The following is a 144,179-nucleotide window of genomic DNA, read 5'->3' on the forward strand; positions in this document are numbered from 1 at the left end:
GGGCACAATAGAGCCGTACTTTATGTGGATTCTGATTTGAGCTGAAAAACTTAACATCCAACTTTCATGAATAAACGGTACAAATTGGCTAAACAAAATTTGGTAGATTTTTGATATGTGTTACTTTGACTTGTCCTTGAACTATGTCCACTATTCTTGTATCAATTGCATGTCCCTAACTACGGTTATAGCCAAAACGAAATCAGTGCGCGGTCAGAAACTAACTTGGCAAACCCCAAATGTACCCCTTCTTATTCCTGACTTTTAATTATCGTATGAGTCCCTAGCCAGACTTTTTGGAATCGATTTTAAGTATATTTATGATCTGGAGTTTTCTATGTTTACATGAATTTTGTACTATGAGATATTGTGCTAAGTATGCTACGTGTTCATGAACTTTGTGCACAACGATAAACTGAAATTGTGAAAATGATTATTCATGACCTGAAACGTATTGTTTGACTTAGGTTTGACATGTTGACCAACATTTGACATGAACCTACTTATGTTGACTTTAGTTGACCACATTGACCAAGTTTGACTTTCGATTGACTTCGGTTGACTTGCATGATATAGTTGACTTTTACTTTGAAACGCGTCGAGTCGAGCAATAAGACAACTTATACTATGAAACCACCCTTATTTAAGATACATATATTGACAAACCTATATACGTATACTTAGGTTGCCTTACTCAGCTGTAAACCGTACAAGTTTTTGTCAGTCATCCAAGCTTATTCACAGTCCCACTTTTTACATGTTTTCAGGGATGAGAATACACGATGTTATACTTACTTTATCAAATGCTTTTGTATTTACACGAGTACTATATATGTGTACTGAGTTTGTTCACAAAGCCTCTAGCTTGAATACTTTTAATACCATCGGTGTAAGCACAATTTAGATGGACGGATCCGTTAGGTTGACAACCTCACCCACTATAAAAACTGTGGTGCATTTATTTTGAACATTAGATACGCTCGAACAAGTGTATAACATTTTAGGAGGTAAAGGCGGGTATAGTGGCTTCTATACTCGGGTCATTGCTAGTATTCAGGTGCTCAGATTATGCAAATGTTAAAATCTCGTGGTCAAGGAAACTAAACTATTTTTCTGATAACTGTTTTTCAGATACTGCTACATTACTTTAAACCTGTAGATTCACCAACATTATTGTTGACCTGTTTTTGCGTGTTTTTATTCTCAGGTCCTTAAGAGGTAGGCTTCCGCTGTGTTTGCTGCATGTCTGGCCGTGGAGTCAGCATTTGATTTAATGAACATTATTTACTTTCGCATTTAAAACTTTAATAACTGTTTAAATACTGTTGGCTTGTGGTTACGATCACAACAGTGTTTCTATGTTGGGATTATTGATTTATGTTTTTGAAAGTCAACTTTTAATAAAATTAAATGCGATTGCTTTAAACGTCTCATATAGAGGGCGTAACTGTTAACTGTGGGACCTGGATTAACGCGCCGTCAGATGAAAATTTGGCGGGGTGTTATATTGTGGGACTAAAATTCGAACCCAAGTTGGTGTCTGATGGCATGCCAATTGATCAAGAGTAATGTAAATGCAGAATTTTTCGGCAAAAAAAATGTAAATGCGGAATTATGTTTGTATATGCTATTTGGGTGGTGTTTTAGTGTCTTGTGAAAGTGATATTTTACTTTTAAGATACAAATAACTATGAAGTAAATAACTATGAAGTATATCAAGGGCATTTCTAAATTATTTTGGTAATTAGTATTGAAAGTGATTATCAGAATAACTAAACTATTTATTGTTAATTCTATATTTAATAAAGTTTGATGGTTATGGTATTATGCAACTACAAGTGTCATTTGGAGGATATTTAAAGCTCTGTTTGATAAAACAGAATAAGTGTCAAATGGTTCGTAATTTAAATAATTTAAAGATTCTCAATAAACTTGATTTTGAATGATAGTAAACGTGTTTGATAATTATTTTAAATAAACAATATTAAGAAAGTTATATTATGTTATTAACTTTTTAACTAAATAAAAAAATAAATATGATTGTTTGATAAAATTTTCTTGATATATTTAAGAATCATATTACATAACATTTATGTGTTTAACGGTTAAAAGAGTCTTTAAGCTCTCAACACTGAATGTTAAACCATTGAACATCATATAGTCTTTCAAAGGTCATATATCAAAGCGTTAAATGCTGAGTGTTTCCGCACACAGCAGCTGAACTCGAGCTTTCTATTTTGCTGTTCCAACTTTCTCCGTGTCCCTTACCACCCATTTATGTCGAACCTTTCTCCATTCATTCATCTCGTTTATATCTTTACAATTGTTTCCGCTCCGAATTTCAAACCATTCATTAAACACTTCACGGAGTGTGGGGTGTGGGTGGGAGGTTTGCCAACTAGAATTTATCATAACTTTTACAATTTTTATTTTAGATTTTTCAAATAAACACATTACAAATACATATATACATTTATCATACAATATATATATATGTAAAACAATACATACATAATTTCATAAATCTAACCTCATCATAAAAGTGCTTAAATACAACACATACAAATATTGTACAACACAATGCACTTAGAAATTTGTACATTGTGCAAAAAAAAGGTTGTAATATGTGCCTAAAATATTGTACAATGTGCAAAAAATGTACAATATAACAAATATGTGTCTCTCTTGGCCGAATTGAACAACCACCGAGCACCGACGTGAGCCGCCGCCAGTTTAAAACAAACAAAAAAAACAGAAAAGGTAACCATAAGGACCCACATTTGTTTGGTCTTTTGCACGTGGAGATTTGGTAGTGGTTAGCGGTGGTGCTAAGGTAGTGGTTGAGGCGGCAAGATTTAGGATGGATGAAGGACCACCATGAAACCGAATCAAAAATCCGGTAGGTGGCAAGATTTTCTAACTCTAATGATTATTAGATTATTTAATCTGCTTTGGTCCATATAGTTAAAGCTTAGTCTAAAGCACCGGATCCAAATGGGTTCTAAGTTCCTAAAAAAATTGAAGCGGTGTAATGAAAGAATATTTGATTGATACGTGGTTCTGAAAATTCGGTTTGGTAATGCAATACACGCCTTTTTAAACATATATACCTCGAGTAAGATGACTTTTCAACGTTGAACATAACTAGTGTTCGAACCCTCGCTTCGCGCCGGGATCGGTTTTCAATGTATTATATTGCGTTTAGTTTGTAAAATTATTTCGTGGCTAAAGATGATATCGTTGAAGCGCAATTCGATTCGAACTAAAAGGTATAATCCGTGAAAGATTTAAATGTTATTTTAAATTAACAATATATGTAGATCTCCGCGTTTCATTACGGAATTGTCGACTTTTAAAATTTTAACGCAAAATCGACGTGTATGAAAAGTACCTCAAATATTTAGCGTTTTTTAAAAAGCGTCTGTTTTGCGTATTGTTAGTGACAGTGTGCTCCTAAAATTATTTCGAGTTTAACGATAGTGTCAGAAAAATTTAACTCGCTGCGAGCGAGAAGATATGGCCCGTTGAATATTTGGGTGGAGTTTAATTAAATTTTTTTTTTATGAAAATGAGTATTTGACACTTTGGGGGGTCGATTTTAATATTTGAACAAACTTTGGGGGCTTTTTTGAAAAAAAAAAAGGTGGGTAAAGGGAAAAAAGTGAAAGGACGAAAACGCCCCTGGTGACTATTAATCGTTTTTTGTCTATTAGATAGTATATAAAGTATGTGGTCGATTTATAATAAATGAGAAATTTAATGAGTAAAGTACAAAATGTTAAAAGTTTGTGGTAAATTTATAAAAGCTATAAAGTTAACTATTATATATGTTGAGGCTAAAATGTAAATAAGTAAAAGATTGGGGGTAGTTTGTGTAACTTGTGAGGTTTACTATTCACTTTAACTATACCTTTTAGATATATAGATATAATTGAGCAAACAACAACAACAAAAACAACAAAACTCAATCCTGCAGTATGGGAGGTGAGATGTAGACAATCCTTCCTTTACTCTAGCGTAGAAAAGAGGTGTTTCTCTAACCATGAGTCGAGAAAAAATTCTCCACCCATAGGAAGAGAAAGTCATCTCTCTCCTCCAGGGTAGAGAGATTGCTTCCGTGAGAACCTCCGGCCTTAAAAAAAAGTATTAAAAATTAAGTTAAATAAAATAATAATAATAATAATAATAATAATAATAATAATAATAATAAAAGAAAAAAATATTAAAAATAAAGAATAGAAAAGTGACGCCATGAGAATGGTAGAATTAAATTTTCATGGATTTTAAAGTCTGCCTGATATTCAATTTAGACTCTAAACGGCAGTCAAGTCGCCACTAAGACGCTTGATGTTGCCTGCGAAAACATCATTTCTTCACACAGGCAACTTACAAAACATTGATGCCCATATACGTACTACTACTGATTCTCAATCTCAATATTTCTTCACACAGGCAACTTACAAAACATCAAGTTATGTGCATTTCAAGTATTATAAAGTAATGCTTACTATTCCTTCCACATCTAGGAAAAATATTTTTACAATAAAAAGATTTCCATTGAGATATGATCGATCATCGCCCCAATTCATCTACAGTTGGTGCAACAAATCTCACTTGCGCAGGACGCGCTACTACAACTGCTTCATCCGCAAATAGAATCTTGATAAACGACGGTGTTTTTAGGGGACGAAGTCCACTCATTTTTGGATACACATCTTTTAGAAAATTTTACGTGTGGCTGGCAATCATTCCCTGAATTGTTCAATATTTACAGCATCGATACACCAAAAATATCAAACCGATGTTTTTGAAAAACATTCCAATATGGTCAGCACAATAATATATACATATGATGATGAACGTACAAGCAGATCCACCCAAGCACTAGCACCAACAAGAACAGAGAAGCCTAACAAAACCTGCAGGGTAACAATAAGATCATTGCTCCTAATATTAACTAAATACAATATACGAGAATGTCGAATAGCCAATTTAAACATAGATGCAATAAGTAGAAAGCATAAAAGTAGCAAACGATTGCGATATATCAACAAGAACTCACCCATGGTAAGTAAGCAGTAGTAAAACTAAAGAGACCCGAGAAGCTCATATGAATATATGGATTTTGCTTGCTCCAGACATAAAGCTGTTAATTAACTAAGAAAAATATATATATATATACATATATTCATATATAATTGAATTTCAGGCTGGATTAAAAACCTATGAAAATTTGATTTTACCATTTTCATGGCGTCTCAATTTTATTTTTAATTTTTATTTTATTTTTTTGAAATGTTTTCCTACTTATTCGCCGGAGGTCCACTCGAAAGCAAGTGCTATTTGGTTTTGTTGTTGTATATTCATATATAATTAAAGTCAAGTTACTTGGTCTATATGTTGGAGTATGATACCAAAATCATAGTGAGCGGAAGCATTTTAAATTTTACAAAATCATACACTTTCAAGGACCCATGTACAAAACGTTTAGCAAACAAAATTAAATAAACGAACAAGAATAGGTTAGATCACAACCTTTGTAGCCTTTGTTGAAAAAATCCTAGTTTGGAGAGAACCCAAATGAGAGCTCCTCTAAACGATTGACACCCAAAGTTCCAACCTTGTTTTGATATACACCTTCTAATTCACCAAAACTTTTCTTTCTTTTGTCTCGTGAAATCACCAAAAAAAAAAAAAAAAAAAAAAAAAAAAACTGACAAGTACAAGTGTTTTTGAGCTATTTTGGTCAAGGTGATTCAAAGAAAAATTAGATGGGTTTTCTTTTAATATGCCAAGTCGAAGAAAAAAAATGTTATTTTTTAAGAGTGATTCTTGGTCAACAAAAAGAAGAAAAAAAATGGAGAGTGGAACTTCTTTTGAGATGAAGTGTTGGGTTTACAAACAAAACGAACAAGCATGCATTTTCCATGCCATGCCATGTCTTTATGTCTTTTGTCATGACACATATTTTATTAATTAAAACAAATTAAATAATAAATCTCAAAATAGATTTAATTTATTAAACCATTAATAATTGATTAATAAATTAATTTCCTATTAGAAAGTATATCAAACAATTTACGATTGGCCTTTGTGTGTGATCGAATAGGATAAATGGACTTTATATTATTTAATGTCATGGGCATACCTTCGGAATATATGTACCACGGTCAAATCACTTTTAAACCGTAACCAACCCGAGAACATATTTCCAACATACTCCCACTTGCAATGACATTAATAATATTGGTTAGTCTTAAAAGACACACCATGTGTAACAACCAGTCAGTTAAGTTACACTCCTATATTTTGATTTATGTCAATCATCCTTTTGTTCTAGATATCTATATGAACGTGTGACATGGTTAAGTGTCAATCATCATCGTTCAAAATTATGTTTCCCGATAGAGATTTGTGGTGATCAAATAGAATGCAATTGCATTAATTCAGTCGTAGCATGGCCATGCATTTAATTCAGCACAAATAAACGAAGGGCCCAGAGATATCGCTTCAACTCACTAAAAGAAGAAGGAACATATTGCTTCAACTATATAGACATCCACCACATTCCATGATATACCCAATCTGCTTCCTTATGACCGGCATTTACGCACAACGTTAGAAACATGTCAAAGTATAACATAGTTTGTGTCAGGATTTCTCATACATATCTACTCTAGGATAAATGATGTTGCCATCTTAGAGCTTACTTTTTGACTTAAAACCATGAAGTAGCGTCTAAGTGTGGTCATTCCAGAACCTTGAATCAACTATCAAGTTCCTCATGAATGTAGTTTCATATAAGCCTATATTACTACACTTCATAGCAGCCTTAATTCAATTCTCCTTTCCTTAGAGAATGACCGACTGTGGAAGTTTATGAAATAATATTCATTAGAAGTTAAAACATGCAAAATGAAACATGGAAATATACAATGAAATGATCGCATCATGCGTATAATATAATCTCAATATATTAATCATCATATCAATTGCAACATATATTATTACTCAATGTTTAAAGTTTCAAACTTAACATAATAAATACAATCAAACTTTATCATCAATGACACGAATGCCAATAGACATGCTACGAGCATCATGCTTATTCTGTGGCAAAGGCTTGGTGAAAGGATCGGCCAAGTTCTTAGTCGTGTCTACTCTACTTAATAATATGTCATTTTCTGCTACAAGTTGACGAATGTAATGGTACTTTCTGAGTATGTGCCGTGTGCGCTTTTGTGACCTCGGTTCTTGAGCCAAGACAACCGCACTCACATTGTCGCAGAAAATCTCAACAGGATCATGGATTGTAGGAACCAAACCTAGATCCCCGATGAATTTTTTTATCCACATGGCCTCTTTAGCAGCTTCGTTTACCGCTATATACTCGGCTTCTGTCGTAGAATCAGCAATAGTACTTTGCTTGGAGCTTCTCCAAGTGACGGCTCCATCGTTCAACATAAACACAAATCCAGATTATGATGAGCAATCATCTCTATCTGATTTGAAACTAGCGTCAGAGTATCCTTTGACGCTCAGCTCGTCATTCCCACCATAGACCAAAAACATTTCTTTAGTTCTCCTAAGATACTTTAGAATGTTCTTGACTGCTATCCAATGAGCTTCACCAGGGTTGGCCTGATAACGACTAGTCATGCTTAGTGCATACGATACGTCAGGCCTAGTGCATATCATGGCATACATGATCGATCCTATAGCTGAAGCATATGGAGTTCGACTCATGGCAGCTGACTCCAAGTCAGAATTAGGACATTGAGACTTGCTCAATATCATTCCAGGGTTCATAGGAACACACCCTTTCTTGGAGTTATGCATACCGAATTTCTTCAGTATCTTATCTACGTATGCACTTTGACTTAGCCCAATCAATCTCCTTGACCTATCTCGATAGATCTTAATTCCCAAAATATATGATGCATCTTCCAAATCTTTCATGGAGAAACATTTCCCTATCCAAGCTTTGACATCTTTCAATGTCGGGATATCGTTTCCCATGAGTAATATGTCATCGACATATAGTACAAGGAAGACTACAACACTCCCACTAGACCTAACATAGACACATGGTTCATCTTCGCTTCTGATAAAACCAAATTCTTTGATTTTCTCATTAAAGCCAAGATTCTAGCTAAGAGAAGCTTGTTTAAGTCCATAAATGGACTTTTGAAGCTTGCACACACTTTTAGGATACTTAAGATGTACAAAACCTTCAGGCTGTGTCATAAACACATCCTCTGTTAGCTTACCATGAAGAAAAGCTATTTTTACATCCATTTGCCATATTTCGTAGTCATAAAATGCAGCTATGGCAAGAAGTATTCTAATGGATTTCAACATAGCCACTGGTGAAAAAGTTTCATCGTAGTCTACACCATGTTGTTGCGTGTAACCCTTATCCACCAGTCTGGCTTTGAATGTGTGTACATTTTCATCCATGTCAGTCTTCTTCTTGAAGACCCACTTACACCCAATGGTTTTAATTCCTGGTGTATGATCAATCAAGGTCCAGACTTGATTATCATGCATGAATTGAATCTCGTTGTCCATAGCCTCCTTCCATTTGGCAGACTCGGGGCCTGTCATCGCTTCCTGATAGGTAATAGGTTCATCAGAATCTATATTTTCGTCATCACCCTCAAATATGTGTAAACTATATTTCTTTGGTATTTGACGCACTCTATCAGATCTACGTATGGGTGGTGGCTGTAGGTCAGTTTCTCTCTCAACAGCAGGCTCGTCGACCTCTTGAGGAGAATTGGTTCCAATATCGATTTCCATGTCGGTTGATTCTTGAATTTCTTCAACGTCAATTTTTCTCCCACTGGTTCTTTTGATATGAGATCCTTTTCAAGGAAGACTCCCCTTCGAGACACAAAGACTTTGTTCTCAGTAGGGTTGTAAAATAGATATCCAAAAGAATCAGTCGGGCATACAACAAATAAACACTTTTCAGATCTGGGTTCAAGTTTATCTTGAGCTTCACGAACGTAAGCCTCACATCCCCAGATTCTAAAATACGAGAGAGACACGGTTTTGCCATGCCATATCTCATAAGGTGTTTTGGAAACTTTCTTGGTTGGGATGAGGTTAAGGATCCTTGCGGCAGTTTGTAGGGCGTAACCCCAAAAACTGATTGTAAGCATTGTACGACTCATCATGGACCGAACCATATCAAGTAATGTTCGATTCCTCCTTTCAGCCACACTATTATGCTGTGGTGTTCTAGGAGGAGCTAATTGTGAGATTATCCCACAACCCCGTAGATGATCATGAAATTCGTCAATAAGATATTCACCACCTCTATCAGATCGAAGAATCTTAATTCTTTTGTTCAGTTGATTTTCTACTTCATTTTGGTATGCCTTGAACACTCCCAAAGTTTCAGACTTTTGTTTAATTAAATAAACATAACCATATCTACTGAAGTCATCAGTAAATGTAACAAAGTATCGTTCCTGGTGTCTAGTAGGCGATCTGAACGGACCGCACACATCAGTGTGTACCAAGTCCAACAGATCCTTACCCCTTTCACAGTTTCCTGTGAAAGGTGCTTTTGTCATTTTTCCTAATAAGCAAGATTCGCATTCATCATATGATTGAATATCAAATGATTCTAGAATTCCATCTGACTGGAGTTTAGCTATGCGTTTCTTGTTTATATGGCCTAAACGATAATGCCATAGATACGTTTTATTCAAAACATCTTTGGATGAATCAACATTGTAGATTGAACTATCATATAGCTTTGCTGTGGTTTCCAAGATGCCTTTACAAGGACTAGCCTTGAAATAAAACATCCCATTTTTGTGAACAAGTATTGATCCATTATCAAAACTAAAATTAAAATCATCATTAAATAAAGCATCAAAAGATATAATGTTTCTTGCCATTTCAGCACTGTAGCAAACATTAGACAAAACAATACATAAACCAGAATCAAAAGTGAGCTTATATTCTCTAATCATATCAACAGAGGCAACGTTCTTGTTTTCCATGATTAGATTAAGCTCTCTGGTCTTCAGCATCCTACTTCTTGTGAGTCCCTGCACATTAGTACAAATGTGAGTACTACATCCTGTATCCAATACCCAGGAATTAGAAATAGAAGTATTGTTTAGTTCAATCATGAACAAACCTGAAGGTACGGCGACTCCCTTAGCCCGTAGTTCATTAAGTTCGTTCAAGTACTTGGTACAGTTGCTCCTCCAATGTCCTTTATCCCCACAATGGAAGCATATTGCTTCTTCAGGAGACTTGGTTTGCGGGATCTTTGAAGTAGAAGAGTTAGCAATGCCCTTAGGTTTAGGTTTGAAGTTGGATGTGCCTACCTTACCCTTGCCCTTGTTCTTGCCCTTTGTTTTGTTTTTCTTCTTCTTGATCCCACCTTCACGAATGGCTAGGATAGTAGTTGCAGGTTTAGCTTTGGCCATGTTAGCCTCAACGGTTTTCAACATGCCATGGAGCTCCATGATTGTTTTCTCCATATTGTTCATATTATAGTTCATAATGAATCCTTCATATGCACTAGTCAGCGAGTTCAGGATAAAATCCGTTGCAAGATCCTGACTTATGGAAAAACCAAGGCGCTCCAGCCGGTCTATGTACCCTTTCATTTATAGTACATGGACACTAACGCTACTTCCCGTTGCCATTTTGCAAGATACGAGACCTTTCACGGTGTCAAACCTTTCTTGCTTTGCTTGTTGTTGGAACATGTCCTTGAGTTGGTTAAGCATGTCATACGACCCTAAGCTCTCCATGCCCTTTTGGAGCTCTGAAGACATGGTCGCCAACATCAAGCATGCTACCTCATTAGACTCAGAACGCCATTTTTCAAACTCGTCCCTAGCCGCTTGAGTAGCTCTCGATCTGGGTTCTTCCGGTAAGGGTTCCTCAATTGCCCTGATCTTTCCTTCCATCCTAAGAGAAATTCTTAGGTTGTGAAGCCAGTCCATGTAGTTCAAGCCCGTAAGCTTGTCCTTTTCGAGGAGCCCTTTAAGGCAGAAATTAGTGATTGATGACAGAGTAGGATTTGTGTTTGTTGCAGACATCTGTCATATTTTTAAAGTAACTTGTATTAGTTAGTTTGATATGTTTAATCCTTGTTAAGATAATTACCCAAGTGTGTTCAATATTCAAACAATTATAATTAACAAGGTTAAGATCCATATTTCACTTATGGTAACGACGGGTTTGCCGCAGATCGCTAATCATAAGCTATTTAGGTAGGTACACATATTACCAATTTCATCCATTATGAAATTCTTAGCTTCTGCGGGATTTAGTGATAATCAATTATTTCACTTGGCATGTTTAATCCCTTCTACGCAAATCCTTCCTCGTGGTGGGTTTGCCGCGAACCACGATTTCAGATTGTAAACCGTCCGTGATAGATACACGTGAAATCCGGCCCAAGACTCTCGGGTATTGCGAAATTCACCTCACCCTTCCCAACACCCAATTAAAGTCCGGCCCAAGACTCTCGGGTATCGCGAACTCTAATAGGTAGAAGGTTCGGATGTGTGTACTACTCATGGGTAGCGTAAAGTTTACATTTAAAACGGGTTTTTGTTTTCTTTTAGCAAAAGTAGTTTATACCATTTTAAAACATTTGCTAATTATGTATTACGTGTTGCGTTTGTTAAACTAATTTTAACCAAACCATTTTATATGATTATTGTCCTTTTGTTTTTAAAACATTTTCTAGCTAGCATGGCATAGACAAATAATAAAACAATAATAATCATGACACGCAAATATCGGTAGTATGCCTCGAGTCCTATGCGTTTTTCCGGTGAGCCAACACACGGAAAAACATGGTCAACTAGGGACATAACCTTGTGTGAGAATTGGCTCCCACTAAAACCGTCATCTCCATTATATGCTCGGATGGGCCGCCTTGTGAACATCGTCTTCTTGATTCCATTCTTGGTTGCATTATCTTACAAAATAAAAAAAAAACTATTCTATTTCCTATACTATTACAAATACAATATAAATAGAAAGACGACATGCAAGTCGTTTAATAAATTATTACATTCATCCCGAATAAATAATAAACACGACATGCAAGCCGTTTAATAAATTATTACATTCATCCGAATAAATAATAAATTAAATCATACAACCAAACATTCACACAAGGGTCTTATTGAGGCAATTACTACCGATTTCATACAACAATCACATACATAATAAATGGAGTGCCAACCGTCCATTTTCATATTACATGTTTCGATAAGGATTGATTGAAACAACACTTAATGGCACTTATAATATTCAATCCTTGTTTACATAACATATGTATGTAAACCCACTTCATATTTTGTAAGTATGGTTTTCATGCCAAAACCATCCAAACAAACATATCAAGTGAATTAAAACATGTTGGAGATTTATTCACTTTAACAAAGCATAAAAGTCTAAAATTAACAATTTTAATTTTCTCATTTCATGTAAAACATGAATATAATTTATGTACTTTATTTTCCTAAACATTGAATCTTTAATAGTCAACATGCAAGCTATTTTTTTTAATTTTTGGAATTAATTTTTGGCAGATTCATACATCAACTTTGAATGGTCATATCTTACTCATTTCTAATCCGTTTTCGATGATTTTTTCTTTCAAATATAAGTTCTTTCAGTTAGCTTTCAAATACAATTGGCCTCATACGAAAATATGGAGTTTAAAGCCTCGAAACAGTCCATGAAAGACCGACTGTTCAAGCTGAAAAAATAACTTTTAAAATGAGATTAACCATTTAACATTTTGCCAAAACCCAAGATTCAAATATTATTTAGGAAACATAAAAACACAAATCATGATAATAGTTTTGCATGTTCGTTATACATAATCATCTCCAAGTATCATGCATAATACATTCATCAAAACTTATTATCAAAAGAAAAGTTTGCTAAAACTTGTACAAGATGGCTCGGATACCACTTGTTGGAGTATGATACCAAAATCATAGTGAGCAGAAGCATTTTAAATTTTACAAAATCATACTCTTCCAAGGACCCATGTACAAAACGTTTAGCAAACAAAATTAAATAAACGAACAAGAATAGGTTAGATTACAACCTTTGTAGCCTTTGTTGAAAAAATCCTAGCTTGGAGAGAACCCAAATGAGAGCTCCTCTAAACGATTGACACCCAAAGTTCCAACCTTGTTTTGATATACACCTTCTAATTCACCAAAACTTTTCTTTCTTTTGTCTCGTGAAATCACCAAAAAAAAAAAAAACTGACAAGTACAAATGTTTTTGAGCTATTTTGGTCAAGGTGATTCAAAGAAAAATTAGGTGGATTTTCTTTTAATATGCCAAGTCGAAGAAAAAAAATGTTGTTTTTTAAGAGTGATTCTTGGTCAACAAAAACAAAAAAAAATTGGAGAGTGGGACTACTTTTGAGATGAAGTGTGGGGTTTACAAACAAAAGGAACAAGCATGCATTTTCCATGTCATGCCATGTCTTTATGTCTTTTGTCATGACACATATTTTATTAATTAAAACAAATTAAATAATAAATCTCAAAATAGATTTAATTTATTAAACCATTAATAATTGATTAATAAATTAATTTCTGATTAGAAGGTATATCAAACAATTTACGATTGGCCTTTGTGTGTGACCGAATAGGATAAATGGACTTTATATTATTTAATGTCATGGGCATATCTTCGGAATATAAGTACCATGGTCAAATCACTGTTGAACCGTAACCAACCCGAGAACATATTTCCAACACTATAATGTTATAAGATGTAAACATTAAATTAAATAGACAAGAAATGAAGTAATTACCATCATAAAAGTCAATGAATTGCTAAGAAAAATGATCTTTGCAAAAGATTCTGACACGTATGGTATCATCCCTCCAACAAGAATGATACTAGTCAAGACAGTTGCACCAAACAAGAGCATATAAAAGAAATCTGGAGTTCTTCCCTTGAATGAATTTTTTCCTAGAAGTTTGCAGTATCGAGCCAGAAATAACATGTGAAACAGGAAGTCTAGGTCTCTAAAACAAGAATTGTATCATGTTAGAGTAAGACAATGAATGCTGATACACAACCATAAAAAACAAAGACGAATTGAAGTCACCGTGTCCATTTAAATTACACACACAAAGCAAAAACACCATTGAAAAACCAGATTATGGTGCTTTGATATGTGTGTTGTTAGCTAATACTGCAACACCTTATTTGCTTATCCCATCTCCTTACATTGCATCCTCCCCCCAACAAAAAACTTACGAAATATGATATGTAATCTGTAGGATTAATGTACAAGGTACAACATATAACTATATTACCAACTTTATTTGAGCCTTCGGGGTCACACACATATACACCGAGACGTCAAATAAAATATATATATATATATGATGTATATATATTATTCAAGTAACAAAATAAGTTAAAATATTTAATTATTTGGAATCGATATTAATTCATTTACTATTCATATGAATAGTAAATGAAACGAAATTAATTAATTTACTATTCACATGAAAGCGACTTGATAGAAATTATTAATTATAAGTTACATAACATACCCTTAAAGTATTTGAGAAATATGACAGTTAATATAGCATAACTCCGTATCATTAAAAGATTAAATCAACTTGGGGATCCTCCGTATCTTTTTGTGATAACTGAATGATATGAATTGATTAACTAAAATCACAAGTCCATAATTTGTTCACAAGTCCAATAGTTGAATGTCTCATCTAATATATATATTGGTCATTATCAGTGTTGTAAAAGTCGGCCGACTTGGCCGACGCGTCTGAAGCGCCCCGTCCTAATCCATCTGGACGAAGTCCATATCGATTACAAACGATTCACAATAGTTGATTACATCGCGAGGTATTTGACCTCTATATGATACATTTTACAAACATTGCATTCGTTTTTAAAAGATAAACTTGCTTTACATCGAAAATTGACAGGCATGCATACCATTTCATAATATTCACTATACAACTATAATTGACTTAATAATAATCTTGATGAACTCGATGACTCGAATGCAACGTCTTTCGAAATATGCCATGAATGACTCCAAGTAATATCTTTAAAATGAGTAAATGCACAGCGGAAGATTTCTTTAACACCTGAGAATAAACATGCTTTAAAGTGTCAACCAAAAGGTTGGTGATTCATTAGTTTATCATAAATAATCATTTCCGATAGTATAATAGACCACAAGATATTCATATTTATAAAACAATCTGTGCAGGTCTATTCCTGCTGTAAAATCATTCATATGAAGAACACCGGAACCTTTCAAACAACTCACCAACGGTAGCTAATGCGTAGTGCAATGAAAAAATCATCTCACCGTGGTAGTTAATACAATATAATTCTTACAACGGGGGCTAATGCGTACGCAATGCAAAATCATCCCTCCGAGGGTAGCTGAAACGGGGGATAATGCGTACGTAATGCAAAATCATCCCTCCGTTACCAACTACAAAGTCGACTATAATACAATACAATACATCGGGGGCTAATGTGTGCGTGCAATGCAAAATCATCTCGCCGATGGTAGTTAAAACGGGAGCTAATGCGTACGCAATGCAAAATCATCTCTCCGTTAACTACTAAATCGAACCTCTAAATCCAAATAATTCTATCATAGAATGTAGTTTTGAATATTTGTGTCTATTTTGTCAATCATTTATAAAAAAACAGTTCATGTATTCTCAGTTCAAAAATATATCTCAAAAACAGTTAGGAAATAGTTATAAAAACAGCGCATGTATTCTCAGTCCTAAAAATATAAAAAGTAAAAGGGAATCAAATGAACTCACCATACTGTATTTCGTAGTAAAAATACATATTACTTCATTGAACAAGTGCAAGGTTGGCCTCGGATTCACGAAGCTAAATTAATTATGTATATTTATATGTTGGTCAATATTCGTCTAACAATTTAGGTTAAGTCATAGTGTACCACAATCTTAATGCTCGAGTCTAGTATGCAAAAGTCAACAAAAGTCAATTTAACTTAAAATGATTTCCAAAATTTATACATGATTATTATATAGTTTAAATATCGTCATTTTATATTTTTTAAATATTTTTAAAAGATTTATTAAAGTAAATAATATAAAAAATATATATACTTTTATATATCTTAAGTAATAAAATTTATAAAGTTCATAAAAATATTATGATAGATCTTATTAAGGTAATTATATTATTTGTATTACATATTTATTTGATAAAATAACATTGATAATAATAATAAGTAAAAGTTGTATTATTTTGTAATAATAATTATTATTATTCTATTAATAAAAATATCAATATTTATATTTACTCAAATTGATATTATGATAAAATGATAATTCTAATTATAATAACTTTAATATTTACGATACTTTTAATATTAACTTAAAAATAATAATTTTATTTAAAATGTTAATAATAATGACATTTCATAATAAAATGACATTTCTATTAAAATGATAATTTTTGTTAAAATGATAGTTTTAATATTATCAATACTTTTAATAATAATAGTAATGATAAAAATAATAAGAACAATAATATGATCTAAATTCATATCTTACAATATTTTAATTTCATCATGATACTCATACTCATTATTTTCTAATTGATTCATTTAATAGTTTTTAATCGTATTTTATATCGCGTTCATTTTAATAATAATAATAGTAATCATAATAATTAAGTGTTACTTATATTAGTTTTAATTATAATAATACTAATAATAATAAATATTATGATAATATTAATACTAATAACTATTTTAATGATAATAAAATAATAATACTAATTATAACTTTAACGATAATAACGATAGTAATAATAATAAAATAACAATTTTTAATGATAATACTTTTTATGGATAATGATAATAATAATAATCATAATAATAATAATAGTAATAGTAATAGTAATAATAATAATAATAATAATAATAATAATAATAATAATAATAATAATAATAATAATAATAATAATAATAATAATAATGAGATAAAACTAGAACGACGATAATAACGACGTAATAATAATCATTTTTAATAATAATACGAAAATTCAATTGACTATAACTTCTAATTCGTTCATCGAAACCATTCGATATCTAAATGAAAAGTTCTTAATTTTTCGATAGCTTTCCAACGACATGCATATCTTATACCTTATCTCAACCGCATATTTAACTAATTCGAAATTCAACATAACTTAGGTAATGGCAATATCAACAGTACAAGCATGCATAATCCTAAATACTCGAGCACTAGTCAGAGATACACTAATAATATATAAAAGTTAAGTTATGAGTGCTCACGTATCAATATTGAGATTCAATATTGCAGGAAGGTACGTAGACGCAACGGAGACGATAAACACTAGGTTGACCTCTCGAGCATAACCCATGAACCATACGCATAACCTCCATAGCTATAACCCATAATTTCATTAGCCCCATCCTACTCGAAAAACCATTTTGAAATCACTCACTCATGACCTCGTCGTAATATTTTATGTATAATACAATAATACTAGTACTCCTAATTACAAGATTAATACTAACATTAATCTTAATAATAATAATAATAATAATATTTATAATATATATATATATATATATATATATATATATATATATATATATATATATATATATATATATATATATATATATATATATATATATATATATATATATATATATATAGAATGCGAGAGACGGATGAGAAATGAAAATGAAGAACATAAACTGCATTTCGCTCGTTTTAAACATACTTGACACCAACTCTTACCCCATGCGATCACATGGGGTTTGCATGGTTAATCCATGCGATCGCATGGTTAGCATATGCAACTTACAATCGACCAATTCCATTTACCGACACTCCTTTTTAATTATTTAATATATATATATTAATATATATTTAATCTAGGTAATTATTTATATATTATATTATATTATATTTACGAGCATGGTAAAAATGTAATTTTTACTCAAATGACACGAACGTTGTTTCACGACTCAAGTACCACTTTCGGTTTTTCAAACGCATTTTCGTACGTTTAGAAAACTAATCTTTTACGTTACGCGACGTGTACCCTTATTAATAATTTGACTTACTTATCAATAAATTACCTTATAAAAATGTAACTTATAAAATTGAGCGTTGTGGTCATTTGCTTCTATAAATAAAGTTTCGTTGTTTGCCAAAATTGTATATTTTTAATTCAAATGTTTTATGACTAAGTTAATATTATAACTATTACTTTGTAAAATATATTTATATATATATTCATTAAAAATATAAATATTTATGTATTGTATGTAGTTGAAATATTTATTTTATAATATAATATTTAGTTTTCAAAACTAATTCTATTTTAAAGTTTGTTTTAAAATCGTTTAGAAAATAATATAACGCGTAACGTTTTCATTTTTAAAACTTAAATAGATGTAATTCATTGATGTACTAATCGTTTTAAATATTAATCGCATTACTAGGCGAGTGTTACTATCGTGTACTTAATTACTTTGAAAACATATATAATTAATGAACACGTTTTAAATACACGTTGCAAGTTTTATATAACAATCAATATTCCAACCTACGTTTATTTAGTCAAAGACATTTTAAATAATCAAGTTCTATTATATCGAAAAGCATTTTCGTACATTTGAAAATAGATCAAACAAGTATTATGAAATTCAATCTTCTACTAACCTTTGTCTAATCCTTGTTAATGACACCTTTGTCCTAATTCGAAAATCACTTTACCATTTATTCCGAATATCGTTAAAAAAAGGAATAGATTTTCTCAAATCACAGTGGACCTCTCAACAAAGACTTGTAATCATAATTCAATGTATATGATAATTCAATCATTTGATCTTATCTTCTAATTCCATCGATAAACATTTTGAAACAGATACATGTAACAACCCAACCCGCAATCCATACGATAAATTTTTTTTTTATACAACACAATTACACGCCAACTAGATATGTAACCCATTACACGAGTTCCATTTAAAACGCATAACATTTAGTTGTTTACAAAAGGCACGTGGCCACGAATAAAGTTTTGTACTAGTTTGACCGATTACAAAATGATAGTTTACAATCCAAATGACACTTCAAGCATGGTTTGGGACTAAACTACCCAAAACGTTGGGCCCACATCAAAACTCCAACAAAGCATCATCACGGAACACCTAATGTCCGATAACCCCCTTGCCCTTAACTGCGCCTGCATCTAAAAAGATAAACAATGAGAGGGTAAGCCAACGCTTAGTGAATGCAATAATTATACATATACATATATAATACACCTACTTGCAAGCACTTACACAAATACCTCATACACGCTAACAATATACACAGCATACCATCACAAGTATAACTCTAAACCCTTCAAGGTCACAAACTAGCACAAACCATCGCATATATATATAACCCGAATGATATAATATACTATAAGACAACGCGTAATTAAAGTTAACCAACACACAAGGGAATGGTACTTCGAATTTCCCATCGGTGTTCATAATGACCGTTAGTGTACAACGAAATATATCACTAACCCCAAGGCGACACGGACAACGAAATATCCGTTCAAGAAATCGTTAGTGTACAACGAAATATATCACTAACTCTTGGGCAATTTGGACAACGAAATATCCATCATTAGTGTACAACGAAATATATCACTAACTCTTGGTGGTATAGACACGTATACCCGGCCCCATCCCCCGCCCTACAAATAGATACATTATATACACACATGTATAATCATTCCACTCACCTCAAGACTCTTGTAGAAGCTAACCGAGCTTGCAAACCTTCAATGTAATGTACCTATTATATTATGCATTTATTAACATACAAGCTAGTTGAATTAAATGCCAACCACAACCCTTGAGCATTTAATGACCCGTTTGCATTAAAAGACTCAACTACACCAAAACCGCCCATTAATGGCCATGCCTCATCATAAATCACTAAAAGCTAGTGATTAGGGTTTAATAACATCAACTAACATAAACTTAGTGTATTTCATAACCATTTCGCCCGATTAGGTCAACTAGTGCTCTTTTGACTCTTTGACTCACAAATCAAGTCAAACTTACACAATAACAACTCTTTCATCATTTTAAAAGTGCATTAATGACTAACAACATCATTTAGCACTTACAACCTCAAATCACAAGACCAAACCCTAGATAATAGCTATTTAGGGTTTCCTTTAACAATCCAACCCAAAATCCACCCATTTAACCCTCAAATGGGTCACACAAGTTCCATATGAACCAAACCCTAGCTTAAACTAAATGAAACTCAAATCATAGAGTTAAGACTTACCAATACAATCACAACGTAGCTAGAGACGTAGGGAAAAACTTTAAAACTTGAACTTGGGTGGGATTTGGTCTTCTTCTTCTTCAAGTGAGCTCTCTCTCACTAAACCTTAACTCTCTCTCTAGGATTTAATTGGTGAAGGTGAAGATGTGATAAATGAGGATTGGGTAAGGTTGAATCAGCTTTAAACTCCCCAAAACCGGCCACAAGTGAAGGGACTATTATACCCCCAAAAGATGCCATTTAAAATGGCTAAAAAGTCATTTCAGCGACATTTGTCGCGTTTCGCGACACTTAGTCGCGTTTCGCAACACCAGGACGCGATAAACAGCACTCAAACGCGACAAAGTGGTCAGAAATCACCATCAGAACTTGTCTCGTTTCAAGCATGTTTGTCACGGAACGCGACACACCAGAACGCGACAAACTGCACTCAAACTCGACAGATTACCTGATGTACTCCAATTTCACTTTTAAAACATCCCAAAGTCAAAAGTGGTCAAAGCATTACATCCAAACTATTAAATAATCATTCTTGGACTTCAAATGATGTCCCGAGCGTCATGTTTAGATAAACGGGGTGTTACAATACAATCATGTAAAGTATTAAATCTAATATTTTGTTTACGTTTCAAGTTATAATATATATATATGCACATATACATATATAATCATATTCGTTTAATGGTTCGTGAATCGTCGAGAACATTCGAAGGGTAATTGGTCACATAAACATAATTCAAAGTTTTTGAGATTTCAACATCACAAAACTTTGCTTATCGTGTCGGAAACATATAAAGATCAAGTTTAAATTTGTTGGGAAATTTTCGGGTCATCACAGTACCTACCCGTTAAAGAAATTTCGTCCCCGAAATTTGATAGAGGTTATCATGGCTAACAATGAGAATGTTATTATGATAATTATGAGTTGATAAATAGAGTTTTATCATCATTGAGTGATATGGATAAAACAATTTGATTATATGAAGAGTACGAGTGAAGTTATCACCAAAGGGTGAAATGAGTAGGTATAGATTCGTCATATCTTTTGACGTAGATAGGATTGATTTCCAAGTTCAAGAGATTTGGAGGAAAAATCTTAATAATGAGATTTGATTCTTTGATAATCAAGGAAATTAGAATCCGCTTTAAAGGCGGTCATCTGCTTTGATTGTTCTGTCGAATATGTTACTATAAATTCACCTCCTTAGTTTTCTTACAACTCACACCTTCTATCCTTTCTCCTTCAACTCATATTCTTAAAGCATTCATCAATATGCTTCATCTAGTTCTGCTTCTTGATATATTCCTAACCTTCATATCTGTCATTCTTCTTTTTCATCTACCACTGGAAGAATCTATTTACTTTTACTATACCCTTGGGTTTATAGTGTTTTTAGTTCTTCCGTATCTTTATATTGCTATATGCATCGATATATACGGTTTATAATTTCTAGGTTGTTGTTGGGTTTTATATTTTCCCTTATATTTCAAAGTCCCTGCTTCTGTCTTCTATAATCATTGACATCCACAGTTAATGTTTTTCTCCGATTTACTGCGATTTATACTCCAATTTCTATTTCGGAGCTTTATTCTTTCGTTTCCTCTTCTTGCGTTTAAACACCGCTTGTAATGGTCCAGAATTCGTAAGTATGAATTTCAGAATGAACATTGTTAATGTTCTAAGAAGGAAATCGTAATGGCACAATTTTGATTTGTCAAATTACCAGAATACCTCGGAAAAGATTGAATCATCAAGAAATATTTCCTTGACATTTTTAGAGATTGAGTAGAATACAAGAGTCGTGTACATGGCACATGATGACATTATGATCTGTCAATCATCACGTTTCATTTAGAAACTCAACATGAATTACTGTAATATAATCACGTTGATCAAGTGTCATTATATTATACTAGTTCATGCTTCAGTTCCCAACACTATTTCAAAAACATTCATACTTTAAACTCGAAGGTTTCAAAATTTAGAAACTAAAACGGTTTTTTTTATGATATGATACAGATAATGCGAGGAGTAAAATGATTTCAGATGAAAATATCTTCAGAAATATGGAGGATATTTATAACGAAAGATATGATGATATCTTATAATATCTAAGATCAGAGAATGATGAAGAATATCATCCACAAGGGTTTAGATTCAGGAGCAAGGTATTCGATAATAACTTTAGCAGACACTGAATCATTAGAATTCTTTGAAGGCGGGTTTCGTCCTTGTGATTTTTCCACGACCTCCTTCAGACTTTGCTCAATCCGTTTTCCATTTCCAAAACTTTTCTTTTTCTGAGCTTTGCCAACACACTATTCTTTATCATCAAACTTTTTACTGTTAAGGTCATTTATAGTTTTTGCTGCTTCATCAGCATTTTGAGAACTATTCCGCAGTTCGGGGCGTTTTTCAGAAACTTCACATCCGAAGTATGTAAGTCCATTATATGTACACATATAACTGTTGGCGTAGACATGCTGCGAGATTTCAAAATACTGATTGCTGATTTTTGATAATTGATATGGCAATTCTTGTTACAAGATGCGGATGAGTATATGATAGGGTTTTAATAAAATAATATAATGACTTTTCGGAGAGGCTAAAGTCAAAGGGTAATGAAGTTTTTGGTACATCTACTGATAATGTGGTGGAATGTAAAAGGTTCCCCGGTAACGATAGCGTATATCTCAAGGTCATAATAAGGTTAATCTGACTGAAAAGTTGAAGTTGACTTGCTGGAGCTGTGACCAAATTGACTACTTTGAATAAGGATCGCAAAGTTATTTTTACTAATTTATACCAAAAGGTCTGATGGGGGTACGTGTTGAACTAGGACTTTGGTTTCGAGGGCATGACTGTGGGTAACATGTGGTTGGATCATCATCTCAATTGTTCATTATTTGAAGTGACTTCGGGAATTTCAAAGAGTTTTAAATGCAGATTGTCATTGTTAATATTCAAATGATGAAATCGTCATGAATCTCGAACGATTCTAATATTTTTCTGAGTGTTACGAATAAAAGTGATGTTCTGTCACAGTTTTGAATTCAAAGTATAGCTTTGATAGCTGTAGGAATTTAAGAGTTATGTCTTCTGTTAAATCTTGATTTGGATTTTGATTTATCAAAATCAGAAAATGTAATCAAATTTGGATGTGTATAGTTGATGATTGCTGAATCAGATTCGAAGAATGTAACATATTAATTGTGAATTTATATATTTCTCGGGTATTACCTACCCGTTTAAAAAAAATTTCACAATTAATATTTTGTACAAGAGAATTTTATTACAGTCTTTTCGAATATATATATATATATATATATGTATTTTCTTCAGATGTAACATATATGTAATGAGTTAATATTGAACTCTTTTGATTTACGGTTGAAACTAGAATTGAATAATCCTTACCAATTTAGTATTTCTTCAATGTAATTGAAATTATGAATCAATACTTTGCATGATATTGGTGTTCGTGGAACTCTTGTGAATTTAGCAAGGTACGAATGATGTTATCGAAAAAAATTTCGAGTACATCGATGATGAAAGTGTAAAATCAAACATATATTTGAATAATACATTTGATTTATTATGAATTGGAATTCATTGAATTAAAACAGAGATTGTAGTTAATGATGGTTAAGTTGCTGATGAAAAATGTACATCATAGCATATTAATAATATGAATTAACCAAGTAGTTAAGATCCATACATAATAGCTTAGTACAGAAAGATTTATTTTGATCTCAAAATTTATATATATATATATAAAATATACATATAATTTCTTCAGAAGGAATGAGTTAATACTTTCTAACTCATTGATACAATATTCGCGTTATTGATTCGTAATGATGTCCACGGTAAATCTTGAACTGGCAAAGCTTGCGATGTAGTAGGTGTTGCTGATTCTGACAATGCTGAAGGCACTAACTGTGCTGGTGATGCTACGGTACTGTTGATGTTGTTGGTAAAACAAGTCTTACTTGTAAATCACACACCATTCTTGTCAGGGTTTCTACTCTCCCTTCTATCATTTTGGTTTACACAAGATTTATGGTTAGGGCTAGAATAGATCATCTCTAAGACTTAGAGACTACATAATCGCCGCAGAATGTTTCTTCAATGAAGTTATGAATCAACACTTCATCGTTTATTTTTGTTGGTATTCCTTGGTATTCACAGAGAGTATGACATTGGTGCTCGTGGGACAGTTTGTAAAGTTGAGGTTTACGACGCGGTTGTGGTTGGAGGTGGTAATGGTACTATTGGCGTTGTTGATGGCGGTACTATTTATGCTGCTGGTGCTGCTGTTGGTATTTGTAACCTTCGCACCATATTCTCCAAAGCCACTATCTTAGCGCGAAGCTCGTTGACTTCTTCTATTACACCGGGGTGATTGTCGGTTCGGACAATCGGATAAATAAAATTTAGAATTTGATGTAGTATATAATCATGACGAGATACTCTGAAAATGAGAGAGAAAATGGTGTTTCAGACAGGCCCGCCGATAAGTGCTTCAGGTTCATTGTCAAGAGGGCAATGTGGTAGATGGAAGGGATCGCCTTCTTCTTGTCTCCAATGATTAAGTAGACTACGAACCCATCCCCAATTCATCCAAAATAGATGATGGCTGATTGGTTGATCCATTCTGGTCACACTGCTTTCGGAGCTTGAGTGGGATTCCATTTCGGAATCCGAGGGACTTGAACTAATGACGAATTCCATTTCGTACGATTGAGTAAAGGATTTTCGATATGAAATGATTTTCGAATATTGGATGATATTCTAACTACATAGAATATATATATATATATATATATATATATATATATATATATATATATATATATATATATATATATATATATATATATATAGATCAAAAGATTTCGTAGATTACGGAGGAATTTAATGAATATGTCAGGCAAAGTTTACAATAATAGATACGATAGGATATGATTTAGCAGATACGCTAAGATATAAATTTTGTCTATACACTATTCATGTAATCGACGCAGCAAGACGTGTCTAGACTAAGAATTATAAGCAAGTAATTTTCCTAAGGATGATAAGTAGATGATTTTTGACACAAAATGATAAGCAAAACTTTTGACATGCAGATACGGTCGAAGTCCAGACTCACTAATGCATCCTAACGACTTATCAGTTAGACACACTAATGCGGACCTGGTTCACTAAGATCACTGCTCTGATACCAACTGAAGCGCCCCGTCCTAATCCATCTAGACGAAGTCCATATCGATTACAAATGATTCACAATAGTTGATTACATCGCGAGGTATTTGACCTCTATATGATACATTTTACAAACATTGCATTCGTTTTTAAAAGATAAACTTGCTTTACATCGAAAATTGACAGGCATGCATACCATTTCATAATATTCACTATAGAACTATAATTGACTTAATAATAATCTTGATGAACTCAATGACTCAAATGCAACGTCTTTCGAAATATGCCATGAATGACTCCAAGTAATATCTTTAAAATGAGTAAATGCACAGCGGAAGATTTCTTTAACACCTGAGAATAAACATGCTTTAAAGTGTCAACCAAAAGGTTGGTGAGTTCATTAGTTTATGATAAATAATCATTTCCGATAGTATAATAGACCACAAGATATTCATATTTATAAAACAATCTGTGCAGGTCTATTCCTGCTGTAAAATCATTCATATGAAGAACACTGGAACCTTTCAAACAACTCACCAACGGTAGCTAATGCGCAGTGCAATGGCAAAATCATCTCACCATGGTAGTTAATACAATATAATTCTTACAACGGGGGCTAATGCTTACGCAATGCAAAATCATCCCTCCGAAGGTAGCTGAAACGGGGGCTAATGCGTACGCAATGCAAAATCATCCCTCCGTTACCAACTACAAAGTCGACTATAATACAATACAATACATCGGGGGCTAGTGCGTGCGTGCAATGCAAAATCATCCCGCTGATGGTAGTTAAAACGGGAGCTAATGCGTACGCAATGCAAAATCATCTCTCCGTTAACTACTAAATCGAACCTCTGAATCCAAATAATTCTATCATAGAATGTAGTTTTGAATATTTGTGTCTATTTCGTCAATCATTTATAAAAAAACAGTTCATGTATTCTCAGTTCAAAAATATATCTCAAAAACATTTAGGAAACAGTTATAAAAACAGCGCATGTATTCTCAGTCCCAAGAATATAAAGAGTAAAAGGGAATCAAATGAACTCACCATACTGTATTTTGTAGTAAAAATACATATTACTTCATTGAACAAGTGCAAGGTTGGCCTCAGATTCACGAACCTAAATTAATTATGTATATTTATATGTTGGTCAATATTCGTCTAACAATTTAGGTTAAGTCATAGTGTACCACAATCCTAATGCTCGAGTCTAGTATGCAAAAGTCAACAAAAGTCAATTTGACTTAAAATGGTTTCCAAAATTTATACATGATTATTATATAGTTTAAATATCGTCATTTTATATTTTTAAAAGATTTATTAAAGTAAATAATATAAAAAAAATATACTTTTATATATCTTAAGTAATAAAATTTATAAAGTTCATAAAAATATTATGATAGATCTTATTAAGGTAATTATATTATTTGTATTACATATTTATTTGATAAAATAACATTGATAATAATAATAAGTAAAAGTTGTATTATTTTGTAATAATAATAATTATTATTCTATTAATAAAAATATCAATATTTATATTTACTCAAATTGATATTATGATAAAATGATAATTCTAATTATAATAACTTTAATATTTACGATACTTTTTAATATTAAGTTTAAAATAATAATTTTATTTAAAATGATAATAATAATGACATTTCATAATAAAATGACATTTCTATTAAAATGATAATTTTTGTTAAAATGATAGTTTTAATATTATCAATACTTTTAATAATAATAGTAATGATAAAAATAATAAGAACAATAATATGATCTAAATTCATATCTTACAATATTTTAATTTCATCATGATACTCATACTCATTATTTCCTAATTGATTCATTTAATAGTTTTTAATCGTCTTTTATATCGCGTTCATTTTAATGATAATAATAGTAATCATAATAATTAAGTGTTACTTATATTAGTTTTAATTATAATAATAATAATAATAATAAATATTATGATAATATTAATACTAATAACTATTTTAATGATAATAATAATAATAATAATAATACTAATTATAACTTTAACGATAATAATGATAGTAATAATAATAAAATAACAATTTTTAATGATAATACTTTTTATGGATAATGGTAATAATAATAATCATAATAATAATGATAATAATAATAATAATAATAATAATAATAATAATAATAATAATAATAATAATAATAATAATAATAATTAGATAAAACTAGAACGACGATAATAACGACGATAATAATAATCATTTTTAATAATAATACAAAAATTCAATTGACTATAACTTCTAATTCGTTCATCGAAACCATTCGATATCTAAATGAAAAGTTCTTAATTTTTCGCTAGCTTTCCAATAACATGCATATCTTATACCTTATCTCAACCGAATATGTAACTAATTCAGAATTCAGCATAACCTAGGTAATGGCAATATCAACAGTACAAGCATGCATAATCCTAAATACTCGAGCACTAGTCAGGGATACACTAATAATATATAAAAGTTAAGTTATGAGTGCTCACGTATCAATATTGAGATTCAATATTGAAGGAAGGTACGTAGACGCAACGGAGATGATAAACACTAGGTTAACCTCTCGAGCATAACCCATGAACCATACCCAAAACCTCCATAGCTATAACCCATAATTTCTTTAGCCCAATCCTACTCGAAAAACCATTTTGAAATCACTCGCTCATGACCTCGTCGTAATATTTTATATATAATACAATAATACTACTACTCCTAATTACAAGATTAATACTAACATTAATCTTAATAATCATAATAATAATAATAATATTTATAATATATATATATATGTATATATGTATATATATATATATATATATATATATATATATATATATATATATATATATATATATATATATATATATATATAGAATGCGAGAGACAGATGAGAAATGAAAATGAAGAACATAAACTGCATTTCGCTCATTTTAAACATACTTGACACCAACTCTCACCCCATGCGATCGCATGGGGTTTGCATGGTTAATCCATGCAATCGCATGGTTAGCATATGCAACTTACAATCGACCAATCCCATTTACCGACACTCCTTTTTAATTATTATATATATATATTAATATATATTTAATCTAGGTAATTATTTATATATTATAATATATTTACGAGCATGGTAAAAATGTAATTTTTACTCAAATGACACGGACGTTGTCTCACGACTCAAGTACCACTTTCGATTTTTCAAACGCATTTTCGTACGTTTAGAAAACTAATCTTTTACGTTACGCGACGTGTACCCTTATTAATAATTTGACTTACTTATCAATAAATTACCTTATAAAAATGTAACTTATAAAATTGAGCGTTGTGGTCATTTGCTTCTATAAATCAAAGTTTCGTTGTTTGCCAAAATTGTATATTTTTAATTCAAATGTTTTATGACTAAGTTAATATTATAACTATTACTTTGTAAAATATATTTATATGTATATATTCATTAAAAATATAAATTTGTACGTATTGTATGTAGTTGAAATATTTATTTTATAATATAATATTTAGTTTTCAAAACTAATTCTATTTTGAAGTTTGTTTTAAAATCGTTTAGAAAATAATATAACGCGTAATGTTTTCATTTCTAAAACTTAAATAGATGTAATTCATTGATGTACTAATCGTTTTAAATATTAATCGCATTACTAGGCGAGTGTTACTATCGTGTACTTAATTACTTTGAAAACATATATAATTAATGAACACGTTTTAAATACACGTTGCAAGTTTTATATAACAATCAATATTCCAACCTACGTTTATTTAGTCAAAGACATTTTAAATAATCAAGTTCTATTATATCGAAAAGCATTTTCGTACATTTGAAAATAGATCAAACAAGTATTATGAAATTCAATCTTCCACTAACCTTTGTCTAATCCTTCCTTTGTCCTAATTCGAAAATCACTTTACCATTTATTCCGAATATCGTTAAAAAAAGAATAAATTTTCTCAAATCATAGTGGACCTCTCAACAAAGACTTGTAATCATAATTCAATGTATCTGATAATTCAATCATTTGATCTTATCTTCTAATTCCATCGATAAACATTTTAAAACAGATACAATCATGTAAAGTATTAAATCTAATATTTTGTTAACGTTTCAAGTTATAATATATATATACACAAACACATATATAATCATATTCGTTTAGTAGTTCGTGAATCTTCTAGAACAGTCGAAGGGTAATTGGTCATATGAACATAATTCAAAGTTTTTGAGATTTCAACATTACAAACTTTGCTTATCATGTCGGAAACATATAAAGATCAAGTTTAAATTTGTTCGGAAATTTCCGGGTCATCACAGCGTCGACCGATGCGTCGTTTGTTTGGGTTCTCCATCTCATTTTTTCTGAAAATGGCTCAAAAGACGGTCAAAGCTAAAAGTCCAATCAAAGTCTGTCAAAGACGGTCAAAGTTGGTCAAAAACAGTCAAAATCAGTCAAATTTTCGTCAAGATGTGATATGTTTCTAAAATTAGGGTTTGTTTTCATTTTTTGGGTCGCCCTTTTTCTTTGTGTCCTTACTGATTATGTACTCAGTAACATTAATTGAGTTTGAAGTTTGGTTGTATTTAAATTCAAGTTCTTATTTAAGAAATTTTTGGTACAGAATCAACTATTTTATACATATATAAATATATATTCAAGAAATTATTAATAAAGTCAACGTTGGTCAACGACCGATGCGTCACCGACGCGTCCCCGACTCGGCCGACGCGTCCTTTTTAGGTCTCGACCGATGCATCCCCGACTCGCGACTTTTACAACCTTGGTCATTATACTTGGAGTGAAGAGTATGAGAAAAAAGAGAAACCCAATTTGTTTCTTAGTTTTTGACAGACAGAAACACAAAGCAATCTCAATTGCTTTGATTCCCATTTTGCAAATTTAAAACCATATACGGAGTAATATATATTTAAAAGGAACAAGGAGTATTATTGGTTGTATTAATATAATTCGATTATATTAATACGTTATTGAGTCTGGACTAGCATCTATTGACGGTTGTTTGAAGTGTAGTGTGGACTATCCTAAGAGACGGTCATATTTTTGATCGTAGGTTTCTCTTCGTTCATCAGTTCCTTCAAGAAAGGTATATCGTTTACTCACTTTGTGAAATACATATTATGACAATTATTAGTGGTGTAACTGGATCTTTGGGATCGTTAATCATGTGCACATTTTATTAAATTTAAACAAAATTAATATTTAATTTTGTAAATGGTTTATAAAATAATAATTGATTATTATTTTAACTATCCGCTGTGTTAATCTAATTGTTAAAAGTACACATGATTTTCCAACAGTGGTATCCGAGCCGCTTTTACACCATTTTAATTATCATGTGATTTTCTTAAATCTAGCTTTGTGGTGAATTGGTAAAATTGAAACCTTTATAGTTTTTAAAGTCAACTTAGTTGATTTAGATTTTAACCTCACGACGCACAAATAAGATCTAAGAAACATCACTAGTTTTAAATTCCGAATTTATTTACTATGGCTTGAATAATTGTTGTTTATTTTATTCCATGGTTATACACATGCATTGTAACTATGGACAAGCCATACTTAGTTTTTAATAATTTAGTTATTAAAATTGTGATTGCACACATAGCCCATAATGCCCCGACCTATGTGAGATTGTTGTGATTGTTGATTACGGCAATATTATGTCATGTTGATTATTTGTATTATTAGAAAGGCCATTTTGAAGCCAAAGTTGTATTATATTTATTTTTATTTTCATAGTATTGTATTTAAGTTTATTTCAATTTGTAAAAGTACTAGTTTAGTTGTATTTTCAAATTTAAATAAATGTAACAAGATGAAGATTGAAGATAAAATACAACATGCTTTTGGCTTAGACGATGGCGAACAGGTCAATTTGACAACGATGACGTTTGTCAAGTTTTCACTTGATTCTTGAATCAAGTGGGAGCTACGATATTACCCTTAGTTTGACCTCTTGATCCCATGTCGGCTCATGGGATCAAGCATAGGATTTTTGGGCTAGGCTATATGTGTATGATGCATGGTATGGTTGTGTTTTATTTTTGCATTAATATTTAATTGTTGATTATATTATATGCTAAATGTTTTTGATGAAAACATTAAATAAAACCTGTAACGAGTTTCAAATATTAAAATTGATGATTTTAAAAAGTTAAACTCTAACGAGTTTAAAGTTAAATATTTTTGAGACTTAAATTACATATGTTTTTGATGGAAACATTAAATAAAACTCTAAACGAGTTTCAAATATTAAAATTGATGATTTTAAAATAAGTTAAACTCTAACAAGTTTAATGTTAAATGATTTTGAATGTCAAATAATATATATGGACGACATCTTTTAAAACTATTTTAAAACGATACACGTTTGTGTATTTGTTATTTTTATATCCTATAAATTAAATAACAAATTAGATCACAAACATAATCGACATATACAATTGGTTAAAATGTTTTTTAAATAATAGTGTAGCGAATCTTGTGTGAATACATTATTCGTTGACACAAACTTTTTCTAAAATACCCGTCAAATTTAAGTCATGCCATCCAATGAGCTTGCAAACACTCCTCGTTATTTTTCTGATCTAGTGAGACTAGGCTGAATTATAGCCACGAGGTGGATTTTTTAATCTAGTGAGACTAGCGTGAATTTCCACTGTTTCCAAATTGGACGACTTAATCGTATTCACGGTGAGACCTGAGTTCGAGGCAATGATGAGATAAAATGCCATTAGATAATAGTGGTTTGTTTGACTACATATATCTCTAGGTCCCATAAAGATCTAAGAGTTGTACTTGTAATGTAATTGGTACCCGCTACCTACCAATAGACTCCATAACTGTTAGCTGATCAACAGATGTGGCTATGGAACCTCTATGTGGATCTTAGGCTTTCGTAAATTAATTGTTTTTTAAAAATATTATGAAAACTTGGGTAGTTTATTTATTAAAGCTCAATATCGAAAATACTAAATTGAATCTTATATCTGTTGTAGATGTCAAATAATCAAAATGTAAACCAAAACACACTTCCTTCTTTGTTGGAGAAGGATAAACTCAATGTTCAAACTTTCTAAACTGGCACTGCAACCTGAGAATTATTCTCAAGCATAATTGGAAGTTGAATAAAGTTTAGAACCCATATCCTTTCTTCCTGTTGTGTCAGTTGCTGCTGCTCAGCAAAATGATTATCGAATGTTGTTCGATGATCAGGAAGAAATAGGATTGAAGGGTGGAAAAAATAAGTCGAATACTTTGTGGAAGGGATATGGTAAATCATTTGCCAGGAAAATATTCCACCTTCCAAGAAGAAAATCCCAACAAAAGACGCCGAATGTTTCCATTGTGGAAAGGTTGGCAAATGGAGAAGGAAGTTGTCCTATCTTCCAATATGAGCTGAGAAAAGGCAACGCTGGTGAGACTAGCAAATCAGGTATATTCCATATATAGTTATATACTTCTTCTAGTGATTCCTAGATCTTTGTTAACTGATTTTGGCTTCACACCTGTAACAATATGAAGGGAATGAGAAGAAGTAATAGACTGAAGAAAGACACACAGGATTTGCAAGTAGGCAAGGGGGATCAAGCTTTTGTTAAAGCTATTGGTACCTCTGAACTTACTTCTGTAAGTGGTCTTATTGTTTTGTTGGAACAATAGCATTATGCTCTCAATACTGCGAGCGACATAGTTTGAAAGATGTTAGTTTTGAACTTGCATTTACACACTTAGGTATTTCAGTTTCTAAGGATAATATATTTATCTTAATACCTATCCACGTGATAGTATTTTTGAATTTGATATGCATAGTGTAATTTCAAATGAGAATTCTTTGTATACCTACATCGCCAAAGTCTTCAAGCAAGACTTGAATAAGACCTATCTATGACATTGTCATATTGGTCATATAAACAAACAATGCATTTCAAAACTCCAATCTAATGGACTTTTGGAATCAATTTAGTCTGAGTCATTTGATGTATGCGAGTCATGTATGTGAAAAGATGACAAATGCTTCTTTCTCCAATTTAGGTAAAAGAGCTAAAGATCTTTTAGGACTAATACATACTGTCGTATGTAGCCCTTTAAGAACAATGTATAGATTTAGTTAATTTTACTTACATTTACTGATGAGTACAGTAGCTATGATTATGTTCACTTGCTGAAACATAAACATAAAGCTATTTTAACATTCAAAAGTATTCCAAAATGAAGTAGATAATCAGCTTGGAAAGACCATTAAAGTAATTCGCTCTGATGGAGTAAGTAAGTTTATGAGTCAAGAGTTTTTTGGACCACCTAAAGTGTGACGACCCAGAAATTTCCGACCAAATTTAAACTTAATCTCTATATAAGCAAAGTCTGTATAGTTGAATCTCAAAATGTTGAACTTTGTTCATGTATTTATTTTAACCTTCGACCATTACCGACGATTCACGAACAATTAGTTACAAATAAATATATATAGATATATATAAATAAGTGTGTGTATATATATATATAAGTATATATCTATTTATATAAATATAAATAAAAGTATATATAATAATTGGAAATAATAAAATACAATTTAATCAATTGCAATTAAACATGTAAACAGAATAATTAAGTTGCTATGAATATATATATATATATATATATATATATATATATATATATATATATATATATATATATATATATATATATGGAATCTATATATATATATATATATATATATATATATATATATATATATATATATATATATGGAATCTATATATGAGTAATAATATATATATAGTAATACATATATATAATTTATAAATATTCAATATTTGATAAAAGATATTATGTAATAACTATATTACATACCTATTAAATATTACATCAAATTAATTACAAGTTTAAAATATAATTGTTATACTAATGTTATTATTACTTCCATTATTATTATTAATATCACTACTTGTTTAAATTATTATTTTCAATATATATTATATAGATATGAAGGTTACTAATAATATTGTTAGGATTATTAATAACATTGTTATTATAATTAATAGTAAAATTGAATTAGTATTATGATTATTATCTTTAAAATTATCATTATTATTCATAAAAATTATTATTTTTATTATCTTTACCATTACTAGTATTATTCTTATCATTATTAACATGATTACTAAGAACTATCATTTTATTTGAAACTATTATTATCATTATTACTTCTTATTATTAGTATTATTTTGATAATAATAATAATATCATTATTAATTCCATTATTATTATTATTAGTATTAATTTTATTATTATTATTATTATTATTATTATTATTATTATTATTATTTCTATTAATATTATTATTTTAGGCACTATTAGTATTTTACGTTTTAACATATTCATACTTAAATTATTATTCAGATGAGAACAAAGTAAATGAACATCAAGATCTTTAAATATGTACGAATCAGATTACAGATCTTTATCTGTTTATTTTTCCTTTCTTTTTCTTTTTGGTTGAACAACTCTGTCCTTCTTGTCTATTTCTGTTACCAGTCGAGATCATGGATCACAATATTACAATTTCAATCAATTAATACTACAGTACTAATAACTCAATTACAATACATAATCCATCCTCTGCAATTCAAGAGTTTAAAAACAGCAAAATGTAAAAATACAGCTTGAAACCTCTGTACATCTATTTATTTTGCCAAAAACTCGAATTTGAACCAATCTCTTTATCTCAAATCCTTCCTCGTGAATAAACAATAATCACCACCACCTAAATCGAACACCATGAACAATATCATCAATCTTCTATGTTTGTTTTCTGTTTTACACAGAACCAAACATCATTTAAATGTTTATGCGATCCTACTACTGCTGCATCTGCTAATTATTTCAACTGTTATCAATTCTTGTTGCTGATGTATACACCATAAGATCATCAAACCGCTGCACATGATTCTTGTTAACATTCATATCAAACCTTTGATCACATAATCCGCCACTTGTGACTCAACTACAACCACCATCACCTTAACCGGCTGCAATCGACTATCTCCCTATTTAGTCTCGAATTCGGTTCAACTCAGGAAGACAACAAGAACTACCACCTCACCACTTACCAACTCATCTATCTATTTACTACTAAAAACCATTTTTCATTATAGTCGATTGTGTCTGCTGCTACCACACAAGACCACCAACACTTCACTTTCTTCTCCATTCCATAACCACACCTAAACTAACATTTCGATCAACCATCTAAACCGCTACCGATATCACCACCTTGATATTTAACTAGATCATCAGTTACCTTGTATTGTTTTGTGAAATCCTAAACCGAACCAAATGGACATTGTCGACTACAATCACTTCCACCTTCATCAAGAACTGCCAACAACCACATTAATCCCATTACCATCTTCAACCTACGATCACCCTCCTTTCACCAATGAAAACCCCCACAACCGTGAACCACCTCAATTTATTCTCTCTCTCATCTTCTCTCCTTAAAACCGAGAACTACGAACAACTACCATCACTTTCATTATTCAAGAACCACCTCTTCACTTCTTCGTTGTGAACCCATAACAAACCACCACTATGATTGAACTGCTCCTACTTGTATTCTCTTGTTTCTTCGAATATCACACACAAGCCCATTCATTTAAACTTTGAACGAATTTAAGAATGAAGGTAATGATAATGGTGATGTGCTGTGATGGTATATTGATGATTGTTATAAATAGAAAATTTAATTGGGTTAATGGCAGACAAAGGGAAGTGGAAAGGGTGCAAGCATTATATGATATTCACATTTAATTTAGATGTGAATAGGTTAGGAGACAAAGTGAACCGAATGGTTAAAAAGAACAGTTCGATTATACTGTAATTTGGTATTCAGCCGTTTTTTTTTTGTTAACTTACAGTTGGGCCGAAGGGTTTAGGCACTTAGAACTTGGGCCACCATAAACTAGTTGGGCCGTGAGTTTGGTTGCAAAGTGGGTTAAAATTCAGTTGGGCTGATTTTATAGAAGTAATACAAGTTTACGATATTAGGGTCTGAGATATAAACAAAAAAAAAAAAGAAATGGTGCGGTGGTTTGAGGGTGTTATGGATAGTCGAGAGGTCTCGAGTTCGATCCCGGGCTATGGCGTTTATTTCCTTTTAAGCTTGCTTTAAAGGTAGATTTCTTTTTATTATTATTATTATTACTAACATTATTATTATTATTAATATTATCATTTACATGATTCTTATTATATTTATTATTATTATTATTATTATTATTATTATTATTATTATTATTATTATTATTATTATTATTATTATTATTATTATTATTAACATTATTTTATCAAATAAATATTTGATACATAAAAATATATTTGATACATAATATAATATTATTAGTATTACGTAAGATTATAGAATGGACATATTAACATTAATTATATAAATATTACCTATAACAAATTACCGATTTTCAACATAATACTAACTACTTGTATACATATATTAATATAACTATATGTAAAAATATTAATTATTTTTCAAAATAAATATATGTAACACATAATTGAAGGTATATATATATATTAAATAGAATTGAGTATGATTATTATATAATTAAAATACTTAAATAAATAGCATATAATTAATAAATGGAATTATTTGATTATATGTTTTAATACATATATGAATGATAAAGGTTCGTGAATCCGAGGCCAACCCTGCATTGTTCAGTATCGTCGTATGAATATTTTTACTACAAAATATAGTATTGTGAGTTTTATTACTCCCTTTTTAAATGCTTTTGCAATATATTTTTTTGGGACTGAGAATACATGCGCTTTTATAAATATTTTACGAAATAGACACAAGTAATCGAAACTACATTATATGGTTGAATGATCGAAGCCGAATATGCCCCTTTTGCTTGGTAACCTAAGAATTAGTAAACCAGTCTGCTAATTGACGCGAATCCTAAAGATAGATCTATTGGGCCTAACAAACCCCATCCGTTGTAGCGGATGTTTTAGTACTTCAATGTTGTTTTATATCATGTCCGATGGATATCCCGAAATGATGGGGATATTCTTATATGCATCTTGTTAATGTCGGTTACCAGGTGTTCAATCCATATGAATGATTTTGTCTCTATGCATGGAACGTATATTTATGAGAAATGAAAATGCAAATCTTGTGGTCTATTAAAATGATGAAAATGAATGTTTATGATAAACTAATGAACTCACCAACCTTTTGGTTGACACTTGAATGCATGTTTATTCTCAGGTATGAAAGAAATCTTCCGCTGTGCATTTACTAATATTATAGATATTACTTGGAGTCATTCATGACATATTTCAAAAGACGTTGCATTTGAGTCATTGAGTTCTTCAAGATTGTTATTAAGTCAATTATAGTTGGATATATTATGAAATGGTATGCATGCCGTCAAATTTCAATGTAATGAAAGTTTTTCTTTTAAAAACGAATGCAATGTTTGTAAAATGTATAATATAGAGGTCAAGTACCTCGCGATGTAACCTAATATAATGTATTCATCCAGATGGATTAAGACGGGTCCTTTCAGGTGGTATCAGAGTGGTGGTCTTAGCGAACCAGGTCTTGCATTAGTGTGTCTAACTGATAGTTGTTAGGATGCATTAGTGAGTCTGGACTTCGACCGTGTCTGCATGTCAAAAGTTTTGCTTATTATTTTTATCGAAAATTATCTGCTTATCATCCTTAGGAAATTACCTGCTCATTATTCTTAGTCTATACACGTTTTACTGCATTGACTGCATGAATAGTGTATAGACAAAATTCATATCTTAGCGTATCTGACAATTCATATCTTAGCGTATCTGTTACTGTAGACCTTGCCTGATATCTCCCGTAAATTTCTCCGTAAATTAAGGGATCCTGGTACTATATATATCTATGCATATTATGCATTGAGAATACATCCAATATCATATGCTGTCACTAAACTCTTCATATCAAAAATCTTTTCTGTGATCGCGTAAGATGGCCTCTACGAATCGACCACGTTCCTCTGACTCCGAAGACAGCGTGACAGGAGCACACCAACCAATCAACTACCGTGATTACTGGATAAAATGGGGGTGGGTTCGCGACATACTCACTCTATGGAGAAGGGAAGAAGGTACTCCATATCATGAACCAAATCTACCACCTAACCTTGGAGTACTCGACCCGCTCACCGGCGAACCTGTTCGCAACACCGTTTATACCCTTTTTGCAAGAATTTTTCGTCTTGAGGCTACCATTAACGGAACTAGAGAAGATATCTGACCTCTACCTCACACTGATAACCAACCAGGGTTAGTAGAAGAAGTTAAAGAACTCCAAGCTCGAGTGTTAACTTTAGAGAGTACGGTACACAATTTGCAAGCACCAGCAGTATCACCAACACCAGTAACATCACCAGCCTCAACACCAACAGCACTAGTACCACCAACAACAACATCCGCATCACCAGCTTCGACATCTCATTTCGTACCTCGAGTATAATCATCGTTCTACATGACATTCTACATCATTTATCTTCGTTGGACATAGCGTTTATGTAATCTCTAATGTTTTAGAGATTATATATTCTTGTTCTAACGGTAAATCAAATGAGTTTAATATCATATTGACTCATTAAATCCATGATTACATCTGAAGAAAATATATAGGTATATATATTTTTCATAAAGATTGTAATTAAAAATTCTTTCGTACAAAATGTTAATGGTGAAAATATTTTAACGGGTAGGTAATATCCGAGGAATATTTAGATTTCACATTAATAAGTACACTGTACAATCTTTCAAATCTAATTCAACAGTCATTTACTATCCTATTTACAACCACCGATATACGTATCCGTTCGATGCAGAATAACCCTTTTCATTCAATTTCATATTTGGATTTTGACTTATCAGAATCAAACAAGTGGCATAATGAAGAAAACATTGGACAAAAATAAAATTTGTTAGAAACAAACAAATTAACTATGAGAAAATTTGTTAAGAATCCACACTGACAAAATCCTAGCTAACTGTTCCTAGCTAACTGTTAATTCCTTATTACATTTTAATTATTGCAATTTAATTATCGCAATTTTAATTCTCGCATTTTTATTTATCGTCATTTAATTTCTGTTATTTATTTTACGCACTTTAAATATCAGGACACGTATACAAGGTTTTGACATATCATATCGACGCATCTATATATATTATTTGGAATAACCATAGACACTCTATATGCAGTAATGCTGGAGTTAGTTATACAGGGTTGAGGCTGATTCTAAAATAATATATATACTTTGAGTTGTGATCGAGTCTGAGACATGTACACGGGTCACGATACGTATAAATTAATTCGAATATTATATATTAAATTATATATGAATTATTGGACTGTTAACTGTGGACTATCGACTGTGGACTAATAGCATTAGACAATTAAAATGAATTAAAATATTGATTATAACATATGAAACTAAACATTTCTTCAAGTTTGCCACTTGATTTCATTTTAAACCTCATTTGTATCTTGACGATTATAATCTGCGTTCAAACCTTTCATGATTCTTGAAAACACCTCAATCGAGAGGATGAACCAACCATACTTCATCTACAGAAGGAAAGATTTATGCATATAGATTGTACCTGAAAAACTCTTGGAACCTGAGTAAACATTTAACATGTATCTGTGCTCCTCCTTTGGCATTGTTATTACCGAAAATAACTTTGCAACACCTGTTCCAGATAGCCAGTTTTGTCACAGCTCCAGTAAGTCAACTTCGACTTTTCGTTCGAAACAACCTTATTATAACCTTGATATATACGTTGTATTTTCGTCTTCGTTACCGGGGAACTCTTTATATTCCACCACATTAACAGTAAACGTACCAGCAACTTCACTACTCTTTGGCGTAAGTCACTTCGATAAATCACTATATTTATTCACTAATACCCTATCATATACTCATCCGCGTTTTATAACGATAATTTCCATACTAATTACCGAGAATCAGCAATCAGTATTTTGAATCTCGCAGCATTTCTACATCAACAATTATATGTATACATATAACATTTATCTCTTAGAATTATGATCTTCAATTCTGAAATTCTGAAAAGCACACAGTCTACGAATCAACACTCCAAAGTTTGAAAAAGCTGAATGAAGCAACATAAACTATAAACAACCGTAAACGACCTTAACACTCCAAAGTTTGGTCATTATACTTGGAGTGAAGAGTATGAGAAAATGAGAAACCCAATTTGTTTCTTAGTTTTTGACAGACAAAAACACAAAGCAATCTCAATTGCTTTGATTCCCTTTTTGCAAATTTAAAACCATATACGGAGTAATATATATTCAAAAGGAACAAGGAGTATTATTGGTTGTATTAATATAATTCGATTATATTAATACGTTACTTGAGTCTGGACTAGCATCCATTGACGGTTGTTTGAAGTGTAGTGTGGACTATCCTAAGAGACGGTCATATTTTTGATCGTAGGTTTCTCTCCGTTCATCAGTTTCTTCAAGAAAGGTATATCGTTTACTCACTTTGTGAATTACATATTTTGACAATTATTAGTGGTGTAACTGGATCTTTGAGATTGTTAATCATGTGCATGTTTTATTAAATTTAAATATATTAATATTTAATTTTGTAAATGGTTTATAAAATAATAATTGATTATTATTTTAACTATCCGCTACATAAATCTAATTGTTAAAAGTACACATGATTTTTCAACAATTAAAATAAAACAAATTTGAATTCTAGAATTGAAATATTTAAAGTACGTGGAGTAATAATGTGATGACCCGGAAATTTCCGATCAAATTTAAACTTTAATCTTTATATGTATCCGACACGAGAAGCAAAATATGTAATGTTGAGTCTCAAAAGCTTTGAAACTTTATTCATGTAATCAGTTACCCTTTTACCATGCCTGACGATTCACGAACAATTATGTGTAAACAAATATATATACATATACATATGTGTGTTTTTTTTTAATTAAGATATATATTAATAAGACATTGAACGGGTTAGTTGAAATGAATATAGGTTATGAGATCTATGTTATGAACTGAGAAAGGTTATTAAGGTACTGAATGGATAAAACTTTACGTAAACGTATTTGTTCGATGTAAGTTTATCGACGAGATTAAAAGATAATATCAAATGATTGAATTATCAGATACATTGAATTAGGATGAAGAGTCTCTGTTATGAGGTCCACTTTGAATTATGAAACCCTTACTTTTAACGGTATTCAGAATATTTGGAAAAGTGATTGTATATAAGAACAAAAGTGTTAATTATTGAGGATTAGACAAAAGTTGGTGGAGAATTGAATTTCATAACCCTTGTTATTTGATTCAATTGATACTAAGATATTTATTTAGAAAGTTTAAGAAAACTAAAATAAACGTTAACATATAAAGGAATTATAGGTTTAGAGTGTAAACGTTACGTAAAATAGACTTCGAATTATTATTAGTTTGAAAAACTAAATATAATATTATTACGTTAATATTTCCATTATATACGATATATACGAGTTTATAATAGTTTTTTTTTTAAAATGAAAATATATATATATTTTACGAGATGATGAATCATTATATTATAATTAGTCAACAAACGTTTTGATCTAAACTAATATCATTAATATTGTTTTGATAAATAATGAGATTATGGTTTATAAAAGGAAATGACCAAATATTCAAAAGATTAAGTTACACTTTGAGTGGGTTAAATTTTAATTAATTTAAGTCTATATTTTGATAAAGGTACGAGTCATAAAACGTCCTGTTTTAAAATAATATATTTTGATAAACAACGAGTCACTGATTTATAGAAGTAAATGACCACAACGCTCAATTTTATAAGTTATATTTTTATAAAGGTAATTTATTGTTGAGTAAGTCTAATTTTTGTAAAAGGTACACGTCACGTAACGTAAAAGGCTAGTTTTCTAAACGTACGAAAGTGCGCCCGAAAAAACCGAAAGTGGTACATGAGTCGTGAGACCACGACCATGTCATTTTTGTAAAAATTATATTTTTACCATGAACGTAAATATAATATAATATTTAATTAATTGTATAAATTTAATATATTATATTAAATAAGCTTACCATTAGCCACGTTTTTTCTTCTTCATATGTGATGTAAATTAGAATGCCACAAATCACGGAGACTTTAAGGAGTTGGTGAGGTCCAATTTTCCTTTAAATATTGAACGTACTAGTTTTTGCTTCTTATTTACTCATTCATATATCTCGATCGCTCTCTAAATATACATATACTTATTTTTTATTATTATTATTATTAAACTTCTTAGTATTATTAGTATGAGCGATATTATTAGTAATATACATAAAATATTACGACGAGGTCATGAGGGCATTATTTTCAAAACGGAATTTTATGAGATGGATAGAGCTAAGGAAATTATGGGTTATAGCTATGGAGGTCATGGGTATGGATCAGGGGTATACTTATGAGGTCAATCTAGTGTTTGTCATCTCCGTTGCGTCTACGTACCTTTCCTACAGTATTGAACCTCAATATTGATACGTGAGTACTCCTAATTAAATTTTTACATACTAATAGTGTATCCCTGACTAGTGCTCGAGAAAATAGAATTATGCATATTTGTATTTTTGATATTGCCCTTAGATAGGTTATGTTGAATCCTGAATTAGTTACACCTACGGTTGAGATAAGGTATAAGATATGTATGTCCTTGGAAAGCAAGCGAAAAATTAAAAACTTTTCATTTAGATATCGAATGGATTCGATGAACGGTTAGAAAGTTATGAATTAAACAATTAATTTCGTAATTAAAAATGCTGATAATAATTAGTGAACTAATTTTCTGGGTAATAAAAAGTGGTTATTTGGATTCTACTCGTCGAGTAGATGAATTTTCATATAAAGCACGTCTCGTTTCGTTGAACGGTTGTCAAGTTATGGATAAAAGAAGTTTTGCAAATTTTGATGAAACGTCGATACGGAAAATGAAATTCTTGCTGATCTGCGTTGTTTCAGATTAAAAAAAAAATACCACTGAATTCTTTGCTGTAAGGTCTAACAAACAACTCTGGCCGTTTGTCAATTCGAGTCTCGACGATTTTTCTAAAAATCATCAAAGTTGACTGTTTGGTCACATTTTAAAATTCTAAAAAGAGCTGAAACTTTTTTATTAAAAATGTCAGTTTTGTATCAGTTTTCATGGTCGGCCTAATGTGTGTTTACTTTTGCCAAAAATCATGTTATATCTTTGTAGTAACGAGAATTTGAAGGCTTTGACCGTTTGTCAATCCGAGTTTCGAGGAATTTTCTAAAAATCTCCAAAGTAGGCTACTCGGTCACTTTTGTAAATTTATTGAAGCTGAAAAATTAACTTTGAAACGCCGAAACCGCGTTGGCAACTACGAGTTGTCTAGGTTTAGTTTACTTCTGTAAAATTTATGCTTAATCTTTTTGGTAATGTGTAACTTTTATCTTTGGCCGTTTATCAATCGGAGTTCCGATAATTTTTCTAAAAATCGCTGAAGTGGCCGTTTAGTCATGTTTGACCGAAAAATCATTTTTTGTATAAGTTATTGTAATTTTTGCATGAGACCTCGTTTTTACTTTAACCTTTGACTTTTGACCTTGACCTTTGACTTTTCCCATTAACTTTTCAGTTAATTTTTTGTGTTGACTTTCTCTAAATACTAAAATACTATTTTATGATTGTGAAACCAGTTGTGTTACGTTGTATCACACGTCACCTTTTACTAGAATTTTAACTGAGCATGGGTAATATAACAGGTTACTATACTGTTGAGTCAGACTCGAGCATTAGGATTATGGTACACTATGACTTGGCCTAAATTGTTAGACAAATATTGACCGTCATATAAATATATATAATTAATATAGGTTCGTGAATCCAAGGCCAACCTTACACTTGTTCAATGATGTTATATGTATTTTTACTACAAAATACAGTATGGTGAGTTTCATTTACCTTTTTACCCTTTACATTTTTGGGCTGAGAATACATGCGCAACTTTTATAACTGTTTTACGAAATTGACACAAGTACGTGAAACTACATTTTATGGTTGGATTATCGAAGTCGAATATGCCCCTTTTTATTAAGTCTGGTAATCTAAGAATTAGGGAACAGACACCCTAATTGACGCGAATCCTAAAGATAGATCTATCGGGCCCAACAAGCCCCATCCAAAGTACCGGTTGTTTTAGTACTTCGAAATTTATATCATGTCCGAAGGAGGATCCCGGAATGATGGGGATATTCTTATATATGCATATTGTTAATGTCGGTTACCAGGTGTTCAATCCATATGAATGATATTTTTGTCTCTATGCATGGGACGTATGTTTATGAGAAATGGAAATCTGAAATCTTGTGGTCTATTAAAATGATGGAAACGATTGTTTAAGTTAAACTAATGAACTCACCAACCTTTTGGTTGACACTTGAAAGCATGTTTATTCTCAGGTTTGAAAGAGATCTTCCGCTGTGCATTAGCTCATTTTAAAGATATTACTTGGAGTCATTCATGACATATTTCAAAAGACGTTGCATTCGAGTCGTTGAAGTTCATTAAAGATTATTATTAAGTAAATGACAGATTAGGTCATTTATAGTTTGGATATTATGAAATGGTATGCATACATGTCAACTTTCGATGTAATGAAAGATTGTCTTTTAAAAATGAATGCAATGTTTGTAAAATGTATCATTTAGAGGTCAAGTACCTCGCGATGTAATCATATGTTATTGTATTCGTCCCTATGGATTGGGTCGGGTCATCTCAAATAATAAATAAGGGAACAACAAAAAGTTTAATCATTTTTCATTATCGAATGTTGATATTGCAAGTAGTTAATCATAATCAGTGACTTTTTACCAAGCATTCTAAATGGACAACCACAATATGATTATATATATATATATATATATATATATATATATATATATATATATATATATATATATATATATATATATATATATATATATATATATATATATATATATATATATATATATATATATATATATATAGTGGTAGGATCAAGAGGGAAGTAACCATTCGGGGAGAAGCGGGGGGAAGCAAAAACTTTTTTTTTCGTTATTTGAAAAAACTTTGTTCACGAACATTATAGATGAGATGAAAATATGAACATTTAGTAGAGACACTTTGTGATAAATGTTTTTATTTTGGCGGGAAAACGCTCGAAGAAGTAATATATAACAATTATCGTGTTTTTCGAGCGTATTTTGAGGTTTTAGCTATTGGGGTTTAGATATTAGGGTTTAGATATTAGGGTTTATAGGGTTTAGATATTAGGGTTTAGAAATTTAGGGTTTAGGGTTTAGATTTAGGATTTAGATTGAGTTTTTAACACGAACGGTTTAGAGTTTAGGGTTTAGGGTTTTGGGCTTATGGAATAAGCTCAAAACACCAAACCCTAAACCCTAAACCCTAAACTCTAAATCGGGCTAAATTTTTACTTCACAAAACATGAAAAAAAACGTTCATATTCTTCACGAACAATATTATCTTGAATATTATTTTTGTCGATCGTTTTCCCGCCTAAATAATAACATTCATCACGAAGTATCTCTTCTAAATGTTCATATTTTCGTGTGATCTTGATGCCAAAAAAAAAACGAAAAAAAAACGAAAAAAAAAAATTTGCTTCCCCCCGCGTCCCCCCGATTGGCTACTTTCCCATTGATCCTGCCACTATATATATATATATATATATATATATATATATATATATATATATATATATATATATATATATATATATATATTATAAATACGGATTCTATCGCATAAACACAATTCTATTGTGCCATTTGAATAATGGGTACACAATAAAGATGAAAGTGTTGGAGTATGATACAAACACAAAGCTAGCGGAAGCATTTTAAAATTTACAAAATCATACTCTCCCAAGGACCCATGTACAAAACTTTTAGCAAACAAAATTGAATAAACGAACAAGATGAGGTTAGATTACAACCTTTGTAGTCTTTCTTGATGATTGTTGCGGAGAACCCGAAGAAGAGTTCCTTTAAACGGTAGACACCCAAAGTTCCAACCTTTCTTTGATATACACCTTCTAATTCTCTAATTAACTAAAACCTTTTCTTCCCTTTTAGCACCCGTAAAATGACTTATCAAGTTTTAGGAAGTCATTTTGGTCAAAAGGATGAATAGAGAATTAATTAGAGTAGGTTCCTTATGTTATCCCTTTAAAATCACCAATAGCCTTTTTTTTTATCAAGAGGTTTACGGTTATTTTCAAGAGAGAAAAAAATTGGGAGTGTTTTTGCAGAGATAAGCTTAGCCTTGACTGAGTAGCATGTCCTTTTTAATTAAAAGGAAAATATTTGACTGCTTTCACCCTTTTCAAGTTGCATGTCTTGAAATATTAAAAGGGAAAACACACTGTACTACTTCCATTCTACACAGTGCATGCGTACTTTGGTTTTGTAAAAGGCAAAACCACTTTGTCAAGTTGAGTGTTTATTAAAACCTTTAATTAATTATTAGTTAACAATTTAACTAATTAATTATATAAATCTCACACTTATTTAATTTATTAAACCATTAACAAATGTTCAATAAATTAATTCCCAATTAGAAGATATATCAAACAATTTACGATTGGCCTTTGTGTGTGACCGGATAGGATAAATGGACTTTATATTATTTAATGTTATGGGCATACCTTCGGAATATATGTACCACGGTCAAATCACGGTTGAAGCGTAACCAACCCGAGAACATATTTCCAACAGACTCCCAGTTGCACTGACATTAATAATATTGGTTAGTCTTAAAAGACACACCATGTGCAATAACTAGTCAATTAAGTTACACTCCTATATTTTGATTTATATCAATCATCCTTTTGTTCTAGATATCTTTATGAACGTGTGACATGGTTAAGTGTCAATCATCATCGTTCAAGATTATGTTTCCCGATTGAGATTTGTGGTGATCAAATAGACTGCAATTGCATTAATTTAGCCGTAGCATGGCCATGCATTTAATTCAGCACAAATCAACGAGGGGCCCAGAGATATCGCTTCAACTTGCTAAGAGAAGAAGGAACAAATTGCTTCAACTGTATAGACATCCACCACATCCCATATTATACCTGATCTGCACCCTTATGACTTGCATTTACGCACAGCGTTAAGTACAGGTCAAAGTACAACACAGTTTGTGTCAGGATTCCTCATACATGTCCACTCTAGGATAAATGTTGTTGCCATCTTAGAGTTAACTTGTGACTTAAAACCATGAAGTAATGTCTAAGTTGAAATGTCCCGTTCTTATTGATTAAAAACGTTCCATATTAATTGATTTCGTTGCGAGGTTTTGACCTCTATATGAGACATTTTTCAAAGAATGCATTCATTTTTAAAACAAACCATAACCTTTATTTCATAAATAAAGGTTTAAAAAGCTTTACGTAGATTATCAAATAATGATAATCTAAAATATCCTGTTTACACACGACCATTACATAATGGTTTACAATACAAATATGTTACATCGAAATCAGTTTCTTGAATGCAGTTTTTACACAATATCATACAAACATGGACTCCAAATCTTGTCCTTATTTTAGTATGCAACAACGGAAGCTCTTAATATTCACCTGAGAATAAACATGCTTTAAACGTCAACAAAAATGTTGGTGAGTTATAGGTTTAACCTATATATATCAAATCGTAACAATAGACCACAAGATTTCATATTTCAATACACATCCCATACATAGAGATAAAAATCATTCATATGGTGAACACCTGGTAACCGACATTAACAAGATGCATATATAAGAATATCCCCATCATTTCGGGACACCCTTCGGATATGATATAAATTTCGAAGTACTAAAGCATCCGGTACTTTGGATGGGGTTTGTTAGGCCCAATAGATCTATCTTTAGGATTCGCGTCAATTAGGGTGTCTGTTCCCTAATTCTTAGATTACCAGACTTAATAAAAAGGGCATATTCGATTTCGATAATTCAACCATAGAATGTAGTTTCACGTACTTGTGTCTATTTTGTAAATCATTTATAAAACCTGCATGTATTCTCATCCCAAAAATATTAGATTTTAAAAGTGGGACTATAACTCACTTTCACAGATTTTTACTTCGTCGAGAAGTAAGACTTGGCCACTATTGATTCACGAACCTATAACAATATATACATATATATTAAAGTATGTTCAAAATATATTTACAACACTTTTAATATATTTTGATGTTTTAAGTTTATTAAGTCAGCTGTCCTCGTTAGTAACCTACAACTAGTTGTCCACAGTTAGATGTACAGAAATAAATCGATAAATATTATCTTGAATCAATCCACGACCCAGTGTATACGTATCTCAGTATTGATCACAACTCAAACTATATATATTTTGGAATCAACCTCAACCCTGTATAGCTAACTCCAACATTCACATATAGAGTGTCTATGGTTGTTCCGAAATATATATAGATGTGTCGACATGATAGGTCGAAACATTGTATACGTGTCTATGGTATCTCAAGATTACATAATATATAATACAAGTTGATTAAGTTATGGTTGGAATAGATTTGTTACCAATTTTCACGTAGCTAAAATGAGAAAAATTATCCAATCTTGTTTTACCCATAACTTCTTCATTTTAAATCCATTTTGAGTGAATCAAATTGCTATGGTTTCATATTGAACTCTATTTTATGAATCTAAACAAAAAAAGTATAGGTTTATAGTCGGAAAAATAAGTTACAAGTCGTTTTTGTAAAGGTTGTCATTTCAGTCGAAAGAACGACGTCTAGATGACCATTTTAGAAAACATACTTCCACTTTGAGTTTAACCATAATTTTTGGATATAGTTTCATGTTCATAATAAAAATCATTTTCTCAGAATAACAACTTTTAAATCAAAGTTTATCATAGTTTTTAATTAACTAACCCAAAACAGCCCGCGGTGTTACTACGACGGCGTAAATCCGGTTTTACGGTGTTTTTCGTGTTTCCAGGTTTTAAATCATTAAGTTAGCATATCATATAGATATAGAACATGTGTTTAGTTAATTTTAAAAGTCAAGTTAGAAGGATTAACTTTTGTTTGCGAACAAGTTTAGAATTAACTAAACTATGTTCTAGTGATTACGAGTTTAAACCTTCGAATAAGATAGTTTTATATATATGAATCGAATGATGTTATGAACATCATTACTACCTCAAGTTTAGTAGGTAAACCTACTGGAAGTGACAAGAAATTATCTAGCTTCAAAGGATCTTGGATGGCTTGAAAGTTCTTGAAGTAGGATCATGACACAAAAACAAGTTCAAGTAAGATTTTTACTCGAATTAAGATAGTTTATAGTTATAGAAATTGAATCAAAGTTTGAATATGAATATTACCTTGAATAAGAAAGATAACTTACTGTATATAACAAAGGTTTCTTGATCTTAGATGATTACTTGGAACGGATTAAAAAGCTTGGAAGTAAATTAGTAAACTTGAAGGGATTTTTGAAGTGTTCTTGAAGTGTTCTTCCTATGATGATTATAGCTTCATTCTTGAAGTGATTTTTGATGAAGATGATGATTAACTACTGGAAAAATACGTTCATAATAGTGTGTGTGTGTTGAGAGAGAATTAGAAAGAGAATTGGAAGTGAAATGGAGTGAATGATGAGTGGTAATTGGTGAGTGGTGAGTGGGGTTAAAAGGAGTTCTAGTTAGTTGACTAGCTCATGGTAGAAGTTAAAATTGATTAGTCATACATGACATAATCAAGAGTGGAATCCCATGCTAGTTCCTATTGGTATATACCCATAGTAAGTACGTTTTGAAGCTGTGTATAATACGGGTAAGAATACGACTAGAATTCTTGATGAAAGAAAAGAATGGGAAAGTAACTGTAACCATTTTCGTTAAGTATGAGTGTTTTGATATATGTCTTGAAGTCTTCCAAAAGTATTTTAATACATCTAAATACACTACATGTATATACATTTTAACTGAGTCGTTAAGTCATCGTTAGTCGTTACATGTAAGTGTTGTTTTGAAACCTTTAAGTTAGCGATCTCAATTAATGTTGTTAACCCATTGTTTATTATATCTAATGAGATGTTAAATTATTATATTATCATGATATTATGATATATTAATATATCTTAATATGATATATATACATTTAAATGTCGTTACAACGATAATCGTTACATATATGTCTCGTTTCGAAATCCTTAAGTTAGTAGTCTTGTTTATATGTATATTGTAGTGACCCGAACTTTTCCATGGTTATATATATTAATTGAGATTGATATTTACATGATTAAATGTTTCCAACATGTTAAGCAATCAAACTTGTTAAGACTTGATTAATTGAAATATGTTTCATATAGACAATTGACCACCCAAGTTGACCGGTGATTCACGAACGTTAAAACTTGTAAAAACTATATGATGACATATATATGGATATATATATAGTTAACATGATACTATGATAAGTAAACATATCATTAAGTATATTAACAATGAACTACATATGTAAAAACAAGACTACTAACTTAATGATTTTTAAACGAGACATATATGTAACGATTATCGTTGTAAAGACATTTAATGTATATATATCATATTAAGAGATATTCATACATGATAATATCATGATAATATAATAATTTAAAATCTCATTTGATATTATAAACATTGGGTTAACAACATTTAAGAAGATCGTTAACCTAAAGGTTTCAAAACAACACTTACATGTAACGACTAACGATGACTTAATGACTCAGTTAAAATGTATATACATGTAGTGTTTTAATATGTATTTATACACTTTTGAAAGACTTCAATACACTTATCAAAATACTTCTACTTAACAAAAATGCTTACAATTACATCCTCGTTCAGTTTCATCAACAATTCTACTCGTATGCACACGTATTCGTACTCGTACAATACACAGCTTTTAGATGTATATACTATTGGTATATACACTCCAATGATCAGCTCTTAGCAGCCCATGTGAGTCACCTAACACATGTGGGAACCATCATTTGGCAACTAGCATGAAATATCTCATAAAATTACAAAAATATGAGTAATCATTCATGACTTATTTACATGAAAACAAAATTACATATCCTTTATATCTAATCCATACACCAACGACCAAAAACACCTACAAACACTTTCATTCTTCAATTTTCTTCATCTAATTGATCTCTCTCAAGTTCTATCTTCAAGTTCTAAGTGTTCTTCATAAATTCTACAAGTTCTAGTTACATAAAATCAAGAATACTTTCAAGTTTGCTAGCTCACTTCCAATCTTGTAAGGTGATCATCCAACCTCAAGAAATCTTTGTTTCTTACAGTAGGTTATCATTCTAATACAAGGTAATAATCATATTCAAACTTTGGTTCAATTTCTATAACTATAACAATCTTATTTCAAGTGATGATCTTACTTGAACTTGTTTTCGTGTCATGATTCTGCTTCAAGAACTTCGAGCCATCTAAGGATCCGTTGAAGCTAGATCCATTTTTCTCTTTTCCAGTAGGTTTATCCAAGGAACTTAAGGTAGTAATGATGTTCATAACATCATTCGATTCATACATATAAAGCTATCTTATTCGAAGGTTTAAACTTGTAATCACTAGAACATAGTTTAGTTAATTCTAAAGTTGTTCGCAAATAAAAGTTAATCCTTCTAACTTGACTTTTAAAATCAACTAAACACATGTTCTATATCTATATGATATGCTAACTTAATGATTTAAAACCTGGAAACACGAAAAATACCGTAAAACCGGATTTACGTCGTCGTAGTAACACCGCGGGCTGTTTTGGGTTAGTTAATTAAAAACTATGATAAACTTTGATTTAAAAGTTGTTATTCTGAGAAAATAATTTTTATTATGAACATGAAACTATATCCAAAAATTATGGTTAAACTCAAAGTGGAAGTATGTTTTCTAAAATGGTCATCTAGACGTCGTTCTTTCGACTGAAATGACTACCTTTACAAAAATGACTTGTAACTTATTTTTCCGACTATAAACCTATACTTTTTCTATTTAGATTCATAAAATAGAGTTCAATATGAAACCATAGCAATTTGATTCACTCAAAACGGATTTAAAATGAAGAAGTTATGGGTAAAACAAGATTGGATAATTTTTCTCATTTTAGCTACGTGAAAATTGGTAACAAATCTATCCCAACCATAACTTAATCAACTTGTATTGTATATTATGTAATCTTGAGATACCATAGACACGTATACAATGTTTTGACCTATCATGTCGACACATCTATATATATTTCGGAACAACCATAGACACTCTATATGTGAATGTTGGAGTTAGCTATACAGGGTTGAGGTTGATTCCAAAATATATATAGTTTGAGTTGTGATCAATACTGAGATACGTATACACTGGGTCGTGGATTGATTCAAGATAATATTTATCGATTTATTTCTGTACATCTAACTGTGGACAACTAGTTGTAGGTTACTAACGAGGACAGCTGACTTAATAAACTTAAAACATCAAAATATATTAAAAGTGTTGTAAATATATTTTGAACATACTTTGATATATATGTATATATTGTTATAGGTTCGTAAATCAACCAGTGGCCAAGTCTTACTTCCCGACGAAGTAAAAATCTGTGAAAGTGAGTTATAGTCCCACTTTTAAAATCTAATATTTTTGGGATGAGAATACATGCAGGTTTTATAAATGATTTACAAAATTGACACAAGTACGTGAAACTACATTCTATGGTTGAATTATCGAAATCGAATATGCCCCTTTTTATTAAGTCTGGTAATCTAAGAATTAGGGAACAGACACCCTAATTGACGCGAATCCTAAAGATAGATCTATTGGGCCTAACAAACCCCATCCAAAGTACCGGATGCTTTAGTACTTTGAAATTTATATCATATCCGAAGGGTGTCCCGGAATGATGGGGATATTCTTAAATATGCATCTTGTTAATGTCGGTTACCAAGTGTTCACCATATGAATGATTTTTATCTCTATGTATGGGATGTGTATTGAAATATGAAATCTTGTGGTCTATTATTATGATTTGATATATATAGGTTAAACCTATAACTCACCAACCTTTTTGTTGACGTTTTAAGCATGTTTATTCTCAGGTGATTATTAAGAGCTTCCGCTGTCGCATACTTAAATAAGGACGAGATTTGGAGTTCATGCTTGTATGATATTGTGTAAAAACTGCATTCAAGAAACTTATTTTGTTGTAACATATTTGTATTGTAAACCATTATGTAATGGTCGTGTGTAAACAGGATATTTTAGATTATCATTATTTGATAATCTACATAAAGTTTTTTTAAACCTTTATTGATGAAATAAAGATTATGGTTTGTTTTAAAATGAATGCAGTCTTTGAAAAACGTCTCATATAGAGGTCAAAACCTCGCAACGAAATCAATTAATATGGAACGTTTTTAATCAATAAGAACGGGACATTTCAGTTGGTATCCGAGCGTTGGTCTTAGAGAACCAGAATTTTGCATTAGTGTGTCTTATCGAGTTTGTTAGGATGCATTAGTGAGTCTGGACTTCGACCGTATTTACTTGAAAAATGATTGCTTAACAAATTTTGTTGGAAACTATGTATTTTTAACATGTGAATATTATGTGATATATTAATCTCTTAACGCGTTTGATATTATGTGATAGATGTCTACCTCTAGAACAAGTTCCATTGACTCACCTAATAATAATGAAGAGTCAAATGTAAATTGGAATGATTCATGGACTGATTCACAAGTTTCCGAAGAGGAACCGGAAGAAGAGTCGGAACCGGAAGAAGAATCGGAACCGGAAGAAGAATCGGAACCGGATGAAGAAATAGAACCGGTGGGGAAAATAATAAAACGGTTAAGTAAAAGAAAATCCTCAACCAACCGACCAAGGTTAATTATGGTCAATGGTGTTTCCGCCAAGGAAGCAAAATATTGGGAGGATTACCAATTCTCCGATGAATCGGATTCCGACGAGAATTCCGATGATGTTATAGAAATTACCCCAACTGAATTTAAAAAGGCAAAAGAAAATAATAAGGGAAAGGGCATAAAAATAGAGAAATCTAATTCCAACCCCGATGAACTTTATATGTATCGTCAACCCCCGAAGTCCTTAAGTTGTAACAATGACCCGGGAACCTCTAAACCACCAGGTTTTTCTAAACCGTTGTGGAAAACGACAGTTAGTATTAGGGTAACATCATATATCCCTAGAAACTTGGCAAAACGAACCAAAACCGAAGAAGAAGAAGAAACGAGCGAGTCGGAATAAGATAGTTGTATTCGTGTGGTGTAATATATGTAATATAGTGTGCTTATGCTTTATGATATATGTAAAAATTGCTTGTATTAATAAGTATTTTTTTATGAATCTAACTCTTGTCTATTTTACACTTTAAAAACACAAAATGGATAGACAACCCAATATTTTAAGAGACCTACCCGGAGACATGATTGATGAAATCTTGTCTAGAGTCGGTCAGAATTCCTCGGCACAACTATTTAAGGCGAGATCAGTTTGTAAGACATTCGAAGAACGTTCCAAGAATGCCTTGGTTTATAAAAGGCTTTCGTTCGAAAGATGGGGGATATCACATTGGGAAATCCATAAGTTACGATGTGTTTACTTTGACGCATATATTGCGGAGAACCCAAATGCTATTTTACGCAATGGGTTAAGAAATTATTTTGACTCAATATATCCGAATATTGGACTTCGTGATTTAGAAAAAGCGACTAACATGCAACATAAAGAAGCATGTTATGCTTACGGATTAGTAATGTTCGCTTCTCACCAAAGTGAGAACAAGAACATCGGGCTACAACTATTAAACAAAACGTTCCCACAAGTGACGGAGTCGGTAATTGGGGTAAGAAATGAGGTTTTTAGATTGTTACGGGACTGTTAGACATTACGTAACCCTCGTCCCTTTGACGACGTTACAACACGCTGTCTTATCAACGACCATAACGGTTATGTTCCACAAGACCAAGGATGGGAAGTAATCCTAGTAAAACCAGAATGCATGACTTGTTTCTGGACGTATGAATTACGTGTCTTTATTGCCTTTGCTGAACGACTTGTGTACTAGCTAGAATTATCTTCACAACCATCTTGTATCAAATTTATTGTGTGCTATATTTCATGCTATATGTAAAATAAGCGGTATTGTAAGTTTGTAAAATATTGTGTAAAAGTTTGAACGCGTAATATTATTATAATCAGTTTTTTATATAGAATTGTAGTAGTTGAATTGTATATTAGCTACTAAGTATGAACTTAACGGGTAGGTACTACCCGAATTTAAACTTATAAAATGCTAATATGAAGAAAAAGCTTTTATAAATGAGTTCATATTATGCTACGAAATACTATTAACTACTCTTAATATTCTGTATGATTAACTTGTTCCATTTAACTATTTTGAAGGAAATGGCACCGACTACTCGACACACCGTGAATATGAATGAAGAGGAATTCCGTACTTTTCTAGCTTCAAACATAGCCGCAGTACAGGCTGCGCTACATACCAACAATAACCTTGGATCTAGCAGTACAGGAAATCGTGAAGGATGCACCTACAAAGAATTCACTGCCTGCAAACCTTTGGAATTTGATGGAACCGAAGGACCGATCGGATTGAAACGGTGGACCGAGAAGGTCGAATCGGTGTTTGCCATAATTAAGTGTACTGAAGAGGACAAAGTGAAGTACACTACGCATACCTTCACGGGTTCTGCGTTAACATGGTGGAATACCTATCTAGAGCAAGTGGGACAAGACGATGCGTACGCACTACCGTGGTCAGCATTCAAGCACTTGATGAACGAGAAGTACCGTCCCAGAACCGAGGTCAATAAGCTCAAGACAGAACTTAGAGGGTTACGAACCCAAGGATTTGATATTACCACGTACGAAAGACGATTCACGGAATTGTGCCTATTGTGTCCGGGAGCATTCGAAGATGAGGAAGAGAAGATCGACGCGTTTGTGAAAGGATTACCGGAAAGAATCCAAGAAGATATAAGTTCACACGAGCCCGCCTCCATACAACAGGCATGTAGAATGGCTCACAAACTAGTGAACCAGATTGAAGAAAGAATTAAAGAACCGACTGCTAAAGAGGCCAATGTGAAGCAAGTCAAAAGAAAGTGGGAGGAAAACGGTGATAAAAATCACCAATACAACAACAACAGCAATTACAACAATAATCGCAACAATTATCCCAACAATCGCAACATCAATCTCAACTACAACAAACGGCCCAACAACAACAACAACAACAACAGCAACTACAACAATCATCCCAACAACAATAATAACCGCAACAACAACAACAACAATCAGAAGCAGCTATGCCAAAGGTGTGAAAAGTATCACTCGGGGTTCTGCACCAAATTTTGCAACAAGTGTAAAAGAAATGGTCATAGTGCGGCGAAGTGTAAGGTCTATGGACCAGGGGTTACCAGAATGAAAGGAACAAATGGTGTCGGAACGAGTAATGGCGGAGCAAGTTATGCCAATGTAGTTTGTTATAAATGTGGAAAACCGGGCCACATTATTATAAATTGCCCGAACCAGGAGAACACGAATGGACAAGGCCGCGGAAGAGTTTTTAATATTAATGCGGCAGAGGCACAGGAAGACCCGGAGCTTGTTACGGGTACGTTTCTTATTGACAATAAATCTGCTTACGTTTTATTTGATTCGGGTGCGGATAGAAGCTATATGAGTAGAGATTTTTGTGCTAAATTAAGTTGTCCATTGACGCCTTTGGATAGTAAATTTTTACTCGAATTAGCAAATGGTAAATTAATTTCAGCAGATAATATATGTCGGAATCGAGAAATTAAACTGGTTAGCGAAACATTTAAGATTGATTTGATACCAGTAGAGTTAGGGAGTTTTGATGTGATAATCGGTATGGACTGGTTGAAAGAAGTGAAAGCAGAGATCGTTTGTTACAAAAATGCAATTCGCATTATACGAGAAAAAGGAAAACCCTTAATGGTGTACGGAGAAAAGGGCAACACGAAGCTACATCTTATTAGTAATTTGAAGGCACAAAAACTAATAAGAAAAGGTTGCTATACTGTTCTAGCACACGTTGAGAAAGTACAAACTGAAGAAAAGAGCATCAATGATGTTCCCATTGCAAAAGAATTTCCCGATGTATTTCCGAAAGAATTACCGGGATTACCCCCACATCGATCCGTTGAATTTCAAATAGATCTTGTACCAGGAGCTGCACCAATAGCTCGTGCTCCTTACAGACTCGCACCCAGCGAGATGAAAGAACTGCAAAGCCAATTACAAGAACTTTTAGAGCGTGGTTTCATTCGACCAAGCACATCACCGTGGGGAGCTCCTGTTTTGTTTGTCAAGAAGAAAGATGGTACATTCAGGTTGTGTATCGACTACCGAGAGTTGAACAAACTTACCATCAAGAACCGCTACCCACTACCGAGAATCGACGACTTATTTGATCAACTACAAGGCTCGTCTGTTTATTCAAAGATTGACTTACGTTCCGGGTATCATCAAATGCGGGTGAAAGAAGATGATATTCCAAAGACTGCTTTCAGAACAAGTTACGGTCATTACGAGTTTATGGTCATGCCGTTTGGTTTAACTAATGCACCAGCTGTGTTCATGGACCTTATGAACTGAGTGTGTGGACCATACCTTAACAAGTTTGTCATTATTTTCATTGATGACATACTTATTTACTCAAAGAATGACCAAGAACACGGTGAACATTTGAGAAAGGTGTTAGAAGTATTGAGGAAGGAAGAATTGTACGCTAAGTTTTCAAAGTGTGCATTTTGGTTGGAAGAAGTTCAATTCCTCGGTCACATAGTGAACAAAGAAGGTATTAAGGTGGATCCGGCAAAGATAGAAACTGTTGAAAAGTGGGAAACCCCGAAAACTCCGAAACACATACGCCAGTTTTTAGGACTAGCTGGTTACTATAGAAGGTTCATCCAAGACTTTTCCAGAATAGCAAAACCCTTGACTGCATTAACGCATAAAGGGAAGAAATTTGAATGGAATAATGAACAAGAGAAAGCGTTTCAGTTATTGAAGAAAAAGCTAACTACGGCACCTATATTGTCATTGCCTGAAGGGAATGATGATTTTGTGATTTATTGTGACGCATCAAAGCAAGGTCTCGGTTGTGTATTAATGCAACAAACGAAGGTGATTGCTTATGCGTCAAGACAATTGAAGATTCACGAACAAAATTATACGACGCATGATTTGGAATTAGGCGCGATTGTTTTTGCATTAAAGACTTGGAGGCACTACTTATATGGGGTCAAAAGTATTATATATACCGACCACAAAAGTCTTCAACACATATTTAATCAGAAACAACTGAATATGAGGCAGCGTAGGTGGATTGAATTATTGAATGATTACGACTTTGAGATTCGCTACCACCCGGGGAAGGCAAATGTGGTAGCCGATGCCTTGAGCAGGAAGGACAGAGAACCCATTCGAGTAAAATCTATGAATATAATGATTCATAATAACCTTACTACTCAAATAAAGGAGGCGCAACAAGGAGTTTTAAAAGAGGGAAATTTAAAGGATGAAATACCCAAAGGATCGGAGAAGCATCTTAATATTCGGGAAGACGGAACCCGGTATAGGGCTGAAAGGATTTGGGTACCAAAATTTGGAGATATGAGAGAAATGGTACTTAGAGAAGCTCATAAAACCAGATACTCAATACATCCTGGAACGGGGAAGATGTACAAGGATCTCAAGAAACATTTTTGGTGGCCGGGTATGAAAGCCGATGTTGCTAAATATGTAGTAGAATGTTTGACGTGTTCTAAGGTCAAAGCTGAGCATCAGAAACCATCAGGTCTACTTCAACAACCCGAAATCCCGGAATGGAAATGGGAAAAAATTACCATGGATTTCATCACTAAATTGCCAAGGACTGCAAGTGGTTTTGATACTATTTGGGTAATAGTTGATCGTCTCACCAAATCAGCACACTTCCTGCCAATAAGAGAAGATGACAAGATGGAGAAGTTAGCACGACTGTATTTGAAGGAAGTCGTCTCCAGACATGGAATACCAATCTCTATTATCTCTGATAGGGATGGCAGATTTATTTCAAGATTCTGGCAGATATTACAGCAAGCATTAGGAACTCGTCTAGACATGAGTACTGCCTATCATCCACAAACTGATGGGCAGAGTGAAAGGACGATACAAACACTTGAAGACATGCTACGAGCATGTGTTATTGATTTCGGAAACAGTTGGGATCGACATCTACCGTTAGCAGAATTTTCCTACAACAACAGCTACCATTCAAGCATTGAGATGGCGCCGTTTGAATCACTTTATGGTAGAAAGTGCAGGTCTCCGATTTGTTGGAGTGAAGTGGGGGATAGAAAGATTACGGGTCCGGAGATTATACAAGAAACTACCGAGAAGATCATCCAAATTCAACAACGGTTGAAAACCGCCCAAAGTCGACAAAAGAGCTACGCTGACATTAAAAGAAAAGATATAGAATTTGAAATTGGTGAGATGGTCATGCTTAAAGTTGCACCTTGGAAAGGCGTTGTTCGATTTGGTAAACGAGGGAAATTAAATCCAAGGTATATTGGACCATTCAAGATTATTGATCGTGTCGGACCAGTAGCTTACCGACTTGAGTTACCTCAACAACTCGCGGCTGTACATAACACTTTCCACGTCTCGAATTTGAAGAAATTTTTTGCTAAAGAAGATCTCACTATTCCGTTAGATGAAATCCAAATCAACGAAAAACTTCAATTCATCGAAGAACCCGTCGAAATAATGGATCATGAGGTTAAAAGACTTAAGCAAAACAAGATACCAATTGTTAAGGTTCGATGGAATGCTCGTAGAGGACCCGAGTTCACCTGGGAGTGTGAAGATCAGATGAAGAAGAAATACCCGCATCTATTTCCAGAAGATTCGTCAACACCTTCAACAGCTTAAAATTTCGGGACGAAATTTATTTAACGGGTAGGTACTGTAGTGACCCGAACTTTTCCATGGTTATATATATTAATTGAGATTGATATTTACATGATTAAATGTTTCCAACATGTTAAGCAATCAAACTTGTTAAGACTTGATTAATTGAAATATGTTTCATATAGACAATTGACCACCCAAGTTGACCGGTGATTCACGAACGTTAAAACTTGTAAAAACTATATGATGACATATATATGGATATATATATAGTTAACATGATACTATGATAAGTAAATATATCATTAAGTATATTAACAATGAACTACATATGTAAAAACAAGACTACTAACTTAATGATTTTTAAACGAGACATATATGTAACGATTATCGTTGTAAAGACATTTAATGTATATATATCATATTAAGAGATATTCATACATGATAATATCATGATAATATAATAATTTAAAATCTCATTTGATATTATAAACATTGGGTTAACAACATTTAAGAAGATCGTTAACCTAAAGGTTTCAAAACAACACTTACATGTAACGACTAACGATGACTTAACGACTCAGTTAAAATGTATATACATGTAGTGTTTTAATATGTATTTATACACTTTTGAAAGACTTCAATACACTTATCAAAATACTTCTACTTAACAAAAATGCTTACAATTACATCCTCGTTCAGTTTCATCAACAATTCTACTCGTATGCACACGTATTCGTACTCGTACAATACACAGCTTTTAGATGTATGTACTATTGGTATATAAACTCCAATGATCAGCTCTTAGCAGCCCATGTGAGTCACCTAACACATGTGGGAACCATCATTTGGCAACTAGCATGAAATATCTCATAAAATTACAAAAATATGAGTAATCATTCATGACTTATTTACATGAAAACAAAATTACATATCCTTTATATCTAATTCATACACCAACGACCAAAAACACCTACAAACACTTTCATTCTTCAATTTTCTTCATCTAATTGATCTCTCTCAAGTTCTATCTTCAAGTTCTAAGTGTTCTTCATAAATTCTACAAGTTCTAGTTACATAAAATCAAGAATACTTTCAAGTTTGCTAGCTCACTTCCAATCTTGTAAGGTGATCATCCAACCTCAAGAAATCTTTGTTTCTTACAGTAGGTTATCATTCTAATACAAGGTAATAATCATATTCAAACTTTGGTTCAATTTCTATAACTATAACAATCTTATTTCAAGTGATGATCTTACTTGAACTTGTTTTCGTGTCATGATTCTGCTTCAAGAACTTCGAGCCATCTAAGGATCCGTTGAAGCTAGATCCATTTTTCTCTTTTCCAGTAGGTTTATCCAAGGAACTTAAGGTAGTAATGATGTTCATAACATCATTCGATTCATACATATAAAGCTATCTTATTCGAAGGTTTAAACTTGTAATCACTAGAACATAGTTTAGTTAATTCTAAACTTGTTCGCAAATAAAAGTTAATCCTTCTAACTTGACTTTTAAAATCAACTAAACACATGTTCTATATCTATATGATATGCTAACTTAATGATTTAAAACCTGGAAACACGAAAAACACCGTAAAACCGGATTTACGCCGTCGTAGTAACACCGCGGGCTGTTTTGGGTTAGTTAATTAAAAACTATGATAAACTTTGATTTAAAATTTTTTATTCTGAGAAAATGATTTTTATTATGAACATGAAACTATATCCAAAAATTATGGTTAAACTCAAAGTGGAAGTATGTTTTCTAAAATGGTCATCTAGACGTCGTTCTTTCGACTGAAATGACTACCTTTACAAAAACGACTTGTAACTTATTTTTCCGACTATAAACCTATACTTTTTCTATTTAGATTCATAAAATAGAGTTCAATATGAAACCATAGCAATTTGATTCACTCAAAACGGATTTAAAATGAAGAAGTTATGGGTAAAACAAGATTGGATAATTTTTCTCATTTTAGCTACGTGAAAATTGGTAACAAATCTATCCCAACCATAACTTAATCAACTTGTATTGTATATTATGTAATTTTGAGATACCATAGACACGTATACAATGTTTCGACCTATCATGTCGACACATCTATATATATTTCGGAACAACCATAGACACTCTATATGTGAATGTTGGAGTTAGCTATACAGGGTTGAGGTTGATTCCAAAATATATATAGTTTGAGTTGTGATCAATAATGAGATACGTATACACTGGGTCGTGGATTGATTCAAGATAATATTTATCGATTTATTTCTGTACATCTAACTGTGGACAACTAGTTGTAGGTTACTAACGAGGACAACTGACTTAATAAACTTAAAACATCAAAATATATTAAAAGTGTTGTAAATATATTTTGAACATACTTTGATATATATGTATATATTGTTATAGGTTCGTGAATCAACCAGTGGCCAAGTCTTACTTCCCGACGAAGTAAAAATCTGTGAAAGTGAGTTATAGTCCCACTTTTAAAATCTAATATTTTTGGGATGAGAATACATGCAGGTTTTATAAATGATTTACAAAATAGACACAAGTACGTGAAACTACATTCTATGGTTGAATTATCGAAATCGAATATGCCCCTTTTTATTAAGTCTGGTAATCTAAGAATTAGGGAACAGACACCCTAATTGACGCGAATCCTAAAGATAGATCTATTGGGCCTAACAAACCCCATCCAAAGTACCGGATGCTTTAGTACTTCGAAATTTATATCATATCCGAAGGGTGTCCCGGAATGATGGGGATATTCTTAAATATGCATCTTGTTAATGTCGGTTACCAGGTGTTCACCATATGAATGATTTTTATCTCTATGTATGGGATGTGTATTGAAATATGAAATCTTGTGGTCTATTATTATGATTTGATATATATAGGTTAAACCTATAACTCACCAACCTTTTTGTTGATGTTTTAAGCATGTTTATTCTCAGGTGATTATTAAGAGCTTCCGCTGTCGCATACTTAAATAAGGACGAGATTTGGAGTCCATGCTTGTATGATATTGTGTAAAAACTGCATTCAAGAAACTTATTTTGTTGTAACATATTTGTATTGTAAACCATTATGTAATGGTCGTGTGTAAACAGGATATTTTAGATTATCATTATTTGATAATCTACATAAAATTTTTTTAAACCTTTATTGATGAAATAAAGGTTATGGTTTGTTTTAAAATGAATGCAGTCTTTGAAAAATGTCTCATATAGAGGTCAAAACCTCGCAACGAAATCAATTAATATGGAACGTTTTTAATCAATAAGAACGGGACATTTCATATATAACTCATTGTTAATATACTTATGGAGATACTTACTTATCATAATCTCATGTTAACCATATGTATATCCATATATATATCGTCATGTCGTTTTTACAAGTTTTAACGTTCATGAATCGCCGGTCAACTTGGGTGGTCAATTGTGTAGTGACCCGAACTTTTCCATGTTTATATATATTAATTGAGATTGATATTTACGTGATTAAATGTTTCCAACATGTTAAGCAATCAAACTTGTTAAGACTTGATTAATTGAAATAAGTTTCATATAGACAATTGACCACCCAAGTTGACCGGCTATTCACGAACGTTAAAACTTATAAAAATGACATGACGATATATATATGGGTATACATATGGTTAACATGAGATTATGATAAGTAAGTATCTCCATAAGTATATTAACAATGAGTTATATACATATAAACAAGACTACTAACTTAAGGATTTCGAAACGAGACATATATGTAACGATTATCGTTGTAACGACATTTAAATGTATATATATCATATTAAGATATATTAATATATCATAATATCATGATAATATAATAATTTAACATCTCATTAGATATAATAAACAATGGGTTAACAACATTAATTGAGATCGTTAACTTAAAGGTTTCAAAACAACACTTACATGTAACGACTAACGATGACTTAACAACTCAGTTAAAATGTATATACATGTAGTGTATTTAGATGTATTAAAATACTTTTGGAAGACTTCAAGACATATATCAAAATACTCATACTTAACGAAAATGGTTACAGTTACTTTCCCATTCTTTTCTTTCATCAAGAATTCTAGTCGTATTCTTACCCGTATTATACACAGCTTCAAAACGTACTTACTATGGGTATATACCAATAGGAACTAGCATGGGATTCCACTATTGATTATGTCATGTATGACTAATCAATTTTAACTTCTACCATGAGCTAGTCAACTAACTAGAACTCCTTTTAACCCCACTCACCACTCACCAATTACCACTCATCATTCACTCCATTTCACTTCCAATTCTCTCTCAACACACACACACACTATTATGAACGTATTTTTCTAGTAGTTAATCATCATCTTCATCAAAAATCACTTCAAGAATCAAGCTATAATCATCATAGGAAGAACACTTCAAGAACACTTCAAAAATCCCTTCAAGTTTACTAATTTACTTCCAAGCTTTCTAATCCATTCCAAGTAATCATCTAAGATCAAGAAACCTTTGTTATATACAGTAGGTTATCTTTCTTATTCAAGGTAATATTCATATTCAAACTTTGATTCAATTTCTATAACTATAAACTATCTTAATTCGAGTAAAAATCTTACTTGAACTTGTTTTTGTGTCATGATCCTACTTCAAGAACTTTCAAGCCATCCAAGATCCTTTGAAGCTAGATCATTTCTTGTCACTTCCAGTAGGTTTACCTACTAAACTTGAGGTAGTAATGATGTTCATAACATCATTCGATTCATATATATAAAACTATCTTATTCGAAGGTTTAAACTCGTAATCACTAGAACATAGTTTAGTTAATTCTAAACTTGTTCGCAAACAAAAGTTAATCCTTCTAACTTGACTTTTAAAATTAACTACACACATGTTCTATATCTATATGATATTCTAACTTAATGATTTAAAACCTGGAAACACGAAAAACACTGTAAAACCGGATTTACGCCGTCGTAGTAACACCGCGGGCTGTTTTGGGTTAGTTAATTAAAAACTATGATAAACTTTGATTTAAAAGTTGTTATTCTGAGAAAATGATTTTTATTATGAACATGAAACTATATCCAAAAATTATGGTTAAACTCAAAGTGGAAGTATGTTTTCTAAAATGGTCATCTAGACGTCGTTCTTTCGACTGAAATGACTACCTTTACAAAAACGACTTGTAACTTATTTTTCCGATTATAAACCTATACTTTTCTGTTTAGATTCATAAAATAGAGTTCAATATGAAACCATAGCAATTTGATTCACTCAAAACGGATTTAAAATGAAGAAGTTATGGGTAAAACAAGATTGGATAATTTTTCTCATTTTAGCTACGTGAAAATTGGTAACAAATCTATTCCAACCATAACTTAATCAACTTGTATTGTATATTATGTAATCTTGAGATACCATAGACACGTATACAATGTTTCGACCTATCATGTCGACACATCTATATATATTTCGGAACAACCATAGACACTCTATATGTGAATGTTGGAGTTAGCTATACAGGGTTGAGGTTGATTCCAAAATATATATAGTTTGAGTTGTGATCAATACTGAGATACGTATACACTGGGTCGTGGATTGATTCAAGATAATATTTATCGATTTATTTCTGTACATCTAACTGTGGACAACTAGTTGTAGGTTACTAACGAGGACAGCTAACTTAATAAACTTAAAACATCAAAATATATTAAAAGTGTTGTAAATATATTTTAAACATACTTTGATATATATATATATATATATATATATATATATATATATATATATATATATATATATATATATATTGTTATAGGTTAGTGAATCAACAGTGGCCAAGTCTTACTTCCCGACGAAGTAAAAATCTGTGAAAGTGAGTTATAGTCCCACTTTTAAAATCTAATATTTTTGGGATGAGAATACATGCAGGTTTTATAAATGATTTACAAAATAGACACAAGTACGTGAAACTACATTCTATGGTTGAATTATCGAAATCGAATATGCCCCTTTTTATTAAGTCTGGTAATCTAAGAATTAGGGAACAGACACCCTAATTGACGCGAATCCTAAAGATAGATCTATTGGGCCTAACAAACCCCATCCAAAGTACCGGATGCTTTAGTACTTCGAAATTTATATCATATCCGAAGGGTGTCCCGGAATGATGGGGATATTCTTATATATATGCATCTTGTTAATGTCGGTTACCAGGTGTTCACCATATGAATGATTTTTATCTCTATGTATGGGATGTGTATTGAAATATGAAATTTTGTGGTCTATTATTATGATTTGTTAATATATAGGTTAAACCTATAACTCACCAACATTTTTGTTGATGTTTAAAGCATGTTTATTCTCAGGTGAATACTAAGAGCTTCCGCTGTTGCATACTAAAATAAGGACAAGATTTGGAGTCCATGTTTGTATGATATTGTGTAAAAACTGCATTCAAGAAACTGATTTCGATGTAACATATTTGTATTGTAAACCATTATGTAATGGTCGTGTGTAAACAGGATATTTTAGATTATCATTATTTGATAATCTACGTAAAGCTTTTTAAACCTTTATTTATGAAATAAAGGTTATGGTTTGTTTTAAAAATAAATGCAGTCTTTGAAAAATGTCTCATATAGAGGTCAAAACCTCGCAACGAAATCAATTAATATGGAACGTTTTTAATCAACAAGAACGGGACATTTCAGTTGGTATCCGAGCGTTAGTCTTAGAGAACCAGAAAATTTGCATTAGTGTGTCTTATCGAGTTTGTTATGATGCATTAGTGAGTCTGGACTTCGACCGTGTTTTCTTTAAAAATGATTGCTTAACATTTTTGTTGGAAACTATATATTTTTAACATATGAATATTATGTGATATATTAATCTCTTAACGTGTTTGATATTATGTGATAGATGTCTACCTCTAGAAAAAGTCCCATTGACTCACCTAATAATAATGAAGAGTCAAATGTAAATTGGAATGATTCGTGGACTGATTCACAAGTTCCCGAAGAGGAACCGGAAGAAGAGTCGGAACCGGAAGAAGAATCGGAACCGGAAGAAGAAATAGAACCGGTGGGGGAAATAATAAAACGGTTAAGTAAAATAGAATCCTCAACTAACCGACCAAGGTTAATTATGGTCAATGGTGTTTCTTCCAAGGAAGCAAAATATTGGGAGGATTACCAATTCTCCGATGAATCGGATTCCGACGAGAATTCCGATGATGTTACAGAAATTACCCCAACTGAAATTAAAAAGGCAAAAGAAAATAATAAGGGAAAGGACATAAAAATAGAGAAATCTAATTCCAACCCCGATGAACTTTATATGTATCGTCAACCCCCGAAGTCCTTAAGTTGTAACAATGACCCGGGAACCTCTAAACCACCAGGTTTTTCTAAACCAATGTGGACAACGACGGCTCGTATTAGGGGAACATCATATATCCCTAGAAACTTGGCAAAACAAACCAAAACCGAACAAGAAGAAACGAGCGAGTCGGAATAAGATAGTTGTATTCGTGTGGTGTAATATATGTAATATAGTGTGCTTATGCTTTATGATATATGTAAAAATTGCTTGTATTAATAAGTATTTTTTTTATGAATCTAACTCTTGTCTATTTTACAGTATAAAAACACAAAATGGATAGACAACCCAATATTTTAAGAGACCTACCCAGAGACATGATTGATGAAATCTTGTCTAGAGTCGGTCAGAATTTTTCGGCACAACTATTTAAGGCGAGATCAGTTTGTAAGACATTCGAAGAACGTTCCAAGAATGCCTTGGTTTATAAAAGGCATTCGTTCGAAAGATGGGGGATATCACATTGGGAAATCCATAAGTTACGATGTGTTTACTTTGACGCATATATTGCGGGGAACCCAAATGCTATTTTACGCAATGGGTTAAGAAATTATTTTGACTCAGTATATCCGAATATAGGACTTCGTGATTTAGAAAAAGCGGCTAACATGCAACATAAAGAAGCATGTTATGCTTACGGGTTAGTAATGTTCGCTTCTCACCAAAGTGAGAACAAGAACATCGGGCTACAACTATTAAACAAAACGTTCCCACAAGTGACGGAGTCGGTAATTGGGGTAAGAAATGAGGTTTTTAGGTTATTACGAGACTGTTGGTCATTACGTAACCCTCGTCCCTTTGACGACGTTACAACACGCTGTCTTATCAACGGCCATAACGGTTATGTTCCACAAGACCAAGGATGGGAAGTAGTCCTAGTAAAACCAGAATGCATGACTTGTTTCTGGACGTATGAATTACGTGCCTTTATTGCCTTTGCTGAACGACTTGTGTACTAGCTAGAATTATCTTCACAACTATCTTGTATCAAAGTTATTGTGTGCTATATTTCATGTTTTATGTAAAATAAGCGGTATTGTAAGTTTGTAAAATATTGTATAAAAGTTTGAACGCGAAATATTATTACAATCAGTTTTTCATATAGAATTGTAGTAGTTGAATTGTATATTAGCTACTAAGTATGAACTTAACGGGTAGGTACTACCCGAATTTAAACTTATAAAACGTTAATATGAAGAAAAAGCTTTTATAAAAGAGTTCATATTATGCTACGAAATACTATTAACTACTCTTAATATTCTGTATGATTAACTTTTTCCATTTGACTATTTTGAAGGAAATGACACCGACTACTCGACACACCGTGAATATGAATGAAGAGGAATTCCGTACTTTTCTAGCTTCAAACATAGCCGCAGTACAGGCTGCGCTACATACCAACAATAACCTTGGATCTGGCAGTACAGGAAATCGTGTAGGATGCACCTACAAAGAATTCACTGCCTGCAAACCTTTGGAATTTGATGGAACCAAAGGACCGATCGGACTGAAATGGTGGACCGAGAAGGTCGAATCGGTGTTTGCCATAAGTAAGTGTACTGAAGAGGACAAAGTAAAGTACGCTACGCATACCTTCACAGGTTCTGCGTTAACATGGTGGAATACCTATCTAGAGCAAGTGGGACAAGACGATGCGTACGCACTACCGTGGTCAGCATTCAAGCACTTGATGAACGAGAAGTACCGTCCCAGAACCGAGGTCAATAAGCTCAAGACAGAACTTAGAGGGTTACGAACCCAAGGATTTGATATTACCACGTACGAAAGACGATTCACGGAATTGTGCCTATTGTGTCCGGGAGCATTCGAAGATGAGGAAGAGAAGATCGACGCGTTTGTGAAAGGATTACCAGAAAGAATCCAAGAAGATATAAGTTCACACGAGCCCGCCTCCATACAACAGTCATGTAGAATGGCTCACAAACTAGTGAACCAGATTGAAGAAAGAATTAAAGAACAGACTGCTAAAGAGGCCAATGTGAAGCAAGTCAAAAGAAAGTGGGAGGAAAACGGTGATAAAAATCACCAATACAACAACAACAGCAATTACAACAATAATCGCAACAATTATCCCAACAATCGCAACATCAATCGCAACTACAACAAACGGCCCAACAACAACAACAACAACAACAACAACAACAACAACAACTACAACAATAATAACCGCAACAACAACAACAACAATCAGAAGCAGCTATGCCAAAGGTGTGAAAAGTATCACTCGGGGTTCTGCACCAAATTTTGCAACAAGTGTAAAAGAAATGGTCATAGCGCGGCGAAGTGTGAGGTCTACGGACCAGGGGTTAATAGAACGAAAGGAACAAATGGTGTTGGAACGAGTAATGGCGGAGCAAGTAGTGTCGGAGAAAGTTATGCCAATGTAGTTTGTTATAAATGTGGAAAACCGGGCCACATCATTAGAAATTGCCCGAACCAGGAGAACACGAATGGACAAGGCCACGGAAGAGTTTTCAATATTAATGCGGCAGAGGCACAGGAAGACCCGGAGCTTGTTACGGGTACGTTTCTTATTGACAATAAATCTGCTTACGTTTTATTTGATTCGGGTGTGGATAGAAGCTATATGAGTAGAGATTTTTATGCTAAATTAAGTTGTCCATTGACGCCTTTGGATAGTAAATTTTTACTCAAATTAGCAAATGGTAAATTAATTTCAGCAGATAATATATGTCGGAATCGAGAAATTAAACTGGTTAGCGAAACATTTAAGATTGATTTGATACCAGTAGAGTTAGGGAGTTTTGATGTGATAATCGGTATGGACTGGTTGAAAGAAGTGAAAGCAGAGATCGTTTGTTACAAAAATGCAATTCGTATTATACGAGAAAAAGGAAAACCCTTAATGGTGTACGGAGAAAAGGGCAACACGAAGCTACATCTTATTAGTAATTTGAAGGCACAAAAACTAATAAGAAAAGGTTGCTATGCTGTTCTAGCACACGTCGAGAAAGTACAAACTGAAGAAAAGAGCATCAATGATGTTCCCATTGCAAAAGAATTTCCCGATGTATTTCCGAAAGAATTACCGGGATTACCCCCACAGCGATCCGTTGAATTTTAAATAGATCTTGTACCAGGAGCTGCACCAATAGCTCGTGCTCCTTATAGACTCGCAACCAGCGAGATGAAAGAACTACAAAGCCAATTACAAGAACTTCTAGAGCGTGGTTTCATTCGACCAAGCACATCACCGTGGGGAGCTCCTGTTTTGTTTGTCAAGAAGAAAGATGGTACATTCAGGTTGTGTATCGACTACCGAGAGATGAACAAACTTACCATCAAGAACCGCTACCCACTACCGAGAATCGATGACTTATTTGATCAACTACAAGGCTCGTCTGTTTATTCAAAGATTGACTTACGTTCCTGGTATCATCAAATGCGGGTGAAAGAAGATGATATTCCAAAGACTGCTTTCAGAACACGTTACGGTCATTACGAGTTTCTGGTCATACCGTTTGGTTTAACTAATGCACCAGCTGTGTTCATGGACCTTATGAACCGAGTGTGTGGACCATACCTTGACAAGTTTGTCATTGTTTTCATTGATGACATACTTATTTACTCAAAGAATGACCAAGAACACGGTGAACATTTGAGAAAGGTATTAGAAGTATTGAGGAAGGAAGAATTGTACGCTAAGTTTTCAAAGTGTGCATTTTGGTTGGAAGAAGTTCAATTCCTCGGTCACATAGTGAACAAAGAAGGTATTAAGGTGGATCCGACAAAGATAGAAACTGTTGAAAAGTGGGAAACCCCGAAAACTCCGAAACACATACGACAGTTTTTAGGACTAGCTGGTTACTACAGAAGGTTCATCCAAGACTTTTCCAGAATAGCAAAACCCTTGACTGCATTAACGTATAAAGGGAAGAAATTTGAATGGAATGATGAACAAGAGAAAGCGTTTCAGTTATTGAAGAAAAAGCTAACTACGGCACCTATATTGTCATTGCCTGAAGGGAATGATGATTTTGTGATTTATTGTGACGCATCAAAGCAAGGTCTCGGTTGTGTATTAATGCAACGAACGAAGGTGATTGCTTATGCGTCTAGACAATTGAAGATTCACGAACAAAATTATACGACGCATGATTTGGAATTAGGCGCGGTTGTTTTTGCATTAAAGACTTGGAGGCACTACTTATATGGGGTCAAAAGTATTATATATACCGACCACAAAAGTCTTCAACACATATTTAATCAGAAACAACTGAATATGAGGCAGCGTAGGTGGATTGAATTATTGAATGATTACAACTTTGAGATTCGTTACCACCCGGGGAAGGCAAATGTGGTAGCCGATGCCTTGAGCAGGAAGGATAGAGAACCCATTCGAGTAAAATATATGAATATAATGATTCATAATAACCTTACTACTCAAATAAAGGAGGCGCAACAAGGAGTTTTAAAAGAGGGAAATTTAAAGGATGAAATACCCAAAGGATCAGAGAAGCATCTTAATATTCGGGAAGACGGAACCCGGTATAGGGCTGAAAGGATTTGGGACCAAAATTTGGAGATTTGAGAGAAATGGTACTTAGAGAAGCTCATAAAACCAGATACTCAATACATCCTGGAACGGGGAAGATGTACAAGGATCTCAGGAAATATTTTTGGTGGCCGGGTATGAAAGCCAATGTTGTTAAATACGTAGGAGAATGTTTGACCACCAAAAATGTTTGACCACACGTCAAACATTCTCCTACATATTTAGCAACATCGGCTTTCATACCCGGCCACCAAAAACTGAAACGCTTTCTCTTGTTCATCATGCCATTCAAATTTCTTCCCTTTATGCGTTAATGCAGTCAAGGGTTTTGCTATTCTGGAAAAGTCTTGGATGAACCTTCTGTAGTAACCAGCTAGTCCTAAAAACTGTCGTATGTGTTTCGGAGTTTTTGGGGTTTCCCACTTTTCAACAGTTTATATCTTTGCCCGATCCACCTTAATACCTTCTGTGTTCACTATGTGACCGAGGAATTGAACTTCTTCCAACCAAAATGCACACTTGGAAAACTTAGCGTACAATTCTTCCTTCCTCAATACTTCTAACACCTTTCTCCAATGTTCACCGTGTTCTTGGTCATTCTTTGAGTAAATAAGTATGTCATCAATGAAAACAATGACAAACTTGTCAAGGTATGGTCAACACACTCGGTTCATAAGGTCCATGAACACAGCTGGTGCATTAGTTAAACCAAATGGCATGACCATAAACTCGTAATGACCGTAACGTGTTCTGAAAGCAGTCTTTGGAATATCATCTTCTTTCACTCGCATTTGATGATACCCGGAACGTAAGTCAATCTTTGAATAAACAGACGAGCCTTGTAGTTGATCAAATAAGTCGTCGATTCTCGGTAGTGGGTAGCGGTTCTTGATGGTAAGTTTGTTCAACTCTCGGTAGTCGTTACACAACCTGAATGTACCATCTTTCTTCTTGACAAACAAAACAGGAGCTCCCCACGGTGATGTGCTTGGTCGAATGAAACCATGCTCTAAAAGTTCTTGTAATTGGCTTTGCAGTTCTTTCATCTCGCTGGGTGCGAGTCTGTAAGGAGCACGAGCTATTGGTGCAGCTCCTGGTACAAGATCTATTTGAAATTCAACGGATCGATGTGGGGGTAATCCCGGTAATTCTTTCGAAAATACATCGGGAAATTCTTTTGCAATGGGAACATCATTGATGCTCTTTTCTTCAGTTTGTACTTTCTCAACGTGTGCTAGAACAGCATAGCAACCTTTTCTTATTAGTTTTTGTGCCTTCAAATTACTAATAAGATGTAGCTTCGTGTTGCCCTTTTCTCCGTACACCATTAAGGGTTTTCCTTTTTCTCATATAATGCGAATTGCATTTTTGTAACAAACGATCTCTGCTTTCACTTCTTTCAACCAGTCCATACCGATTATCACATCAAAACTCTCTAATTCTACTGGTATCAAATCAATCTTAAATGTTTCGCTAACCAGTTTAATTTCTCGATTCTGACATATATTATCTGCTGAAATTAATTTACCATTTGCTAATTCGAGTAAAAATTTACTATTCAAATGCGTCAATGGACAACTTAATTTAGCACAAAAATCTCTACTCATATAGCTTCTATCCGCACCCGAATCAAATAAAACGTAAGCAGATTTATTGTCAATAAGAAACGTACCCGTAACAAGCTCCGGGTCTTCCTGTGCCTCTGCCGCATTAATATTGAAAACTCTTCCGCGGCCTTGTCCATTCGTGTTCTCCTGGTTCGGGCAATTTCTAATAATGTGGCCCGGCTTTCCACATTTATAACAAACTACATTGGCATAACTTGCTCCGACACTACTTGCTCCGCCATTACTCGTTCCGACACCATTTGTTCCTTTCGTTCTATTAACCCCTGGTCCGTAGACCTCACACTTCACCGTGCTATGACCATTTCTTTTACACTTGTTGCAAAATTTGGTGCAGAACCCCGAGTGATGCTTTTCACACCTTTGGCATAGCTGCTTCTGATTGTTGTTGTTGTTGCGGTTATTATTGTTGTTGGAATGATTGTTGTAGTTGTTGTTGTTGTTGTTGTTGTTGTTGTTGTTGTTGTTGTTGTTGTTGGACTGTTTGTTATAGTTGCGATTGATGTTGCGATTGTTGGGATAATTGTTGCGATTATTGTTGTAATTGCTGTTGTTGTTGTATTGGTGATTCTTATCACCGTTTTCCTCCCACTTTCTTTTGACTTGCTTCACATTGGCCTCTTCAGCAGTCTGTTCTTTAATTCTTTCTTCAATTTGGTTCACTAGTTTGTGAGCCATTCTACATGCCTGTTGTATGGAGGCGGGCTCGTGTGAACTTATATCTTCTTGGATTCTTTCCGGTAATCCTTTCACAAACGCGTCGATCTTCTCTTCCTCATCTTCGAATGCTCCCGGACACAATAGGCACAATTCTGTGAATCGTCTTTCGTACGTGGTAATATCAAATCCTTGGGTTCGTAACCCTCTAAGTTCTGTCTTGAGCTTATTGACCTCGGTTCTGGGACGGTACTTCTCGTTCATCAAGTGCTTGAATGCTGACCACGGTAGTGCGTACGCATCGTCTTGTCCCACTTGCTCTAGATAGGTATTCCACCATGTTAACGCAGAACCTATGAAGGTATGCGTAGCGTACTTCACTTTGTCCTCTTCAGTACACTTACTTATGGCAAACACCGATTCGACCTTCTCGGTCCAGTGTTTCAATCCGATCGGTCCTTCGGTTCCATCAAATTCCAAAGGTTTGCAGGCAGTGAATTCTTTGTAGGTGCATCCTACACGATTTCCTGTACTGCTAGATCCAAGGTTATTGTTGGTATGTAGCGCAGCCTGTACTGCGGCTATGTTTGAAGCTAGAAAAGTACGGAATTCCTCTTCATTCATATTCACGGTGTGTCGAGTAGTCGGTGCCATTTCCTTCAAAATAGTCAAATGGAACAAGTTAATCATACAGAATATTAAGAGTAGTTAATAGTATTTCGTAGCATAATATGAACTCATTTATAAAAGTTTTTTCTTCATATTAGCGTTTTATAAGTTTAAATTTGGGTAGTACCTACCCGTTAAGTTCATACTTAGTAGCTAATATACAAATCAACTACTACAATTCTATATGAAAAACTGATTATAATAATATTTCGCGTTCAAACTTTTATACAATATTTTACAAACTTACAATACCGCTTATTTTACATAAAGCATGAAATATAGCACACAATAACTTTGATACAAGATAGTTGTGAAGATAATTCTAGCTAGTACACAAGTCGTTCAGCAAAGGCAATAAAGACACGTAATTCATACATCCAGAAACAAGTCATGCATTCTGGTTTTACTAGGACTACTTCCCATCCTTGGTCTTGTGGAACATAACCGTTATGGCCGTTGATAAGACAGCGTGTTGTAACGTCGTCAAAGGGACGAGGGTTACGTAATGTCCAACAGTCCCGTAACAATCTAAAAACCTCATTTCTTACCCCAATTACCGACTCCGTCACTTGTGGGAACGTTTTGTTTAATAGTTGTAGGCCGATGTTCTTGTTCTCACTTTGGTGAGAAGCGAACATTACTAATCCGTAAGCATAACATGCTTCTTTATGTTGCATGTTAGCCGCTTTTTCTAAATCACGAAGTCCAATATTCGGATATATTGAGTCAAAATAATTTCTTAACCCATTGCGTAGAATAGCATTTGGGTTCCCCGCAATATATGCGTCAAAGTAAACACATCGTAACTTATGGATTTCCCAATGTGATATCCCCCATCTTTCGAACGAAAGCACTTTATAAACCAAGGCATTCTTGGAACGTTCTTCGAATGTCTTACAAACTGATCTCGCCTTAAATAGTTGTGCCGAAAAATTCTGACCGACTCTAGACAAGATTTCATCAATCATGTCTCCGGGTAGGTCTCTTAAAATATTGGATTGTCTATCCATTTTGTGTTTTTATACTGTAAAATAGACAAAAGTTAGATTCATAAAAAAAAATACTTATTAATACAAGCAATTTTTACATATATCATAAAGCATAAGCACACTATATTACATATATTACACCACACGAATACAACTATCTTATTCCGACTCCCTTGTTTCTTCTTCTTCGGTTTTGGTTCGTTTTTCCAAGTTTCTAGGGATATATGATGTTCCCCTAATACGAGCCGTCGTTTTCCACATTGGTTTAGAAAAACCTGGTGGTTTAGAGGTTCCCGGGTCATTGTTACAACTTAAGGACTTCGGGGGTTGACGATACATATAAAGTTCATCGGGGTTGGAATTAGATTTCTCTATTTTTATGCACTTTCCCTTATTATTTTCTTTTGCCTTTTTAAATTCAGTTGGGGTAATTTCTATAACATCATCAGAATTCTCGTCAGAATCCGATTCATCGGAGAATTGGTAATCCTCCCAATATTTTGCTTCCTTAGCGGAAACACCATTGACCATAATTAACCTTGGTCGGTTGGTTGAGGATTTTCTTTTACTTAACCGTTTTATTATTTCCCCCACCGGTTCTATTTCTTCATCCGGTTCTGATTCTTCTTCCGGTTCCGATTCTTCTTCTGGTTCCGACTCTTCTTCCGGTTCCTCTTCGGGAACTTGTGAATCAGTCCACGAATCATTCCAATTTATATTTGACTCTTCATTATTATTAGGTGAATCAATGGGACTTGTTCTAGAGGTAGACATCTATCACATAATATCAAACGCGTTAAGAGATTAATATATCACATAATATTCACAAGTTAAAAATATATAGTTTCCAACAAAATTTGTTAAGCAATCATTTTTCAAGTAAACACGGTCGAAGTCCAGACTCACTAATGCATCCTAACAAACTCGATAAGACACACTAATGCAAAATTCTGGTTCTCTAAGACCAACGCTCTGATACCAACTGAAATGTCCCGTTCTTATTGATTAAAAACGTTCCATATTAATTGATTTCGTTGCGAGGTTTTGACCTCTATATGAGACGTTTTTCAAAGACTGCATTCATTTTTAAAACAAACCATAACCTTTATTTCATAAATAAAGGTTTAAAAAGCTTTACGTAGATTATCAAATAATGATAATCTAAAATATCCTGTTTACACAGGACCATTACATAATGGTTTACAATACAAATATGTTACATCGAAATCAGTTTCTTGAATGCAGTTTTTACACAATATCATACAAACATGGACTCCAAATCTTGTCCTTATTTTAGTATGCAACAGCGGAAGCTCTTAATATTCACCTAAGAATAAACATGCTTTAAACGTCAACAAAAATGTTGGTGAGTTATAGGTTTAACCTATATATATCAAATCGTAACAATAGACCACAAGAATTCATATTTCAATACACATCCCATACATAGAGATAAAAATCATTCATATGGTGAACACCTGGTAACCGACATTAACAAGATGCATATATAAGAATATCCCCATCATTCCGGGACACCCTTCGGATATGATATAAATTTCGAAGTACTAAAGGATCTGGTACTTTGGATGGGGTTTGTTAGGCCCAATAGATCTATCTTTAGGATTCGTGTCAATTAGGGTGTCTGTTCCCTAATTCTTAGATTACCAGACTTAATAAAAAGGGCATATTCGATTTCGATAATTCAACCATAGAATGTAGTTTCACGTACTTGTGTCTATTTTGTAAATCATTTATAAAACCTGCATGTATTCTCATCCCAAAAATATTAGATTTTAAAAGTGGGACTATAACTCACTTTCACAGATTTTTACTTCGTCGAGAAGTAAGACTTGGCCACTATTGATTCACGAACCTATAACAATATATACATATATATTAAAGTATGTTCAAAATATATTTACAACACTTTTAATATATTTTGATGTTTTAAGTTTATTAAGTCAGCTGTCCTCGTTAGTAACCTACAACTAGTTGTCCACAGTTAGATGTACAGAAATAAATCGATAAATATTATCTTGAATCAATCCACGACCCAGTGTATACGTATCTCAGTATTGATCACAACTCAAACTATATATATTTTGGAATCAACCTCAACCCTGTATAGCTAACTCCAACATTCACATATAGAGTGTCTATGGTTGTTCCGAAATATATATAGATGTGTCGACATGACAGGTCGAAACATTGTATACGTGTCTATGGTATCTCAAGATTACATAATATATAATACAAGTTGATTAAGTTATGGTTGGAATAGATTTGTTACCAATTTTCACGTAGCTAAAATGAGAAAAATTATCCAATCTTGTTTTACCCATAACTTCTTCATTTTAAATCCATTTTGAGTGAATCAAATTGCTATGGTTTCATATTGAACTCTATTTTATGAATCTATAAAGAAAAATTATAGGTTTATAGTCGGAAAAATAAGTTACAAGTCGTTTTTGTAAAGGTAGTCATTTCAGTCGAAAGAACGACGTCTAGATGACCATTTTAGAAAACATACTTCCACTTTGAGTTTAACCATAATTTTTGGATATAGTTTCATGTTCATAATAAAAATCATTTTCTCAGAATAACAACTTTTAAATCAAAGTTTATCATAGTTTTTAATTAACTAACCCAAAACAGCCCGCGGTGTTACTACGACGGCGTAAATCCGGTTTTACGGTGTTTTTCGTGTTTCCAGGTTTTAAATCATTAAGTTAGCATATCATATAGATATAGAACATGTGTTTAGTTAATTTTAAAAGTCAAGTTAGAAGGATTAACTTTTGTTTGCGAACAAGTTAGAATTAACTAAACTATGTTCTAGTGATTACGAGTTTAAACCTTCGAATAAGATAGTTTTATATATATGAATCGAATGATGTTATGAACATCATTACTACCTCAAGTTTAGTAGGTAAACCTACTGGAAGTGACAAGAAATGATCTAGCTTCAAAGGATCTTGGATGGCTTGAAAGTTCTTGAAGTAGGATCATGACACAAAAACAAGTTCAAGTAAGATTTTTACTCGAATTAAGATAGTTTATAGTTATAGAAATTGAATCAAAGTTTGAATATGAATATTACCTTGAATAAGAAAGATAACCTACTATATATAACAAAGGTTTCTTGATCTTAGATGATTACTTGGAATGGATTAGAAAGCTTGGAAGTAAATTAGTAAACTTGAAGGGATTTTTGAAGTGTTCTTCCTATGATGATTATAACTTGATTCTTGAAGTGATTTTTGATGAAGATGATGATTAAATACTGGAAAAATATATTCATAATAGTGTGTGTGTGTTGAGAGAGAATTAGAAAGAGAATTGGAAGTGAAATGGAGTGAATGATGAGTGGTAATTGGTGAGTGGTGAGTGGGGTTAAAAGGAGTTCTAGTTAGTTGACTAGCTCATGGTAGAAGTTAAAATTGATTAGTCATACATGACATAATCAAGAGTGGAATCCCATGCTAGTTCCTGTTGGTATATACCCATAGTAAGTACGTTTTGAAGCTGTGTATAATACGGGTAAGAATACGACTAGAATTCTTGATGAAAGAAAAGAATGGGAAAGTAACTGTAACCATTTTCGTTAAGTATGAGTGTTTTGATATATGTCTTGAAGTCTTCCAAAAGTATTTTAATACATCTAAATACACTACATGTATATACATTTTAACTGAGTCGTTAAGTCATCGTTAGTCGTTACATGTAAGTGTTGTTTTGAAACCTTTAAGTTAACGATCTCAATTAATGTTGTTAACCCATTGTTTATTATATCTAATTAGATGTTAAATTATTATATTATCATGATATTATGATATATTAATATATCTTAATATGATATATATACATTTAAATGTCGTTACAACGATAATCGTTACATATATGTCTCGTTTCGAAATCCTTAAGTTAGTAGTCTTGTTTATATGTATATAACTCATTGTTAATATACTTATGGAGATACTTACTTATCATAATCTCATGTTAACCATATGTATATCCATATATATATCGTCATGTCGTTTTTACAAGTTTTAACGTTCATGAATCGCCGGTCAACTTGGGTGGTCAATTGTCTATATGAAACATATTTCAATTAATCAAGTCTTAACAAGTCTGATTGCTTAACATGTTGGAAACATTTAATCATGTAAATATCAATCTCAATTAATATATATAAACATGGAAAAGTTCGGGTCACTACATAAGTGTGGTCATTCCAGAACCTTGAATCAATTATCAAGTTTCTCATGAATGTAGTTTCATATAAGCCTATATTACTACACTTCATAGCAGCCTTAATTCAATTCTCTCTTCCTTAGAGAATGACTGACTGTGGAAGTTTATGAAATAATATTCATTGGAAGTTAAAACATGCAAAATGAAACATGACAATATACAATGAAATGATCGCATCGTGCGTATAATATAATCTCAATATATTAATCATCAGATCAATTGCAACATATATTATTGCCGAATGTTTAAAGTTTCAAACTTAACATAATAAATACAATCAAACTTTATCATCAATGACACGAAGGCCAATAGACATGCTATGAGCATCATGCTTAGTCTGTGGCAAAGGCTTGGTGAAAGGATCAGCCAAGTTCTTAGTCGTGTCTACTCTACTTAATAATATGTCATTATCTGCTACAAGTTAACGGATGTAATGGTACTTTCTAAGTATGTGACGTATGCGCTTTTGTGATCTTGGTTCTTGAGCCAAAACAACCGCACTCATATTGTCACAGAAAATCTCAACACGATCATGGATTGTAGGAACCACACCTAGATCACCAATGAATTTATTTATCCACATGGCCTCTTTAGCAGCTTCATTTACCGCTATATACTCGGCTTCTGTCGTAGAATCAGCAATAGTACTTTTCTTGGAGCTTCTCCAAGTGACGGTTCCACCGTTCAACATAAACACAAATCCTGATTGTGAAGAGCAATCATCTCTATCTGATTGGAAACTAGCATCCGAGTATCCTTTGACGCTCAGCTCGTCATTCCCACCATAGACCAAGAACATCTCTTTAGTTCTCCTAAGATACTTTAGAATGTTCTTGACTTCTATCCAATGAGCTTCACCAGGGTTGGCCTGATAACGACTAGTCATGCTTAGTGCATACGATACGTCAGGCCTAGTGCATATCATGGCATACATGATCGACACTATAGCTGAAGCATATGGAGTCCGACTCATGGTAGCTGATTCCAAGTCAGAATTAGGACATTGAGACTTGCTCAATATCATTCCAGGGTTCATAGGAACACACCCTTTCTTGGAGTTGTGCATACCGAATTTCTTCAGTATCTTATCTACATATGCACTTTGGCTTAGCCAATCAATCTCCTTGACCTATCTCGATAGATCTTAATACCCAAAATATATGATGCATCTTCCAAATCTTTCATGGAGAAACATTTCCCTAGCCAAGCTTTGACATCTTTCAATGTCGGGATATCGTTTCCCATGAGTAATATGTCATCGACATATAGTAAAAGTAAGACTACAACACTCCCACTAGACCTAACATAGACACATGGCTCATCTTCGCTTCTGATAAAACCAAATTCTTTGATTTTCTCATTAAAGCAAAGATTCCAGCTATGAGAAGCTAGTTTAAGTCCATAAATGGACTTTTGAAGCTTGCACACACTTTTAGGATACTTAGGATGTACAAAACCCTCAGGCTGTGTCATAAACACATCCTCTGTTAGCTTACCATGAAGGAAATCTGTTTTTACATCCATTTTCCATATTTCGTAGTCATAAAATGCAGCTATGGCAAGAAGTATTCTAATTGATTTCAACATAGCCACTGGTGAAAAAGTTTCATCATAGTCTACACCATGTTGTTGCGTGTAACCCTTAGCCACCAGTCTGGCTTTGAATGTGTGTACATTTCCATCCATGTCAGTCTTCTTCTTGAAGACCCACTTACACCCAATGGTTTTAATTCCTGGTGTATGATCAATCAAGGTCCAGACTTGATTATCATGCATGGATTGAATCTCGTTGTCCATAGCCTCCTTCCATTTGGCAGACTCGGGTCCTGTCATCGCTTTCTGATAGGTAATAGGTTCATCAGAATCTATATTTTCGTCATCACCCTCAAATATGTGTAAACTATATTTCTTTGGTGTTTGACGCACTCTATCAGATCTACATATGGGTGGTGGCTGTAGGTCAGTTTCTCTCTAAACAGCAGGCTCGTCGACCTCTTGAGGAGAATTGGTTCCAATATCGGTTTCCATGTCGGTTGATTCTTGAATTTCTTCAAGGTCAATTTTGCTCCCACTGGTTCCTTTTGATATGAGATCCTTTTCAAGGAAGACTCCCCTTCGAGACACAAAGACTTTGTTCTCAGTAGGGTTGTAAAACAAATATCCAAAAGAATCAGTCGGGTATCCAACAAATAAACACTTTTCAGATCTGGGTTCAAGTTTATCTTAAGCTTCACGACGAACGTAAGCCTCACATCCCCAGATTCTAAGATACGAGAGAGACACGATTTTACCATGCCATATCTCATAAGGTGTTTTGGAAACTTTCTTGATTGGGATGAGGTTAAGGATCCTTGCGGCAGTTTGTAGGGCTTAACCCCAAAAACTGATTGGAAGCATCGTGCGGCTCATCATGGATCGAACCATATCAAGTAATGTTCGATTCCTCCTTTCAGCCACACCATTATGTTGTGGCGTTCTAGGAGGAGCTAATTGTGAGATTATCCCACAACCCCGTAGATGATCACGAAATTCATCATTAAGATATTCACCACCTCTATCAGATCGGAGAATCTTAATTCTTTTGTTCAGTTGATTTTCTACTTCGTTTTGGTATGCCTTGAACACTCCCAAAGTTTTAGACTTTTGTTTAATTAAATAAACATAACCATATCTACTGAAGTCATCAGTAAATGTAACGAAGTATTGTTCCTGGTGTCTAGTAGGCGATCTGAACGGACCACACACATCAGTGTGTACCAAGTCCAACAGATCCTTACCCCTTTCACAGTTTCCTGTGAAAGGTGCTTTTGTCATTTTTCCTAATAAGCAAGATTCGCATTCATCATATGACTGAATATCAAATGATTCTAGAATTCCATCTGCCTGGAGTTTAGATATGCGTTTCTTGTTTATATGGCCTAAACGACAATGCCATAGATACGTTTTATCCAAAACATCTTTGGATGAATCAACATTGTAGATTGAACTATCATTTAGCTTTGCTGTGGTTTCCAAGATGCCTTTACAAGGACTAACCTTGAAATAAAACATCCCATTTTTGTGAACAAGTATTGATCCATTATCAAAACTAAAATTAAAATCATCATTAAATAAAGCATCAAAAGATATAATGTTTCTTGCCATTTCGGCACTGTAGCAAACATTAGACAAAACAATACATAAACCAGAATCAAAAGTAAGCTTATATTCTCCAATCATATCAACAGAGGCAACGTTCTTGTTTCCCATGATTAGATTAAGCTCTCCAGTCTTTAGCTTCCTACTTCTTGTGAGTCCCTGCACATTAGTACAAATGTGAGTACCACATCCTGTGTCCAATACCCAGGAATTAGAAATAGAAGTATTATTTAGTTCAATCATGAACAAACCTGAAGGTAGGGCGACTCCCTTAGCCCGTAGTTCATTAAGTTCCTTCAAGTACTTGGTACAATTGCGCCTCCAATGTCCTTTATCCCCACAATGGAAGCATATTGCTTCTTCAGGAGACTTGGTTTGCTGGATCTTTGAAGTAGAAGAGTTAGCAATGCCCTTAGGTTTAGGTTTGAAGTTGGACGTGCCAACCTTACCATTGCCCTTGTTCTTGCCCTTTGTTTTGTTTTTCTTCTTCTTGATCCCACCTTCACGAATGGCTAGGACGGTTGTTGCGGGTTTAGCTTTGGCCATGTTAGCCTCAGCGGTTTTCAACATGCCATGGAGCTCCATGATTGTTTTCTCCATATTGTTCATATTATAGTTCATAATGAATCCTTCATATGCACTAGTCAGCGAGTTCAGGATAAAATCCGTTGCAAGCTCCTGACTTATGAAAAATCCAAGGCGCTCCAGCTTGTCTATGTACCCTTTCATTTGTAGTACATGGACACTAACGCTACTTCCGGTTGCCATTTTGCAAGATACGAGAGCTTTCACGGTGTCAAACCTTTCTTGCTTTGCTTGTTGTTGGAACATGTCCTTGAGTTGGTTAAGCATGTCATACGACCCTAAGCTCTCCATGCCCTTTTGGAGCTCTGGAGACATGGTCGCCAACATCAAGCATGCTACCTCATTAGACTGGAACGATGTTTTTCAAACTCGTCCCTAGCCGCTTGAGTAGCTCTCGATCCGGGTTCTGCCGGTAAGGGTTCCTCAATTGCCCTGATCATTCCTTCCATCCTAAGAGCAATTCTTAGGTTGCGAAGCCAGTCCATGTAGTTCAAGCCCGTAAGCTTTTCCTTTTCTAGGAGCCCTTTTGTAGTGACCCGAACTTTTCCATGTTTATATATATTAATTGAGATTGATGTTTACATGATTAAATGTTTCCAACATGTTAAGCAATCAAACTTGTTAAGACTTGATTAATTGAAATATGTTTCATATAGACAATTGACCACCCAAGTTGACCGGTGATTCACGAACGTTAAAACTTGTAAAAACTATACGATGACATATATATGGTTATATATATAGTTAACATGTTTTTATTATAAGTATGTATCTCATTAGGTATTTTAACAATGAGCTATATACATAAAAATGAGACTATTAATTTAAGAAACCCGAAAATGATATATATATAACGATTATCGTTATAACAACGTCTTACTAGGTACATATGAATCATATTAAGATATTGATACACTTGGTTAATTATGTTAAATGATAAGTAAATATATTATTAAGTGTATTAACAATGAAATACATATGTAAAAATAAGACTACTAACTTAATGATTTCGAAACGAGACATATATGTAACGATTATCGTTGTAACGACATTTAACTGTATATACATCATACTAAGATATATTATATATCATAATATAATGATAATATAATAATTTAAAATCTCTTTTGTTATTATAAACATTGGGTTAACAACATTTAACAAGATCGTTAACCTAAAGGTTTCAAAACAACACTTACATGTAACGACTAACGATGACTTAACGACTCAGTTAAAATGTATATACATGTAGTGTTTTAATATGTATTTATACACTTTTGAAAGACTTCAATACACTTATCAAAATACTTCTACTTAACAAAAATGCTTACAATTACATTCTCGTTCAGTTTCATCAACAATTCTACTCGTATGCACCCGTATTCGTACTCGTACAATACACAGCTTTTAGATGTATGTACTATTGGTATATACACTCCAATGATCAGCTCTTAGCAGCCCATGTGAGTCACCTAACACATGTGGGAACCATCATTTGGCAACTAGCATGAAATATCTCATAAGATTACAAAAATATGAGTAATCATTCATGACTTATTTACATGAAAACAAAATTACATATCCTTTATATCTAATCCATACACCAACGACCAAAAACACCTACAAACACTTTCATTCTTCAATTTTCTTCATCTAATTGAACTCTCTCAAGTTCTATCTTCAAGTTCTAAGTGTTCTTCATAAATTCCAAAAGTTCTAGTTTCATAAAATCAAGAATACTTTCAAGTTTGCTAGCTCACTTCCAATCTTGTAAGGTGATCATCCAACCTCAAGAAATCTTTGTTTCTTACAGTAGGTTATCATTCTAATACAAGGTAATAATCATATTCAAACTTTGGTTCAATTTCTATAACTATAACAATCTTATTTCAAGTGATGATCTTACTTGAACTTGTTTTCGTGTCATGATTTTGCTTCAAGAACTTTGAGCCATCCAAGGATCCATTGAAGCTAGATCCATTTTTCTCTTTTCCAGTAGGTTCATCCAAGGAACTTAAGGTAGTAATGATGTTCATAACATCATTCGATTCATACATATAAAGCTATCTTATTCGAAGGTTTAAACTTGTAATCACTAGAACATAGTTTAGTTAATTCTAAACTTGTTCGCAAACAAAAGTTAATCCTTCTAACTTGACTTTTAAAATCAACTAAACACATGTTCTATATCTATATGATATGCTAACTTAATGATTTAAAACCTGGAAACACAAAAAACACCGTAAAACCGGATTTACGCCGTCGTAGTAACACCGCGGGCTGTTTTGGGTTAGTTAATTAAAAACTATGATAAACTTTGATTTAAAAGTTGTTATTCTGAGAAAATGATTTTTATTATGAACATGAAACTATATCCAAAAATTATGGTTAAACTCAAAGTGGAAGTATGTTTTCTAAAATGGTCATCTAGACGTCGTTCTTTGGACTGAAATGACTACCTTTACAAAAACGACTTGTAACTTATTTTTCCGACTAGAAACCTATACTTTTTTTTGTTTAAATTCATAAAATAGAGTTCAATATGAAACCATAGCAATTTGATTCACTCAAAACGGATTTAAAATGAAGAAGTTATGGGTAAAACAAGATTGGATAATTTTTCTCATTTTAGCTACGTGAAAATTGGTAACAAATCTATTCCAACCATAACTTAATCAACTTGTATTATATATTATGTAATCTTGAGATACCATAGACACGTATACAATGTTTCGACCTATCATGTCGACACATCTATATATATTTCGGAACAACCATAGACACTCTATATGTGAATGTTGGAGTTAGCTATACAGGGTTGAGGTTGATTCCAAAATATATATAGTTTGAGTTGTGATCAATACTGAGATACGTATACACTGGGTCGTGGATTGATTCAAGATAATATTTATCGATTTATTTCTGTACATCTAACTGTGGACAACTAGTTGTAGGTTACTAACGAGGACAGCTGACTTAATAAACTTAAAACATCAAAATATATTAAAAGTGTTGTAAATATATTTTGAACATACTTTGATATATATGTATATATTGTTAAAGGTTCGTGAATCAACCAGTGGCCAAGTCTTACTTCCCGACGAAGTAAAAATCTGTGAAAGTGAGTTATAGTCCCACTTTTAAAATCTAATATTTTTGGGATGAGAATACATGCAGGTTTTATAAATGATTTACAAAATAGACACAAGTACGTGAAACTACATTCTATGGTTGAATTATCGAAATCGAATATGCCCCTTTTTATTAAGTCTGGTAATCTATGAATTAGGGAACAGACACCCTAATTGACGCGAATCCTAAAGATAGATCTATTGGGCCTAACAAACCCCATCCAAAGTACCGGATGCTTTAGTACTTCGAAATTTATATCATATCCGAAGGGTGTCCCGGAATGATGGGGATATTCTTATATATGCATCTTGTTAATGTCGGTTACCAGGTGTTCACCATATGAATGATTTTTATCTCTATGTAGGGGATGTGTATTGAAATATGAAATCTTGTGGTCTATTATTATGATTTGATATATATAGGTTAAACCTATAACTCACCAACATTTTGTTGACGTTTTAAGCATGTTTATTCTCAGGTGATTATTAAGAGCTTCCGCTGTCGCATACTTAAATAAGGACGAGATTTGGAGTCCATGCTTGTATGATATTGTGTAAAAACTGCATTCAAGAAACTTATTTTGTTGTAACATATTTGTATTGTAAACCATTATGTAATGGTCGTGTGTAAACAGGATATTTTAGATTATCATTATTTGATAATCTACGTAAAGCTTTTTAAACCTTTATTGATGAAATAAAGGTTATGGTTTGTTTTAAAATGAATGCAGTCTTTGAAAAACGTCTCATATAGAGGTCAAAACCTCGCAACGAAATCAATTAATATGGAACGTTTTTAATCAATAAGAACGGGACATTTCAGTTGGTATCAGAGCGTTGGTCTTAGAGAACCAGAAAATTTGCATTAGTGTGTCTTATCGAGTTTGTTAGGATGCATTAGTGAGTCTGGACTTCGACCGTGTTTTCTTTAAAAATGATTGCTTAACATTTTTGTTGGAAACTATATATTTTTAACATATGAATATTATGTGATATATTAATCTCTTAACGTGTTTGATATTATGTGATAGATGTCTACCTCTAGAACAAGTCCCATTGACTCACCTAATAATAATGAAGAGTCAAATGTAAATTGGAATAATTTGTGGACTGATTCACAAGTTCCCGAAGAGGAACCGGAAGAAGAGTCGGAACCGGAAGAAGAGTCGGAACCGGAAGAAGAATCGGAACCGGAAGAAGAATCGGAACCGGTGGGGGAAATAATAAAACGGTTAAGTAAAAGAAAATCCTCAACCAACCGACCAAAGTTAATTATGGTCAATGGTGTTTCCGCCAAGGAAGCAAAATATTGGGAGGATTACCAATTCTCCGATGAATCGGATTCCGACGAGAATTCCGATGATGTTATAGAAATTACCCCAACTGAATTTAAAAAGGCAAAAGAAAATAATAAGGGAAAGGGCATAAAAATAGAGAAATCTAATTCCAACCCCGATGAACTTTATATGTATCGTCAACCCCCGAAGTCCTTAAGTTGTAACAATGACCCGAGAACCTCTAAACCACCAGGTTTTTCTAAACCAATGTGGACAACGACGGTTCGTATTAGGGGAACATCATATATCCCTAGAAACTTGGCAAAACGAACCAAAACCGAAGAAGAAGAAACGAGCGAGTCGGAATAAGATAGTTGTATTCGTGTGGTGTAATATATGGAATATAGTGTTCTTATGCTTTATGATATATGTAAAAATTGCTTGTATTAATAAGTATTTTTTTTTATGAATCTAACTCTTGTCTATTTTACAGTTTAAAAATACAAAATGGATAGACAACCCAATATTTTAAGAGACCTACCCGGAGACATGATTGATGAAATCTTGTCTAGAGTCGGCCAGAATTCTTCGGCACAACTATTTAAGGCGAGATCAGTTTGTAAGACATTCGAAGAACGTTCCAAGAATGTCTTGGTTTATAAGAGACTTTCGTTTGAAAGATGGGGGATATCACATTGGGAAACCCATAAGTTACGATGTGTTTACTTTGACGCATATATTGCGGGGAACCCAAATGCTATTTTACGCAACGGGTTAAGAAATTATTTTGACTCAATATATCCGAATATTGGACTTCGTGATTTAGAAAAAGCGGCTAACATGCAACATAAAGAAGCATGTTATGCTTACGGATTAGTAATGTTCGCTTCTCACCAAAGTGAGAACAAGAACATCGGGCTACAACTATTAAACAAAACGTTTCCACAAGTGACGGAGTCGGTAATTGGGGTAAGAAATGAGGTTTTTAGATTATTACGGGACTGTTGGACATTACGTAACCCTCGTCCCTTTGATGACGTTACAACACGCTGTCTTATCAACGGCCATAACGGTTATGTTGCACAAGACCAAGGATGGGAAGTAGTCCTAGTAAAACCAGAATGCATGACTTGTTTCTGGACGTATGAATTACGTGTATTTATTGCCTTTGCTGAACGACTTGTGTACTAGCTAGAATTGTCTTCACAACTATCTTGTATCAAAGTTATTGTGTGCTATATTTCTTGCTTTATGTAAAATAAGCGGTATTGTAAGTTTGTAAAATATTGTATAAAAGTTTGAACGCGAAATATTATTATAATCAGTTTTTCATATAGAATTGTAGTAGTTGAATTGTATATTAGCTACTAAGTATGAACTTAACGGGTAGGTACTACCCGAATTTAAACTTATAAAACGCTAATATGAAGAAAAAGCTTTTATAAATGAGTTCATATTATGCTACGAAATACTATTAACTACTCTTAATATTCTGTATGATTAACTTGTTCCATTTAACTATTTTGAAGGAAATGGCACCGACTACTCGACACACCGTGAATATGAATGAAGAGGAATTCCGTACTTTTCTAGCTTCAAACATAGCCGCAGTACAGGCTGCGCTACATACTAACAATAACCTTGGATCTAGTAGTACAGGAAATCGTGTAGGATGCACCTACAAAGAATTCACTGCCTGCAAACCTTTGGAATTTGATGGAACCGAAGGACCGATCGGATTGAAACGGTGGACCGAGAAGGTTGAATCGGTGTTTGCCATAAGTAAGTGTACTGAAGAGGACAAAGTGAAGTACGCTACGCATACCTTCACAGGTTCTGCGTTAACATGGTGGAATACCTATCTAGAGCAAGTGGGACAAGATGATGCGTACGCACTACCGTGGTCAGCATTCAAGCACTTGATGAACGAGAAGTACCGTCCCAGAACCGAGGTCAATAAGCTCAAGACAGAACTTAGAGGGTTACGAACCCAAGGATTTGATATTACCACGTACGAAAGACGATTCACAGAATTGTGCCTATTGTGTCCGGGAGCATTCGAAGATGAGGAAGAGAAGATCGACGCGTTTGTGAAAGGATTACCGGAAAGAATCCAAGAAGATATAAGTTCACACGAGCCCGCCTCCATACAACAGGCATGTAGAATGGCTCACAAACTAGTGAACCAGATTGAAGAAAGAATTAAAGAACAGACTGCTGAAGAGGCCAATGTGAAGCAAGTCAAAAGAAAGTGGGAGGAAAACGGTGATAAGAATCACCAATACAACAATAACAGCAATTACAACAATAATCGCAACAATTATCCCAACAATCGCAACATCAATCGCAACTACAACAAACGGCCCAACAACAACAACAGCAACAACAACAGCAACTACAACAATCATCCCAACAACAATAATAACCGCAACAACAACAACAATCAGAAGCAGCTATGCCAAAGGTGTGAAAAGAATCACTCGGGGTTCTGCACCAAATTTTGCAACAAGTGTAAAAGAAATGGTCATAGCGCGGCGAAGTGTGAGGTCTATGGACCAGGGGTTAATAGAACGAAAGGAACAAATGGTGTCGGAACGAGTAATGGCGGAGCAAGTAGTGTCGGAGCAAGTTATGCCAATGTAGTTTGTTATAAATGTGGAAAACCGGGCCACATTATTAGAAATTGCCCGAACCAGGAGAACACGAATGGACAAGGCCGCGGAAGAGTTTTCAATATTAATGCGGCAGAGGCACAGGAAGACCCGGAGCTTGTTACGGGTACGTTTCTTATTGACAATAAATCTGCTTACGTTTTATTTGATTCGGGTGCGGATAGAAGCTATATGAGTAGAGATTTTTGTGCTAAATTAAGTTGTCCATTGATGCCTTTGGATAGTAAATTTTTACTCGAATTAGCAAATGGTAAATTAATTTCAGCAGATAATATATGTCGGAATCGAGAAATTAAACTGGTTAGCGAAACATTTAAGATTGATTTGATACCAGTAGAGTTAGGGAGTTTTGATGTGATAATCGGTATGGACTGGTTGAAAGAAGTAAAAGCAGAGATCGTTTGTTACAAAAATGCAATTCGCATTATACGAGAAAAAGGAAAACCCTTAATGGTGTACGGAGAAAAGGGCAACACGAAGCTACATCTTATTAGTAATTTGAAGGCACAAAAACTAATAAGAAAAGGTTGCTATGCTGTTCTAGCACACGTCGAGAAAGTACAAACTGAAGAAAAGAGCATCAATGATGTTCCCATTGCAAAAGAATTTCCCGATGTATTTCCGAAAGAATTACCGGGATTACCCCCACATCGATCCGTTGAATTTCAAATAGATCTTGTACCAGGAGCTGCACCAATAGCTCGTGCTCCTTACAGACTCGCACCCAGCGAGATGAAAGAACTGCAAAGCCAATTACAAGAACTTTTAGAGCGTGGTTTCATTCGACCAAGCACATCACCGTGGGGAGCTCCTGTTTTGTTTGTCAAGAAGAAAGATGGTACATTCAGGTTGTGTATCGACTACCGAGAGTTGAACAAACTTACCATCAAGAACCGCTACCCACTACCGAGAATCGACGACTTATTTGATCAACTACAAGGCTCGTCTGTTTATTCAAAGATTGACTTACGTTCCGGGTATCATCAAATGCGGGTGAAAGAAGATGATATTCCAAAGACTGCTTTCAGAACACGTTACGGTCATTACGAGTTTATGGTCATGCCGTTTGGTTTAACTAATGCACCAGCTGTGTTCATGGACCTTATGAACCGAGTGTGTGGACCATACCTTGACAAGTTTGTCATTGTTTTCATTGATGACATACTTATTTACTCAAAGAATGACCAAGAACACGGTGAACATTTGAGAAAGGTGTTAGAAGTATTGAGGAAGGAAGAATTGTACGCTAAGTTTTCAAAGTGTGCATTTTGGTTGGAAGAAGTTCAATTCCTCGGTCACATAGTGAACAAAGAAGGTATTAAGGTGGATCCGGCAAAGATAGAAACTGTTGAAAAGTGGGAAACCCCGAAAACTCCGAAACACATACGCCAGTTTTTAGGACTAGCTGGTTACTACAGAAGGTTCATCCAAGACTTTTCCAGAATAGCAAAACCCTTGACTGCATTAACGCATAAAGGGAAGAAATTTGAATGGAATGATGAACAAGAGAAAGCGTTTCAGTTATTGAAGAAAAAGCTAACTACGGCACCTATATTGTCATTGCCTGAAGGGAATGATGATTTTGTGATTTATTGTGACGCATCAAAGCAAGGTCTCGGTTGTGTATTAATGCAACGAACGAAGGTGATTGCTTATGCGTCTAGACAATTGAAGATTCACGAACAAAATTATACGACGCATGATTTGGAATTAGGCGCGGTTGTTTTTGCATTAAACACTTGGAGGCACTACTTATATGGGGTCAAAAGTATTATATATACCGACCACAAAAGTCTTCAACACATATTTAATCAGAAACAACTGAATATGAGGCAGCGTAGGTGGATTGAATTATTGAATGATTACGATTTTGAGATTCGTTACCACCCGGGGAAGGCAAATGTGGTAGCCGATGCCTTGAGCAGGAAGGATAGAGAACCCATTCGAGTAAAATCTATGAATATAATGATTCATAATAACCTTACTACTCAAATAAAGGAGGCGCAACAAGGAGTTTTAAAAGAGGGAAATTTAAAGGATGAAATACCCAAAGGATCAGAGAAGCATCTTAATATTCGGGAAGACGGAACCCGGTACAGGGCTGAAAGGATTTGGGTACCAAAATTTGGAGATATGAGAGAAATGGTACTTAGAGAAGCTCATAAAACCAGATACTCAATACATCCTGGAACGGGGAAGATGTACAAGGATCTCAAGAAACATTTTTGGTGGCCGGGTATGAAAGCCGATGTTGCTAAATATGTAGGAGAATGTTTGACGTGTTCTAAGGTCAAAGCTGAGCATCAAAAACCATCAGGTCTACTTCAACAACCCGAAATCCCGGAATGGAAATGGGAAAACATTACCATGGATTTCATCACTAAATTGCCAAGGACTGCAAGTGATTTTGATACTATTTGGGTAATAGTTGATCGTCTCACCAAATCGGCACACTTCCTACCAATAAGAGAAGATGACAAGATGGAGAAGTTAGCACGACTGTATTTGAAGGAAGTTGTCTCCAGACATGGAATACCAATCTCTATTATCTCTGATAGGGATGGCAGATTTATTTCAAGATTCTGGCAGACATTACAGCAAGCATTAGGAACTCGTCTAGACATGAGTACCACCTATCATCCACAAACTGATGGGCAGAGCGAAAGGACGATACAAACGCTTGAAGACATGCTACGAGCATGTGTTATTGATTTCGGAAACAGTTGGGATCGACATCTACCGTTAGCAGAATTTTCCTACAACAACAGCTACCATTCAAGCATTGAGATGGCGCCGTTTGAAGCACTTTATGGTAGAAAGTGCAGGTCTCCGATTTGTTGGAGTGAGGTGGGGGATAGACAGATTACGGGTCCGGAGATTATACAAGAAACTACCGAGAAGATCATCCAAATTCAACAACGGTTGAAAACCGCCCAAAGTCGACAAAAGAGCTACGCTGACATTAAAAGAAAAGATATAGAATTTGAAATTGGAGAGATGGTCATGCTTAAAGTTGCACCTTGGAAAGGCGTTGTTCGATTTGGTAAATGAGGGAAATTAAATCCAAGGTATATTGGACCATTCAAGATTATTGATCGTGTCGGACCAGTAGCTTACCGACTTGAGTTACCTCAACAACTCGCGGCTGTACATAACACTTTCCACGTCTCGAATTTGAAGAAATGTTTTGCTAAAGAAGATCTCACTATTCCATTAGTTGAAATCCAAATCAACGAAAAACTTCAATTCATCGAAGAACCCGTCGAAATAATGGATCGTGAGGTTAAAAGACTTAAGCAAAACAAGATACCAATTGTTAAGGTTCGATGGAATGCTCGTAGAGGACCCGAGTTCACCTGGGAGCGTGAAGATCAGATGAAGAAGAAATACCCGCATCTATTTCCAGAAGATTCGTCAACACCTTCAACAGCTTAAAATTTCGGGACGAAATTTATTTAACGGGTAGGTACTGTAGTGACCCGAACTTTTCCATGTTTATATATATTAATTGAGATTGATGTTTACATGATTAAATGTTTCCAACATGTTAAGCAATCAAACTTGTTAAGACTTGATTAATTGAAATATGTTTCATATAGACAATTGACCACCCAAGTTGACCGGTGATTCACGAACGTTAAAACTTGTAAAAACTATACGATGACATATATATGGTTATATATATAGTTAACATGTTTTTATTATAAGTATGTATCTCATTAGGTATTTTAACAATGAGCTATATACATAAAAATGAGACTATTAATTTAAGAAACCCGAAAATGATATATATATAACGATTATCGTTATAACAATGTCTTACTAGGTACATATGAATCATATTAAGATATTGATACACTTGGTTAATTATGTTAAATGATAAGTAAATATATTATTAAGTGTATTAACAATGAAATACATATGTAAAAATAAGACTACTAACTTAATGATTTCGAAACGAGACATATATGTAACGATTATCGTTGTAACGACATTTAACTGTATATACATCATACTAAGATATATTATATATCATAATATAATGATAATATAATAATTTAAAATCTCTTTTGTTATTATAAACATTGGGTTAACAACATTTAACAAGATCGTTAACCTAAAGGTTTCAAAACAACACTTACATGTAACGACTAACGATGACTTAACGACTCAGTTAAAATGTATATACATGTAGTGTTTTAATATGTATTTATACACTTTTGAAAGACTTCAATACACTTATCAAAATACTTCTACTTAACAAAAATGCTTACAATTACATTCTCGTTCAGTTTCATCAACAATTCTACTCGTATGCACCCGTATTCGTACTCGTACAATACACAGCTTTTAGATGTATGTACTATTGGTATATACACTCCAATGATCAGCTCTTAGCAGCCCATGTGAGTCACCTAACACATGTGGGAACCATCATTTGGCAACTAGCATGAAATATCTCATAAGATTACAAAAATATGAGTAATCATTCATGACTTATTTACATGAAAACAAAATTACATATCCTTTATATCTAATCCATACACCAACGACCAAAAACACCTACAAACACTTTCATTCTTCAATTTTCTTCATCTAATTGAACTCTCTCAAGTTCTATCTTCAAGTTCTAAGTGTTCTTCATAAATTCCAAAAGTTCTAGTTTCATAAAATCAAGAATACTTTCAAGTTTGCTAGCTCACTTCCAATCTTGTAAGGTGATCATCCAACCTCAAGAAATCTTTGTTTCTTACAGTAGGTTATCATTCTAATACAAGGTAATAATCATATTCAAACTTTGGTTCAATTTCTATAACTATAACAATCTTATTTCAAGTGATGATCTTACTTGAACTTGTTTTCGTGTCATGATTTTGCTTCAAGAACTTTGAGCCATCCAAGGATCCATTGAAGCTAGATCCATTTTTCTCTTTTCCAGTAGGTTCATCCAAGGAACTTAAGGTAGTAATGATGTTCATAACATCATTCGATTCATACATATAAAGCTATCTTATTCGAAGGTTTAAACTTGTAATCACTAGAACATAGTTTAGTTAATTCTAAACTTGTTCGCAAACAAAAGTTAATCCTTCTAACTTGACTTTTAAAATCAACTAAACACATGTTCTATATCTATATGATATGCTAACTTAATGATTTAAAACCTGGAAACACGAAAAACACCGTAAAACCGGATTTACGCCGTCGTAGTAACACCGCGGGCTGTTTTGGGTTAGTTAATTAAAAACTATGATAAACTTTGATTTAAAAGTTGTTATTCTGAGAAAATGATTTTTATTATGAACATGAAACTATATCCAAAAATTATGGTTAAACTCAAAGTGGAAGTATGTTTTCTAAAATGGTCATCTAGACGTCGTTCTTTCGACTGAAATGACTACCTTTACAAAAACGACTTGTAACTTATTTTTCCGACTAGAAACCTATACTTTTTTTTGTTTAAATTCATAAAATAGAGTTCAATATGAAACCATAGCAATTTGATTCACTCAAAACGGATTTAAAATGAAGAAGTTATGGGTAAAACAAGATTGGATAATTTTTCTCATTTTAGCTACGTGAAAATTGGTAACAAATCTATTCCAACCATAACTTAATCAACTTGTATTATATATTATGTAATCTTGAGATACCATAGACACGTATACAATGTTTCGACCTATCATGTCGACACATCTATATATATTTCGGAACAACCATAGACACTCTATATGTGAATGTTGGAGTTAGCTATACAGGGTTGAGGTTGATTCCAAAATATATATAGTTTGAGTTGTGATCAATACTGAGATACGTATACACTGGGTCGTGGATTGATTCAAGATAATATTTATCGATTTATTTCTGTACATCTAACTGTGGACAACTAGTTGTAGGTTACTAACGAGGACAGCTGACTTAATAAACTTAAAACATCAAAATATATTAAAAGTGTTGTAAATATATTTTGAACATACTTTGATATATATGTATATATTGTTATAGGTTCGTGAATCAACCAGTGGCCAAGTCTTACTTCCCGACGAAGTAAAAATCTGTGAAAGTGAGTTATAGTCCCACTTTTAAAATCTAATATTTTTGGGATGAGAATACATGCAGGTTTTATAAATGATTTACAAAATAGACACAAGTACGTGAAACTACATTCTATGGTTGAATTATCGAAATCGAATATGCCCCTTTTTATTAAGTCTGGTAATCTATGAATTAGGGAACAGACACCCTAATTGACGCGAATCCTAAAGATAGATCTATTGGGCCTAACAAACCCCATCCAAAGTACCGGATGCTTTAGTACTTCGAAATTTATATCATATCCGAAGGGTGTCCCGGAATGATGGGGATATTCTTATATATGCATCTTGTTAATGTCGGTTACCAGGTGTTCACCATATGAATGATTTTTATCTCTATGTAGGGGATGTGTATTGAAATATGAAATCTTGTGGTCTATTATTATGATTTGATATATATAGGTTAAACCTATAACTCACCAACATTTTGTTGACGTTTTAAGCATGTTTATTCTCAGGTGATTATTAAGAGCTTCCGCTGTCGCATACTTAAATAAGGACGAGATTTGGAGTCCATGCTTGTATGATATTGTGTAAAAACTGCATTCAAGAAACTTATTTTGTTGTAACATATTTGTATTGTAAACCATTATGTAATGGTCGTGTGTAAACAGGATATTTTAGATTATCATTATTTGATAATCTACGTAAAGCTTTTTAAACCTTTATTGATGAAATAAAGGTTATGGTTTGTTTTAAAATGAATGCAGTCTTTGAAAAACGTCTCATATAGAGGTCAAAACCTCGCAACGAAATCAATTAATATGGAACGTTTTTAATCAATAAGAACGGGACATTTCACCTTTAAGGCAGAAATTAGTGTTTGATGACGGAGTAGGATTTGTGTTTGTTGCAGACATCTGTCATATTTTTTTAAAGTAAGTTGTATTAGTTAGTTTGATATGTTTAATCCTTGTTAAGATAATTACCCAAGTGTGTTCAATATTCAAACAATTATAATTAACAAGGCTAAGATCCATATTTCACTTATGGTAACGACGGGTTTGCCGCGGATCGCTAATCATAAGCTATTTAGGTAGGTAACTATATTACCAATTTCATCCATTATGAATTCTTAGGTTCTGCGGGATTTAGTGATAATCAATTATTTCACTAGGCATGTTTAATCCCTTCGATGCTAATCCTTCCTCGTGGCGGGTTTGCCGCGAACCACGATTTCAGATTGTAAACCGTCCATGATAGATACACGTGAAATCCGGCCCAAGACTCTCGGGTATCGCGAAATTCACCTCACCCTTCCCAACAACCAATTAAAGTCCGGCCCAAGACTCTCGGGTATCGCGAACTCTAACAGGTAGAAGGTTCGGATGTGTGTACTACTCATGGGTAGCGTAAATTTTACATTTAAAATGGGTTTTTGTTTTCTTTTAGCAAAAGTAGTTTACTCCATTTTAAAACATTTACTAATTATGTATTGCGTGTTGCGTTTGTTAAACAAATTTTAACCAAATCATTTTAAGTGATTATTGTCTTTTGTTTCTATACTAATTTTCTAGCTAGCATGGCATAGACAAATAAGAACAAAATAATAATCATGACACACAATTATCGGTAGTATGCCTCGAGTCTTATGCGTTTTTCCGGTGAGCCAACACACGGAAAAACATGGTCAACTAGGGACATAACCTTGTGTGAGAATTGGCTCCCACTAAAACCGCCATCTCCATTATAAGCTCGGATGGTCCGCCTTGTGAACATCGTCTTCTTGATTCCATTCTTGGTTGCATTATCTTACAAAATAAAAAAAAAACTATTCTATTTCCTATACTATTACAAATACAATATAAATAGAAAGACGACATGCAAGTCGTTTAATAAATTATTACATTCATCCCGAATAAATAGTAAACACGACATGCAAGCCATTTAATAAATTATTACATTCATCCCGAATAAATAATAAATTAAATCATACAACCAAAATCCACACAAGGGTCTTATTGAGGCAAATACTACCGATTTCATACAACAATCACATACAAAACAAATGGAGTGCCAAATATCCATTTTCATGAAACATGTTTCGATAAGGATTGATTTAAACAACACTTAATGGTATACAAAATAATCAATCCTTGTTTACATTACTTATGTATGCATGTAAACCCACTTCATATTTTGTAAGTATGATTTTCATGCCAAAACCATCCAAATAAACATATTAAGTGAATCAAAACATGTTGGAGATTTATACACTTTACCAAAGCATAAAGTCTAAAATTAATAATTTTAATTTTCTCATTTCATGTGAAACATGAAATGAATTCATGTACTTTATTTTCCTAAACATTGAATCTTTAATAGTCAACATGCAAGTTACAATTTTTAATTTTCGGAATTATTTTTGGCAGATTCATACATCAACTTTAAATGGTCATATCTTACTCATTTATAATCCGTTTTCGATGAATTTGTTTTATCAAATTTAAGTTCTTTCAGTTAGCTTTCAAATGCAATTGGCCTCATACGAAAATATGGAGTTTAAAGCTTCGAAACAGTCCATCAAAGATGGACTGTCCAAGCTAAAAAAATTTCTTAAATGAAAATAATGAGTTTAACCCATTTTACATTTTGCCAAATTCCAAGATTCAAGTTAGTATTTAGGAAACATAAAAGATAAATCGTGATATGTGTTTTGCATGTTTGTTATGCATAATCATCTCCAAAAATCATGCACAACACACCCATCAAAATTAAATATCACAAGAAAAAGTTTGCTAAAACTTGTACAAGATGGCTCGGATACCACTTGTTGGAGTATGATACAAACACAAAGCTAGCGGAAGCATTTTAAAATTTACAAAATCATACTCTCCCAAGGACCCATGTAAAAAACTTTTAGCAAACAAAATTGAATAAACGAACAAGATGAGGTTAGATTACAACTTTTGTAGTCTTTCTTGATGATTGTTGCGGAGAACCCGAAGAAGAGTTCCTCTAAACGGTAGACACCCAAAGTTCCAACCTTTCTTTGATATACACCTTCTAATTCTCTAATTCACTAAAACTTTTTCTTCCCTTTTAGCACCCGTAAAATGACTTATCAAGTTTTAGGAAGTCATTTTGGTCAAAAGGATGAATAGAGAAATAATTAGAGTAGGTTCCTTATGTTATCCCTTTAAAATCACCAATAGCCATTTTTTTTTTATCAAGAGGTTTACGGTTATTTTCAAGAGAGAAAAAGATTGGGAGTGTTTTTGCAGAGATAAGCTTAGCCTTGACTGAGTAGCATGTCCTTTTTAATTAAAAGGAAAATATTTGACTGCTTTCACCCTTTTCAAGTTGCATGTCTTGAAATATTAAAAGGGAAAACACACTGTACTACTTCCATTCTACACAGTGCATGCGTACTTTAGTTTTGTAAAAGGCAAAACCACAAAACCACTTTGTCAAGTTGAGTGTTTATTAAAACCTTTAATTAATTATTAGTTAACAATTTAACTAATTAATTATATAAATCTCACACTTATTTAATTTATTAAACCATTAACAAATTTTCAATAAATTAATTTCCAATTAGAAGGTATATCAAACAATTTACGATTGGCCTTTGTGTGTGACCGGATAGGATAAATGGACTTTATATTATTTAATGTCATGGGCATACCTTCGGAATATATGTACCACGGTCAAATCACGGTTGAACCGTAACCAACCCGAGAGCATATTTCCAACAGAAAGAACATAACTTATAATCATTGGTCCTGTAACAACATCAACCCAACTTATTTACAGATACGAGTAATAACACTTACCCATCTTTCAGAAATAAAGGAAGTTGGTGACTAGCCGCCATATTTGATATTGCTTAACTACAAGTAGGGGATTCAAGTACAAGTTATACGGCGAAAAGATCTGCACAATACGATAATCAGGTTCAACGTGTATTCTAGCTTCTGTTTTTTTATCAACCGGTAAATGAAAACTTGCTTGATAATATCCATTCATTAAACAATGAAGCACACAAACCCTTCATTTCAGGAAAGTGATCTTTACTAGAAACCCTAAAATGTTGATTGATTTTTAAACAATGTACAGAATACAATATATATATAATCAAATTGAAGAAATGCAATAAATCTTTTATCCCACAATCCACTACATAATAAAGAAATCGATCTAACCCTTTTAACCCATTAACAATCATGCAACCCTTTTCTTTCTACAAATAATTAAAATGATATTACACTAAAAACGAAAATTAAGCAGATATACCTCGAGAGAACAACCATTTGTGGTAACAACCGCAGCTGTAAGATACGAACAAGTGATTACTGGCATTTGTTTATACCAATCTTCAAAAGCTTGCGCCATTTTCTTAACCCTAATTTCCTTTCTTCAATAATTTAAAGAAAAAAACACTAGCTTCAACAAGTTAGTAATCCCTGCAATCAATGATTTGATGTATATATATATGTATCATGAATTACTATCTCCCTCTCTTCCCCACTCTCCTATGGCCCATAAGCATTACGGAGTATGTTTATATGTATACAGTCAAATTTGGAGTTATACTTACACATCATTTTTGATCCAGATACCTAATTACTTATTATACCGTTAATTATAATTATAATAATAATATAAGTTCAACTTCCTTAATTATACACCAACTTATGAAATAAAAGTGTATGAATCAAAAAATGGTGTGTGAGAATCAACTCCCATTTTATTATCTTACAAAACAAAATATAAATAACTTCTCACAAATATATTACTTTATTCAAAATTTTAAATTTTATACTTACTTTTTATTCTATATTTTTGTCTTTTATATAGTAAGGTCAAACAATCTTTACCTCAAAATTATACTCTATCCTTCATATATTAATAGTCCACCTTTCCTTTTTCATCCGTCCCAAATTAATAGTCCATCTTTCCTTTTTCGTCTGCCCTAAATTAATAGTTCATTTTCATAAATGGAAAAAAATAATTGGCTAAAGTACTTATATACCCTTACTTTATTTAAGTAAGACAAAAGTATAGGTAAAAGGTAATGGGTAAAACTTAAAAGTAGAAAAAAAGTACATGTGACAGTCACTTTTTCTTAAACTGTGTGTTTTTTGTCCGTGGACTATTAAATTGGGACGGAGGGAGTAATTATTATTATCTCCCGTATATCTTAAAAAGAATAATTATTAGCTGATAAATATTTCAAAACCTTTTTAAAGCTATGAAACAATGATAGTCTTAATGGTTTTATATTGAACGTATCGATTGAGATTTGAGATGGATAATAAGTGTGGTTGGTGGTTGATAAACATTGAATAGATTGTCCTTCTGTTCTCACAATTGTTCATGGTCGTAAATAATTTGGACGACATTGCTCGAGTGGTGGAATATGTGTTGGGAGTTGCCAATATGTGTCGGTAGATTAGTGCGACAATTTTGTTCTTTTTAGGCGGAAAAGGCTTGAAGGTGTATTGGCCGGGCTATGTTTTTGGACATTTCGATTAACTAGGATTGAGGTGGAGTTCAATGAACCATACGGGATGGGATTATATAGTGATAAGAGTTAAGACAAAGGTAGTTTATTGGTTTAGTGAATGGAAATCATGCGGTAGTTTCCAAATATTGGTTTGATACTGTCAAGAAGATAAAGAGTTGTTATGGATAAGATGATTCTGTGATGCACCCTCTTATTCCTTGTAGTACAATTGCCATAGTAATGTTCTTATGGTTTTATGGTTTGTGTAGTCTATTGAGTTGAAGTCAAATGGGTAAGTTAATTTTGTAAGCCCAATTATGAGTTCTTTTTGTACTTGCATGAATTTTCGCTTTTTCGTGAAAATTCGATTTTAATTTCAATTCAAGTTTTTTGCTAAAAAAAAATAAAAAAATAAAAAAATAAAAAATAAAATTAACCTACCCCTTAATCCAATGGTTCATATTCATCCTTTTTCATTATTAGCTAATAAATCAAAAAACTTTCTTAATGTACCTAAATACCCCTAAATTTAAGGAAAAAAAAAGGGAGCTTCTAACAAAATTAGGAGTTTCGTTCAGAGTTACCAAATATACACTTCAGAAAGACTAAGACATTGAACCTTAAACACACCAATGCAGCGCTAAAAATTGATCCCAACAATCATTGTCGCCGGATTTAGTTTCAATAAGTGCTCAATTGTTGCAGTTGCAATAAGCTACTACCGTAAAATCAAAGTGCACATCTGCTTCTAGGATTTTTGGTGCTTATCGCTGAAGCATGTATCCCTGTGCCTATTAAGTTTCCATCTGACCTAATCGCTATAGGTTTTTTCTTTTGCACCTTTTTGTTTAGAATGTAATATGTATATAACATATAACATGGTTGTTTTTGGTTTTTAATTTTAACTTATCGGGTTGTTTATTATTCGTGCAGTTTGTGGTTCTTGGTCTATTTAGTTGTCATGTATTTCTATTCTTGAATAGGTGTTCAGTGTTGGCCGTTGTCTGATTTTCCTGTTCAGGTTAGCCTAAAGGTTTGATTGCAATTTGGATTTTAATGCAGTGGCTTTTGTTAGCCTATGTATGACTTTTGGTTTTGGCAACCGTCTGAAATAACTACGGGTTTTTTGTTTTAGCTTTTGTGTGGCTTTGGGCTTTTGTTAGCTGTAAGGAATGTGTTTATGATGAGGTTGTGGTTGTGGGTTTTTTTTTACTTCCTTGTTGCCAACACAAATGGCTACGAAGGTGTTGTAGTATGGCCACTGTATTAATCGGGTTTCCTCTCATGGGTCAACCTGAATTGAAACGACCCCAAACCCATTTATCGAAAAACAATAAGTTTTTTTTCTTGAAACAGTCTCAGTTCAGTTCATTGGCGCGGCACACCAAATACATGCGCGGCGCGCGCCACAAAAGGTTTTCAGTGCTGAAGCTTAGTTCCAAAAACAGATACCAGACTCAGTTCAATTGCGCGGCGCAGCAATACCTGTGTGGCGCGCAGTAACACGTAAAATAGAGCTGCATTTTTAATAATTTAGACTCGACCCAGTTCAATGTGTCAAAGTCCCTAAATACCCTTACACAAGTCGAAGTACTATTTTAGCTTATAACGTAATATCATAACATGCGGTTTTAGATATTACACAAATTACATCATCCGTTACCCGTTACAAAACCGAGTTAGTAATTTCAACCCAAATACGTAACATAATGGTTAAGACTCGACATTCCAACCTGATACCATGAGCATGATCCCGGGGACTATCCATTCCCTAACCGAAGCCAATTATCCAAGAGCTAAATCCACCAAGCTCAAGCAAGCTCCTAGCATTCTATTCTAACTACTAGGATTCTCCAATACATCTAACGAGTACCTATAAAAAGGTAAACAACGAGGGAGTAAGCAACATGCTTAGTGAGTGAAATAGTTATATGCATACATACATAACTTACTTCCTTCCACATACTTACACAAATCCGCATACAAGCTAGCATCACAATCGTATATAATCACAATGTAATATACTACATTACAAACACACAATTATGGTTAACCATGCCAAATAGTGCTAGTCATAAAATGAAATAACAGTATCCACACATGTACGTGGCCAACGATGGCACTTTCCGGATGACACCACCACGTACACACGAATGTGGTCGCCGAAAAGTGAAACCGTTATGTGACACTTCCCACATTCCAATGCACCGTGTGGTCGCTGAAGAGTGAGTAACACTCGCCACACATCAAATTGCAAAAGTGGTCACAAAAGAGTTGAAACCTTACTAATATAACTCTCCACCTTGCATCAAGTGGTGAATGAAGAGCGAACCCATACGCCTAGATGTCACTCGCCACATATCATGTGGCCAACGAAGAGCGCTTGTGCCCGGATGTCACTCGCCACTTCACATACAAGCAAGTAACTTATATACAGGCGCATATAAATACTCCACTCACTTTGGAACACAAGCACACGCCATGTATATAATACCATCGTCTCCGCATCCAAGCAAGAATCACCTATATAAATATAAGCATACAAATACATAAGCAACCATTCTATATAAGAGAATCTAACACCAACACCCTTAGCCAATGATTTCCACCTTGCTCACTAAAACCCGCCCATTTAGTCACCCAAATGGACATAACTAAATTACCACTACCGGTGGTAATTTCAACCCACACACAAACAAGTGTCATTTAACCAAATTGTATTTGACTCAAAAAGACTCGACCCATCACTACTACATGTGGTAATTCAATCCCAACAACACCCTAAACCCAATGTTTTCATCTCTAGAGATGATTATCATTTTGTGATTAGTATAATTTCCAAGAAGTCTTCATTATATTTGAATTATATACATTTGGAGTGTTGTGAATGACAAATGAGATAATATACTTACATTCAAATATTGACATATGCATGGAAGACTTGTAACATGATTCTTGGAAGTATATTATTTGTCAATAAATGAAAAATCTGCACATGCTTGTTTTGAAATCAATGACAAAAATCTCAAGAGAAGATGCTTTCCTATTTTACAAGCTCATGTCTACTTAATTGAATGCATCCAAAGTAAGAGTAGATAGTCAAGGATGTCAAGATGTTTTGGCATCTTTTTACAGACATCAAATAAAGGAAAATGACCAAAAAATGCAAATTACAACAGCTCTATAACGGATTTATTTTCAGTACAGCAGGAGCGTGGTCGAACCACGGTCGATCGTGAGGTGAGCTGCGAAGGTTCTGTCAGCTTTTTGGTTTCCTATAAATAACAATCTTTGAATTCGTTGAAGACCACCTCTTGCAAACACATTTCCAAATATTCATTAAGTGATCTCCTAAGCTTCATCTACATATACTTAGAGACAGGGTTGTAAAATTCGCTATTCGGGGATTAATCGATCGGGACTTTAAAAGGATTAATGCTACAATAAAGTTCTACATATACTTGTCTAAAATTATTCATTTTGCTCAAATACAATAAAGTTCTAGTTTAAATTCATGTTAAAATGTTAATCATTTTTTACTTTGACCGACTTTGATTATTAAATTCAATTTTTACCCATCAATTGACATTAACCGTTTAATTAAACGGATTTTTGGAAATCGGAACGGATTGCTCTTAAAAATGATTATTCGAAGATTAATTGGAGAGTAATCGGGTTTTTTACAACACTACTTAGATATCATGAGCAAGAGAGATTCTACTTAATTAGTAGAATCATAATGTAAACTTTATACTTATCATTTGTATCTGATCAAACCAAAATCGTAATGGTGAAATAGATTTTGGGTTTGAGTGCTTGATTTTTGGAAAAGAGTGGATCGAATGTTTTAACTCCAATAATTGTGGTAACCCTGATTTAAAATCTGGATCTCATCGATGGGATTAACCTTATTCGATTGGAATCGAATAAGTTAATATCTTAGAATGAAGATGAATTCCGATAGTGACCAGAATCGTTACTGTAATTGTATTATTAGTTGGAGAGACGCAACTGTGGTTAATTTGAGTAGCGTAACATTAATGCATCCAGTACTGTCAAATGAATGATCTTGTTTGTGTATTTATAGATGTTATGAGGGAATGATGACGTGACACATGTCCCTTTCATGGTTGTAACAAACTTTACCAATTCCGAGGGTTGATGTGGCACCTGTCCCTTTCATAGGAATAATCGAGCAGATCTTAACAAACTTTCCTAGATTCATGGGCTGACGTAGCGTGCAGCTTGTTTGTATGTTTGTTCCGACATCAAGTACTTGTTATGGGACAGTGCACTTGCTTCGGGACAGCGTGCTTGTTTCGGGACAACATGCTTGTCCCGAGGCCAGAATATCTGAACCGGGAAGTCGGGGTAGTTCCGGGAGTATGGTGTATCCGACCAGGTCGTGATGTATGAATGCTTTGATCAATCAAGAAGGTTTTGTCTTGTGTTTATTCCAAGTGTTTCTTCACGGTATCTGTTATGACCGGGCAAGATTGTAGCCAGTTTGTGAATAGTCTTATAAATATTTTAGCTAATGTCCATGGTCCAGCAGACGTTCTTATGTGATGGCATGATTCCCGGCTTCTTAATGCTTTTTATGCCTGGCTAGGTGGTGCCGGTAGCCCGCACACTTTTCCAGGTAGGACAAGGTTTATGTAGAGCCTCGGCTAGCCTTTGTCCAGTACGCTTCTTCCCGGATGCGTGTGCAAGTAACCTTCTGAACAGCTTACAAAAGTAGGGCTGAGAAGATGTTACTTGCCCGTGATGATTTATGCCGGGAATATTCTGGCCAAATTGTTGTTGATAGTGTACTTTTCTGAGACTGATCACTATACGTATCATCAAAAATTGTAATGGTGAAATAGATTTCGATTTGAGTGCTTGATTTGCGGAAAAGAGTGGATCGAATGTTTTAACTCCAATAATTGTGCGAACCCCGATTTGAAATCAGGATTTCAAGGGCGTAAAAACAATCGATGATATTAACCTTATTCGATCGAAATCGAATAAGTTAATATCTTAGAATGAAGATGAATGCCGATAGCGACTGAAATCGTTACTGAAATTGTATTATTAGTTGGACAGAGGTTACTGTGGTTAATTTGAGTAGAGTAACGTTAATTCATCCAGTATTGTCAAATGAATGATCTTGTTTGTGTATTTATAGATGTTATAAGGGAATGATGACGTGGCACATGTCCCTTTCATGGTTGTAACAAACTTTGCGAATCTCGAGGATTGACGTGGCACCTGTCCCTTTCATGGGAATAATCGAGCAGATCCTAACAAACTTTCCTAGATTCATGGGCTGACGTGGCGTGCAGCTTGTTTGTATGTTTGTTTCGGGATCAAGTACTCGTTCTGGGACAGTGCACTTACTTCGAGACAACGTGCTTGTTCAAGGACAACATGCTTGTCCCGGGATGGTATCCTTGTACCGGGGCCAGAATATCTGAACCGGGAAGTCGTGGTAGTTCCGGGAGTGTGATGTATCCGACCAGGTCATAACGGTTGAATGCCTTGATCAATCAAGAATTTTGTCTTGTGTTTATTCCAAGTGTTTCTTCACGATATCTATTATGACCGGGCAAGATTATAGCCGGTCTGTGAATAGTCTTATAAAGATTGTAGCCGACGTCCATGGTCCAGCAGGTCTTTTTATGTGATGACATGATTCCCGGCTTGTTAATGCTTTTTGTGCCCGGCTAGGTGGTGCCGGTAGCCCGCGCACTTGTCCAGGTAGGACAAGATTTATGTAGTGTCTCGGTGTGACGTCCCGTACAAAATTAACGTCTACGGATCATCAATAACAGGATCATTATAAGGTTAAACACTATATGCTGTTTTAAAATAAGTTTGCATTCATAAGAAAGGGTGACGTCATAACCAACATCAAAAGTTTTACAAACGATAGTAGGCTTCTACGAATAGAAGCAATTAACATAAGTACGAGACCCAATGGTCATTACAAATTCATTGTTTCAAAAGTAACATAGTTTGTTAATGCAAGGTAAATGTTTCATCCAGAGACATTACTAACAAAATCAGCGGGAGTGAAAGGACCCGTTCATATACATTATAAACGATTCACAATAGTTGATTACATTGCGAGGTATTTGACCTCTATATGATACATTTTACAAACATTGCATTCGTTTTTAAAAGACAATCTTTTTTACATCGAAAATTGACAGGCATGCATACCATTTCATAATATCCACTATCCAACTATAAATTGATTTAATAATAATCTTTGATGAACTCAATGACTCAAATGCAACGTTCTTCGAAATATGCTATGAAAGACTCCAAGTAATATCTTTAAAATGAGCAAATGCACAGCGGAAGATTTCTTTAACACCTGAGAATAAACATGCTTTAAAGTGTCAACCAAAAGGTTGGTGAGTTCATTAGTTTATCATAATCATTTATTTCCATCATTTTAATAGACCACAAGAATTTCATTTCCAGTTCTCATAAATATACGTCCCATGCATAGAGACAAAAATAATCATTCATATGGTGAACACCTGGTAACCGACATTAACTAGATACATATAAGAATATCCCCTATCATTCCGGGATCCTCCTTCGGACATGATATAAATTTCGAAGTACTAAAGCATCCGGTACTTTGGATGGGGTTTGTTAGGCCCAATAGGTCTATCTTTAGGATTCGCGTCAATTAGGGTGTCTGTTCCCTAATTCTTAGATTACCAGACTTTAATAAAAAGGGGCATATTCAATTTCGATAATTCAACCATAGAATGTAGTTTCAATTACTTGTGTCTATTTTGTCAAATATTTATAAAAGCGCATGTATTCTCAGTCCCAAAAATATAAAGGGTAAAAAGGCAAATGAAACTCACCATACTGTATTTCGTAGTAAAAATACATATAACATCATTGAAAAAGTGCAAGGTTGGCCTCGGATTCACGAACCTAAATTAATTGTATATATTTATGTGTTGGTCAATATTTGTCTAACAAATTAGGTCAAGTCATAGTGTACCACAATCCTAATGCTCGAGACTAATATGCAAAAGTCAACAAAAGTAAATTTGACTCAAAATAATTTCCAAAAATCTATACATGATTAATATATAGTTTAAATATCGTTGTTTTATATTTTTAAATATTTTTAAAAGATTTATTAGAGTAAATAATATAATTTATTTATTAATAAATAAAATTTTATATTAAATTTATATAATAAAATATACTTTTATATATATTAAGTAATAAAATTTATAGGGTTCATTTAATATCATAAAGATAATATGATATGTATTATTAAAGTAAGTTATTACACGTAGTAAAATATGTTTGTATCACATATTTATTTTATAAAATAATATCTATAATGATAGTAAGTAAAACTTGTATTATTTTGTAATAATAATAATTATTATAAAAATATCAATATTTATAATTACTAAGATGACGTTATGATAAAACGATAATTCTAATTATGATAACTTTAATATTTACGATAATTTTTAATATTATCTTTAAAATAATAATTCTATTTAAAATAATAATAATAATGATATTTTATAGTAACAATGACATTTCTATTAAAATGATAATTTTTGTTAAAATGATAGTTTTAATACTAACGATACTTTTAATAATAATAGTAATGATAAAAATAATAAGAACGATAATTTTATCTAAATCAATATCTTATAATATTTTAATTTCATCATGATACTCTTACCCATTATTTCCTAATCGTTTCGTTTAATAGCTTTTAATCGTCTTTTATATCGTGTTCATAATAATGATAATAATAGTAATCAAAATAATTAGGTGTTACAAATATTTGTTTTAATTACACTAATATTAATAATGATAGTTACTATAACATTATTAACGATAATACTAATAATTATCTTAATGATAATATAGTAATAATAATAATAACAATAATAATAACCATTTTTAAATAATGATATATATATTAATAATGATAATAATAATAATAATACCAATAATAATAATAATAATAATAATAATAATAATAATAATAATTGGATAATAATAATAATACTAATTATAACTTTAACGATAATAACGATAGTAATAATAAAAAAAATAACAATTTTTAATGATAAATCCCTTTTATTGATAAAGATAATAATAATGATAATAATAAGATAAAACTAGAACGATGATAAAAACGACGATAATAATAATCATTTTTAATAAAAATATCGAAAATTCAATTGATTATAACTTCTAATCCGTTCATCGAAACCATTCGATATCTAAAGGAAAAGTTCTTAATTTTTCGCTAGCTTTCCAAGGACATGCATATCTTATACCTTATCTCAACCGCAAGTGTAACTAATTCAACATTCAACCTAACCTGTCTAATGGCAATATCAAAAGTACAAGCATGCATAATCCTAAATACTCGAGCACTAGTCAGGGATACACTATTAGTATGTAAAAGTTAAATTATGAGTACTCACGTATCAATATTGAGATTCAATATTGCAGGAAAGGTACGTAGACGCAACGGAAATGATAAACACTATATTGACCTCACGAGCATACCCATGAACCATACTCAATCACCTCCATAGCTATAACCCATAATTTCCTTAATCCTATCCCACTCGAAAAACAATTTCGAAATCACTCGGACAGCACTCCGTCGTAATATTTTATGTATACTAATAATATCTTGAAATAATACGGAGTAAATATATATATGTAAATCGATTGAGAGAGTTTAGAGAAAAATATTTTCAAGTTTCTATGAAATAATGAAACCTATTGAATTCTATTTATAATAGATTTTTGAATTATTAAAGTGAATTATTAAAGTATGAATTATTAAAGTGAATTATTAAAGTATGAATTATTAAAGTGAATTATTAAAGTATGAATTATTAAAGTGAATTATTAAAGTACGAATTATTAAAGTGAATTATTAAAGTATGAATTATTAAAGTGAATTATTAAAGTTAAAGTAAAGTAAAAATAAAGTAAAGGTAAAGTTTAAGTATAGTAAAAGTATAAAACTATGTACGTATAATACGCGTATAAATATATAATATTAATTTAAATCGTTATATATATTTAATAAAATAAAATATAAATATCGTTATCTTTATCATACTAGTTAAGTAATGAGTTGTCAAAAGTGGTTCTAGATATTTATAAAAGTTATATATGTTTTAATAATAAAGTTCTTTTTAAACTGAAAACGTTTTTGTACGTTTGAAACTAAATAGATCAATCGAGTCTTTATGAGATTCAATCTTCCACTATCCTTTGTCTAGTTCTCAATGATTGACAATTTGTTCTTATTTATAAATCAGTTTACCATTTTCCGAATATTGTTAAAATGGAAAGATTTCTCAAATCAACGTGGGCCTTTCAACAGAGACTTGTAATCATAATTCAATATATCTGATAATTCAATCATTTGATCTTATCCTCTAATTCCATTGATAAACATTTTGAAACAGATATAATCATATAAAGTATTTAATCTAATATTTTATTTACGTTTCAAGTTATAATATATATACACATATACATATATAATCATATTCGTTTAATGGTTCGTGAATCGTTGGAACTTGGTCTAGGTTTAATGAATGTATGAACATAGTTTAAAATTCTTGAAATTTAACTTAACAAATATTGCTTATCGTGTCGGAAACATATAAAGATTAAAGTTTAAATTTGGTTGGAAATTTCCGGGTTGTCACAGGGAGTCTACACAGCAAGACTACTACAGCGGAAGCATCAAACCTCTAAGCACCTGAGAAAACATGCTTAAAAATGTCAACACAAATTTTGGTGATCTATAGTTTAAACGTAACAGTAATGTAAGGTAGGCCACGAGATTTCATATTTCAAAATAGTATGAAAAGTATATGTTCAACCGTGGGCACTTGGTAACTAACTTAACGTAAATATCACCCCCTAAAAGTACACTTGGCAAGTGCGTAAGTTTACGAAGTATTAAACACCCGTTAAATGCTAGCGCGACTAGCCCGAGTGGGGATGTCAAACCCTATGGATCCATATCTAAGATTCGCGTTCACCGGTTCAAAAACCAATGACTAAACGTTACCGCGCTAAGGGGAAATTTTATGCCTTTATATAACCCACACATATATAAAATTTAAGTACTCGTGCCTAGTATGTAAAACGTAAAAAGTGCATGTATTCTCAGTTCCCAAAATAGTTAAAGTAAAAAGGGATGCTAGAACTCACAGTGAAAAGTAGTTAAGTCGGTACGAGATAAGTAAGCAAGTAGTTGGTCCGAAAGGTCCTCAACCAAAGTAAAAAGTTACTAAGTCAGTAAATCATTCCCAAAGGTTTAAAAGTATATAAATTAGGTCTTAAGTATCATCATCATTCAACAACATAAGTAAAAAGTTAAGTAAGTTTTCAATCAAGAATAGAGATCGAAACAATGGCTGATTTCGTTCAGCTTCTACGACCTCTATACAAACTGAAATGAGGTGAGACCAGTGGCCATGGCTCCGTATGTGAGTCCTTTAAGCACTGACTAATTTTCAGAACCAAAATCATCTTTGTTTGACCGTGGCGACGGTTTAAGTGCGAGTAGGTCAGAAATTTCAGCACAACGTTAAAAGGGCGTAGTGACTTTCGAAAGGCTATAAATCCTAAACCGTAAATCGTATTAAGACGAGGACTAAACAGAAAATCATCTACTCGAACCGAACTAACTGGAAATAAACTTTTCAGTAGCCCAGGTAGTTTGATCAGACCCAGAAAAATAGTAAGTAAAGTGCTCCGGTGGGGTTCTTGGTGCTTGATGTTCATCACGGTTCTCATCCTTGATGCTTGTAGCTTCAAGTGTACAACTCGTTGATGTGTTTGCATCACCTTAACCAAGTTTTAACCATCATAACACTTGTGTATGTCTAAGATAAATAGCACAACTCATTTAAGGGTTGTAAGAAGGTTGATGAACCAAAGTTAAATCAAGATCTTAGATCCGACACATACATGAGTTCTAATAGTAATATTAAGCTATAAACTTGAATGTAAACTAAATAAACAAGATCCTAAGTTGTAGAACTTAGATCTTAGTTAGCTCTTGAAGATCCTAGACTAAAAAGTCTAGATCTAGTGTTCTTAAGTTAAACCCTAAGTTATGGAACTTGGATCCTTACTTTAATAAAATCATAAATTATGAAACTTAGATTTTAATCTTGTAGAATGTATATATAAGCTTGTAAGCTTTTGTTTTAGACAAAATTGAAAGACCATAAGCTATAGAAACTTCGATCCAATATAAGTGTATAAAGTTATAACTAGAAAGTTTAACTTCCATGTTCTTGAACTTACAAAGTTTAAACTTTAGTTTCATGAAAAATGAGATCAAGTTTAACTAGTAATACTTGACCAATATTATACAATCACTAAATAAATAAATAAAATGAAGAAATAAACTAAAGTTACAAGTAACAAGTTCATGTTTGTTTCATACTTAAGGAGATTCAAGTCAAGGCTTGGATCTTAAGACAATAAACCTTAAGTTTCCAAAACATGAACACAAGTAAGATCCTAAAGCTTATGAACTTTAGATCTTTATAATATTTCAAGTGTAGATCCATAACCTAACAAGCTTAGATCCTTGTTCTTGGTTCCTCATCAAACAAAGGATGGAAGAAGCAAGATTACATGAAGATACAAACTAGGAAGCTTGATCTTTAACAACAAACAACAAGCAAGTAACATGATGATGATACTTGGCGATTTTTAAAGAAAGGAAGAAGAAAGAAAAACAAAGTTTTTACTTACAATTTAGAGAGAAAAGTTTACAGTAAAAGTGGTGTAAGAAGATATGTGTAAAATGGGGTTCAAACTAGCTTATAAGTAACAAAAAAGAAAAATTTTGAACTCCCTCCCCATGCCAAAAAGGCCGACGGTTTATGGTTCCCAAAGGAGGTGGTCAATGTTCATCTTTCAAGTGTGGGAGGGTGGTGTATGCTAGGAAGGAGTATAAGTCAAATACATGGGAAAGAGGTGCATGCATGCTTGAGACATCTTTGTCTCCTACACCTTAATTAATCTTGTTTAATCTTAATGAATCACTAGCATAAAAATGGGCTTACTAATTAGTCCATTAAGTGGTGTAGGGTGGGCCTTGATAGCCCAAGTCCAATAATGAAAGCCTATGTATAAGTATGCAACAAATTAGTAAAAGCCCAAGTAATTAACTACTTACATTAGTTAATTAGAAATAATTAATAATAATTAATTATGAACATAAATAATATTCGAAATATTATTCGTGAAAAGCACGTGTCGAAAAGACGAGTCGGGACATGGAAAGTCAATTACAGTGACAAGGAAAATGTATAAGAATACATTTATTAACACGCAAGTATTAATAATAAATATTAATAATATAAGTTGGAAAATTCAGGGTCGTTACATTACCCATCTGTTAAAGAAAATTTCGTCCTGAAATTTTAAGCTGAGGTAGATGGAGGAGTTGGGAAAAGGTGAGGATACTTCTGCATCATTTGATCCTCTCATTCCCAGGTAAACTCGGGTCCTCGTTTGGCATTCCATCAAACTCAGATGATCGGAATCTTGTTGCGTTTCAAAGTTTTGACCTCACGATCCATAATTTTGACAGGTTCTTCCACGAAGTGGAGTTTGTCATCAATCGTAAGTTCCTCTAGTGGTATGACAAGTTCCGGTTCAGTAAGGCACTTCTTCAAATTTGATACGTGGAAGGTAGGATGAACTGAGTTCAATTGAGTCAGAAGATCCAGACGGTAAGCAACGGGTCCAACACGCTCCAAGATTTTGAAAGGTTCAATGTATCGCGGGTTGAGCTTCCCACGTTTTCCAAAACGAATCACACCTTTCCATAAAGAGACCTTCAACATTACACGGTCACCCACGTTGAATTCGAAGTCTTTACGTTTAAGGTCGGCATAACTCTTTTGGCGATCACGAGCCGTCTTGAGTCTCGCTTGAATTTGGACAATCTTCTCGGTTGTTTCATGGACTAACTCGGGTTCGATGATCTGCTTTTCGCCTACTTCGGCCCAACAAATAGGAGAACGGCATTTGCAGCTATACAACGCTTCGAAAGGTGCGGCATTTATACTCGAATGATAGCTGTTGTTGTAAGAAAATTCGGCTAGCGGCAAATGTTTCTCCCAAGCCTTTCCAAAATCAATGACACAAGTACGCAACATGTCCTCCAAAGTCTGAATCGTGCGTTCGCTTTGTCCGTCGGTATGTGGGTGATACGCAATACTCATGTCGAGACGAGTCCCCAAGGCTTCTTGCAAGGAACGCCAAAATCTAGAAGCAAAATAGGCATCGCGATCTGAGATAATCGATAAGGGCACACCATGATGAGATACAATTTCCTTTACGTAGAGTTGAGCGAGTTTTTCCATCGTATCCATTTCTTTCATGGCTAAGAAGTGTGCAGATTTGGTAAGATGGTCAATGATAACCCAGATGGTATCGTATCCGCCCACCGTCTTTGGTAGTTTCATGATGAAGTCCATCGTTATCCTTTCCCACTTCCATTATGGGATTTCTGGTTGCTGGAGTAACCCAGATGGCCTTTGATGTTCGGCCTTAACCTTTGAACAAGTCAAACACTTTCCAACGTAAGTTGCAACATCTTTCTTAAGATTTGGTCACCAATACTGCTCCTTGAGATTGTGGTACATTTTACCAGCTTTTGGATGAATCGAATATCTTGACTTGTGGGCTTCATCTAGAATGAGGCTTCGCAAATCCCCATAACTAGGCACCCAAATTCTTCCGGCGTAGTATCGGAGTCCAATCTCCTTAACCTCGAATCGAGAGACGAGAATGTTCAAGTGTTCATGAGAAATATTCTCCTCTTTGAGGGCCTCATCTTGGGCTACTCGGATCTGGCTATTGAGATTCGAATGAATGGTGATGTTTAAGGCCCGAACACGAGGATGTGTCATCCTCTCCTTTCGGCTCAAAGCGTCGGCTACAACATTTGCCTTGCCAGGATGGTAACGAAGTTCACAATCATAGTCGTTCAGCGTCTCGATCCATCGTCGCTGTCTCATGTTTAGTTGTTTCTGATCGAATATGTGTTGGAGGCTTTTGTGGTCGGTGAAGATAGTACTTTTAGTTCCATAAAGATAGTGTCTCCACAATTTGAGCGCAAAGACAATGGCTCCAAGTTCGAGATCGTGAGTAGTGTAGATTCACTCATGAATCTTCAGTTGACGAGAAGCATAAGCAATGACCTTCGTTCTTTGCATCAATACGCAACCAAAACCATTTTTCGAGGCATCGCAATATACGATGAAATCTTCACTGCCTTCAGGTAGTGATATGATAGGTGCGGTGGTCAATTTCTGCTTCAAGGTTTGAAATGCTGATTCGTGTTCGGTTTCCCAAACGAACTTCTTCCCTTTGTGAGTCAGCGCGGTCAAAGGACGCGCAATCAGAGAGAAACCTTCAATAAATCTTCGGTAGTAACCGGCGAGACCTAAAAATTGGCGGATATAAGTAGGAGTAGTGGGGGTTTCCCACTTACTGATAGCTTCGATCTTTGTGGGATCAACTTTGATACCTTGATCGCTCACAATATGACCCAGGAATTGGACTTCCTTCAACCAAAACTCGCACTTGGAGAATTTAGCATAAAGTTGCTCTTGTCTCAAGAGTTCAAGCACTAGTTGAAGATGTTGCTCATGTTCTTCTTCGCTTTTGGAGTAGATGAGGATATCATCTATGAAGACGATAACGAACTTATCCAGGTATGGCTTGCATACACGATTCATGAGATCCATAAACACGGCAGGTGCGTTGGTTAAACCGAATGGCATCGCGAGAAACTCATAGTGACCATAACGGGTTTTGAACGCAGTTTTCATCACATCACTCTCCTTCACCCTCAACTGGTGATAACCGGATCGCAAATCGATCTTAGAGTAAACGCTTGAGCCTTGTAGCTGATCGAAAAGATCGTCAATTCGGGGAAGGGGATACCAATTCTTGATCGTCAATTTGTTGAGTTCGCGGTAGTCGATACTCATGCAGAAAGATCCGTCCTTCTTCTTCACAAACAAAACAGGAGCGCCCCAAGGCAAAGAACTTGGTTAGATAAATTTACGGTCTAGCAGTTCTTGTAGTTGGCTCTGCAACTCTTTCATTTCGGAAGGTGCGAGTCGATAAGGTGCGCGAGCTACAGGTGCAGCTCCTGTCACTAAATCGATCTGAAACTCCACTGCCCTCGTTGGCGGTAATCCAGGAAATTCTTCTAGGAAGACATCGAGAAATTCGTTCACAATTTGTACATCATCCACGCTCTTCACCTCAGTTTCTAATGTTTTCACATGTGCTAAAACAGCAAGACGTCCTTTCTTCATGATCTTTTATGCTTTCATGCAACTAATGAGGTTCAGCTTCAACTTACATCTCTCTCCATAAATAATCAGTGGCTCACCATCTCCGTGAGGTATACGAAGAGCTTTATCTCCACAGATAATGTCGGCCCTTACCTTGGTCAACCAGTCCATACCGACAATCACGTCAAAACTTCCCAATTTGATAGGTATCAAGTCAATCTCGAAATCCACACCAGCTATGTTGATAATGCCTCCTCGACTAATTTGGTCAACTTTCTCAAGTTTTCCATTGGCTACCTCAACAAGCATACTCTCCTTTAAAGGAACTAACGATCAATTTATCTTAGAAAAAAAGTGTCTACAAACATAACTCCTATCGGCACCAGTATCAAATAAGACAGAAGCTAATAGATTGTTGATAGTGAATATACCTGTAACCAAGTTGGGGTTCTCATGGGCATCCCTTGCATTTACGTTGAAAGCTCTTCCACGTACTGGCCCGCCGTCCTTTCTCTTGTTGGGACATTCATTCCTAAAGTGGCCCTGTTATCCACACTCATAGCACTTCCTTGGTCCAGTAGGGTTTGTCTTCACAGTTGGGGTAGTGATCTTGTAGTCTTTGCCAATATGCCCAGTCCTCTTACACTTTTCACAGACCACGTTGCAGTACCCGGTATGATGCTAGTAGCATCTCTTGCATTGCGGGAGACTACCCTTGTAATTAGGGTTTGAGCTAGGGTTCGGGTTGGGGTTCCTCCCGTCGTTGTTTCCCTTGAAACTCTCATGCCTCTTAGCTGAGTTTTGATCAAAGACCCTTCCCTTGTTGCTGTCCCACTTACATTTCTCATTACTAGCTCCCGATTCGGATTTCCCCTTTTCTGGTTCTTTTCTGGTAATTTGGTTCATCAGGGTGTGCGCCATGCGCATAGCTTCCGGGACATCAGCTGGTTTTGAAGAGGTGACATTTCCCTGAATGGAATTGGGAAGTCCCTACAAATACCGTTCCATTCGCTTAAATTCAGGAGTAACCATCGTGGGGCACATCAGAGCTAATTCCATGTACCTTCGGTTATAACCATCAAGATCGGATCCCACAACCTTCAACTCCCAAAACTCAGCTTCCATTTTCTGAATCTCTGTTCTGGGGTAGTACTCCTCGATCATAGCCCCCTTAAATTCCTCCCATGGTGTAGCATAAGCCTCGTCAATTCCCTTAGCCTGAGCAAGGGTGTTCCACCAAGTTAAAGCGCCGTCCAACAGCATACAGGAGGCATACTTAGTTTTGTTCATTTCTGAGCAGTTGCTCACACGAAAAACAGTTTCCAATTTCTCAAACCATCTTGTCAGTCCAACTGGCCCCTCAGTACCATTGAAATTGTGGGGCTTGTAGCTTTGAAATTCCTTATAGGTGCACCCATTATGATTGCTCTGGTTAACAGGTGGAGCTTGGGGGTTGACATTCGCAATTTCTTCGGCTACTCGAGCAGTTATCATTTCCTCAATCTGTGCCGCTGTGGGCATTCCCCGTGAAACTCTTCCGTTTGCCATTGTTCTTCTGAACAAAAGTTTTGAATTAAGTCAAAATCCAACATTCAATAAATAATAATACGGTATATGGTAACCAACATGGAATCAACACATCGCATGTTAATTAAGTAATGCAACTAGATACAGATACCACAAAATCATCATACCGTAACGTAAATAGAACACCGTACAAAAATTAAACAACACTAAGTTTCATTCATTAATAAGAAAGTTGCATACATCCGCATAAGGTTCGTACAATACATGAGTAAAACATGAAACTACAAACGAGATTACATAATGAAATCTGTTACAATAGCCCTATGGTGACCGTGGGTAAAGGATGTCCATTATATGGGACACCTGGTCTGTGACAACCCGGAAATTTCCGACCAAATTTAAACTTAATCTTTATATGATTTCGACAAGATAAGAAAAGTCTGTTAAACTGAATCTCAAAATTTTTGAACTATTTACATGGAAAGCATTTACCCTTTGACTATTCTCGACGATTCACGAACAACTATTTATAAATATATATGAATATAATTTGTAAATATATAGTAATAATAAAACTATTGGTTTAAAAATATATGATTAGTACTTAGGCTATATATATATATATATATATATATATATATATATATATATATATATAAACAGTATATTGAATATACATATATTTGGTTACGAATTTATTTAATAAATGATTGTAACACTCGATGGTTATTTAATCAAAATAAGAAGGATAAGAAATAGTAATTTTATTAATTTCATTAAGATAAATATTAATATTAATATTAATATCAGTATTAACAATACTATTAAAATTATAATACATAGATATATAATTTGATACATGTAATTTGATACATCATTATTATTATTAATTAGTATTATTATTATTAATATAATTATTATTATTATTATTTTCATTATTGTTATTAATATATTAATTATTAATATATATTAAATATAAAATATATTATACAGATGAATTCCAAATCTGTTAAGATCAACTTTTTAATATTTTGTTTTTTGTCTGAATCTGTTAGCTTTCCATATCAACTTTTACATTCCTTTAATTTCCTAATTGCATGTGATTTAATGTCGCCCCACTAACACAATCGATCAATTCACATTACTATACATGATTGATGTTACTGTGCTACTTTTTGTTTAATATTGATTTCTCTTCTTATATGTATATTCTTATATATACATATTCTCACATATACACGATGACATACATTTAATTACTTAAGATTCACTGATCACCGGAAGCACCATAGAACAACCATCACCACACGTTCTTCAAATTCTGTCTTAGTCCGTGGAGTTACATTACAAACGGTCACCACCACCTTACAAACTACCTCTACCTCCACCAACCCATCAAGAACCATCACCTTTTTCCACTCATCCACTGTCGACTACAAATACATGTTTCTATTCTATTTTGAGTTGTGACCACCATAAAGAACTCGCCACTCTTGCCATCACCTCTAAAACCATCACCATCATAATTTCACAACAACTCATCTTGGTGTTTCTGCTGTTGATCGTTATTGTTGCTGTTTTAGGTTCAAGTTAAAACCACAATAAAACACCATCACTCAATATTTATCATTACCTTATCACTACCATCGAATCTGCTACTCTAAAATTCGGGTTTCATTTGCCTAGTTCATAGACCCAAATCACCACTTGCCATTTTTTCCTGCAGCTGCTATATCCCTACATATTGCAAAGAAGTCGTTGCTGCTATATAAAAAAAAAGAGAAAAGAAAGTGATATGATTTCATGTAAGCTGAAAAGATAAAGTATGTTTATTTAAATTCCCACTACCTTTATTTTGTCGAAAATGTGGTGATAATTCTACAACCCACTTGTGCTCCTTTGTTGACATTATTGACCGTAAAAAGCCCCACCATCAAACCACTTGAAGACTGCTGAATAATCTATTCCCGTTTATATATATTCTTTTCGCGATTTATATTTGTTAAGTAACCATCAATTAATACTGGTTAGGCCGAATTAAATGTGGACTGGTGGACTATTTTTGTAACGAGATGATATTAATCATCACAAAAAATGATGGTTAATAATACATGTTACACAAGGATGAACGTTAATGATGGTAATGACGATGAAATGTATAAGGGATGGTGAAGATTGATAATGATACGAATATGTGAGGTGATGATGATAATACGAAGTATGATGATGATGATGTCGTTGAGTATGATGATGATGATATCGTAGAGTATGATGATGATGATACCATAGAGTATGATGATGATGATACATGAATGATGATACTATGGTGATGCTGCTAGTCTGTATTTTTTTTTCTTTCTCGAATTAATTTTGCTTTGTGTTTCTGTATATTGACGAGCCAATCCCAAAAATCAAATAACATTTGGACTAAATAAAACTGTTGTTGGGCCGAAGTTGCTGGGCCAAAATAAATCCGATTTGGGAAAAATAGAACGGGTTATATAGAAATGCTTACGAGGGAATTCAGAAAAACCGTAAGGAACGAATGGTTTAGTGGTGTGTCAGGTGAACGAGAGGTCGCAGGTTCGAGCCCGGGCAGCGGCAGTTATTTCTTTTTTATTTGGGAAGCTTATAAATTCCTTTAAGGTATTATTATTATTATTATTATTATTATTATTATTATTATTATTATTATTATTATTATTATTATTATTATTATTATTATTATTATTATTATTATTATAATTATTATTATTATTATTATTATTATTATTATTATTATTATTATTATTATTATTATTATTATTATTATTATTATTATTATTATAACATATATTACTTACATAAAATGTATCTAACACATATATAATACCTATGTTAAGCTTACAAACTATTTTGTTTTCAAAATAAAATATTATTGTATCTAACACATATATAATACCTATGTTAAGCTTACAAACTATTTTGTTTTCAAAATAAAATATTAATTATTTATTATTAATTAAATTACTTATAAGATATAAATATATTTTAATATAACCTTATATATAAATTTTAATGTATCACATATGTTTTAATTTAAATACCTTAATAAGAATCCGATATATATAAATATTAACTATATTAACTATGTAATTAAAATATATAAAAATGATATGATTAATATATTTATTTAAAGTAACATATAAATCATTAATAAAACTAGTATATTAATAATATCAACTTGATTAAATGTTATTATATGTTTTAATATATACAAATTATATAGGTTCGTGAATCCGAGGCCAACCCTGCATTGTTCAATATAGTCATATGTATTTTTACTACAAAATACATTAGGTGAGTTTCATTACTCCCTTTTTATATATATATTTTTGGGACTGAGAATACATGCGTTGCTTTTATAAATGTTTTACGAAATAGACACAAGTACTTAAAATTATATTCTATGGTTGGATTATTAAACCGAATATCGCCCTTCTAGTCTGGTAACCTAAGAATTTAGGGAAATGGCCCCTGATTGACGCGAATCCTAAAGATAGATCTATGGACCTTGACACGTCCCATTCGGGGTACGAATGATTTAGTACTTCGAGATTATTATTATACAGATGAGATGTTCTTTTTGGGGATATTCTATGCATTAAAGTTAACGTCGGTTACCAGGTGTTCAATCCATATGAATGATATTTTTGTCTCTATGCATGGGACGTATATTTATGAGAAATGGAAATGAAAATCTTGTGGTCTATTAAAATGATGGAAATGAATATTTATGATAAACTAATGAACTCACCAACCTTTTAGTTGACACTTTAAAGCATGTTTGTTCTCAGGTATGAAAGAAATCTTCCGCTGTGCATTTGCTCATTATAGAGATATTACTTGAAGTCATTCATGGCATATTTCAAAAGACGTTGCATTCGAGTCGTTGAGTTCATCAAGAATATTATTAAGTCGTTTATAGTTTGGATATATTATGAGATAGCATGCATGTCTGTCAACTTTCAATGTAAAGGAAGTTTGTCTTTTAAAAACGAATGCAATGTTTGTAAAATGTATCATATAGAGGTCAAATACCTCGCAATGTAATCAACTGTTGTAATTCGTTTATAATCGGTATGGACTTCGTCCAGATGGATTAGGACGGGTCTCTTCAGTTGGTATCAGAGCGGTGGTCTTAGCGAACCAGGTCTTGTATTAGTATGTCTAACTGATAGTTGTTTAGATGCATTAGTGAGTCTGGACTTCTACCGTGTCTGCATGTCAAAAGTTTTGCTTATCATTTTTGTCGAAAATCATTTGCTTATCATCTTTAGGAAATTACCTGCTCATTATTCTTAGTCTGGACACGTTTTACTGCATTGACTGCATGAATAGTGTATAGACAAAATCCATATCTTAGCATATCTGTTACTGTAGACTTTATCTTACACGTTTCCTTAATTTCCTCCGTAATCTACGGGATCTCCTGTACTATATTAGATATTCTATATAATTAGAATATTATCCGATAACCGAAAATCATTTCATAACGAAAATCCTCTAATGGATCATAAGAGATGGATCCTACACCTAGCTTGGATTCCATTAGTTACGGAAGCAATTTCGAGATGTGTATTGAAGTAGACTCCGAAGTCAATGAACCCGAAGTGTCTCCAACGTTTAGCTATTTTTCTTTCTAGAGGAGATGGGGGTGGGTCCGAGACTTACTCACTCGATGGAGAAATGAAGAAGGCGAGCCCTACCGCGAACCAAACTTACCTCCTAACATCGGAGAAAACGATGTGCTCACCGATGAACCTATGCGCAACACTGTATTCACCCTTCTTGCTAAAGTTTTCCACCTTGAAGGTCGCATTACTGCAATCTCAGAAAATATTCAACCTCTACTTTTGAATACCAATCGAAGGGGAATATTAGAAGAAGTTAGGGAACTTCGAATTGATAATCAAGATCTATCGAATCAGATGATTGGATGGATAGAGATGATAGAGGGTAGGATAGAAACCCTGACAATAATGGTGCATGATCTACAAGCTATACTTACTACACCAACATCATCACCAACCTCAGCACCAACAACACTTGTAGCACCTACAGCAACAATACCACCATCAGCAACACCAGCAGCATAACCAGTACCAACAACAACAACATCATCACACGTCTCAAACTCGCAATCTATACCTCAAGCATAATCATTGTTCTACGAATCATTCTACGAATCGTTCTACATGAACTATCTTCATCTTTCATGGCGATTAGGTAATCTCTAATGTTTTATAGATTATGTACTCTAGTTCTAGCCGTAAATCTGATGAGTTTAATATCACATTGACTCATTAAATCCATGATTACATCTGAAGAAAATATATATGTATATATGTTTTCATAAAGATTGTAATTAAAAGTTTTATTGTACAATGAAAATATTTTAACGGGTAGGTAATACCCGAGGAATATTTAGATTCCACATTAATAAGTTACACTGTACATTCTTCGAATCTAATTCAATGATCATTTACTATCCTACTTACATGCACAGATATACATATTCGTTCACCACAGAATAACCATTTTCATTCAAATTTCATATTTGGATTTTAACCTATCAGAATCCAACAAGTGGCATAATGAAGAAACATTGGACAAAAAAAAAATAATAATAAAATTTGTTAGAAATAAACGAATTAACTATGAGAAGAACTTTGTTAAGAATCCACGCTAATTGTTCCTAGCTAACTGTTCCTAGCTAACTGGTTACATTTTATTTATCGCAATTTATTTATCGCATTTTATTTATCGCAATTTTAATTCTCGCAATTTTATTTATCATCATTTAATTTCTGTTATTTATTTTACGCACTTTAAATATTGGGACATGTATACAAGGTTTTGACATATCATATCGACGCATCTATATATATTATTTGGGATAACCATAGACACTCTATATGTAGTAATGCTGGAGTTAGCTATACAGGGTTGAGGTTGATTCTATAATAATATATATACTTTGAGTTGTGATTGAGTCTGAGACATGTACACGGGTCACGATATGTATTAATTAATTCGAATATTATATATTAAACTATATATGAATTATTGGACTGTCAACTGTGGACTATCGACTGTGGACTAATAACATTGGACAATTAAAATGAATTAAAATATTGATTATAATATATGAAACTAAACAACTCTTCAAGTTTGCCACTTGATTTCATCTTAAACCTCATTTGTATCTCGACAATTACAATCTGCATTCAAACCGTTCATGATTCTTGAAAACACCTCAATCGAGAGGATGAACCAACCACACTTTATCTACAGAAAGAAAGATTGATGCGTATAGTTATGCACCAAAAAACTCTCAGAAACTGAGTAAACATTTAACGCTTAGCTGTGCTAATTCCTTTAGCGTTATTATTACCGAAAATAAATTTGCAATCTCTTTCCAAATTAGCAAATTTTGTCACAGCTCCAGCGAGTCAACTTCGACTTTTCGTTCGAAACAACCTTATTATAACCTTGATATATATGCATGCTCTTTTATTGTTACCGGTGAACCTTTTATATTCCACCATAATACCATTAGCGTTTAATCATCTAAAAAACAATTCTCCTGAAACCACCTCGGATTGATAACCGATGATTCAGATATCGTAGCATTAAATGCAGAGGAAACAGAAAAATTGTAGATGGTCTAAACGGCCAAAAGTTTGATGATAAAGAATGGAGTGTTAGGAACGCTCGATAGAAAATTTGGTACTGAAAAACAGATTGAGCAAACCATGTAGAAGACCAAGGCTAAATACAAGTAACATACCATATGTTCAAAGAATCCAAGTAATTATGGATCCGATGAAACCTTCAACGAATATCTTGCTCCGTACTCATGTTAAAATTTTGCGGAAAATCTTTCTCCATCAACCATCGAACTTAGAAATTCCAAAATATCATCATAAATATCTTCGATATTTCTGAGGATATTTTCATAAATATTCTTGTCCGAAATTATTTATCTCTTCCTTCTCTCTATATTACATCATAAAGGAAACTACTTTAGTTTCTAAATTTCTTTAAAATTTGAGTTTGAATTATGAATGATTTTGAAGTAGTGTTGGAAATTGATGCATGAGTTAGTATAATATAATGACACTTGATTAATGTGATTATATTACAGTAAGTCATGCTGAGTTTCTAATGGAACGTGATGATTCACAGATCATAACGTCATCATATGCCATGTTACATAACTCTTTCATTCTGTTTAATCTCTGAATGTATCAAGAAATTATATTCTTGAGAGTTCCATTCTCAATGATTCTGGTAATTTAATCAATCAAGATCGTGCTATCACAATCTCACTTAGAACCTTAAGTATGTTCAGTCAAAAATCCATACCTATGAATTCTGGACCATTATTCGCTTGACTTAAAGTCAGGAAGTGAAAACAAAAGCATGGAGCCCCGAAATATAAAGGAGTATACAAAACCCGTATACAACACAGGAATTACAAACCGTGTATGTCAATGTTTATCGCAACATAAAGACACGGGAGAATTAAAAACACTATAACCCCAAGAGCGAAGTAGAAGAAAACAAATTCCTCTGGTGGGAGTTGGAAGAGGAGAATGAATGTTGCGATAGTCAGAATAAGAATAATGATCAGAACTGGATTAAGCATTTTCACAATCTTTTGAATTTGGGAATTGATTATAGGAATGGTAAAAGTAATGGAACGGGAGAAGTTAATTTATAGTAAAATGTCTGATAGAGGAAGCAAGAAAGATCTCCGCATTTAATTAGAGAGATCCTAATTTCCTTATTCGCCGAAGAATCAAATCTTATAGATTTCGAAGATTTTCTTTTAAATCCCTTGAATTCCGGAATTCAATCGCGACTACGCCAAAAAGTTATGGAAAATCTCCATTTCTTCATCTCGATCTTTTGTGATAGCTTCATTCATACGCTTCGATTAATCGAATTGTTTTGTCCATATTACTCAATGATGATAAAAATCTATTTACCAACTCATATTCGTCATGAAAACATTTTTATTATTAGCCATGACCACCTCATTCAAATTTCGAGACGAAATTTTTTTAACGGGTAGGTACTGTGACAACCCGAAAATTTTTGACCAAATTTAAACTTAATCTTTATATGATTTCGACAAGATAAGAAAAGTCTGTTAAACTGAATCTCAAAATTTTTGAACTATTTACATGGAAAGAATTTACCCTTTTACTATTCTCGACGATTCACGAACAACTATTTATAAATATATATGAATATAATTTGTAAATGTTTACTAATAATAAAACTATTGGTTTAAAAATATATGATTAGTACTTAAGCTATATATATATAAATAGTATATTGAATATACATATATTTGGTTACGAATTTATTTAATAAACGATTGTAACACTCGATGGTTATTTAATCAAAATAAGAAGGATAAGAAATAGTAATTATATTAATTTCATTAAGATAAATATAAATATTAATATTAATATTAATATCAGTATTAACAATACTATTAAAATTATAATACATAGATATATAATTTGATACATGTAATTTGATACATCATTATTATTATTATTAATTAGTATTATTATTATTAATATAATTATTATTATTATTATTTGTATTATTGTTATTAATATATTAATTATTAATATATATTAAATATAAAATATATTATACAGATGAATTCCAAATCTGTTAAGATCAACTTTTTAATATTTTGTTTTTTGTCTGAATCTGTTAGCTTTCCATATCAACTTTTACATTCCTTTAATTTCCTAATTGCATGTGATTTAATGTCGCCCCACTAACACAATCGATCGATTCACATTACTATACATGATTGATGTTACTGTGCTACTTTTTGTTTAATATTGATTTCTCTTCTTATATGTATATTCTTATATATACATATTCTCACATATACACGATGATATACATTTAATTACTTAAGATTCACTGATCACCGAAAGCACCATAGAACAACCATCACCACGCGTTCTTCAAATTCTGTCTTAGTCCATGGAGTTCCATTACAAACGGTCACCACCACCTTACAAACTACCTCTACCTCCACCAACCCATCAAGAACCATCACCTTTTTCCACTCATCCACCGTCGACTACAAATACATGTTTCTATTCTATTTTGAGTTGTCACCACCATAAAGAACTCGCCACTCTTACCATCACCTCTAAAACCATCACCATCATAATTTCACAACAACTCATCCTGGTGTTTCTGCTGTTGATCGTTATTGTTGCTGTTTTAGGTTCAAGTTAAAACCACACTAAAACACCATCACTCAATATTTATCATTACCTTATCACTACCATCGAATCTGCTACTCTAAAATTTGGGTTTCATTTGCCTAGTTCATAGACCCAAATCACCACTTGCCATTTTTTCCTGCTGCTGCTATATCCCTACATATTGCAAAGAAGTCGCTGCTGCTATATTAAAAAAAAGAGAGAAAAGAAAGTGATATGATATCATGTAAGATGAAAAGATAAAGTATGTTTATTTAAATTCCCACTACCTTTATTTTGTCGAAAATGTGGTGATAATTCTACAACCCACTTGTGCACCTTTGTTGACATTATTGACCGTAAAAAGCCCCACCATCAAACCACTTGAAGACTGCTGAATAATCTATTCCCGTTTCTAGATATTCTTTTCGCGATTTATATTTGTTAAGTAACCATCAATTAATACTGGTTAGGCCGAATTAAATGTGGACTGGTGGACTATTTTTGTAACGAGATGATATTAATCATTACAGAAAATGATGGTTAATAATACATCTTACACAAGGATGAACGTTAATGATGTTGTACGATGATGGTAATGATGATGAAATGTATAAGGGATGGTGAAGATTGATAATGATACAAATAAGTGAGGTGATGATGATAATACGAAGTATGATGATGATGATGTCGTTGAGTATGATGATGATACCATAGAGTATGATGATGATGATACCATAGAGTATGATGATGATGATACATGAATGATGATACTAAGGTGATGCTGCTAGTCTGTATTTTTTTCTTTCTCGAATTAGTTTTGCTTTGTGTTTCTGTATATTGACAAGCCAAGCCCAAAAATCAAATAACATTTGGACTAAATAAAACTGTTGTTGGGTCGAAGTTGCTGGGCCAAAATAAATCCGATTTGGGAAAAATAGAATGCGTTATACAGAAATGGTTACGAGGGAATTCAGAAAAACTGTAAGGAACGAATGGTTTAGTGGTGTGTCAGGTGAACGAGAGGTCGTAGCTTCGAGCCCGGGCAGCGGCAGTTATTTCTTTTTTAATTGGGAAGCTTATAAATTCCTTTAAGGTAGTATTTTTATTATTATTATTATTATTATTATTATTATTATTATTATTATTATTATTATTATTATTATTATTATTATTATTATTATTATTATTATTATTATTATTATTATTATTATTATTATTATTACAACATATATTACTTACATAAAATGTATCTAACACATATATAATACCTATGTTAAGATTACAAACTATTTTGTTTTCAAAATAAAATATTATTGTATCTAACACATATATAATACCTATGTTAAGCTTACAAACTATTTTGTTTTCAAAATAAAATATTAATTATTTATTATTAATTAAATTACATATAAGATATAAATATATTTTAATATAACCTTATATATAAATTTTAATATATCACATATGTTTTAATTTAAATACCTTAATAAGAATCCGATATATATAAATATTAACTATGTAATTAAAATATATAAAAATGATATGATTAATATATTTATTTAGAGTAACATATAAATCATTAATAAAACTGGTATATTAATAATATCAACTTGATTAAATGTTATTATATGTTTTAATATATACAAATGATATAGGTTCGTGAATCCGAGGCGAACCCTGCATTGTTCAATATAGTCATATGTATTTTTACTACAAAATACATTAGGTGAGTTTCATTACTCCCTTTTTATATATATATTTTTGGGACTGAGAATACATGCATTGCTTTTATAAATGTTTTACGAAATAGACACAAGTACTTAAAATTACATTCTATGGTTGAATTATTAAACCGAATATCGCCCTTCTAGTCCGGTAACCTAAGAATTTAGGGAAATGGCCCCTGATTAACGCGAATCCTAAAGATAGATCTATGGACCTTGACACGTCCCATTCGGGGTACGAATGATTTAGTACTTCGAGATTATTATTATACAGAAGAGAGGTTCTTTTTGGGGATATTCTATGCATTAAAGTTAACGTCGGTTACCAGGTGTTCAATCCATTTGAATGATATTTTTGTCTCTATGCATGGGATGTATATTTATGAGAAATGGAATTGAAAATGTTGTGGTCTATTAAAATGATGGAAATGAATATTTATGATAAACTAATGAACTCACCAACCTTTTGGTTGACACTTTAAAGCATGTTTATTCTCAGGTATGAAAGAAATCTTCCGCCGTGCATTTGCTCATTATAGAGATATTACTTGAAGTCATTCATGGCATATTTCAAAAGACGTTGCATTCGAGTCGTTGAGTTCATCAAGAATATTATTAAGTCGTTTATAGTTTGGATATATTATGAGATAGCATGCATGTCTGTCAACTTTCAATGTAAAGGAAGTTTGTCTTTATAAAACGAATGCAATGTTTGTAAAATGTATCATAAAGAGGTCAAATACCTCGCAATGTAATCAACTGTTGTAATTCATTTATAATCAGTATGGACTTTGTCCAGATGGATTAGGACGGGTCTCTTCAGTTGGTATCAGAGCGGTGGTCTTAGCGAACCAGGTCTTGTATTAGTATGTCTAACTGATAGTTGTTTAGATGCATTAGTGAGTCTGGACTTCGACCGTGTCTGCATGTCAAAAGTTTTACTTATCATTTTTGTCGGAAATCATCTGCTTATCATTCTTAGGAAATTACCTGCTCATTATTCTTAGTCTGGACACGTTTTACTGCATTGACTGCATGAATAGTGTACAGACAAAATCCATATCTTAGCATATCTGTTACTGTAGACTTTATCTGAAACGTTTCCTTAATTTCCTCCGTAATCTACGGGATCTCCTGTACTATATTAGATATTCTATATAATTAGAATATTATCCGATAACCGAAAATCATTTCATAATGAAAATCCTCTAACGGATCATAAGAGATGGATCCTACACCTAGCTTGGATTCCATTAGTTCCGGAAGCAATTTCGAGATGTGTATTGAAGTAGACTCCGAAGTCAATGAACCCGAAGTGTCTCCAACGTTTAGCTATTTTTCTTTCTGAAGGAGATGGGGGTGGGTCTGAGACTTACTCACTCGATGGAGAAATGAAGAAGGCGAGCCCTACCGCGAACCAAACTTACCTCTTAACATCGGAGAAAATGATGTGCTCACCGATGAACCTATGCGCAACACTGTATTCACCCTTCTTGCTAAATTTTTCCACCTTGAAGGTCGCATTACTGCAATCTCAGAAAATATTCAACCTCTACTTTTGAATACCAATCGAAGGGGAATATTAGAAGAAGTTAGGGAACTTCGAATTGATAATCAAGATCTATCGAATCAGATGAGTGGATGGATAGAGATGATAGAGGGTAGGATAGAAACCCTGATAATAATGGTGCATGATCTACAAGCTATACTTACTACACCAACATCATCACCAACCTCAGCACCAACAACACTTGTAGCACCTACAGCAACAATACCACCATCAGCAACACCAGCAGCATAACCAGTACCAACAACAACAACATCATCACACGTCTCAAACTCGCAATCTATACCTCAAGCATAATCATCGTTCTACGAATCGTTCTACGAATCGTTCTACATGAACTATCTTCATCTTTCATGGCAATTAGGTAATCTCTAATGTTTTATAGATTATGTACTCTAGTTCTAGCCGTAAATCTGATGAGTTTAATATCACATTGACTCATTAAAATTCATGATTACATCTGAAGAAAATATATATGTATATATGTTTTCATAAAGATTGTAATTAAAAGTTTTATTGTACAATGAAAATATTTTAACGGGTAGGTAATACCCGAGGAATATTTAGATTCCACATTAATAAGTTACACTGTACATTCTTCGAATCTAATTCAACGATCATTTACTATCCTACTTACATGCACAGACATACGTATTCGTTCACCACAGAATAACCATTTTCATTCAAATTACATATTTAGATTTTGACCTATCAGAATCCAACAAGTGGCATAATGAAGAAACATTGGAAAAAAAAATAATAAAATTTGTTAGAAACAAACGAATTAACTATGGGAAGAACTTTGTTAAGAATCCACGCTAATTGTTCCTAGCTAACTGTTCCTAGCTAACTGGTTACATTTTATTTATCGCAATTTATTTATCGCATTTTATTTATCGCAATTTTAATTCTCGCAATTTTATTTATCATCATTTAATTTCTGTTATTTATTTTACGCACTTTAAATATCGGGACATGTATACAAGGTTTTGACATATCATATCGACGCATCTATATATATTATTTGAGATAACCATAGACACTCTATATGAAGTAATGTTGGAGTTAGCTATACAGGGTTGAGGTTGATTCTATAATAATATATATACTTTGAGTTGTGATCGAGTCTGCGACATGTACACGGGTCACGATATGTATTAATTAATTCGAATATTATATATTAAACTATATATGAATTATTGGACTGTTAACTGTGGACTATCGACTGTGGACTAATAACATTGGACAATTAAAATGAATTAAAATATTGATTATAATATATGAAACTAAACAACTCTTGAAGTGTGCCACTTGATTTCATCTTAAATCTCATTTGTATCTCGACAATTACAATCTGCGTTCAAACCTTTCATGATTCTTGAAAACACCTCAATCGAGAGGATGAACCAACCACACTTCATCTACAGAAAGAAAGATTGATGCGTATAGTTATGCACCTGAAAACTCTCGGAAACTGAGTAAACATTTAACGCGTAGCTGTGCTATTTCCTTTAGCTTATTATTACCGAAAATAACTTTGCAATCTCTTTCCAAATTAGCAAATTTTGTCACAGCTCCAGCAAGTTAACTTCGACTTTTCGTTCAAAACAACCTTATTATAACCTTGATATATATGCATGCTCTTTTATTGTTACCGGTGAACCTTTTATATTCCACCATAATACCATCAGCGTTTAATCATCTAAAAACACAATTCTCCCAAAACCACCTCGGATTGATAATCGATGATTCAGATATCGTAGCATTAAATGCAGAGGAAACAGAAAAATTGTAAATGGTCTAAACGGCCAAAAGTTTGATGATAAAGAAGGGAGTGTTAGGAACGCTCAATAGAAAATTTGGTACTGAAAAAAACAGATTGAGCAAACCATGAAGGAGACCAAGGCCAAATACAAGTAACATACCATATGTTCAAAGAATCCAAGTAATTCTGGATTCGATGAAACCTTCAACGAATATCTTGCTCCGTACTCATGTTAAAATTTTGTGGAAAATATTTCTCCATCAACCATCGAACATAGAAATTCCAAAATATCATCATAAATATCTTCGATATTTCAGAGGATATTTTCATAAATATTCTTGTCCGAAATTATTTATCTCTTCCTTCTATCTGTATTACATCATAAAGGAAACTACTTTAGTTTCTAAATTTCTTTGAAATTTGAGTTTGAATTATGAATGATTTTGAAGTAGTGTTGGAAATTGATGCATGAGTTAGTATAATATAATGACACTTGATCAATGTGATTATATTACAGTAAGTCATGCTGAGTTTCTAATGGAACGTGATGATTCACAGATCATAACATCATCATACGCCATGTTACACAACTCTTTCATTCTGTTTAATCTCTAAATGTATCAAGAAATCATATTCTTGATAGTTCCATTCTCAGTGATTCTGGTAATTTAATCAATCAAGATCGTGCTATCACAATCTCACTTAGAACCTTAAGTATGTTCAGTCGAAAATCCATACCTATGAATTCTGGACCATTATTCGCTTGACTTAAAGTCGGGAAGTGAAAACAAAAGCATGGAGCCCCGAAATATAAAGGAGTATACAAAACCCGATAACAACACAGGAATTACAAACCGTGTATGTCAATGTTTATCGCAACATAAAGACACGAGAGAATTAAAAACACTATAACCCCAAGAGCAAAGTAGAAGAAAACAGATTCCTCCGGTGAGAGTTGGAAGAGGAGAATGAATGTTGCGATAGTCAGAATAAGAACAATGATCAGAACTGGATTAAGCATTTTCACAATCTTTTGAATTTGGGAATTGAGTATAGGAATGGTAAAATTAATGGAACGGGAAAAGTTAATTTATAGTAAAATGTCTGATAGAGGAAGCAAGAAAGATCTTCGCATTTAATTAGAGAGATCCTAATTTCCTTATTCGCCGAAGAATCAAATCTTATAGATCTCGAAGATTTTCTTTTAAATCCCTTGAATTCCGGAATTCAATCACGACTACGTCAAAAGTTATGGAAAATCTCCATTTCTTCATCTCGATCTTTTGTGATAGCTTCATTCATACGCTTCGATTAATCGAATTGTTTTATCCATATTACTCAATGATGATAAAACTCTATTTACCAACTCATATTCGTCATGAAAACATTTTTATTGTAGCCATGACCACCTCATTCAAATTTCGGGACGAAATTTTTTTAACGGGTAGGTACTGTGACAACCCGAAAATTTTCGACCAAATTTAAACTTAATCTTTATATGATTTTGACAAGATAAGAAAAGTCTGTTAAACTGAATCTCAAAATTTTTGAACTATTTACATGGAAAGAATTTACCCTTTTACTATTCCCGACGATTCACGAACAACTATTTATAAATATATATGAATATAATTTTTAAATGTATAGTAATAATAAAACTATTGGTTTAAAAATATATGATTAGTACTTAAGCTATATATATATATATATATATATATATATATATATATATATATATAAACAGTATATTTAATATACATATATTTGGTTACGAATTTATTTAATAAACGATTGTAACACTCGATCGTTATTTAATCAAAATAAGAAGGATAAGAAATAGTAATTATATTAATTTCATTAAGATAAATATTAATATTAATATTAATATCAGTATTAACAATACTATTAAAATTATAATACATAGATATATAATTTGATACATGTAATTTGATACATCATTATTATTATTATTAATTAGTATTATTATTATTAATATAATTATTATTATTATTATTTGTATTATTGTTATTAATATATTAATTATTAATATATATTAAATATAAAATATATTATACAGATGAATTCCAAATCTGTTAAGATCAACTTTTTAATATTTTGTTTTTTGTCTGAATCTGTTAGCTTTCCATTTCAACTTTTACATTCCTTTAATTTCCTAATTGCATGTGATTTAATGTCGCCCCACTAACAAAATCGATCGATTCACATTACTATACATGATTGATGTTACTGTGCTACTTTTTGTTTAATATTGATTTCTCTTCTTATATGTATATTCTTATATATACATATTCTCACATATACACGATGATATACATTTAATTACTTAAGATTCACTGATCACCGGAAGCACCATAGAACAACCATCACCACGCGTTCTTCAAATTCTATCTTAGTCCGTGGAGTTCTATTACAAACGGTCACCACCACCTTACAAACTACCTCTACCTCCACCAACCCATCAAGAACCATCACCTTTTTCCACTCATCCACCGTCGACTACAAATACATGTTTCTATTCTATTTTGAGTTGTCACCACCATAAAAAACTCGCCACTCTTGCCATCACCTCTAAAACCATCACCATCATAATTTCACAACAACTCATCTTGGTGTTTCTGCTGTTGATCGTTATTGTTGCTGTTTTAGGTTCAAGTTAAAACCACACTAAAACACCATCACTCAATATTTATCATTACCTTATCACTACCATCAAATCTGCTACTCTAAAATTCGGGTTTCATTTGCCTAGTTCATAGACCCAAATCACCACTTGCCATTTTTTCCTGCTACTGCTATATCCCTACATATTGCAAAGAAGTCGCTGCTGCTATATTAAAAAAAAAGAGAGAAAAGAAAGTGATATGATATCATGTAAGATGAAAAGATAAAGTACGTTTATTTAAATTCCCACTACCTTTATTTTGTCAGAAATGTGGTGATAATTCTACAACCCACTTGTGCTCCTTTGTTGACATTATTGACCGTAAAAAGCCCCACCATCAAACCACTTGAAGACTGCTGAATAATCTATTCCTGTTTCTATCTATTCTTTTCGCAATTTATATTTGTTAAGTAGCCATCAATTAATACTGGTTAGGCCGAATTAATTGTGGACTAGTGGACTATTTTTGTAACGAGATGATATTAATCATCACAGAAAAATGATGGTTAATAATACATGTTACACAAGGATGAACGTTAATGATGTTGTACGATGATGGTAATGATGATGAAATGTATAAGGGATGGTGAAGATTGATAATGATACGAATATGTGAGGTGATGATGATAATACGAAGTATGATGATGATGATGTTGTTGAGTATGATGATGATGATACCGTAGAGTATGATGATGATGATACCGTAGAGTATGATGATGATGATACATGAATGATGATACTATGGTGATGCTGCTAGTCTGTATTTTTTTTTCTTTCTCGAATTAATTTTGCTTTGTGTTTCTGTATATTGATGAGCCAATCCCAAAAATCAAATAACATTTGGACTAAATAAAACTGTTGTTGGGCCGAAGTTGCTGGGCCAAAATAAATCCTGGTTGGGACAAATAGAACGGGTTATATAGAAATGGTTACGAGGGAATTCATAAAAACTGTAAGGAACGAATGGTTTAGTGGTGTGTCAGGTGAACGAGAGGTCGCAGGTTCGAGCCCTGGCAGCGGCAGTTATTTCTTTTTTATTTGGGAAGCTTATAAATTCCTTTAAGGTAGTATTTATTATTATTATTATTATTATTATTATTATTATTATTATTATTATTATTATTATTATTATTATTATTATTATTATTATTACTTACATAAAATGTATCTAACACATATATAATACCTATGTTAAGCTTATAAACTATTTTGTTTTCAAAATAAAATATTATTGTATCTAACACATATATAATACCTATGTTAAGCTTACAAACTATTTTGTTTTCAAAATAAAATATTAATTATTTATTATTAATTAAATTACATATAAGATATAAATATATTTTAATATAACCTTATATATAAATTTTAATATATCACATATGTTTTAATTTAAATACCTTAATAAGAATCCGATATATATAAATATTAACTATGTAATTAAAATATATAAAAATGATATGATTAATATATTTATTTAGAGTAACATATAAATCATTAATAAAACTAGTATATTAATAATATCAACTTGATTAAATGTTATTATATGTTTTAATATATACAAATGACATAGGTTCGTGAATCCGAGGCCAACCCTGCCTTGTTCAATATAGTCATATGTATTTTTACTACAAAATACATTAGGTGAGTTTCATTACTCCCTTTTTATATATATATTTTTGGGACTGAGAATACATGCGTTGCTTTTATAAATGTTTTACGAAATAGACACAATTACTTAAAATTACATTGTATGGTTGGATTATTAAACCAAATATCGCCCTTCAAGTCTGGTAACCTAAGAATTTAGGGAAATGGCCCCTGATTTACGCGAATCCTAAAGATAGATCTATGGACCTTGACACGTCTCATTCGGGGTACGAATGCTTTGGTACTTCGAGATTATTATTATACAGACGAGAGGTTCTATTTGGGGATATTCTATGCATTAAAGTTAACGTTGGTTACCAGGTGTTCAATCCATATGAATGATATTTTTGTCTCTATGCATGGGACTTATATTTATGAGAAATGGAAATGAAAATCTTGTGGTCTATTAAAATGATGGAAATGAATATTTATGATAAACTAATGAACTCACCAACCTTTTGGTTGACACTTTAAAGCATGTTTATTCTCAGGTATGAAAGAAATCTTCCGCTGTGCATTTACTCATTATAGAGATATTACTTGAAGTCATTCATGGCATATTTCAAAAGACCTTGCATTCGAGTCATTGAGTTCATCAAGAATATTATTAAGTCGTTTATAGTTTGGATATATTATGAGATAGCATGCATGCCTGTCAACTTTCAATGTAAAGGAAGTTTGTCTTTTAAAAACGAATGCAATGTTTGTAAAATGTATCATATAGAGGTCAAATACCTCGCGATGTAATCAACTGTTGTAATTCGTTTATAATTGGTATGGACTTCGTCCAGATGGATTAGGACGGGTCTCTTCATGGTCCTCGCGCTCAGTTACCCGAGCAAGGAGGATATGCACTTCCCTCGTCAGTTCCTCGACGACTGGGGATGCTGGTGGGGCAGGCGGTGCAGATGGTACAAGTGGAGCTGGTGGTGCAGATGATGCTGGTGGAGCTGGTGGTGCAGACGGTCCAGCACCAGAAGTAGATGGTGCATAACGGGAAGCCTTACGCATGAATGGATCGGCTGGGTAAGGCACAACCCGCTTACGGGCGGTAACCCTAACCAACTGTCCGCGTGCGTCCACGAACGGTCTACCTCCGTTAACCCCTGGAATAACAGTACCATCGAAGCGATACCGCTTCTTCGGCGGGGTAGAGGGCGGTTGCACGGGTGCCTCCTCAGGGTCCTCATCGGAATCCTCGTCAGAATCCTCCACACTGGAGTCATCGGATGATGAGTCGTCTGAATCATCTGAGGGTGGATCTGCTCGATCGGTGGTCATAAGTCGATATCTGCTAGGCGAGATCGACACGACATGTCCATCAGCAAGGCGTCTGACCCAATGTCCTCGCTCATTACGGAAAGGACCTTCCTCATTTCCCCCAGGAATCACAGCACCACCAGAATGGTGTTGTGGCTCCGGGAGTCCTGGGCTAGGTGGAGCTGGAATCTCCTCTGGGTCCTCGTCTCCGTCTGAGATGATCATCAGGTCAGGTGCGTGGCTACTATCTCCAGAGGACGAATCGCCAGAGTCACTGGAGGGTAGCGATGACGGGATCTGTGAGTCAGCAGCAGTAGCAGGCGAGGTGGTAGATGAATCTGAGTCGCTCTCCAAGTCAATGATAATGGGCGGGAAGTCCGACATCTGAACAAGGAAAAATAACTTTTTTCATGTCAGTAAGTCATATAGCAAGCACATATTAGGCAAAGTAACTATGACAGTCTAGATCATCTATAGCAATAAATAGCATGGCAATAATAACAAACCCTACATAAGTATCATGCAATCGAACGTAGATAGTAGCATGCAGTAGTGAAAACAAGTAGCAGTATATGACATATAGCAGTAAAAGTAAGCAGAAGTATGCAGCAAGTTCCGCAGAAAAAAGTAAACTAGCAAGTTGTAGATTAGTCCTATTAGTGAATCCTACTCGGTCCGGTCTAGACTCACTAATGCAACCTAATTCCCTACAACCAATGCTCTGATACCAAATGTGACGCCCTGTACAAAATTAACGTGTACAGATCATCAACAACAGGATCATTACAAGGTCAAACACTATATGCTGTTTTAAAATAAGTTTGCATTCATAAGAAAGGGTGACGTCATAACCAACATCAAAAGTTTTACAAACGATAGTAGGCTTTTACGAATAGAAGAAATTAACATAAGTACGAGACCCAATTGTCATTACAAATTCATTGTTTCCAAAAGTAACATAGTTTGTTAATGCAAGGTAAACGTTTCATGCAGAGACATTACTAACAAAAGTAGCGGGAGTCTACACAGCAAGACTACTACAACAGAAGCATCAAACCTCTAAGCACCTGAGAAAACATGCTTAAAAATGTCAAAACGAATGTTGGTGAGCTATAGTTTAAACGTAACAGTAATGTAAGGTAGGCCACGAGATTTCGTATTTCAAAACAGTATGAAAAGTATATGATCAACTGTGGGCACTTGGTAACTAACTTAACGTAAATATCACCCCCTAAAAGTACACTTGGTAGCCAGAATATAATCGGAAATATTCAGGACGGAATGTTGTTGATAGTGTACTTTTCTGAGATGGATCACTATACATATCATCAAGTCCCCCTAGTTTGATGATGGTAGCCAGAACAGTTACCATTATCAAACTTGAAAACGAGCCTATGCTTCCGATTTGATGTGCATTAAATGCTTGATAGTTTGAAAAGACAGTTTCTGCAGACACGCCCCCTTTTTGTGTTTTTTCCATTTTTCAACTTTTTGAAAAGGCGTTCGAGGGATGTCTTATTGCAATTTTAATCATTACTTTTGTTGATCCAGCCCTTGATCTGAACCGTTGGATCAATTTCTTTGAAACCTATAAATATCTTCCTTTTTCCAATCTTTTCACCTTTTACAGCCTTCATACCTTCAATCGTTTCTCCTTCAAAAACCAACAGTTTTTTCACAAAAGGTACCATTTTTCCTTCTTTCTTCTGCTAACTTTTTCCTGTTAGTTTATAATTTTGTATTTACGTATATATATATGGCGAATCAGTCTTCCACATCAACTAGCGCAAACGTCGCCGCTTTTTTTTCTAAGGCTTTTGTGAACATTGATGACATAATGAGTCGAGTGTATGATCAATACCTCGATGAATTAGTTAAAAAGTACCCATTTTGTCCGATTATATCCTTAGGGTTCCTGATGCCACCCATCGAGCACAAAAACATCCGACTAACATGGTTACCATGTATGGTGTCGCGATCACGGTGGGAAACTTTCGGTTTCCCTACTCCGAATTTATGTATCAATTCTTTACACATTACGAGATAACACCTGCTAAGTTACACCCTCATGCGTACCAAAAACTGGTAATGTGGGAGATATATCTTAACTATTACCATATTCTCCCGATTGTGAACATGTTCCAATACTGTTTTTCCATCTCAAGATCTGAGATTGGTTTGTTCTCCATCAAACGGGGAGGATTTTTTAATTTTACTGGTGACATGGATTGCTCCCTAAAGGAATGGCGAGAATCATTCGTTTTTTTGAGAGTAAAGAACTTCCGACACAATTTGTCGATCTTTGTGAATGGGCGGTAAATGTAAAGAAAGGAGCCAATAATATTCCAAGATTAAATGCTGCTAAGAAGGCATGCATATTAGCTATCTAGGAGTTCAAGCTTCCCCAACGGCCATACCCAGAGGCCATGCTTGTATTGGGAGGAGTTAGCCATCACTGGTTGGATCCAAATACCAAACATGTCATTCGTTATAATGGAGCAGGTGAAGACTGATCCTAGCCGACTGTTATGTCGTTTAGTTGGTTATATGTATACTAAACTTATTTATTTTTATGAAACAATGATGGAGTTTGCTACTGCAATGGATTTTGGCGATCTAGAAAAGATGCAATTCGAGACCGCCCCGGTGAACCTGGGAGGCTATCCGGATGTTCCTTCGTAAAACCTGGAGTAGAACACCGGTGACGGGGCTGACTTGGTCCTCCCTGATCCGTCTGTACCAAAGGGGTAGGCGGCTGTAAAGAGGAGAATCAACGAGCTTCCTCAGCTACGGTCGAAGAAGGCCAAAGGTGATCTTCTTGTTCCGACAAGTTAGTATTACTTTTGTTGTGATATTTGTTTTATGCTTGACTTTATTAATTCTTGCAGCTGTTGCCGAGTCTTCTATTGGGGGTGGGGCAACTGTGATAAGGAGGGTGACCATTATACCCTCGAGAGCTTTGATAACATTCTTTAAATGTCTCTGCTGGTGATGACATTGTTCTAGCTCTCTCTCAGCTGAACATTAATTATCATAACTGTATGAGTGCACTAGATAAGGGGTCCTCCTCGAACCTCCACCAGTCTATTTCTTCCCTTTCTACGGATGATACGAGGGTCGCCCGTGCCCAGGCAATCGTGAGCTTATTACCTTCGTGCCGGATGGTTTTGCCCGGGATGAGGGTGCGGCGGCAACCCGTGAGGCTGTGAGTGACTTGGAGAGTCAGTTAAAGGCTGCCAAGGATGAGCTTGCCCGAATGGTGAAGGCCCGGGAAGCTATAGATGGCCTGGAGAGCCAACTGAAGGCTTCCAAGGATGAGCTGGCTCAGGTTGTGGTAGAGAAAGAGGAGAAAGATAAAGAGATATCTTCTGCCGTCCTTATGAAGGAGGTACCATGGTGGAGTGTTTATGGTTGTAGGGTGCCCTGCCTTCTATTTTGAAGAAGGTCATCAACTCCAGTACTGTGAAGGTGCCTTTTGAGGCTTATTTGTAGAGTTTTGGGACAACCAACTTTACTCACGCCGTTCGGTTGATGCAAAAGCATCATACTGGACGGGCTGTCTCCTTGCACCCAGAAATTGCCGGGAAGGTGAACACTGCTGCCGTGTAAGAGCTTCAGGCTGCTCAACATGCATTGGAGGAGATCCGGTTTGGCATTTTTGAGGATCTTTGTGCCAACGAAGGTACAACCGTGCAACAACTGTTAGATTTTAAATTTTAATATCTTGTACTGCACGTTGTTGTATATTTTTTGATGTATCTTGTAATGAAATCTTGTAATTAATGAAGATTTTAGTTTAGTGTATTGTTATGAGTTTTTTTCAGTCGAACTAGTTCTTATCTTCGTATGTAGGTCTAGACTACATTTGTATTAGTTTTGGCGTGTACACCGTGCAGTCACGTGTGTTTTTGCCATCTACTCATCGACCGTTTATCAGTATAAACTTGTACCGACGAGGGCTAGAAAATCACCTCTGAAGAGGGGACAAAATAACTTGCATGGG

General features: G+C 33.4%; 1 pseudogene; it reads right to left on the bottom strand.

Moving 5' to 3' along the window:
- Window positions 1-4,345: 4,345 nt before the first annotated feature.
- On the bottom strand, window positions 4,346-102,222 carry LOC139870271 (derlin-2.2-like; annotated as a pseudogene).
- Window positions 102,223-144,179: the final 41,957 nt, after the last annotated feature.

This window comes from Rutidosis leptorrhynchoides, chromosome 1 (assembly GCF_046630445.1).
Source record: "Rutidosis leptorrhynchoides isolate AG116_Rl617_1_P2 chromosome 1, CSIRO_AGI_Rlap_v1, whole genome shotgun sequence".
NCBI lineage: Eukaryota > Viridiplantae > Streptophyta > Magnoliopsida > Asterales > Asteraceae > Rutidosis > Rutidosis leptorrhynchoides.